A 144,179-nucleotide genomic window follows, 5' to 3' on the forward strand; every position below is an offset into this window, starting at 1 on the left:
ATAAGGCATAAAAATGTTGATGCATTTTATGTTTCAATATGTAAATTGTTTCAATAATTAAAGACAAATGACTAGGCATGAGCACATCTTTCAAACATGTTTGCCTCATTCTGCATTTGATAGATCTTTCACTCAAAGTTCGAGAAATACACAGATCTAAACTGCTGAAATGTACAGAAGAGGGCGCTAGAGACACAACATCTAATTTCTGATAACATTCATTTCTATCTTTCCCAGACCTTCACTCCCAAGCTGGTTCTACTGGACATTAGTGACATCAATGATATCGACGCTATTGGGAAAGAAATCCTGGATTGCTACGGGTGTGTGGACGTGTTAATTAATAATGCCAGCATGAAAATAAAAGGACCGGCACAGAGTGTCACATTGGAACTGGACAAGAGAATTATGGACGCCAATTATTTTGGCCCCATTACCTTAATAAAAAGTAAGTTGTCTTTAGTATGTCCTTGCGCAGCCGTCAGTCTCACCCGTTTAATGAGTCAGCCACAGCCATTTACCTCTCCTTTGCCTCATTCAAGTAATCACTAGAGTTATATTCTAATTATTGCAATAATTCTTATGGGGAAAAGTCCAAACCCTACACTTACCATAATTACCAGGAACTCTTCCCCATACACCACAGCACCAATGGCAGATACCTAAACTCACTCTGTCTTTTGCTCTATTGACGTCACCCTTTCTATACTTGAATTCCAATAATAATTAATGGTACAGCCAAGGGGTCTGCCTATAGGAAGGCATACAAACAGTGTATATATTGTTTGCAGCCAGGGATTTCCATGACCTTTAACTAAATACGTGTGTCAATACTTTGAAGAATTTTTCATTGATTTTCTTCTATTAACACCATCTTAAGATGTTAATAAGGGAACAAGGTTTGTGGGGGTACACACAATGCATGTGGAAGCTATTGCCTGAAAGACTTGGTGAATCTTACCAGAGATGTGAGCTATTTTCTAATTTATTGGTCATAGCCCTATCATAGGTGAGCCGGGGATAGGGTTTTTAGCACTATAGACCTCTTAGGGAGTATTCAATTGACTGCGAGATTTATTTCCCCCCCCCCCCCCCCGAGTAAAAAAGAAAAGAATCACTCGCGGGTTTTTAGCTAACTCAATGTGAAAACTTGTGCAATTCAATTGAAAAAGAGGGACCGCTGCCCCCGCGTGTTAATCATTGTGTTTGGTTGCTATAGGCAACATCCACACTTTTTCAAACCCGCAGCTTAGTAAATCTAGCCCTAAGGGCGATTTTGGTAGCTGCCAGTTAGCCTACCAGTATGTTTTTGGAGTGTGGGAGGAAACCGGAGCACCCGGAGGAAACCCACGCAAACACGGGGAGAACATACAAACTCCTCACAGATAAGGCCATGGTCGGGAATCAAACTCATTGACCCAGTGCTGTGAGGCAGAAGTGCTAACCACTAAGCCTCCATGCTGCCAGGCCTGGTCAACCCGGGGCTCTCCAGGTGTTGTGAAACTACAACTCCCAGCATGCATTTCCAGTAGATAGCCAGCTGATAGCTGTCAGGGCATGCTGGGACTTGTAATTTCACAACACCTGGAGAGCCATAGCTTGGCCAGACTTGCTCTAATGCATTATCAGTCCTTAAAATGTCTACCCGCTGCCCTCTGTCTGCAGCATGCTGTAACACACTGACTGAAACATGTTGCAAGGTAGAACTGGAAAGTTATTTGTAGCCAAGGCAACAATGTCCATTTAACCTTACAGTCACCACTTTGCACTAAAGAGAAATGTGGTTTTAAAGAATGCAGGTATTACAATGATTTATTAGGAATATGAAGTCATTTGAATTTTTCCAAAGAAAAAGTTCTGTTTCCTGCAGGGCCGGATTAACGGAGTGGAGACCGCTGGGCTAAGGGGGCATCCATTCCCCCGTGAGCCCCCCCCCCCCCCCCCGCGTTAGCAGACTGGCCCCCCACCCAAAAGTGCTAACCACTAAGTTGTAGATGTCCATTAATTTCTATCTATGCCCCTGTAAGTAGGTCTGTTCCGTAGTCCCCCTAAAGCAGAGATAGAACCATGTATGTTCAGTAAACATGAGGTTGTCTGCTATTATCAGTTGGAGAATCCAGTCTGACAATATGTTACTCCCCTCTATTGACTGGCTCCTATTGCTTGCTAACCCGCCAAGGACGATACTCCTGCATTAAGAGTACAAGTCAACTGTTTAAAAATATGTTATTTTATTTATTTATTTTCCTTATTTTTAATATTTTTGGCTTTTTTATGTGAATACAATTATAGGGGTACTCTACTTAAAAAATATGCTACCTAGCTATAACTCCTCATGTTTAAAATAGGGTTTCTGCCTGAAAATATAACTGGTCAAAATATTTAGGCTGTGAAGAGCCGACCTTCCTTAACAACATCAGTAGCCATAAAAAGAAACTGAGGACTTCATTGAATGAGTCCATAGTTGCAGAGGTTTCCAAGGAGAGTCAGTTATTAAAATCACATGTGCCAAATGACAGCCACAGTGTGTTCCTGAGTTATCAACAGTGGATTTCAGGCAGAAGTCCAATTTCAAATATCAGAAGTAATTCTAGTATGATAATGATTTTAGTTAGATAAGAGTTACCTTAGTTCTCTTAGACAATGTGAATATAACGTTATAATAATGATTTCCTTTTCGGTTCTACAGCTATTCTGCCTCATATGATCTCACGGAGAACAGGACAGATTGTTCTAGTAAACAACATACAAGGAAAACTGGGAGTTCCGTTTCGTGCAGCCTGTGAGTATTTACATTGGTATTAAATGTTTCTTTGCTATATACTTCTTGGGGATCAAGTCCTTTCCGTGTGTTTCGGTGGCATGATTTACCATGGCAACCACAGTCAAATGGCAAATGATGCAGTGAGCTGAGAGGCTTTGAAACACCCCTCTGAGCTCTGTTTACCCTGCTCAGGAAGATTGTGAAAATGACATAATGATTTGTAGAAAGACAGCTAAGATGCATGCTTAAAAGTTACTATACTTGCTATTTATATATATAAAAAAAACGTTCTATGAAGGATCGCTCCTTTAAAATACGTACAATTCAAAATAATGTGCCACTTTAAATGTATCATGATGCGGCCACATGCCAGAGGCGTTAGTCATCATTGTCAACTTGACGAGGAGGATGAATGACGTTTTAATGTATAATAAAAAAAATAAGAAAATAAGCAAATAAATAAAAAAACTGCGTGGCCCACCAAAAGTGAACTAAGCACCAGCACCCAGAGCCTGGGCTGGTTACCACTAATACGGGTGGATGAACAGCAAATAGTGCCCACACAAAAGTCACTACCAGCACCAGCCTATAACCGGCTGGGCTAGTCACCCTATACCCGGGAAACCCGGAGTATGGGGTTCCATTATCATAGTGTTCAGTCCTCCAGGAAGAACCATTCTTATACTGATAGTCAGTCGGTGTTGTGGTAATAATTGTTTAAAGTACAAAAATAGCATTTATATATGTCACACTACTGCACCCAGCAATCCCTGGCAGGAATAAACTGCTTGGGTATGCTGGTGCTTTTAGAACTACAAGCCCCAGCATGCCCCAGGATCCAAGGCCTCCTGGGATCTTTAATACCACAAGGAAAATACTTCTCTTTAAAAACACACAATGTAGCAAAAGACCTTTAATTAAAATACACACTCCCCCAATCACTCATTCTCAGCAAACTCCTAAATCCAAAGGTATTCTCTTCTTTCTTCTTCTTTTCCATTTTCTTTCTTCTTAAATAGAAAAGCATGTAGGACAATCTGTAATGTCTTGTAAATTTGTTCTGATTGGTTAGAGCGTGAGATAACTTCTCTGATTGCTTAATTGCATATAGACCCCAAAGTGGATCTCAATACACTTCATTGTATCAATGTAGGCTTTCTATCTTTCCTTAATACTGCAATGAGGATTTGCTCCAGGGGTTGAGCACTTGAAAGCCATACGTAGGTTAATTGAAGATACATTCACCTTTAATTTTCTTTAACGTGCCATTATTTACTTGCATGCCAATTCATGCTCACCTTCCAATGAATGCGGTACAGTACTAGTCAACTTTCTACAGAGGGAAGTTAAATCACCTGGGAATATATATCCTTATGGCGCAAGAAGCTTCTTTTTTTTTTATATCTTCATCTCTGATGATTGGTTAAAGTGACTGGCTCTCAATAAACTTTGTATCAATGAGGGTCCTGAAACTGAGCTGTGTTCCACAATGACAGCAGGTTTACCTGTTATCAGTGGTGGAAGTGGTGGTGTATATGGTCTTATGCCATGCCGCCACTTCTCCTACTGCCTTTATTGTAAAACTATCACATTCCATTCACTTCCATTTTCCATATCGCCACTTCTACATTTCCATTTCAAACACCAGCTATTACAGTATGACCAGTCCGTTCCGTTATAGCCTGGTGCGGGTTGCAGCTTTTGCAGGGTTACCCCAGACTCTGAGTGCTGGTGCTTAGACCCCTTTGGGAGGAGGCAGACTTAATTAATAAATATTTATTGATTACATTTTTTCTCTTTTTTTACACTGCAAAGGACATTATCAGCATGGACAAGGGTCCAGCGGTCCTGAGGGGTGTATCTTTAGCTGTGGGCACCTCTAATTAGATAGCAATTATGTTAGCATGCCCTTACTGTGCTCTCCCTATGGTTGCACGCCCTTTCCTCTCCCGTTCCGCCTGTCCGAGCACAACAAAATGCAAGCCAGGGATTAGCAAAAATCCTAATGCACATAATGTACACATACTTAGTTTGGGGCGCATATAAAAATGCACACAAAAAAAGAACTTGTGTCCAACTCTAAATGACGCCCGTATTCTCCAGCTATGGAAACTGTTCTTTATTGTATTAGGAACTGGAATGTACTCCCACAAGAACTGCTATTACCATTACGCTATAACAATAAAAGGATTGGACATCGACAAACAGAAAATGTAGGGCTACTGACAGGCTCCTCACCTGTAATCACTACCAGTGGGACTCCATCCTGCCTTCCAACTGAAACCTATGTGCAGATAGATCCTGTCTTAGGCTTAGCACACTATTCTGTACTGTCGTTAACGTAGCCGGCCATGTGTGTGACTAGCCATGCACCAGCGAAACACTGCGTGACCAATCAGATGCATGGGTTTCACGAGTCACATGTGCCAAACAGGAGACCTTAACACACTATTTATTATGGTAATTACATGACGCATTGTCACCTTATTGTGCTGTGTGTCTGTATTACAGCACCGTCACAAGCAGAAGTTGAATATTGAACACAATAATGTGCTAAGACTCTAATCAAATGCACTTTAAATAGGGATACACCTTCCTCCTTCCCAACAGTCCTGATTTTCACATTGCAGTCCTGATTTTCGCATTGCAGTCCCAATTTTTATATTTCAAAAAGCGTGTGCCATGCTGTGGTCTCCTGGAAAATGACTGTGTTATAGACGGATCAGGCATGATTTGGGTGGGTTGGGAACGTACTCAAATGTATCTTTTTTGCCACTGGAATGTGTATGAGATATGTAATTTGTGAATGCCGCATGTGCAATTAACCAGCCACATAGTGTTAGATGCTTAAATTATGTGAGTGTTCTTTAAGAAATGGACTTACAGTACAAGAGATGTTTAATTCACGATGAGAACATTTTTATTTATTCAATTAACTGTACCCACTGTACCGTGCAGACGCAGCTTCTAAACATGCAATTCAAGGATTCTTTGACTGTCTACGAGCTGAAGTGGAAGAGTTTGATGTGTTTGTGAGCACTGTGAGTCCCACATTTATCCGATCATATCACCTTCAACCACAGCCCGGGAATTGGGAAGCCTCCATCTGGAAATGTAAGGACAAATACTTTGCTTTTAACATTTACCGATAAAGTGGAAGTATATGATAAGAAAGAGAGGCTGTAGAAAATGGTGACCTTAGATAGGGACACTGTCTGATTTAGTTTTCTTTCTTTCCTTTTTGTATTATAAATTACTCTTTAAACAATTCCATACATGTTTGTTTGTTTTAAAGTTTAACATAATCAACATACAATGTACAATATAGCATAACAAAGCAGTGAAAAACATCCTACCTCTGCCCCTCTTCTAACCTAAATGGGTGGGTAGGTGAGTGCTTTTACATATGCCCTTCCCCACTGTGGTGTATTACCAGTTTCTGGCACTAGGTGGCGATATGGAAAAGAACATTGAGCACTTATGAATATAAAGTTACTTCTCGGCTGCTTCTATGGTGATCAGATCTGTATACTGAATTAATTAATGCAATTAATGATACAGACGTCTCAGAAGCCAGAAAACGTGCTTTACTGATCCACTGCCTTGGCGCAGATGGCCAGCATATTTATTACAGCCTTCCTTTAGTGGATGGCAGACATGCCAGTGCTCCAACACTATTAAAGGACTTTTTTGTGGCTAAAGTCAATGTTGTAGCAGATCGTTTTAAGCTCCATCAGTGTGGCCAGGAAAATGGTGAATATACAGAATTTGGTAACATGGTGGATGGAATAATTCGAAACCAAATTGTGGAACGAACAATTTTGCTTCTGCTGGAAACAGATCTGACACTACAGAAGGCTGTTACTATTGCTGGCCATATTAAATTAGAGATGCTCAGGTTCGGTTCCTCGAGAACTGAACACTCCCGAACTTAGGGGATCCGAGTACCGCGCTGAGCTGAGCAGGCTCGGTACTGTTGCGTGCCCTTGGAATTGAAAATGAGGCAAAACGTCATCATGACGTTGTTGGATCTTGGATCTTGCAAGTTTTGAATTCCTTTTTAGGACACAATATAGCGGGGGGTGGGAGGGAGGGCGGACCCCCATTTCTCTTTTCTGCCACTGCTATCGCCAATGTGTCCTAGATGTGCTAAGAACTGCCGTGTGTTTGTGTCATTACTCTGTCTCTTACCATCCAGCCAGGTCGCTGCAGTATTTGTTTGAAAGTGTATCAAAAATAACATTGTGACCTGTGAGGTGGCCTAAATTGACTGCAAATGGCTTGAAATTAGTGTTCTTGAGGTTAATAATAATGTAGAAACAAAAAAAGAGCAAAATTATGTGATTTTAGCATATTTTCGCAATTTTTCTAAAAAATCCAAAACCAAAATCAAAACACACGAAGGTGGTTTTGCCAAAACCAAAACATGAAGCTAATCCAGATCCAAAACCAAAACCAAAACCAATTCACTGGGGTCAGTGAGCATCTCTATGTCAAATCAGCAATGGCAGAAACAAAAACGATCGGCCAAGGGACCGCATGCACCGTGCAAGCCATATATCGTGTACAGTCCTGGGATACACTGAAATACAGGAAGCCTTACTGAATTGCTGGGAAAGGGACTGCACAACATCAGCGACCTCACAACATATAAAGGAAATTGTGTTACAGGTGTGAATCAACACAACACAATGCAGATTTTACTGGAAGCCCTGCTAAAGAAGTGCAGTGCAATAAGTGCCCAAAAGAAAGTCATATCGCCAAGGTGTACTGACTGAGTACTCAGTCTAAAGTATATGAATTGCTGATAATATAATCTGCACTGTACAGACTGAAACTACATTTGGAGGACAGTCACGGGCTATTGAAGTAATGTTAGACACTGGTTCAGCAGTTTCCATATTACCCAAATCTGTCTACTTGAAAAGCTTTGCTGACACTCCACTGCCTGAACTGAGACTTCGTTTGGTGACTTTCTAGACGAATCACATTCCTGTACGTGTTGGCAGACAAGTCACTGTGACTTTTCACACACACACTGCGTACCTGCAGAATTCTACATCATGCAGAGCCTCGCTGCTATCTTAGCAGAGATTTGTTTTATACAAGTGTTAAATGGGCTTATAACTACGAACAAGCCGTACACTTCTACACGGATTCCAATCTCAGCTGTTGCAAGTGACAAATCTAAAACGGAGGCACCGCTGGAAAATCTTTTGTACATATAATAAATCAACGGCCCAGTGTGACTCATGTACAACAAAATTTGCTCTGTCGTTCGCAGTGAGAGATACAGTCTCTCAAGAGCTAAATATACTCCTGCAACAAGATGTAATTGTGCAGATCGACTCTACGGAATGTGTTTCACCGATTGTCGTTACAATGAAAAAAATGGAGGCATTCGTCTGTGCGTGGACTTGAGAAGCCTAACAAAGCGGTTGCATGAAGACAGCACAGGGACCTCACTGCATTTAATACGCATGACGCACTGTTTTTTTTTACAAAGTCTGCCATACGGACTTGCTTCAGCACCTTATTGCTGTCAATGGATGATGTCTTCCATTCTGGATAACCAGGTTGGAGCACAGTGCTAAGTATGTGACCATGGACAATGTACAACGGTACATTGTCCATGGCCACATGCTTACACTACCCCCTTAACATCACTGATAACAGCATCGTGGTTCCCAGTGGCGTCATCAAGTCGCGCCGGCTTCTTCATTCATCGCGATTGCTTCCAGTTGCTTGGCACATCAGTCATCCTGCAGCCTCGTCGGGAAGGTGCCCTTCGGTGTGAAGACGTGGGGGTAAGTCTTGTCTGAGTAGTCAGCATCGGTATGCTGACTACCACTGTCTCGGACATGCCGTTTTACAATCGGGACTGAAACCGGATCCTGAACATGTGGTCACAAAAGCACTATGGGATTCACATGCAAAATGTATTCTGAATTACGGATGAGTAGTAGATGAGTAGTAGAGCCTCTCAGGATGCTACTTCATGGCACCACAAGTCTGTCCTGGTCAGATAAAGCACAACATAGTTTCGAGACTATAAAAAATCTGATTGTGAACAGCCCAGCACTTACATTGTTTGACCCTGCTTCACCTACAATTTTTACAACAGATGCTTCAGACTGTGGTCTTGGGGCTGTACTTACTGAGTGCCACACTGACAACCATGGAAGGACTGTCACATTTGCAAGGACACTAACAGACACTGAAGGAAAGTACTCAAAAGCGAAAAAAAGAAGCACACGTGTATGGACTACCAAAAAATGAGAACTTATCTTTGGGGACGCCAGTTCACTTTGTGCACAGATCACAGTCCTTGACCACATTGCTCACAGCAAAAGGTCTGGGAAGAGCAGGGATGCACATACCCAGATGGTCAGCAAAGGCTATTTTCATTTACATATAACATGTAGTAAATCAGGATCTGAAAATGTGGACTGTTTATCTCACCTGCCTTTACCTGTCTCTGACACCAGAGTGGATTATGATGTAGAAGTGGGTGAATAGACACCATCAGCGCCATCTCAAGGCACAGTCGACATGTGCAGACGCACGGGGAGAGAAGACCTAGGGGAAGTTCAGTGAGATACACAGATATTCAGTGTCTAGGGCAGTAGTAAGCCTACAAGGGCAGCACGAGGTAGCACCAGAGAGAGGCCTCTATTTGGTGTTCAGGCAGTGCCTTGCTCCCCCTCCTGCATTTGCGCTCCAGCTCTCTGCTCCCTCTTACTTCCTTCTCACTGACTGTTGGGAGTGAGGTCATCAGGTCCTGACACTGTCAGTGAGGAGCCCCACCAGACGAGAAGAGGACAGAAGTTAAGAAGGTCTTAGGAAGTGGCACAATTTGATGAAAGGCGAACAGTGTGATGTAAGGACACAGTGTGATGAAGGGGGAACAGTGTGATGAAAGGACACAGTGTGATGAAGGGGGAAAAGTGTGATGTAGGGGGAACAGTTTGATGAAAGGACACAGTGTGATGAAGGGGGAACAGTGTGATGAAAGGACACAGTGTGATGAAGGGGGAAAAGTGTGATGAAGGGGGGACAGTGTGATGAAAGGACACAGTATGATGAAGGGGGAACAGTGTGATGAAAGGACACAGTGTTATGAAGGAGGGGAACCGTGTGATGAAGGAGGGGAACAATGTGATGAAAGAGGGAAACATTGTGATGAATGGTGATACTGTGATGATGGGGCAACAGTGTGATGAAGGTGGAACAGTGTGATGAAGGTGGAACAGTGTGATGAAGGTGGAACAGTGTGGGCAGGACTCGGGAGAGTGGTTTGGTCTCCCGCGAGTTGTGAAGAACTAACCGAAATTTTGTGAATGTACTCAAGTATGATATATATATATATATCTTTTATTTTGTTTTTATTAATTAATTATGCAATCAGTTGTTTTTCCATAGATGTTAGTTTCAATGCCTGTTGCAAACTGTTATTTTGGATATTAACTCAGTCCAAGCTCACTATTGTCTGTTTTGCGTTTTCTACAGTCTTTTTCAGAAAACTTTCTTACGGAGTGCACCCTGTGGAAGTTGCAGAGGAAGTTCTCCGCACAGTCAGCAGAAGGAAACAGGAAGTTGTCATGGCCAATCCCGTCCCCAAGGCTGCAATTTATGTCAGAACCTTCCTGCCACAATTATTCTTTGCTGTGGTGGCGACCGGAGTGAAAGAGAAGCATTTTGTGGAAGAGGAGAAGTAGATGTTGTGATATCCATCAAATGATATAGAACACAAGTCCTTTACTTCACATTTTGCAACATGAATACAAATTTCATAATATACATAATTCTAAAAATATCATACTTATACAGTATACTAATATTTAATTAAAATAAATAAAACATTACCTTGTACAGGGAAACAATTACAATAAAAAAAAATCTCTGCAATGTTAAACCCCAATAGAAGGAATGCTGTATTAAAGTAAACCTTCCTACACATTAACATAAACCTTTTACATACATGTCAACATAAAATAACTAATTGGTACTGAAGGCCAGTTATTCTTTAAATTACAATTTTTTGAAACTTTTTATCCCTCTTAGGCTCCTGATTGGCTCTAGCAGAGCACATGACAGTTCACATAGTACAGTGGTTATCTTTGCTATCACTTGTCAATCAACTTATGTGTTTATAGGGCTACTCTCATAAAGCAGTGTAATTGGTTGATTAATTTGAATATTAATGATCTAGTAGGATCAGAAAGCAAACGAAGGTGCATTGTACAGTACAAGCTGTGGAAAAGCTATTACAAAATATAGGTGACTGGTAATAGGAGGTGACAGACAAACTATAAATGAACCGGATGTTACACACGTATGTAGAGCTCAAAGAGGTGATCCATGTTTAGGAATAGCAGGGGCGCACGCAGGGGGGTTTCTGGGTCTCCAGAAACCCCTCCCCTCCGCTAAAGAAGTGCCCTACATAGCGGCACTGTACTATATAGCAGCCATGGCGCTGTCAAAGAAGCGTCTGTAATGCATACAGCACCGCCGCGGACGCTTCTTTGACAGCGCCGCGGCTGCTGTATAGTACAGTCCTGCCGAAACGGAGCACGACAGCTCTCTCGCTTTTCTTTTTTTTTTTTGGGTGGAGGGACACCCCCCACTAAAAATCCTCTGTGCGCCCCTGAATAGGAGATATGTACATGGGAGGACAAATAAATAACTGTAAATGTGCCTGGTATCGTTGAATGAATTCTATGTACATCTTTGTAAAGATAACACCTTAAATGTAAGTTTTAAAAAACGTTGTTTCCTTAGCACAATTATATATACCCCTATCGATATTGGATGACCCTTATGTAGTCTATGGCTGTGTTGTTTTCAATAAAGCAAAGTTAGTTAAAGAAGAACTATAGCCCAAAAACTTTTCACTAGGTTACAATAGCAAAGTTAGAGATACATGTACTGTGATGATACTCCTCATATGTTACAGCAGAATCTTCGCTAATTTTCCTGCCCACCGGAAGAAAAATGAGCAGTGATTTCTGTCAAACCTCCGCCGTGAAGTGTCTCGCTAAAGTTCCGGAGACACCGCGGCTAATTGAATCTCCCCCTATATTTCAACCGACACATTATATTTCATATCCTACTCCCCTATACTCTGTATTACAGTACCACATTCCTACCAATCTTCCCAAATATTACTTGCTCATCTTTCATGTAATTAATTCTAAGCTCATCTTTCACTCACCCAACCTTATCAGTTAAAAACCCAATTATTGAGATAAGTGCCTCAATTGAGTTGATGTCTGGTTTAGTGTAGCAGAGCAAATGCACAATGAAGATTTTGTAAGCCTAGTATTTAAGTTGCAGAGAAAACTTAGAGGTATGTTATTTAGATCCCAAAGCTTGAATCATTCAAATATTTCAGAGCACTGATATATGCAAGGAAAAGCAATGTACTTAAAATATTAATGAAGGTTCAAGAATGACACTTAGACCCGTTATGAATATGGTAGTGAAACGATCAGTAAAATAAAAGTACTTTTAGGAAGTTGCTTAATGAAAGGGATGGATCGTATCCAAATATTCATGCATTACTTAGCCTCGACTTTACACGGTTACACCAAGAGGGTATATGTAATGCACAGAAAGACCAGGGGGTAAATTTATCAAGCTGCGGGTTTGAAAAAGTGGAGCTGTTGCCTATAGCAACCAATCAGATTGCAGTTATCATTTATTTAGTACATTCTACAAAATGACAGCTAGAATCTGATTGGTTGCCATAGGCAACATCTCCACTTTTTCAAACCAGCAGCTTGATAAATTTATACCCAGGTCACAACCGGCTGTAAATACTAGTTATATGGTCAGGAAGGTTTATGAATGCCCTATGTGCACAGCGAGGTACAAGGACACAAAAGAGGATGCTCTTGTGCAATATTAAAATGCACCATAACCTTTGTAATGTTTTCAAAAGAATCTAAACATTATGTCACACTTTCTGGAAGATAGTAAAACTTGTAACGCCGGATTCCTCCGAGAAGTGATATACACTGTTTGGTTTCTTGTTTCCTGGTTTCAATGATGGCTGCTATTGACCTGAGAGCTGAGCTACGCTGCTCCATCTGCATGAACATTTACACCGATCCTGTGACACTGACTTGTGGACACAACTTCTGCCGGGTCTGTATTACCAGAACATGGGATCATCAGACAGAGAGTGAATATACCTGTCCTGAATGCATGCAGAGGTTCAAGAAAAGACCTGAACTAAAGAGAAACCTGACACTGTGTAATATAGCAGAGGCTTTTCTACATACTCATCTAGAACGGGACAACACCGGGATATTCTGCACTTACTGTGACTTCCCTGTTCCTGCTGCTAGATCCTGCGTACAGTGTGAAATCTCCATGTGTGATAATCACCTGAGGAAACATGACAGGTCAGTGGAACATACTTTAGTTCCACCTTCTACGTCTTTGAGTGAGAGAAAATGCTCCATCCACAAGAAGATCCTGGAGTATTTCTGCCGCGATGATGCAGGTTGTATCTGTGCCACTTGCTGTCTGACTGGAGATCACATAGGGCACTCGTTGGAGTCACTGATTGAGGCCTCTGATAAAAAGAAGGAGAAACTAAGGCTTGTCTTAGAGAAACTGTCCTCAAAGAAAGTGGAGATAGACAAAAGAGTCCACGGTCTGCAAGAGCACAAAAGACAATTGCACGAAAAAGCAGCTGGTGTAACAGAGAGAGTCATTGACTTCTTTGTGAACATCCGGAGACAGTTAGAAGTCCTAGAGACGGGCATCTTGGGTGAGATTTACAGGCAAGAAGAGCAGGTTTTAAGACCAGTCGTTGATCTGATCCAGCGGCTGGAAATAAAGAATGACGAGCTGTCCAGGAAGATGCGTCACATTGAGGAGCTGTGTAACATGACTGATCCACTGAATGTCCTACAAGAACGGGAATCGGGCACAGAGGACTTTTGTAATACTGAGATGGGAGGTAAGGAGGACAGAGGGAGACCGGATGCCCAGGTTCATGATATAAGTGATCTGCATGTGGGTCCTATCTCTGAGACATTACGCACATTATCTGATATAATCACAGGTTTAAAAAAAGGGATCTATATGCAGGAACCTACAGACATATTACTGGATGTGAACACAGCTGCTAACAATATCCGTATAGCTAAAGACCTGAAAACTGTATCTTGGTCACTGGAACGCAAGAACTACCCCAACCCTTCACACAGATTTCAGTTTAATCAGATTTTAAGTATCCACAGTTTTTCCTCAGGACGACATTACTGGGAAGTGGAGACCAGTGAATCGGGGGACTGGAGGGTGGGGGTGTGTTATCCCAGTATAGACAGGAAAGAACATGCATCTATCATTGGGAATAACAACAAGTCATGGTGTTTACACAGGTGTAATAATCTGATCTCATTGGCACAAGGCAGTAATAGTAATCAGTATTCAGTCATTCATGATGGTAAGTATGTCCACTTACCTCACAATATTTCTAGTAATAGCTTTAGGATATATCTGGATTATGAGAATGGACAGCTGTGCTTTCATGAGCTGTGTGACCCAATCAGACACTTACACACCTTCACTACCACCTTCACTGAGCCCCTCCATGCTGTGTTCTATGTGTGGGACAAGATGTGTGGCAACGGTAGTTGGGTGAGAGTTAGAAGTTTGGATAAATCCCCATGACGTAAACCATCTGGTCGGAGATTAGCAACAATAGAGGTTAAATTTGAAGTCTAAGCCCATAATGTGTGTGTGTGTATATACATATATATATATATATATATATATATATATATATATATACATATATATTATGGGATTATATTTTACAGGAACTGGTTATGTATATTTTAAAAAATGAGGCCTTCAAAAAAAGACATTCATAGTTGATCTGTAGGCATGTACTTTATTCATATAACGCCATAATATTAAGCTGTGCTGTACAGTAAATATGCAGTCATTAAGATCAGGTCCCTGACAACATTTCATCATCATCATCATCATCATCATCTATTTATATAGCTCCACTGTTTCCACAGCGCTGTAGAGAGAACTCACTCACATCAGTCCCTGCCCCATTGGAGCTTACAGTCTAAATTCCCTATTATACACACACACACACAGACCGAGAGAGACCAGGGTCAATTTTGATAGCAACTAATTAACCTACCAGTATGTTTTTGGAGTGTGGGAGGAAACCGGAGCACCCGGAAGAAACCCACGCAAACACGAGGAGACCATACAAACTCCACACAGATAAGGTCATGGTCAGGAAATGAACTCATGACCCCAGCGCAGTGATGCAGAAGTGCTAACCACTAAGCCACCGTGCTGCCCATGAGCTTACAGTCCCTAACACACACACACACACACACACACACACACACACACACACACACACACACACACACACACACACACTCCACAAAGAGGTTTAAATAATATAATATAACAGCTTATGCTGCATACATCCACATATCTTACCTAACCAAAGGGCTCTCATTACAGTAAGTGCTACAAACGAGAACATTTTTGTATAGCCAATTGCAATAAATTATTTTACACTAGAAATCTAAATTCAACATGAAATGCTTTATTATTTAACATAATATTAGGAATAAATGTGCTTATTGGGCATAAGCAAATCATATTTCAGTGTAAATGATTATGTATTATTCCTCTAACTACTGTAACAGTTTAATAAACTGTAAAAAGAGGTTCTGATCAGATTTTTTTAAACTTCCAATGTTCAAACTTGTAATGATTAGGCAATAATAAGTAATATTAGACCCTTCTATTTAACAATGGTTGCTTAGAAAATACATGTTAACCAAAGTCATCTTTGTAATCAATGGTCAAAGTGAACATTTAGAAGTGGCGGTATGGAACATGTAAGTGAATGTAGTGTGATAGTTTTATAATGAAGGCAGTAGGAGAAGTGTCGGCATGGTATAACATCATGTATCAGATCACTTCTACCATTGTTTGTAACATATAATTGTCTCATGTTTTGAATCATTATTAATAGCAGAATATCTGAGTCACATGTAAATGATGTACATACAGAATGTGCTTAAAGAAGATCTTCAGGCAAAAAATGTTTGTTTCATAGATGGATCTCTACAAATATAGTGTTGTACCTACAACTTATTTGATGTAATGGATATGTTTAAACTAAAAATACATTGATTTCAAGGTCACATAGGCTCATGGTAACTCTGTAGCCTGGTTCCTATGATAGAGAAGCTGCCATCCCTCTTTCTGGTAATGGGCTGACCCATTTAGTTTCAATAAATTAAGTTGATTAGCGAAATATATTTTTGCATTTATGCATTTTTACTGTTTCACTGGATAATTTCTATGCACTATGCAGTGATTTTGTCTAATTAATGTTGCCCATTTTGTATACTTCCTTTATTAACTCTTCTGTTGTAGATGACATATCTAAGAGACAAACAATCCTTTTAAATAAAATCGGATGGTTTAAACTTTTTTTTCTCTAAAACCTTTAATGTGTTGTCATAATTGAGATTACTTGCAGAATGTAATTTCCAAAATGTTCTATGTGATTATATAATTTATTGTGGTTTTAGGAATTATGTCCTAAAAAAATCCAGGGGTGTGAGGTTATAGGTCATGTGTAATATTAATTTCCTGGTTTTTCCCACTATGGATAGAAATGTGGGCAATGCCCTCCCCCCCCAGAAACCCTTTACCCTTTAAGATGTTCGTACAGACTACCCCGATGCACGTGATATTTAGGGGAACATGTGACATAACACCCAGACTAAACTATGACACCTGTAGGGAGAACTTATTGACTCTTCAGTCAGGTACCCTAATGCCCACCAGCCAGGACCTTGGAGGTAACATTCCTCTACAGGAGAGCCTGTGTATACTGGAAACTTCAGAAACCTATATTTGCTCTTTGAAAAATAAGCAATCTGTTCACTGTGTGTCTAACAATAAATCTCACACTACACCTTATACAATGTACACTAATACATACTTGCCGACTTTCTTCAGCTCCCTTCCGGGAGCCAGCCAGTGGAGGGGGGCGTGAGGGGGGCGGGACGGCCAATATCGCGTAATTTTGGCCCCGCCCCCTGTGACGGCATGACGCAACAGCGTCATTTGACAGCGGGGGCGGGGCCAAACGCTGCGATTCACCGGGAATCGCGGCGTTTGGGATCTAATTCTGCCCACTTCGGGAGATTGCCTCACTCGCCCGGGAGTCCGGGAGACTGTCGCAAAATGCGGGAGTCTCCCGGACATTCCGGGAGAGTTGGCAAGTATGCACTAGTATGTCCCTCTATTTAGTTACTGATTATGGAATGAACTCTTTCCCCCACAAAAGAGTTGTTTAATAACTTTTTTTTGTTATAGAGAGATTGCAATGAAGTTTGTTGGAGGAGGGGGTGTGAGAGGTTTAAGGGCACAGGCGAGATAGTGGAGCATGGTTACAGCCCGTCAAAATCATGTAGTTATATATGAAGTTCAGGGTAGGACGAATGATGTATTCAGGGGCACTTGGCAAGCAGGGGGCTTTTTGAAGACAAAACTCCTGGCACCCAAGTCACAACATCTCCAGGAAATTTTGTCAATTTGGGCTACAGTCCACAGCTAAGTGTTGAGGGGGCCCTATAGCACTGCAACCAAAATACACTGACTTTACCAGGAGTGTTGGGGATAATGGATCTACAGCAGAGTTTAACGTAACTCGGGCGTGATTTACGGCCCAGTCAGATATATTTCAAGATTTGTCCAATTTTCCAGTTCTAGCACATGCAACAGGATTACATCTGGCATATTTACACCCACATACACAGAACCAGATTGTAAATTGCAATATGTTAGATCGCCCTTCCCTCTCCCATAACGCATGATGGCGGAAATGTGGATGCCTGCCACTCTGTGCAGAGTGAAGCCACGCAATTTACGCTAAGCAAATGGGCGTAAGTTCAACTCCGGATTAGTCCCAATGTGTTTAGGAATACTGTGAACGGGGTGAGTAAGACATCGAGGTTCACAGTTAGAGGTTGGACGCAATTTCCGTCTGAAACACAGACGGAAATTGCATAGCTCCCCCCACATACACACACACACACACACACTTTACACAGGTATGTTGAGCTGGTTGGACCTAAGCTGATCGTCATCACCGTGGGTTTGTAACTTACACCAGTGATCAAGCTCCTACAAGTTTCCCGTCTACTGGCAGTCTCAGTCCACGTAAGTCACATTTGCTCCAATGTGCCCTTAAACGCCCTCTCCTTTCCCCTTTCCACCTCTTCAACCGTAAGCGACCGTAAGTGCAACATATGGTTCAGTCTACATTTGGCTGCAAACATAATTATTGCTTTGTGGGCATGTGCGGAAGTAAAAAAGAAAATTATACACAAAAAACGCTATTTGCAGCCAACTCTACATGAGCCGGGCATATGCATTTTAGTGACTCTATTGATACAGGGTGCCCTCTCGCCCACACAGTCTACAGCACAAACTGGAAAATTTTATTCAATCTTGTAATGAATGGGTTCTCAAGAGGTGCTTATAACCAGGAGTTATCCAATATTTCCAATTGGTCGGGTCTCACTTGATGCAGGTAACTCAATGATATGCACACAAATACACATGTAATATCAATATTCTATATTATAATATAAAGAAAAGTCCACTTGCTCTGACCACACCCCCTCTAGACTCACAATGACCAGCTCATCCAATGCTGGTCAAGGGACCCCCACACAAGAGGACCAAGAGACAAAGTACTTTGAAGAGGGTAGTGACCTGTGGCCAATCGGCGATAGCACCGTATGATGTGGTCGCCAACTCACAAATGCCTTTCTGCCAAGTGTCATACACACAACATTTTTTCCCCAGCACACTGCTATAGCCAGCAACAGATCTGCCATTTCTACTGTAGATAAAAATGCAAAAGTCTTTGTTGCACACATTTGCAAATGTATGTTTAAGCCATCCTGCCACGCCAAGGCGCTTTTGCATATAGGATGGTCCTACTCTAAACAATGAGAGTCCCTATATTTGGGCCATACATATGTGTTTTTAAATTGAGAGCTAACTTACCAAAGAGGTACCCCAGAAGCCTCCAAATAGCAATCCAATGTCAGCACTCCCCCTCAGCTACTGACACCAACATGCCTCTCAGACAAATACAAAAGTGGAAGCTGCTCAAATCAATTTATAGGCCATAACAGGTGCTGAAAGGGTGGGGTTATCCTGCAAGGAACATACACACAACATTTTTTCCCCAGCACACTGCTATAGCCAGCAACAGATCTGCCATTTCTACTGTAGATAAAAATGCAAAAGTCTTTGTTGCACACATTTGCAAATGTATGTTTAAGCCATCCTGCCACGCCAAGGCGCTTTTGCATATAGGATGGTCCTACTCTAAACAATGAGAGTCCCTATATTTGGGCCATACATATGTGTTTTTAAATTGAGAGCTAACTTACCAAAGAGGTACCCCAGAAGCCTCCAAATAGCAATCCAATGTCAGCACTCCCCCTCAGCTACTGACACCAACATGCCTCTCAGACAAATACAAAAGTGGAAGCTGCTCAAATCAATTTATAGGCCATAACAGGTGCTGAAAGGGTGGGGTTATCCTGCAAGGAACATACACACAACATTTTTTCCCCAGCACACTGCTATAGCCAGCAACAGATCTGCCATTTCTACTGTAGATAAAAATGCAAAAGTCTTTGTTGCACACATTTGCAAATGTATGTTTAAGCCATCCTGCCACGCCAAGGCGCTTTTGCATATAGGATGGTCCTACTCTAAACAATGAGAGTCCCTATATTTGGGCCATACATATGTGTTTTTAAATTGAGAGCTAACTTACCAAAGAGGTACCCCAGAAGCCTCCAAATAGCAATCCAATGTCAGCACTCCCCCTCAGCTACTGACACCAACATGCCTCTCAGACAAATACAAAAGTGGAAGCTGCTCAAATCAATTTATAGGCCATAACAGGTGCTGAAAGGGTGGGGTTATCCTGCAAGGAACATACACACAACATTTTTTCCCCAGCACACTGCTATAGCCAGCAACAGATCTGCCATTTCTACTGTAGATAAAAATGCAAAAGTCTTTGTTGCACACATTTGCAAATGTATGTTTAAGCCATCCTGCCACGCCAAGGCGCTTTTGCATATAGGATGGTCCTACTCTAAACAATGAGAGTCCCTATATTTGGGCCATACATATGTGTTTTTAAATTGAGAGCTAACTTACCAAAGAGGTACCCCAGAAGCCTCCAAATAGCAATCCAATGTCAGCACTCCCCCTCAGCTACTGACACCAACATGCCTCTCAGACAAATACAAAAGTGGAAGCTGCTCAAATCAATTTATAGGCCATAACAGGTGCTGAAAGGGTGGGGTTATCCTGCAAGGAACATACACACAACATTTTTTCCCCAGCACACTGCTATAGCCAGCAACAGATCTGCCATTTCTACTGTAGATAAAAATGCAAAAGTCTTTGTTGCACACATTTGCAAATGTATGTTTAAGCCATCCTGCCACGCCAAGGCGCTTTTGCATATAGGATGGTCCTACTCTAAACAATGAGAGTCCCTATATTTGGGCCATACATATGTGTTTTTAAATTGAGAGCTAACTTACCAAAGAGGTACCCCAGAAGCCTCCAAATAGCAATCCAATGTCAGCACTCCCCCTCAGCTACTGACACCAACATGCCTCTCAGACAAATACAAAAGTGGAAGCTGCTCAAATCAATTTATAGGCCATAACAGGTGCTGAAAGGGTGGGGTTATCCTGCAAGGAACATACACACAACATTTTTTCCCCAGCACACTGCTATAGCCAGCAACAGATCTGCCATTTCTACTGTAGATAAAAATGCAAAAGTCTTTGTTGCACACATTTGCAAATGTATGTTTAAGCCATCCTGCCACGCCAATTTTATCTACAGTAGAAATGGCAGATCTGTTGCTGGCTATAGCAGTGTGCTGGGGAAAAAATGTTGTGTGTATGTTCCTTGCAGGATAACCCCACCCTTTCAGCACCTGTTATGGCCTATAAATTGATTTGAGCAGCTTCCACTTTTGTATTTGTCTGAGAGGCATGTTGGTGTCAGTAGCTGAGGGGGAGTGCTGACATTGGATTGCTATTTGGAGGCTTCTGGGGTACCTCTTTGGTAAGTTAGCTCTCAATTTAAAAACACATATGTATGGCCCAAATATAGGGACTCTCATTGTTTAGAGTAGGACCATCCTATATGCAAAAGCGCCTTGGCGTGGCAGGATGGCTTAAACATACATTTGCAAATGTGTGCAACAAAGACTTTTGCATTTTTATCTACAGTAGAAATGGCAGATCTGTTGCTGGCTATAGCAGTGTGCTGGGGAAAAAATGTTGTGTGTATGTTCCTTGCAGGATAACCCCACCCTTTCAGCACCTGTTATGGCCTATAAATTGATTTGAGCAGCTTCCACTTTTGTATTTGTCTGAGAGGCATGTTGGTGTCAGTAGCTGAGGGGGAGTGCTGACATTGGATTGCTATTTGGAGGCTTCTGGGGTACCTCTTTGGTAAGTTAGCTCTCAATTTAAAAACACATATGTATGGCCCAAATATAGGGACTCTCATTGTTTAGAGTAGGACCATCCTATATGCAAAAGCGCCTTGGCGTGGCAGGATGGCTTAAACATACATTTGCAAATGTGTGCAACAAAGACTTTTGCATTTTTATCTACAGTAGAAATGGCAGATCTGTTGCTGGCTATAGCAGTGTGCTGGGGAAAAAATGTTGTGTGTATGTTCCTTGCAGGATAACCCCACCCTTTCAGCACCTGTTATGGCCTATAAATTGATTTGAGCAGCTTCCACTTTTGTATTTGTCTGAGAGGCATGTTGGTGTCAGTAGCTGAGGGGGAGTGCTGACATTGGATTGCTATTTGGAGGCTTCTGGGGTACCTCTTTGGTAAGTTAGCTCTCAATTTAAAAACACATATGTATGGCCCAAATATAGGGACTCTCATTGTTTAGAGTAGGACCATCCTATATGCAAAAGCGCCTTGGCGTGGCAGGATGGCTTAAACATACATTTGCAAATGTGTGCAACAAAGACTTTTGCATTTTATCTACAGTAGAAATGGCAGATCTGTTGCTGGCTATAGCAGTGTGCTGGGGAAAAAATGTTGTGTGTATGTTCCTTGCAGGATAACCCCACCCTTTCAGCACCTGTTATGGCCTATAAATTGATTTGAGCAGCTTCCACTTTTGTATTTGTCTGAGAGGCATGTTGGTGTCAGTAGCTGAGGGGGAGTGCTGACATTGGATTGCTATTTGGAGGCTTCTGGGGTACCTCTTTGGTAAGTTAGCTCTCAATTTAAAAACACATATGTATGGCCCAAATATAGGGACTCTCATTGTTTAGAGTAGGACCATCCTATATGCAAAAGCGCCTTGGCGTGGCAGGATGGCTTAAACATACATTTGCAAATGTGTGCAACAAAGACTTTTGCATTTTTATCTACAGTAGAAATGGCAGATCTGTTGCTGGCTATAGCAGTGTGCTGGGGAAAAAATGTTGTGTGTATGTTCCTTGCAGGATAACCCCACCCTTTCAGCACCTGTTATGGCCTATAAATTGATTTGAGCAGCTTCCACTTTTGTATTTGTCTGAGAGGCATGTTGGTGTCAGTAGCTGAGGGGGAGTGCTGACATTGGATTGCTATTTGGAGGCTTCTGGGGTACCTCTTTGGTAAGTTAGCTCTCAATTTAAAAACACATATGTATGGCCCAAATATAGGGACTCTCATTGTTTAGAGTAGGACCATCCTATATGCAAAAGCGCCTTGGCGTGGCAGGATGGCTTAAACATACATTTGCAAATGTGTGCAACAAAGACTTTTGCATTTTTATCTACAGTAGAAATGGCAGATCTGTTGCTGGCTATAGCAGTGTGCTGGGGAAAAAATGTTGTGTGTATGTTCCTTGCAGGATAACCCCACCCTTTCAGCACCTGTTATGGCCTATAAATTGATTTGAGCAGCTTCCACTTTTGTATTTGTCTGAGAGGCATGTTGGTGTCAGTAGCTGAGGGGGAGTGCTGACATTGGATTGCTATTTGGAGGCTTCTGGGGTACCTCTTTGGTAAGTTAGCTCTCAATTTAAAAACACATATGTATGGCCCAAATATAGGGACTCTCATTGTTTAGAGTAGGACCATCCTATATGCAAAAGCGCCTTGGCGTGGCAGGATGGCTTAAACATACATTTGCAAATGTGTGCAACAAAGACTTTTGCATTTTTATCTACAGTAGAAATGGCAGATCTGTTGCTGGCTATAGCAGTGTGCTGGGGAAAAAATGTTGTGTGTATGTTCCTTGCAGGATAACCCCACCCTTTCAGCACCTGTTATGGCCTATAAATTGATTTGAGCAGCTTCCACTTTTGTATTTTTCTGCCAAGTGTGCCTGTAAAGGGAAAGAAAATGTTAAACATACACATATGCATATACCCATAGCATGGGAGGGTGGGAGGGATCCAGAATGCATTGCTTGAGGATTTATACTATCTACGAGGATACTCCCCTTAATTATCCCATTGGCTGGAATCTGCAGTTAACTTACGACCTAATGGTAAGCATGAAAGTTAACCCTATCTTCTAAGTATAAGGGCATTTAGCTTATAGCTTCACTTTTTATTGTGTTATAAAAAATTATTCAGGTGGCACACTATTTTAAGGGCCCTACTTATTTATTCCTCCAGTGGGCCATTCAAGATCCGGTTTGACATTGTCCCTGCTATTTTATTCTTTACGTCAACTTGCCCCCGCTTGTTGGCCACGCCCTCTACCCTGGTGCCCTTCAATACTGGGGTGTGCTTGCTCCGGGTGGCATAGCTAGATGGTGACAAAAGGAAAGCGATGAGCCAGGAGAGCTCTAAAAGAAAGATATATGCTGCTTTTTGAACATTTTATTCTCTTTTGTCTGCCACAAAGCAAACTCTTGCTCCTGTTAATCATTATAGAAAAGGGATAAAAAACAGTGCGCTTAAGTCAGGTTTTAAATACAGCTTATATATATATATATATATATATATATATATATATATATATATATATATAAATATATATATATATATATATATATATATATATATATATATATATATATATATATATATATATATATATATATATATCTCAATACCAGGGGGTAAATGTATCATGCTGCAAGTTTCCAGCAGGTTTGAAAAGTGGAGATGTTGCCTATAGCAACCAATTATAATTTATTCTAGTTATCATTTATTTAGCACATTCTACAAAATGTGCAGCTTGATACATTTAGCCCAAGACTTAATAAGAAAATAGAGAAGGTCAGCTTCTAACAGAAACTTAGTCACATTTTAAATATAATTTATTCCAGGCAGGGCCACCAAGAGAAATTTCAGGCTCCGGTACAGCAACTTCTTTGGGCCCCTTCCATAGCTTCCAAAGAGGCCACCACAGGTGTGGCTGATTCAAGTTCTGTCTTTCTCTTGGGTACGTGTTTTTTAGCAGTATCATTTCAGTGGCGCACGCAGGGAGGGGGGGTTTCTGGGTCTCCAGAACCCCCCCTTCCGCTAACTAAGTGCCTACCATAGTGGCACTGTCCTATACAGCAGCCGCGGCACTGTTAAAGAAGCATCCGCGGCGGTGCTGTATACGATACAGCAGCGCTGCGGACACTTCATTAACAGCGCCGCGGCTGCTGTATAGGACAGCGCTAAAGAAAAAAAATGTGAAAAAACTTTTTAACAAATATTTAATTAATGAGTACAGTATTAAGACTTGTTTATTTTTTTGCATACGTTCTGATGAGACTTTATATTGCACATATGAATGCGCGTATCCTGCACTGTGTTCTGTCTGTCAACATATTGCAAGTAACGTTTATCCAGAGCGTACTTATACCCAGATTCAAATGGAAACATATATTGAGAACTGCTTATATTTGAATACGGTTGAATACGGTCAAAACTATGCTCATGTTACGTGCACGTTTCTTAAATGCAAGTTGCGTGCAGGTAACGTCCGAAGAGGAATCAAATTTAAAACTCTAAATCTGCATGTGTTTCACCAAAGACTATTCAAAGATTTCACCACTTGGTGGCGCTGTTGTACTTTATATTAATCACTTACAGTCACCTCTGTAAGAATACAAAATAGTCATGTTCTCTGCAATGTTTCCCATTTCTAAGAGCCACTGACAAGGACGAGTTGGTTTCTGACTATTACCTTGACAGCAGCATTCTAATGGTTAAGAGCGGAAAACACTTCATGGATTGGTGGCCATGACATATGTCCTCCACACATTCCGAGTCCTCTTGAGTTGATTGCTCAAAAGCAGCAATGGGCGTTTAACCCAACAGGGTGAGGAATTATATAGCTGTGTTTAAAGAATAACTGGTGTTCAAAGACTTAAAATAAAAAATGAAAGTATACGTTGGATGCTTGCTGGATACACATGTATACCCTATGTCTGTAGACGGTCCCGTCCTACACTCCTGTGTACTCTTACTGCACGCCTTGCTAAGTGTGTTTCAATGTCCCTTCCCTGTAATTCTGCCATTGACACAGTGGAGAGGCATTTACACCCACTCAGCCATTTCCTTTTCAAAAGAAGCACAACACGAGAACTAACAGTAATAATATAGTCCCATTTGTAGGTACACAGTATAGATATGAGTTATAATCATTTGCTTGTTAAGTGTTACAATCATTTGGTTGTTAAGTGTTTTTGATAAGATTATGGATCTCATCTTTTTTAAACAGATAATGAGAACACACCTGTGACATTATCATCATCATCATCATCAACATTTATTTATATAGCGCCAGCAAATTCCGTAGCGCTTTACAATTGGGATATGAGGTTTTATTATTGTGTAAAAGTCACTACTGCCTCTGAAATCACGACATCAAAAATAACAGCATATTGAGCTAATGTACATTATTAACTACTTTAACTGCTCCATATAGAGTTTTTGTAATAATGCTTTATAATAATCTACAAATCAGTGTTTTCTATTAACTGGAAGATTAAGTGTTCTGTACTGCCATCTGGTGGACACAAGAGGTGCAGCAGCTGTGCCTTTTTTCTCAGCTTCCCAGACTAAGATTCCTAGGCTAGGGATCCCCACGTTTTCCAGTCTAACCAGAGTAGTCCTCGTTTTTAGTGGACATTTTAACTAACAAATGTACACAATTTAACAGTGAACACTGAAATAGGTTTATATAAATGTTTTGACTTTCTTTGTCCATGGGAGCTGCTTTTCTTTCTGAATAAAGAATTCTTCATTCTTCTGGATATTGATGGATATTGACTACTGATCGGAAAGACAAGCTGAGCCATTGCCTTTTTCTGAACATGTATAGAGATCCTGAAGCACTGGGATGTGGATAAAGCTTCTCCCTAATCTGTATTGAGCTTGTGCTGGATAAAGAGTGCACTCTTGTAAGCTCAGCCACAGCAGGAAGAGATTGTGTGTTGGTCTACAGGGGCAAACGTAGGATTTGTAGAGAGGGGTTTCCATGCCATAGCACAAGTGGGCGTGGCCAGCATGCTTCGGGGCGTAGCTATAATATTAGACAGTGCTTGGCTGCTCTCCAATTCTTCCTATTCCCATCATATACACGGGCAATGCTGCGTGCACTACTGTTAGGGGCACACAGCTCTCCCTTTTCGAGCAGAGCCGTGTGAAGCTGGACATACCTCCCAACTGTCCCTACAGTCAGGACAAAGTCCTTACCGAGTGTGTCAGAACAGTTAACAAACTGTCCTGCTCTCTCCTACCTGTTCTTGCTGCTTTCAATACTTGTTGGGGAGAGATGGCTGTGAACAGTGCAGACAGAAACGATCTGCACACAATCTGCAAAGTGGCTGGTCCCGGGGCAGGGTCCAGCCACCTCAAGCTTACAGTACCACAGGCTGCGAAGGGGGTTTCTAGGCACTGGAAAACCACCTCCTCGGTTTGCCAAACGGTCACCTAAAAGTACAGCACAAGTTTTATTTGAACCCACTGTGATACCGGTCAGAACTAGACACGCCCCCGGTATGTGGCCACGCCCCAATCATGATCATGGAGGGGAAGAGTAAAAAGTTGGTGAGTATGAATAAAACTAACCTGTCTCCACATGATAGAACGTTTGGAAGACCGATGAGCATTGGACTAGATCCGCACATATGTACGCTGCTTGTCTGTCTGCATTAGCGGTAACCAGTCAAGGCATTAAGCTGGGTGCCATGGTTAGGTTTGCTACATCTGTAGGTTTTTTTCACCTCAACCAGCACCAATATCAAATTAATAGCACTTACATGTAGTAAATATGACTATTTTCCCTTTAGCCCGTCCTGACATTAAATGAATAGTGTTCACATTTAATAAATAGGCCTATATCCCCAATGAGCCCCAAAATTTATTAGAAATCCCACATTGCATTAATAGCCCTGTTTGGCTCCCTTGAAGTCTATGCACCAGCTAAGAAGGTGGGGAGAGCAGAGAAGGAAGGGGAAGAACAGATCACTGATCCGTGGTGCGTCACCTAGGTGGCTGGTCCCGGAGAAGGTCCAGTCAGGAAGTAGAGCAATCTCAGGGCCTGTCCCTTTTATGCTGCCTAGACTAGGTCTTTGCTAGCCCTCCTTACTACACCTGGGAATCCACGTCTGCTCATAGGGCGGCCTCATACTAAATAAAATAAATAACAGGTTAGGGTAGTTTGAGTGGACCTACCGGGCCCTAGGCATGTGCCTAAGATGCATGGCAGGTGTTCCAGACAAAACATTTTTTCTTCCAACCCCTTCTAACCGCTGTAGCAACACATTCACATTCAACCCCCTACCGCCTGTAGCAACACCTTGGCCTGCAAATTAATGACCTGCTCTTCTAGGCTCGCAATACTAACTTCAGTAGTAGTTACAAGGACAGTATGAGAGCGAATTAGAATACATCTCTCTGATTCGCTGGCCTGACCTCACTAAGGAATACTGGGTTTAAATGCGGCTGTTATTCACAGTAACACCTGGTACAATGTGTCCAACTAGGCCCCCAGTCTCTATTACACCTGCGGTGTCTCATAAGTCTCTCTTACACATACAGTCACTCTTACAGAGCGAAATTCAGAGAAGGGTGATTTACAGAAATCACCATGTAAATCGATATTTTTTTTCAAACTTTCAAAAATATTTGCATGATATCTCAAAAACCACAGAAATCACCAACTTCTAAATTGTAAGGTACAGATCCAGGGGCAAAACAATAACCATACAGGGTACTGGTCCATCCACTATAGAGACCCCAGCTTTGCTCTCTTTCTCAGAAGGGCAGTGCAGAGTCTCTGGAAGCGATGGACACTAATTGATGCCTACAATATTGCTATGGGGCCTGTTGATTGTGAGTAACACCCTTATAAACATCAGATGGATTTAGTAAATTGCCATGAAAATCTCCAAAAATGGCCTCACTGAAAATTGGTATGATGTGTGAGGGGGGAAACATTTACACCTGTACGGATGCACAAAACTAAAGAGTTCATGTGTGCGGTGGAGTGATGTAAGAGAAAGACAGACGGTAGATTGAGTTGGCTGCACTGGAGTGATATAAGAGAAGGGCAGACAGTAGATTGAGTCGGCTGCGGTGAAGTGATGTAAGAGAAAGGCAGACAGTAGATTGAGTCAGCCGCAGTGGAGTGATGTAAGAGAAAGGCAGACAGTAGATTGAGTTGGCCGCGGTGGAGTGATGTAAGAGAAAGGCAGACAGTAGATTGAGTCAGCCGCAGTGGAGTGATGTAAGAGAAAGGCAGACAGTAGATTGAGTCAGCCGCAGTGGAGTGATGTAAGAGAAAGGCAGGCGGTAGATTGAGTCAGCCGTGGTGGAGTGATGTAAGAGAAAGGCAGACGGTAGATTGAGTTGGCCGCGGTGGAGTGATGTAAGAGAAAGGCAGACGGTAGATTGAGTCGGCCGCGGTGGAGTGATGTAAGAGAAAGGCAGACAGTAGATTGAGTCGGCCGCGGTGGAGTGATGTAAGAGAAAGGCAGACGGTAGATTGAGTTGGCCGCGGTGGAGTGATGTAAGAGAAAGGCAGGCGGTAGATTGAGTCGGGTGCGGTGGAGTGATGTAAGAGAAAGGCAGACGGTAGATTGAGTCAGCCGCAGTGGAGTGATGTAAGAGAAAGGCAGACGGTAGATTGAGTTGGCCGCGGTGGAGTGATGTAAGAGAAAGGCAGACGGTAGATTGAGTTGGCCGCGGTGGAGTGATGTAAGAGAAAGGCAGGCGGTAGATTGAGTCGGGTGCGGTGGAGTGATGTAAGAGAAAGACAGACGGTAGATTGAGTCAGCCGCAGTGGAGTGATGTAAGAGAAAGGCAGGCGGTAGATTGAGTCAGCCGTGGTGGAGTGATGTAAGAGAAAGGCAGACGGTAGATTGAGTTGGCCGCGGTGGAGTGATGTAAGAGAAAGGCAGACGGTAGATTGAGTCGGCTGCGGTAGAGTGATGTAAGAGAAAGGCAGACAGTAGATTGAGTCAGCTGCGGTGGAGTGATGTAAGAGAAAGACAGACGGTAGATTGAGTCAGCCGTGGTGGAGTGATGTAAGAGAAAGGCAGACGGTAGATTGAGTCGGCTGCGGTGGAGTGATGTAAGAGAAAGGCAGACGGTAGATTGAGTCGGCTGCGGTGGAGTGATGTAAGAGAAAGGCAGACAGTAGATTGAGTCGGCCGTGGTGGAGTGATGTAAGAGAAAGGCAGACGGTAGATTGAGTCGGCCGCAGTGGAGTGATGTAAGAGAAAGGCAGACGGTAGATTGAGTCGGCGGCGGTAGAGTGATGTAAGAGAAAGGCAGACGGTAGATTGAGTCGGCGGCGGTAGAGTGATGTAAGAGAAAGGCAGACGGTAGATTGAGTCGGCGGCGGTGGAGTGATGTAAGAGAAAGGCAGAAGGTAGATTTAATCAGCCGCGGTGGAGGGATGTAAGAGAAAGACAGAAGGTAGATTTAATCAGCCGCGGTGGAGTGATGTAAGAGAAAGGCAGACGGTAGGTTGAGTCGGCTGCGGTGGAGTGATGTAAGAGAAAGGCAGACGGTAGGTTGAGTCGGGTTCGGTGGAGTGATGTAAGAGAAAGGCAGACGGTAGTTTGAGTCGGCGGCGGTAGAGTGATGTAAGACGCGCTTGATCCACGTAGGAACGGACAGTGGAGGAGCCAGAGGCTCCAATGCCTCCCCCAGCAGGGTTAATAGAGTAGGCAGCCTCCACAGTTTGGACACATGGTCAGAAACACTGAAAGTTATTCGTGAAAATAAGATAATAGGGGATTTAGGGGATAAGGATGAAATAATGTGAAGATATCTGTAACGGCGACCACATGCCACCCTCCATGTTGAAACATTCAATACAATTCCTGACCTTACCTCTCTCCTATTGGTTTCACAGTACTGTGCATATCTGGCTACACACTGTACAAAACAACAATTTTTATGACAATTCCCAATTTCATTTAGGCCATTATTTCTATGGATTAGCATTTTCTCATTTCTATGCTTTCTGTTATTACAGTTGTATAGTTCCAGGGAATATGTTCTCAAGATAATAATATGAAACATAATTATAAAAGATAATTAATGTAAACTGATTGTACTCTCTTCTCTCTCTATAGTGAGACAGAAGGAGAGAATGTACCACAAGGGGGCAGTCAGAGCTTGAAAAAAGGTTTTTTAAATAAAGAAAAAGCAAACTCTTATTTTTCTATTTATTTATTACTATTTATTTTTATAGGCAGCATACTCTGCAGCACATTACAATTGGATAGTCTGCAACGTAGCCTTTACTGAAAGCAAATAATAACTAAAACATAAAAGGAGACTGTACTTACTGCACTCTCTTTTGTACCTGCTGTAAGATCCAATCAACATTGTGAAGCTTATCTGAGTGACAATCACATGAGAGTACAGAACAAGTCACCAGAACATGTCTTAACTAAACCCCGTTTTCTCCTAGCAAAGAATATATCCTGTATATTAGAAAATCCTGGTTTGTCAGTCTGCAAATGCATTTTGACCCCTCCCTCACCAGACACAGCAGTAAGGTAATAGCTAGTGGCAGGGGTGGATAAGGATGACAGCCCGACTATGTGAGACAGTCCACCAAAATTGGGACTGTCCTGCCAGAATCAGGATAGTTGTAAGACTGTGCTGTTCCACACTATATAGTCTTGCTGCTGGTATCTTAAGCTCTATTGCTCCTTGTCTGGATAATGGAATGTTGGGCCCTGTTTGAAAAAGGGATAGGTACTATAAAGTCGAGCAACAAGTAAACACTCTAGGCCCCCTTCCCCCAACTAGTCCCAATATTAAATCAGTAGCAACCAAATTTAATAAATAGGCCTCACCCCCCCCCCTCCCCCACAGTCATCCTTACTTATAAATGATTAACTTCACATTTTATACAAAGACCCCACATTACATGATTGGCCCCTACAATAGACTAATAGACTCTATCAACGCCACATTACATTAACAACCCCTACCTGCTGCTAGATTACATGAATAGTCCTCACTTTACATGAATAGCCCCCCCTCCCAGCCCCCACATTACATACATAGCACGCACCAGCCACATGAACACAACCAAATGCATCACATTAATATTTCTCCCTTATATTAATAGCCCCCACCAACTCCCATACTACATTAAAATCCTCCAGATTACATTAGTAGCCCCTACCAGAAGCCATCTTACATTATTACTGCCCCTGCATTACATTAATACCTCTCCACATTACATTATTAAACCCACACTATATTAATAGCCCTAACCAGCTCCACATTACATTACTGCCCCTGGTACTTTGTACCTACCCCCCCCCCCCCATCCCCCACTTGTTACCCCTGGTTACACCACATGTGGGATATAACTAATATGAACTACAAACATTGTTCGTCACTGAGAATTTGCCGCTGCCAGTCCAGGCTGGTGCAGGGAACACTTTTTTTTATTATTTATTATCATTTATATCTTTTTTTCTAAACTACATTAAAACACCAGCTATCATAATCAAAATCAACAGTGCCTTAAGAGCCATGCGACTCAGCATATAATTGCGTGTTTTTGTGTGAACGCATTGTGCATCTGCATTTTGGGTGCAAATGTGCTCACAATCTGCCTCAGCCCCTCTTTCTATAAGTTAAAGGTGAGTCAAACACTCTCAATAGGATTTATTGTGAGCATACTGTGTTGAACACACACTGTTCCTTGGTGCCTTGCAGACAAAGTGATATGCTCATAATTATGATTGCAGTACAAAATTAAAAAAAAAGCCTGAATTTCAATCAAGTCTAGGATTACTTGAAAGTCAATGTTCTTCAGTCACAGGAAATGCAGTCTGTAATCAAGTGATAAATGTGTAAGTATGTAATTGTCTTAATTGCATTGTGAATTACATAAACTATTCTGTTTCTTTCTGGATTTTGTTGAAATGTATTTAATCATGCACTTATTCTCCAGATGTCTGCAAGATTCTGTAAATTCTCCCATATATTATAACTTTGCTAACAGTTGTCTGATTTACAATAGTTATAGAGTGATACAATGTAATTGTGGCGTTCAGGGCTGCCAAGAAGAATTCAGGGCCCGGGTACAACAAATTCATGGGGCCCCCCTCATAGTGAAGTAAGCCCCAAAATTTTTTTGCGCCGCCTTATGGCGGCGCAAAAAAAATTAGGTGTATGGTCATGTATTCAGGGGCGTGGCTAGCCAAACGGCAGTGCAAAATTTTTGGGAGGTGTGGTCATGCATTTGGGGGCGTGGCAAACGTGCCATTGGGGCGTGGCTAACATAAAAACCACTAGGCTCTCAATTCGCCGGAGCGTCACATATGTTCAAGCACTCCTGACTTTCAGGACATCTACCACTACAGGGTAGTATACAATGCAGTGTGTACACAAACAGTTCAGTCTTGGCCTACACCTTACATTGGACACAACATTCACCAAAAATTGGTATTGTCCCTACACACACTGTGCTGCTCTCTCCTACCTGTTCTTCTCACTTTCTCCACCTGTGGCTGCTGGTTTCTTTAGTTGTGGCTTGTCCGGATCCAGAAATGTTGAAGGACCTATTTTGAAAAAAAAATGGCTACATTTAGAAAATTACAGCCAGCCCCGGCGTTAAATCAATAGCACCCACGATTAATAATTAGGTCTTCCTCCAGCCCCAACATTAAAATAATACTATTCACATTTAATAAATAAACCTATTTCCCTTCCTGCAAACAGCCCCAGCAATACCTATTTCCCGCAACCATCACTGCCATTAAATAATTCATAGTCACATTTAATAAATAGACCTCATTCTCCCTAAACTCACCCCAAGATTCAATAGCCCCCAAACCACCCCATCTTAAATTAATAGTCCCTACTATTAAATTGCCTCACCATCACCCTACAAACAAAATAGCGCCCATTAATTAGCTGCCACCTACCTCACACACACTACATTGCAACAAGCCCCCTGTGCCATCACACACACAATACTGTGCCCCTTCATCACAACTACACTGTACCCCCTTATGCTCACACTGCGACCTCCATGCTGCTTTCCCCCTTCTTTTTTACTTTGTGCCTCTCTCCCACTTTTTTTCCTCCTCTGTTCCTCTCTCCCACTTTTTTTATTCCTCTGTGGCTCTCTCCTTTTTTTCCTCCTCTGTTCCTCTCTCTCCAATTTTTTTTTATTCCTCTGTGGCTCTCTCCTTTTTTTCCTCCTCTGTTCCTCTCTCCCACTTTTTTTTTTATTCCCCTGTGGCTCTCTCCTTTTTTTCCTCCTCTGTTCCTCTCTCCCACTTTTTTTTTTATTCCCCTGTGGCTCTCTCCTTTTTTTCCTCCTCTGTTCCTCTCTCCCCAATTTTTTTTTTATTCCCCTGTCGCTCTCTCCTTTTTTTCCTCCTCTGTTCCTCTCTCCCACTTTTTTTTTTATTCCCCTGTGGCTCTCTCCTTTTTTTCCTCCTCTGTTCCTCTCTCCCCAATTTTTTTTTATTCCTCTGTGGCTCTCTCCTTTTTTTCCTCCTCTGTTCCTCTCTCCCACTTTTTTTTTTATTCCCCTGTGGCTCTCTCCTTTTTTTCCCTCCTCTGTTCCTCTCTCCCACTTTTTTTCCCCTCCTCTGTTCCTCTTTCCCCAATTTTTTTTTATTCCTCTGTGGCTCTCTCCTTTTTTTCCTCCTCTGTTCCTCTCTCCCACTTTTTTTTTTATTCCCCTGTGGCTCTCTCCTTTTTTTCCTCCTCTGTTCCTCTCTCCCACTTTTTTTTTATTCCCCTGTGGCTCTCTCCTTTTTTTCCCTCCTCTGTTCCTCTTTCCCCAATTTTTTTTTATTCCTCTGTGGCTCTCTCCTTTTTTTCCTCCTCTGTTTCTCTGTCCCCTTTCTTTATAGTACTGTCCCTCTCTGTTTTCCTCCCCTTGCCTCTCCGTTTCTTTACTTACCTTTTGTCAACTTCTTTCTTTTCTTTTCTGCTCTTCTGTCTCCTCTTCTGTCTTCTTTCTTCCTGCTGGCTGCGGCGCTCCTCACTGACTGACAGGCGTGACTTGATGACGTCACGCCCGGCAGTCAGTGTGAATGGAGGAAAGGAGGGACACGGCGCCGCGCGATCACGTGAGTATTTATTTATTTATTTTTTATTTATTCTTCCTCCCAGCTCCCAAGAAACCCAAGACCCCCCCCTCCCCCCCCACCCCCCCGCGGAAAAAAAATAATAAAAAGTTAAAAAAAAAAGCGCAAGACAGAAAAATTAAAAAAAAAAAAATTAATTAGCAGCGAGGGCCCGGCCCGGGCCCCCTGGCATGGCCGGGCCCGGGTAAACTGTACCCGCCCCCCCCCCCCCCTCTCGGCGGCCCTGGTGGCGTTACATCAGTTACAAGTGGGCAAGGTTTTGAAGACTTACATAAAGCCAACTTTTTTATGGAAATTGGTAATTAACAAAAGTGCTGCAGTCACATTAACAGGTCAAGAGAGAGATACATTTAATCCAATTCTTTGTAGCCTGTAGCTGGAACGTTGGCATATATAATTGAAATTAAACTTCAAGTTTCACCTTCTTGGGCTTTGAAGATGGGGCAGCATGGTGGCTAGGTGGTTAGCACTTCTGCCTTACAGCACTGGGGTCATGAGTTCAATTCCCGACCATGGCCTTATCTGTGTGGAGTTTGTATGTTCTCCCTGTGTTTGCGTGGGTTTCCTCTGGGTGCTCCGGTTTACCCCCAAACTCCAAAAAAAACATACTGGTAGGTTAATTGGCTGCTAACAAATTGACCCTAGTCTCTCTCTCTGTCTGTGTGTATGTGTGTGTGTGTTAGGGAATTTAGACTGTAAGCCCCAGTGGGGCAGGGACTGATGTGAGTGAGTTCTCTGTACAGCGCTGCGGAATTAAGCTGGGTACACACTACAGAAATTTCGACCAACTTTTTATGCCAAGCGATTTTACATGCGATGGATGTTCCGATCGCTCGGTCCATGGACTGCATACACACTAGCCTTGTTTAGGACGATAAAGGGAAGAGCGGACGTCCCTTTAGCGACTTTTTACAGCCATGTTGTCGTGAGCAATGACTGTAATTTCGTACTCACTGTTGTGGATCGGTCGGAAATTTATACACACTACACAATGGAAACGAGATTGGAACGAAAATATTAAACAGTACGACCAACCAAATGAGGCGATAATCGTCCATTTGGGCAGACTTTCGACCATCGTGTCACTGCACACACTGACCCGACTTTTGAACGAGCAGTCGTATGTCGGCTGATTGAGCCGATTATTGGACGAAAACAGTGTAGTGTGTACCCAGCTTTAGTGGCGCTATATAAATAAATGGTAATAATAATAATGTCCCTGAAAACTAGGTGTGTATTTAGATTTGTGGGTTGTCTGAAAATTTTGAAAGTGCGCCTACAGCTGGGTACTCCTATGCAATTATCATGCAGATCACACAATTCACTACTGTTTGTTCAGATATTGTATGAATGTGTACGCTCCCATGATCATATTTTTTGGCTCCCAAGAACTCACTCTCCTTCTCTGTATCTAACTTTAATGTTCTTCTCCAATCTCAATTATTGCAACCGTTTTGCAAACCTAGGCACGCTTGTGGTGGGAACACACTCGCTCAGCTCCTCCCATTGGACAGTGCAAATTTTTGCATCCCCCCGTAAACATCCCCCATATTAGCCCATAAATGTAAAAGCGCCAACATGTTATGCAGAGCTGTACATTGAGGAGATCATGATATCACACAAATTACATACAATAACAAGAGACAGAAGGTAGAGATGGCCTTGCCTAAATGAGCTTACAGTCTAAGAGGTGTGGGGGACACAGGATACGGAAGGGATTAAAATAGCAACTGGTGGGGTAAGTGTATCAAGTGTAAGTCATTCAAAGCACACTCTGTATAGTTATCAGTGTGACATCATAAAAGATTATTTTGCACTTCTGTTGTACATGGCCCCCACAGTGCCCCTAAAAAAGATACGCATGCTCTACCTGTTTTTGTTTAATATGACAAAGGGGGCACAAGTGTGTTCAGGGCTGGTAGTCTTTGGGAACATGGGCCTCCCCTCCCCCATAGAGTCTACAGCCCCACACTGACCAAGCTGGGTCTGGTTCACATTATGGGGCAGATTCAGTTTGGCGCCAGGTTCAGCTGAGCAATGTCTCGATGTTCTATTGCCGGCTATTACAGCAGCACGGTGGCTTAGTGATTAGCACTTCTGCCTCACAGCACTGGGGTCATTAGTCGATTCCCGACCATGGCCTTATCTGTGTGGAGTTTGTATGTTCTCCCCATGTTTGCGTTGGTTTCCTCCGGGTGTTCCGGTTTCCTCCCACACTCCAAAAACATACAAGTGGGTTAATTGACTGCTATCAAAACTGACCCTAGTCTCTCTCTCTATCTCTATCTCTCTGTCTGTGTGTGTTAGGGAATTTAGACTGTAAGCTCCAATGGGGCAGGGACTGTTTTTAAACAGAAATTATTTATCGTTTCAGAATCAATCTCTGTTCTTACAATGCTAAAGCTAAATTGAACCTTTCGCCTCCTTCTCATTTACAAGAACCTCTAAAATAAAGCATGATCTATCAGAGGAAAACTATTACTTTATTAACCAGCAATAGGGGTTAGTGGTTAAAAAAAATAATAGAAATATGTAATGTCAACTAGTGGACAATTTACTGGACAGTTTTGCAAGCACGGCACCATCTAAAATAGAAAAAGGGGAGGGATGGCGGACACACACCACAACTATTTATTCACATCTTGGGTAAATTTATCAAGCGCGGGTTTGAAAAAGTGGAGATGTTGCCTATAGCAACCAATCAGATTCTAGCTGTCATTTTGTAGAATGTTCTAAATAAATGATAGCTAGAATCTGATTGGTTGCTATAGGCAACATCTCCACTTTTTCAAACCCACAGCTTGATAAATTTACCCTCTGGTGTGAATAATTCAGGAGAGGTATTTAGGAGGTTTCAGTGTTCACTCAGTTGCATCTGTTGACCTCACGTCTGTCCTGCTGAGATGCAAATTAAAGCTCAAATGTTTACACAGGCCTCTCCCACAAACTTTGCTATGGGAACTGAGGATGGTCCAATTCCATCTAATAGTGTCCATACGACACCACCCTAAGTGTGTGTGTGTGTAACTGTATTCCAAAACAAAGCCTCAATACATATAATGTTTCCCAATGGGTTAGAGAGACATAATAAAACAACAGCTATTTTGAAAACAATAGGCTATATGTGTTAAACTACTAGGCTGGTATTGTGCTAGATAACTGTGATAGTATAGAAATTTGAAATAAAATAAAAAAGTGAATAAAAGGTGATATTGTACCTTTAACAGCTAACTATAGTTAACCCTTGCAAGCTTCGAAGGCACCAAGGCCCTTCTTCTGGTAGATTACACCATATTAAAAGAAAGTAGGGGGGATACAGACATTTAGCATAATAAACGACTGTAGGCTAAGCAGTTTTCCTGTTTGATACTTTCCTGTGGTCCCCAGGGCCAGATTGAGCCCTGCTTACCGAGTGTTAAATGTTGCTCTGCGCTTAAATTCACAGATATTCCGTTCCCTCTCGGTTATGAAATTGCCCCTCAAAAGTGCAATTTTCATATCACGGAGACTGTGGATTTGTGCAGCAACTCTATCACCTTATCGGAGTGCCATTTTTTAACAATATTAGATATGATTGTGCGTTGCGGTTATTGCAGTTAGTAAAGTCACAACATTTTCATATATTACAATAATGTAATACAAAATAGCCTTGTATAGAAAGGCATATACTGTATAGGAATAGCCCATACTTACCAACTTTCTGATCTTCAAATCCAGGAGCCTGCGGAGGAGGTGGGCATAACGGGGGGGGGGGGGGGGGTCGTTTTGGACCCGCCCCCCATGACTTATTGAAGCAGCAATTCATCGGGAATCGCAACGTTTGGGGCTTAATTCTGCCCACTTCACTAGGAAGTGGGCAGAATTATCCAGATGCGGGAGATTGCCACACTCTACCGGGAGTCCGTGAGATATTCCGGGAGAGTTGGCAAGTATGGAATAGCCTTGTATAGAAAAACACTTTTATAATTGTATAACATATATAAGTGAGTTGCCTATAATCTGATTTTGCAAAAAAAGTTTCTATGTGACATAATACATAAGAATATTGCAGATCAGACTTGGGGGTATATTAACTAAACTGCGGGTTTGAAAAAGTGGAGATGTTGCCTATAGCAACCAATCAGATTCTAGCTGTGATTTTGCAGAATGTACTAAATAAATGACAGCTAGGATCTGATTGGTTGCTATAGACAACCAATCAGGGATGATGCTGCCTACCCAGATGTTGGGAGGTATGACACTGCATTTTGAAAAGAAAAATGCCAACCTGCCTTCATGTGCTTTTTTTCCTTTAAATGTCATTTAAATTTATAAGGAAGCAATTTAGATGCTGTTTTACGGGCATGGGCTGAAGATAAATAGTCCATGTTGGTGTGAATTCTTTCTCTGCATCCCTTGAAAAAAAAAGAGACCAAAGTGCTATTTGTATATCCAGCCAAACATTCTTACTGGAGGTATAATCCAAATTTTAAGAATATGCGCAGAAATGTTAAATCCAGATTATGTGTAAAATGTTACTGAAGTATGACTATTGAAAACAGCATGACACACTGAAAAATTGTATTTATGTTTTTAGGATGAATGGGATTTAAAACAAAAAAAAACAAAAAACGCATTCTGTGCTCTTTTCCAAACAAAGCTTTCTAATAGGTAGAAATCATTTACAGCAGGTTTATGATGACAGAGCAATCATTCTTATTTAAAGAACCACTAAACCCCAAAATTGGAATTCTCACATACAAACCATGAAGGTAAAATACATTCATCAGTGTTAGGATGATATCATCTGTTAAAAAGTAAAGTATCGCCTCCCAGCTCCATTACTGACAGCTGAAGTTTCTACCGCTTCTTTACGCCAATGTTCTGAAATCGCGCAGGTCAGAAAGCTGGGAATGCAGTCATCTGAGTAACTGTGACATCACTTGCCCCGCCCCTGTGTATGAGCCAACCAATCCACGCAGAGTATTTCTGCAAAGCTTTCACTTTACTTGATTACTTAGAGAAGCAACGTCCTCCTACCATTGCCACCTGCTGCAGGGGGGTGTGAGAGGACACAGTCAACATTTGTAGTTAATAACCCCTCAGTTATTTCATTTATAGTATTAGGATGTTATATACAGCCTTTTTAATATAGGCTATATTAATGTTAAATAGAGACTGTACTAAAAAAAACAAACTAAAAACTATTTGTGTCCCAGCGAATTGCCTAGTGTACTCCTATGAACAGAAATATAGATTTTAGTGTTTTAAGGGTTTAGTAGCCACATAATAAAGAAAAAGAAAAATACCCAAATATAGATTAAGCAAGGCATACTTCATTATTGTGTTTACATTAGACAACTGGCGTTTCTAGAGAAACAAAAAAAAAAAAAATAATTTCTGAACTTGCCCTCTTGATACTTATAATGTATGTGTTACCTACACCAGAGGTGAGCAACCTCTAAGTTGGAACCCCAGAATCTTTTTTTTTTTTTTAAATTGTTCACTAATTGTCAGATATTCATTAGATTTTATTGGGAACCACCTGCTTTGGTGTCCCATAACCAGTGGCAGATCTACCACTGAAGTAGCCCATGCAGTTGCTATGGTGTCTGACAGTGAGGGGGGAAACCTTGGTGGACCATCCGCTCTGTTCTCCTGAGCATGTGCTGGGGCCAGCGGATCCACAGTGAAGCTCCATTTTTGCTATGGCCCCTGGTGATTGAATGTTACACCCCTGCCCGGAATGATAGCCACCGACACTTAGGGGGTCCTAAAACGATAGTGTACTAACACTTGAGCTCCCAGAATGAGCGCATACCAACACTTGGGGGCCCAGGGTGACAGCATACAGACAATTGGGGGCCCAGAATAAGAGCATACCAACACTTGGGGGCCCAGAATGAGAACATACCGACAATTGGGGGCCCAGAATAAGAACATACCGACACTTGGGGGCCCAGAGTGACAGCATACCGACAATTGGGGGTGCAGAATAAGAGCATACTGACACTCGGGGCTCCTACAGTGAGAGCACACTGACACTCGTACTCCCAGAGTGAGAGCATACTGACACTCGGGCTCCCAGAGTGACAGCATACCTACACTTGGGGGCCCAGAGTGACAGCATACAGACAACTGGGGGCCCAGAATAAGAGCACACCAACACTTTGGGGCCCAGAGTGACAGCATACAGACAATAGGGGGCTCAAAGTGACAGCATACAGACAATTGGGGGCCCAGAGTGACAGCATAGACAATTGGGGGCCCAGAGTGAGAGCACACTGACACTCGGGCTCCCAAAGTGAGAGCACATTGACACTCGGGCTCCCAGAGTGAGAGCACACTGACACTCGGGCTCCCAGAGTGAGAGCACACTGACACTCGGGCTCCCAGAGTGAGAGCACACTGACACTCGGGCTCCCAGAGTGAGAGCACACTGACACTCAGGCTCCCAGAGTGACAGCATACCGACACTTGGGGGCCCAGAGTGACAGCATTCTGACACTTGGGGGCCCAGAGTGACAGCATTGGTGGATGAGTGCTACTGATCTATACAAAATAGAGTCATTTTCGGCGCTATATCAGGGATCATATGACTGCAGCCAACAATTCAGCAGGAACAAGTGACACTATATGCATTAATGATGTCACAAGTTCTTAGTAATCTAATAGGCTGCAGTTTCACTGACACTAAATACTTGTTTACTTTTGCCCTTTTTATACTGAAATAAAGGCAATGTCTGTCTGCTACTGTTAATAATGAAATACCATCTTATTTTACATAAACAGGAACACATGTAACTGTACAACAGCGTTCACTCTCCTTTCTTAGTCTTTCACATGTTAATATATTGGACATAGCTTTTCATTGATTTATGGAATTTTATTCCCATGCAAACACATTCTAGAAAACAGCCACATAAAAAGGCACAGTCCCTGTAGGATGTTATAATACATTCAAGGTCTTTTTTTTAACTTGGAAACCAGACAGAAATATCACAGGTTAAATAAAATGTACTTTATCTCAAAAAAAATTTCCTTCCAAAAGTTCATCTAGATATTCCACCACGTTGCCCTCATCGTCGTCTGAAAGATTTTGTAAAGAATACTCGTACATCTCCTTCTGCTTGGTTATAATGTTGTAGTAAAGAGCCGCTTCTGGCCTGGGCTTGAAATTGTCTTCTGAAAGGCTCCACTTCTCCATGTGGAACTGGTAGTAGACCATGTTCTGCTTCATGACCTGGTCGTCCGGGTCAAAGAGCAGGTAGCTGGCCACACACGGCGCAGCATTTCGAACATCGTTGAGTTTGTAATAAGCAAACTGCAGATAGTGGTACATGGTGGCCACGAATTTCTCCACCACGAACCCCCCAATGACAGGAGTGAGCTTACTTTCACAATTTATTTTGCATTTCAGCACCTCAAAGTAGTGATCAGCCACTGAGGGATAAAAGTCTTTGAAATCTTTGATCTCCCTGGAGCCTTCGCAAGCGGCAATACATTCCTGAAAGGCCTTGAAGAAATCAGGTAGAGCCATCTCCATATCGGAAATGGAAGTTCTCCAGTTTTCGCCATTATAGGCCCTCACAGCTCTAATAAACAAGCTCTCGTAAGTCTTAGTCTCTAGATCTTTGATATGGACCTCAGTGTCTGGCATGCTCTTGTAATACGCCATGTTTCTCTTCATCATTTCATCGTCGGGGTGCAGCAGAAGAAAAGTATGGGCTGCGGCAATGGCCTTTGGCAAGTTATTTGACTTGAAGTAGGCATACTGCAAAAACTTGTACGGTTCCCGAGCGTAGAACTCGTCCAGGGTCTCTCTGCTGGGCTGTGACTGACGGAAAGCAGGAAGCCCCTGCTTGCATCGTTTGAGGCACCGAGCTCTCATCAGAACATCCCCAAAAACCTTCAGTTCGGGGAAACCGCTGAAACGGCTCAGATGCCCAGTATCATTTTTACTGTCCGCGGCCTCTGCTGGAGGACCATCATCTACTTGTGCGGTGCTGCAGTTGAGGTTACAGTAAGCCTCGCTGTCCCTCAAGAGCCTGTACAACCTCAGGCTTATTTCCAGATAATTGACGCTCTCTGGCCAGTTCTCATTGCTGTACTGATCTAGCGCATACTTGTAAGCAGATTCCAGGGGCATCAGCTCATCTCGGGGGTAACTCCTGAAGCTGTAACGCTCATACTGAGCATTGACTGAGAGGCAGAGGGAAAGAAGAAGTGTGCAGCAAATTCTTGTGGGCACCATTGTGAGTTATATCCGGGCGCTTAATTGGTGCAGAAATAAATGGCAAATTTTGCATGCAAAATAAGTTTCAAGTTCACAGGCTAAAATCTCTTGGCGTCTTCAAGAACCCCCATGCATAACACTCCTCTGCCAATATAACAGAAGCCTCAGAAAACACTGCACAGTCTAAGTACGGAATGTCATAAAATACAGAACTTACACATTAGTTCTGAAGATTCAGTCCATGAACTTCTTAGGTCCTGACAAATCTTCCTGTAATCCTTAGTGTTCCATTGCATAGAATTCTCAGGATGTGGCTATTCCTACATTTATTTGGTGAATCTGCTGTTTTTTCCCTTTCTCCAGGACTGCTCTCCCCTCTGACAGAGATTCCTTTGAACACAGTACCACGTAGCAAGTCAGCAGGAGGAGGAGGAGGGGGCAGCACACAGAGGAAGTTTGACAGACTTTCTGCCTGTTGCAGCAGGCAGAGATTTTGGAAAGGAATGCAGGGCACCAGAGAGTCACATTCTTATTGGCAGACAAATACAATCCCCCCTTCCCTTTTCAATAACTTTATTTAGCTCTTTCCCCTCTCATATACTTCAGGAGAAGGAAATAGTTTTTTCCACGTGTTGCTGATTTGGGGAGGTTCACAGCTGCACCAGAAACCCCCTCCCGCATTTCTCTGCACTCACTGGGATGTATTTTCACAGTATAGGGGGGAGGGGGCTTTGCAGTTGTAAAATGACATACACTGTGTACACTTGTGTTAATGACAGCAAAGAGCAAAGCAATGTAATGCTTCATTAATAAAAAGTAAATTATGGGGGTTTTTTTGCAGCGTTTTGCATATTGTGTTAGTTAAATAGTTCTGTTATGTTGCATTTCCCTTCCACTTCTCCACGTATTAATCTACCACACCTAAATTGCCAGCTGTCCCTGACTTATAGTGTATATGCTTTCAACCTTTGTCTCTAGGGTGGATTGTTTCTGACTATAGCGATAATATCAGGTTAACTCAGTGGTTCCCAAACTTTTGCAGTTTGCGGCACCCTTAGAGTCTCCATAATTTTTTTCAAGGCACCCCTCCAAAATAATTACCTAGCAGTCCCATTTTATAAGTAGTTGGGTCAAAAAACGTAATATGTATTTAGGTCAGGACAGAAATACTTAGTAAGTTGTATGCAAAGATACACATAAATCCAAGGGAAAATAATATTTTTATATATTTTTATAAATTATATTTCTGTCAAAAAATAATTTACAGCTAACGCACTCTGTACCCCTGCATCATCATCCTCACACTCTGTGCCCCTGCATCATCATCCAAACACTGTGTGCCCCCTCTGCATCCACACTCTCTGTGCCCCCTTCTGCATCCACACTCTCTGTGCCCCCTTCTGCATCCACACTCTCTGTGCCCCCTCTGCATCCACACTCTCTGTGCCCCCTTCTGCATCCACACTCTCCGTGCCCCCTTCTGCATCCACACTCTCTGTGTCCCCTTCTGCATCCACACTCTCTGTGCCCCCTTCTGCATCCACACTCTCTGTGTCCCCTTCTGCATCCACACTCTCTGTGTCCCCTCTGCATCCACACTCTGTGCCCCCTCTGCATCCACACTCTCTGTGACCCCTCTGCATCCACACTCTCTGTGCCCCCTCTGCATCCACTCTCTGTGCCCCCTCTGCATCCACACACTCTGTGCCCCCTCTACATCCACACTCTCTGTGCCCCCTCTGCATCCACTCTCTGTGCCCCCTCTGCATCCACACTCTCTGTGCCCCCTTCTGCATCCACACTCTCTGTGTCCCCTCTGCATCCACACACTCTGTGCCCCCTCTGCATCCACTCTCTGTGCCCCCTCTGCATCCACACTCTCTTTGACCCCTTCTGCATCTACACTCTCTGTGCCCCCTCTGCATCCACTAACTGTGCCCCCTCTGCATCCTCACTCTGCATCATCACCCTGCTCTCTCCTTCATTCTTTTGCTCCTCCATTGCTGTTTCCTATTACTATTCCCATCCGTTTCTTTACTTACCATACTTGACCTTCTTTCTTCTATTTCTTCTACTTTTCTTCTTTGTTTTTACCAATTTGGCGGTGCCCAGGACCCAGCATCCTCCTCTCTCCTGCCACTTGTCACTGAATGTCGGGCGTGATGTCGTCACGGCCGACATTCAATGAGAAGCGAGGAGGGAGGAGAAGGGTGCCGCCGGATTGGTAAGTTTTTTTGTTTTTTTTTTGTCCCTTGGCCACGGCACCCCTGTGCCAGTGCCGCGGCACCCCTGGGAGCCGCGGCGCACACTTTGGGAACCTAGGGGTTAACTAATCCCAGAGCGTGCTGCTTCCTATTACTTACCATGACAGCTGCAGCCCAAACCCTGCAGCAGAAGGCAGGTGGGAAATAGTTGGTTTCAGGTATGACATCCTGCAATGAGACATACTACATACTGCAAATGAACATATTGTATACGGCACTGAGGCATACTGGTACTCCAACACTGACATTAGGGGACTGTATGTAGCCAATGGGAAATACTGAGTAGTGATGTACACTAGATTGTAAGCTCTCTCACCCAGGGAGCAAGTACACAGCACAGGCCAATGAGCACTGGCCCATCCCTAAAATATAAGTCATACTTGACAACTTTTTGATGTTCCTCTCGGGGGGTATGGGCAGAGAGGGCGGGACTTGGTGAATCACGTCCTTTTGGTCCCTGAGAATCGCGTCATTGGGAATTGGCAGATGCGGGTGGATGCCCTACTATCCCGGGAGTCCAGGAGACCTACCTGGAATTCAGGAGTCTCCCGGACATTCCGGAAGAGTTGGCAAGTATGAGGTAAATTTAGGCATAGAACTCTGGGCTGATTTATCGCAGAGCAAAAAGCCCCTCTGATTGCAAAAACAGGCGTTATTTCCACCAAAAGGGTTTATGTTTATTCTGCCCTATATTTTAGTGGGGTTACTATCCCCCATTGGGCCGATTTATCAAACATCAAGGAGGTACACCTTGTTCCGTTAACTCCATCCACAGATGGTGTTGCCAGAACAGTAGCATTAAATAAATACTTATAATTTTAGAATTTTTTTTAGTTTTTTTTAAATGTGCTTGTTAATTACATAGCCACCACCTGTAGCTCACCAGTGCTGCACTTAAACTTATTTAACTTAATTTAATTAAATCTTTTTGGTACTTGTTAATTATGCAGACACCCCCTCCACTCAAGTCAAAGATTCCACGCATTCCACTGAAACTACTCTCACAAAAGTGATCAATGTTCTACTTACTACAAAGTCTAGGGGGTATATTGAATAAACTGCAGGTTTGAAAAAGTGGAGATGTTGCCTATAGCAACCAATCAGATTTTAGCTGTCATTTTGTAACATGCACTAAATAAATGAAAGCTAGAATCTGATTGGTTGCTATAGGCAACATCTCCACTTTTCCAAACCCGCAGTTTAGGAAATCTAGCCATAAGGGTCATTTCTCCATATTCATTCTCCTGGACCTCTCTGCTACTTTTGATACTGTTGATCACCCTCTTCTCCTACACACCCTTCACTCCATTGGCCTTCGTGACACAGTTCTTTCCTGTGTCACTTCCTACCTAGCGAACTGCTCCTTTAGTGTTTCTACCTCTGGTACATCCTCCCCTCCACTCCCACTATCTGTTGGGGCCCCACAAGGCTCTGTTCTTGGCTCTTTACTTTTTCATTGTACACCTCTTCTCTAGGGGCACTAATTCGCTCATTTGGCCTCCAATTCCACCTCTATGTTGATTACACCCAAATCTATATCTCTTCCCCTGACCTCGCTCCTTCTGTACTATCTCCTGTAGCCAACTGTCTTTCTGCTATCACCACATAGATGTCCCAACGTTGCCTAAAGCACAACATGTCCAAAACGGAACTTATTAATTCCCTCCTACCACAGTCACCACCTACCTGTCGACTACACCTTAAAAACATTGCCAGAATACATCCTTTTCTTACTCAACATGCTACCAAAACTCATCCATTCTCTCGTCATCTCCAGTCTTGGCTATTGCAACCTCCTGCTATCTGCCATTCCTGACAACCATATATCCACACTTCAATCCATCCTAAATGCTGCTGCAATATTGATTTTCCTCTCTCACCGCTCCACATCTGCTGCACCACTTTGCAAGTCCCTACACTGGCTCCCTGTGTCCTCCAGAATCAAATTCAAATTACTCACCCTTACTTACAAAGCCCTCAACAACAGAACCCCTGGATACATCTCCAATCTCATATCAAAATTATCTCTCCTGCCCAATTAGATCTACCTTTGACCTGCACCTTGTCTCCTCTCTGGTAACCACCTCTCACTCCCGTCTACAAGACTTCTCCCGTGCTGCTCCCCACTTATGGAATTCCCAACCACGCTCAATCAGACTTACCCACAGCCTTCAAATCTTTATATGTTCTTTGATAACCCATCTCCTTGTTAGACATGACCTTATCCCCAATAACACTATTCACACTAATGCACCTTCACAACTATCCCAATCTCCACTCTGAGCCACATTTGCTCCTCTTGTTTCAGCTGTGCCCTCTTCCGCTTAGAATGTAAGCTCTCTAATGAGTGGGGTCCTCCATACCTTGTCTGTGTTTATGTCCCTGTTTTATGTATGTCCTGTTTTCCCTACTGTACGGCGCTGCGGATAAGTCATCATGTCAAACAGGAAGCGGATGATTTGAAAGCAGCAGTCCAAGTGGGAATGGCATCCGCATAATTAACAAGTACCAATTGAAAAAATTAAATTCAGTTAAATAAGTTTAATTTCAGGGTGAAAACATCACCCACCCTAATAATGGAAAAAATTCAAAGTTTCATAGTTTTCATACATGTGATAGTGAGGATGTCATTTAACCACACTTGCCAACTTTGCGTTGTTGTCTTTCGGAACCTCCCGGATGGCGGAAGGGGGCGGGCATGGCGAATTGTGTCATTTTGGCCATGCCCCGCAAAGAAATTGTCATTTTGTCATGGGGCGAGACCAAAATGATGCAATTTACCATGAATTACGTCATTGTGGCTCCTAACAGGCAGGATACGGGAGAATTGCCTGCTCTCCTGGGAGTCTGAGAGACCTAGCCGGAATTCGGGAGTCTCCCAGACATTCTGGGAGAGTAGGCAACTATGCATTTAACTAATTATTATTATATAAAAAAATTGGAGCCTACTTTGCAGGTACTTGTTTCATTAAGTGTTGCGTAATTCAATGTAAAGATGTCAGGACAAACATTCCCACTGTCGGGACATTGGGACTGACCCATCAAATCGGAACAGTCGGAAGTTATGCTATTTATTTTGTTTCTATATGTTATTTACACACCTGTTTGGTTATTGTATTGTGGATTCATTCTGATTGGCTCTAATAATCATGTGACAATGTGTAATGAGTAAACAACCTATATAAAGTTTTTTGTAACATCTAATTGTTGTCATATGATGAAGGGGAAATATTGCTGAGAGGGTGTGTTATGGCCCTTGTTCCACAGTAAATATGTGACCTACACAATCGTAACCTGAGAGCGCAGTATACCCTCATTTCTATTTTGGATTGTTCTTTGGGATCGAGGGGACGTGCATCTTGAAATGCGCTGGACGATCGGGCAGGTGTTCCTGTGCGTATACAGAAATGGTGTTGATCTGCACCTTTTGTGGTTCATACATGAGAATAACTGACTTCTGACACTGGGCGTGTTAACCCTTTAATTACCTGTGATGCTACATTCCCGTGCATGGTGTCAACTGGACACTGAATCCTTTCTGTGAATTAACCCATGGGGGTAAATTTATCACACTTTCTAAAAAAGAAGAGTGGAGGTGTTGCCCATAGCAACCGATCAGCTTCTAGCTGTTGTTTTCAAGAATGTACTGTATAAATTGTAGCTAGATTCTGATTGGTTGCTATGGGCAACCTCCACTTTTCCATTTTTGAAGGTTGGATACATTTATCCCCTGGTCTATACTTACCTATAGTCTGGACAGCTGTACCCATTAGAGTCACCTGTGCCAAGTCAGGGAAGACATTTACTTAACATGGATAATTTAACGGAAGCAAAATGAATGCAGTGCTCTGTCATTTTAAAAAGGTATTAAATTTCCCAGACAAATCAGCTGCAAACAAGCATTGGGACGTAGTTAACAACTTGTGCAAAGAGCAATGATGTGTTGTAACCCATAGCAACCAAATAGACTGATAAAATCTAAAATTGATTGGTTGTTAAGGCCCCTATTTACACTCACCCTGCTTACCATCGCAGCGATAGAAAATTATTATCTGCCGCAATTTGCTATTAAAGTTTGGTCTGGGCCGATGAGTGATACTGGGCACCCTGGTGATATTGGCTGGCAGTCCAGGGTAGAGGCATATGCGCATGTGTGAACCGTGTTGCTGTTTACGCATACACAGTGGAACTGGTGGCAGTGAACGGGAGATTCCTCCCAACCCTACGGCCCGATCGGGACAAAGTCTTCAAATGGGGACTGTCCCGTCCAAATCGGGACAGTAAGTATATTCTTTCCCACCATACTATGCATGTTCAATAGTTGTTTTAATCCTAATGTGTATCCATGTTCACTGAACCACAAACAATTTGTTCACTGAACCACAAATTATTTGTTCACTGAACCACAAACTATTTGCCTTTCTGGCTCCTTCAGTGAAACTATAAGGCTTCTATTGACTAAAACGGGAGGTTAGAGGTCTCTGATGTATGTACCTTGTAATAGACTTGTCTCCTGAAGCCTCTAAACAGGCAGTAACTGAGATTTATCGTGTTAGTAGTTACAGGGTTTTTCAAATTAAATTAATTTGTCACAACAACCAGTTTTGTCAGAGCAGGGATCCAGTACAGGGATAGAAATGCAGCTACCTCATGATTAGAAGTGTCTGACTATGTCAGTAATTTCTAACTCTGCATCAAAACTTCTGGCCTTCAGAGATGATTAGAGGCTGACCGGGCGAGGTCCCCAGAAGATTAGTGGGGGCGAGGTGAGAGGTTTGAACAAATTAAAATCATGTTGCAAATTTTTTATACATCAATCCTATTATTCCTGAACGTTCACGTTTTAGAAGGATATTTTAATATGTAAATTCATCAGAAGTTTTTTGGTATAGGTTTACTCACATGAGGGGTTTCTTTACACACAATAAAGGGGGTACTAGATGTAAATGAACACACTTTAGTAGTGCTTAATTCAAGATAGTTCTATAAGATCTGTAGAACAATCCCACATCATATACAATGAATCGATGATATGAATCGTGGGGCAGCACGGTGGCTCAGTGGTTAGCAGGGGACATGGGTTCAATTCCCGACCATGTCCTTATCTGTGAGGCATTTGTATGTTCTCCCTGTGTTTGCGTGGGTTTCCTCCGGGTGCTCTGGTTTCCTCCCACACTCCAAAAACATACTAGTAGGTTAATTGGCTGCTATCAAAATTGACCCTAGTCTCTCTCTCTCTGTCTGTGTGTGTGTATTAGGGAATTTAGACTGTAAGCTCCAATGGGGCAGGGACTGATGTGAATGAGTTCTCTGTACAGCGCTGCGGAATCAGTGGCACTATCTAAATAAATGATGATTATGATGCTAATCATGTGATCCCCCTTTGGTGATATGCTTACATCAACGGACCAGCTATATGGGGTTTTTAAACCCCTATACCTGGGAGAAATGTGATATAAGAGAGAAGACCTTTTATGAAGCTGACTTTCATCTGCCCGTTGATGTAAGCATATCCCCAAAGGGGGGGATGACATGATTATCATCGATTCATTGTATTTGATGTGGGATTGTTCTACGGATCTTATAGAACTATCTTGAATTTACTTTCATGTATATGATAGATGTAGATTCCTTATGTGATTTTTCACCTATATTCTGAAGCTTTGTCTGCACCTTGTTTGACAGAATACTGAGCGCCATTGTACAAACCATTGTATGTTTGGTTGATGTAGTGGTTTAGTGGGAATCCATTAAGTTTGTCCAAGGCTGCTGTGGTTATTGGAGCGCCCTAGACCTATTTGTTTGTGTTGTACCAGGTAATTGATGTTGAATATAGGTGTTGTGAGTGTCCTCAGGTTCTGATCTCTGTCTGCTCTGCAGTTTCAATTGCAAGACTATTGTTTTCCAAAGAATCCTTCTACCATCACTTATAGGGATTATTTTAATGAGATTTCAGCACTGAAGTATTTTTCGTCTCACCTCATCATGAATGCACACACTTTAATTTGACTGGTGGGGGCTACAGATATGTGTGACATCTGAAATCTCCTTGTTGGTCTTGTTTTGTTAAATAGGCTTTTCCCTGAACCCTAAAACAAGGCAGAAAAATTATATAAAATAATACTTGTCAACTCTTCCGGAATTTCTAGGAGACTCCTGAATTCTGGGTAGGTCTCCCGGACTCCCGGCAGGCGCGGGCTGGCAAATTTCAGCCCGGGGGGTGCACAGGATACGCGATGCGGCCGCGTCATTGATAACCCGGCCACATCGCGTGTCATGTGATGCAGCCGCCAGTAATATTAAGGTTCTATTGCATCCACAGGGGGGCGGCTGGCCCAAAACAGCGGTCAGACTGAGCGGCCCGGGAGGCCAATGCCCCCCTGCCCCCCTGCCCAGCCCGCCCCTGACTCCCAGTAGATCAGGCAATTCTCACTTCCTAGTGTTGTGAACAGGATGGGAGCCTCTATGAAGCGATTTACCACAAATCGTGTCTTTTTGTCCCCTTACCCGTGGCAAAATGTCACTATTACATAATTCCTTTGCAGCGGCAAGGCTAAAATAATGTAATTTGCTGCAATCCTCCCCTCTGTACTCATGATTCACCTTTTCACTCCAGGAGGACAAATGTAAAAAGTCGCAAGTATGTATAAAATTCATTCTATCGTAGGTATATGCTTATGTAGGCATGTATGGCAGTAATGGCTTAGTCAGAAACCCTGGTGATAAAGACTTCTTCCCCAAGATGCCACTGTGGTTATTTCGAAATACTTTAAACATGAGGAAAGATGCTTTACTAAGCATGTAGTGCACTTTAAAAAAATCTGTGATTAAATGGTGAGTTATCAAGACAGTACTAATACATTACAGATAAGCCATGAAACAAGAATGCCTATTGTATGATTTTATTTTTTAAAAAAGTATATAATCACAAGAATATTCAAATATATTAAAAAACTAGCAGTACTCGTCACATTGCGTGTGCGGAAAGTGATGTAGATTTCCATACGCGGAAGGACTTTGCCCGCTGATTGATAAATCCACAAAGCCCTCTCTGTTGCCTTGCATTGTGTTAATATAGATATCCCACACAGGCTGGGAGCCATCTTGTTCCAGAGTTTTCTGTTTGTTCTGTAAACTCCTCTCCAGATTCCGCCGTCTCTGTTTGAATTCTAGAATAGTCTTTGTGTATCTGTTGATCGTGGTCACGGATGCAGCCATACAACACGTAAAAGATCCCCACGCCAAGCTGCATGAAAAACACATAACACACCAAATTGTAGAACTGGATAACTATTCAGAAGGCAGCATACAAGTGATTTTATTTTATATCCTTTCATTATTGAGCCAAGTAGACTGTTGCCTAGGGAAGGAGGAATGAGAATAAAGCTATTGTCAGTGCTTGTCCTCACCTGTTAAACTTTGCATCTGGAAACATATGTGCCAAGTTTAGAAATGCCCTGGGGCAGAATGGAACCAACTAACTGTAAGTACCTGGGGATGGGGACAGAGGGTAGTGTCATACTGAATACACATCTCACCCTTGATGCACCTTTCACTTCAACATACCCTGCTTCATCTATACCGTATAGAGAACAAAGTGAGGATACCTTATACTAAGCAAAGAGCAAATGCTGCAATGCAAAGGGACTTTTCTGTATACCAAGCATGATGAAGGTACGAATGTTTATTTACTGTCAGAGCCTGATCCAGCATTAGGCTGACCAGGCTGCAGCCTAGGTCCCTGGATCCTGGTGGGCACTGCGCCGTCAGAGTTTCCAGTTTTTTTCTAACCATGCTACTTATTTTTTTTCAGTCACGGTAATGGGAACTGCCTGAATTTATTAGGGCAGGCGCTGGTCTAATGGGGGTGGTCACAATTACATATGAGGCATCCTGGTAGCAAATCCGATTGCTGTGAGCTGCTTGTCAGTGCCGCCGTGGTTCCTAAGCTGGTCTTACAGGGTAAGGAGTACCACATATCACGAGACTGAACTAAGAACTGTTTTTGACTGTGCTGACAAGCAGCTAACAGCAATCACATTTGATACCAGGCTACCTGTCCCCGAACAGGGCCTGATCAACAAAGATTGCTGCTGCAGAGGAAGATATGTGAGCCTACTGGTGACAGGAAATGTCTGGGGGTGATAAAATGTCTGGGGGGTTATGAATTGGCCGCTGGGGGTTGATTAAATAGTTTTAGGGGGGTAATGGACTGGCTGTGAGGCAGATAAGGTCGCTGGGGGAGGTCATGAACTGACCAATGGGGGTTGATGAAGTGGCTGGTGTGGGGTGAGGAAATGGCTAGGGGCTGGCTGATGACAGAGCGGGATGGTGTTCAAATGGCTGGGTGGGTGATGGAATAGCCGGGGAGTCATGAATTGGTTGCTGGGCTTGATGAACTGGCTGGGCGGGTAATGAGTTGGGTAGGGAGGTGATGAAATGGCTGGGCGGGTAAAGAGTTGGCTAGGGAGGTGATGAAATGGTTGGGGGCTGATGACATTTTTGGGTGTTGTTGAAATGGGTGATGAATTGGCTGGTGGTGATGATTGACAAGAGATGTGATTAATTCGTTGCTCGGGTTGATGAATTGGTTGGGGGGGTGATGACATGGCTGGGATGATAATAATGAATGTTGTTAAAATGATGAATTGGTTGGAGGTTCATAAATTGGCTGGTCGGGGGGCATAATCTCTGTTTTGTCACAAGGATGCTCTCCAAGCTACTGGTATATTAGCCTAGGGAGGTCATAACCATTAATCAGGCTGTTCACTCAGCACAGACAAAAAGGGTATTGGCTAATATTATGGTGCTTTGATTTGTTTGCATCTGCCCAGTTTTTAGCAGCAACCCTAGCAATAAAACAACATTATCAATATGAGTAATGGAAGTGCTCCAGATGACACATGCTCCAAACAACGACCCCTTATGTTACTAAATCTATCTTCAGCTGAAGACTTTCTAAATGCATTCAAAGGAAGTTAAGACCAATAAGAACAAAGCTTAACTTAGATCTAGAAGAGTAACTCTGTATAACTCTTCAACTCTTTCAATAATAACTGCAAGAACTGAGACACAATTAGTGTTGGGGTGGCCTTCAGAGGACTACTAAAGCGTGACAGAGTCTCTGAATCAGGGATAACATGTGTTTAATTCTGTGATGATCAATATGAAAAAAAAAATGTATAGCGTCTCCTAACCTGCAAGGTCAGAGGCAAAAGAAACCATTTCATATGAGTTGTGTAACCATCACTTTAAGCTCTGGTGGGGGGGGGGGGGGGGGGGGCAATAGAGGACACTGCAATAACCCAGTTGGGTACAAGAGACAAGAGGGTCAATGGAGCCAATAACTTCCATCATATCTGTCTGCTCCTGTTCACTCTCTCCCTTGTCATGGAAGGTATTTATAAAACCACATGTCATATGGTGTATTAGTATTGGGGGCTGGAAGACAGGTTGACCGAGCAAGATGTAGACCTTGGGGAGATAGTTTCTAGACCTGTACCATAAATCAGGTGGGACCTACTGGTAATGCTTTTAATGAGTGTGGTGAGGTTAACCTTACTAAATTCTTTTCAGGTACCAACTTATGTGCCTGAATAAAAATCTCACTGTATAGCATTAAGTAATATGATAACAAAAGTGACATCACCCACAGCACAAATATGCTCTCAGACATGTGGACACTATTGTCAGTAATGACATTTGTACATGGATGTTACAGGAAAATGCTGGGCTTCTAATCCAACTTGGGGCTAGATTTACTAAACTGCGGGTTTGAAAAAGTGGAGATGTTGCCTATAGCAACCAATCGGATTCCAGCTGTCATTTTGTAGAATGTACTAAATAAATGACAGCTAGAATCTGATTGGTTGCTATAGGCAACACCACCACTTTTTCAAACCCGCAGTTTAGTAAATATACCCCTTGGTCTCTATGCCAATGGTAATCAGGAATATAACTCTGGTTCTGTTTCTCCATTAAAATTAAATAACTTTCTAAATAGTGCTGTGCTCTGTAGATCTCAACTCCTCCAAGAATATCGAGCTTTCTTTGCTTGCAAATTTTTATGCCATGTTTTATATTCCCCCTCTCATAGCCCTTTCAGACATCTAAATCACTTCAAAAAGATGTCGATAAAATGCATAATGAGCTTTTCCATCTTCAAACAAATGTTATATGCCTTAAAAGGGCAGACTAATGGAATATCAAGAGCCCATTTCTTGAGTGAATAATTATCTGCCCATCTAATGACACTCAGAACCGTTCATACTGTGATTTGCATTAATCGACTGTGCCGACAAAGGCAATTGCAGAACAGATGCATGCTCCCGGGAAAAAAATGGAGCTATCAGGAAACACAAATGTTCTACATGATTAGTAAACAAATAACTACTTGGGAGTTAAAATCTTGACTGCCCACGTCTTTGCAACAGAAGTGGTTTTTGTATTGCTCACAAAGAGAAACTAAATCCATATCTTTCGGCACAAGGTGACAGAATATTTTATTTTATCCATAGTACAAGTGTTAGCATACTGCAGGCTCTTTGCTTTCTGTCAGCTGTTGACCCTGAAACAACCACCTCAGTACAGACAGATTACAGTACAATAGAGCTTGCAAGTAAAATGTCAGATTTCATATCCTAAATAGAATTTTAGTGCAGTAGTCTGATCGGGGAAAAATTACAGCGTTCCACAGTTTGGTCTTAGTAACATCACAGACAATCTCTGTGTTTTAACAAAGTACTAAAATGATGGTGGTTGAAGGGCCTTCTCCCAGAAATGCTTGTACGGATTATATACAGATGGAAACAGTTAATGGGAACCAACACCATTGGCAAGGTTGACAAATTTGGCCAAATAATGAGATGATTGAAATGGAGAGGATCATTATTTTGGCCCATGTGGGGCCTGTCTTAAGCTGGGTACACACTATAGAAATTTCGACCAACTTTTTATGCCGAGCGATTTTACATGCGATCGATGTTCCGATCGCTCGGTCCATGGACTGCATACACACTAGCCTTGTTTAGGACGATAAAGGGAAGAGCGGACGTCCCTTTAGCGACTTTTTACAGCCATGTTGTCGTGAGCAATGACTGTAATTTCATACTCACTGTTGTGGATCGGTCGGAAGTTTATACACACTACACAGCGGAAACGAGATTGAAACAAAAATATTAAACGGTAGGACCAACCAAATGAGGCGACAATCGTCCATTTGGGCAGACTTTCGACCCTCGTGTCACTGCACACACTGACCCGACTTTTGAACGAGCGGTCGTATGTCGGCTGTTTGAGCCGATTATTGGACGAAAACAGTGTAGTGTGTACCCAGCTTTAGACAAATGTAACTGCCCCTTGGTGAAGCTGATAAGGATCATATAGAACATTATAGTAGGCATCATTCTTTGAATTTTTCATGTTTTACACTAATTAAAAGCTGCACTTGAAGAATTCAGATGTAGGGAATGTTAAGGAGGGAATTGTCACTAACATAAAAACCATCTGTAGTCCTCTCCCTGTTGGTTATGGCCCCAACCCACTGGCATTTAAATGCAGCACCTGACGCAGTTTAATGCAAGTGTGGAAAAGGTAAATGCAAAATACAGAAAAATAAAATCCACTCTTTGTCATCTATATCTATATGTGTATCTTGTGTCTTTTTAGATGCTTTTTGTTTTTTGCCACTGCCGACTCTATTTCAGTGCGTTCAAAGCATGTTACCACACTTTAAAAAGTCCATTGATCTATATGGGAGCACATTGTGAACATACCCACTAGAGGGTAACACAAGTGGTATAACCCACATTTTGGCAGTATCTTTTCCCTCTTCATTCCAATGGAGTTGGGTATCCATGTAGAAATTCCATTGTAATGTATTGGCTATTGACATAAATGTAGATCCCTAATATTGTTCATTTGTTTTTTCCACTAAGAGATTCATTTAATATCTATTGATGTGAGATCAAAGCAGGGAGTCCCCAACTGTCCAGAGCTAGGAACTAGCACAGAGCTGGTAATTACCAACTGCCCAGAGTCAAGAACTAGCTCAGAGCCGGTAATTACCAACTGCCCAGAGTCAGGAACTAGCTCAGAGCCGGTAATTACCAACTGTCCAGAGCCAGGAACTAGCTCAGAGCCGGTAATTACCAACTGACCAGAGTCAGGAACTAGCTCAGAGCTGGTAATTACCAACTGCCCAGAGCCAGGAACTAGCACAGTACCAGTAAATATCAATTGCCCAGAGTCAGGAAATGGCACAGAACCTGTAATCAACAAACTGCCCAGAGCCAGGAACTAGCACAGAGTCTGTAATCAACAAACTGGCCAGAGTCAGGAACTAGCACAGAGCTGGTAATTGCCAACTGCCCAGAGCCAGGAACTAGCACAGAACCTGTAATGACCAACTGCCCAGAGCCAGGAACTAGCACAGAGCCAGTAATTACTAACAGCCCAGAGCCAGGAACTAGCACAGAGCCTGTAATCAACAAACTGTCCAGAGTCAAAAACTAGCACAGAGCCGGTAATTACTAACAGCCCAGAGCCAGGAACTAGCACAGAGCCTGTAATCAACAAACTGTCCAGAGTCAAAAACTAGCACAGAGCCGGTAATTACCAACAGCCCAGAGCCAGGAACTAGCACAGAACCTGTAATCAACAAACTGTCCAGAGTCAGGAACTAGCACAGAGCCGGTAATTACTAACAGCTCAGAGCCAGGAACTAGCACAGAACCTGTAATCAACAAACTGTCCAGAGTCAGGAACTAGCACAGAGCCGGTAATCATCAAATACATGGAGCCAGGAAATAGTACATAACCTGTGTCCATGAACATGCATCCTCTTTTGGACAGTGCTACCTTTACCTTTTGTCAATGTATATCATCTATATGTATTATAAGCCACTCAATGTACAGTGCTATAAAATATGTTGCTTTTTTATAAATACAATATAATTAATAAATTATATATTTAATTTCTTTCCTTTTTCTTTCTAAATTGGTAAAATTACCTGTTAATAATTTAAAACCATCCCAGGCTGCCGAGCCTGTGGCTGATTTTCACTATAGGCACCGATCCACCCTTCCCAGGCCCCCACATTTTCTGGTCGGGGTTTGTCTGCACATGAGTCGGCCCTCACACACTCAGAAGAGAAGAGTCCGGGCCTGGGGAAGGCTTTGACCCTCAAATCTTGCAATGCCGTGTTCCACATATATCCCACACTTACTGTGTCACTGTTTTAGTGGAAAACAGCCCAGGTTATTGGTTGAGGAGTTTGAAAATGATGAAAGGGGAAATGCTGCCTGATTTAATTTTGTGTATGGAGCTTTGCTCATTCATTTCAATGCAGTTTCTACATAAAGTCTATTACTGCTTCAGATATTATGTTATATTATGGGTAAAGCTAGTTATAGAACTGGAAGATAACAGCATGGTTCTAGTGCTAACAGGATTTGAACAGTGGCCTTTTATTTCTTATTTGCATTTAGGGTCACTTACCCAGTGCAGATGACATTCATCCCTGTCCATACAGTTTTTCATTATCGATATCATGGCGCTTGCAGTTAAATACTTTTGTATTCCATTCACACTATTTCACTCAAACTCTAAAATGGGCAATTCAGGAGCTCATTAGACTTTACTACCTGAAGCAAATATTACACTCCAATGCACGTTTCATAATGTAAATGAACTAAAAGGAGACAGGTTTAAATGGTAGATATTCTATTGCTGTGCATATGGTTATTACAGGAAATCTGCAAGTCCTGCTTATGGGTGTGCATGTGATTACTTCTTTAGTGTGACTACACAGAAGTATAAATGCAACGAGCTTTTGGAATTCCGTGTTTTGGGTGAGGGACTTGACGGGAATTGGGGGGCTCCTGTATTCACATATGTGCAAATTGGTTGCTTTCCCCCAACAATAAATAGTAACCCACATCCAGCTCTGCAGCTGTTACAGTGCCACAAAGTATCTGTTGTTAAATATAATATTAACTCACATACAATGGAATTGTAATTTTGGAGGCAAACATGACTGTAAGTGCATTAGAGCTATAAATATGACGTGTGGGATCCAGCACTATGCAAGCTTCACCATAGTTTGGCATGCCCGTAAACAACTATATTTTGCATCTTCCTGAACATGGTATATACCCATAACTTTTTATATGTAACAATTGACTCCAATCTTAATGGTTTTTTTTTTATTTTTAAAGAAGATTTATAAGTATAAATGTCCTACCAGTACGACCAGCCGTAGTCCCAGTTCTGAGGTCTCCAGTCCTCGGGGCCAAGATTGACCGTCATCTGAAACACAGTGGTATACATCATATGCGCCACCATTCCGAGCAACCCTGTAAAAATAAAATAAAACAAACCATACATGTAATAGACACATACTTTAGAATTTATGGGCATTCAGGGCATTGCTTAATTGTTCCCTAACTAAGCCACATCAAAGTATATGCAATGTTATATGAAAAAGACTTGAAACGTCATTAACATTGTGACCACTAGATGGCACCACTATGAGCGAAGGTAAACTATACACGTTTCTGAGAGTAATGTTTTTTTTATAGTGCAGTAACTTTGTTTGGAATGCAAACTATACATGTTTTAATTTTAATTATGTTATTTTTATACTTCCCTAATTTTGGAAATGTTGTGGTAACCGTTTCAACACAAACTACACTTAAATGTAAAAAAAAAAACACCAGCTCATCTTCATGCTACACAAACTACATTTTTACATATCGGGAAACTATTACACCTCTGTATTTAGCGCTAAATATACTTGGACAAGACAACATGTCAGAACTTGGCAGAACTACTTAAAATGTGTTGCATCACTGAATACAGAAAAGTAGTGGTGATATTCCTATATGGATTAGAACACAGGATCAATCATTTGAAAGTTTTCAATAAATTTAAATATCCAGCCATTAGCTAAATGCTTTCTAAATTTATCTGTAATTGCAACAGGGACATCTGCAGGTTAAAATCAGGGACTGCATTTTAGCTATACATCTGCACTAATTTAATGAGGCTGTATTGACCTACATCTAAAAATGTATATGCAGCAGACGTCCCTACTCTCCCGGAATGTCCGCGAGACTCTCGGAATATTGAGCAGCCATTGTGGAGCAGCGCACAGGACTTATCTCAGCTTTGCCGTAATATAGGTGCCTTTGAGGCATCTAGACATTACATGGGGCAGTGTCTTGAGACAGCACTGGAGAACATGTGAGGATGATGTGGAGACTGGGAGCCTGATTCATTAAGGAATGTAAATGCTGATATGTGCCATGTTTTGTGCTAAATTGCTCTGCATCGGGATAAATGTATTTCATGGGGGAAAAATTTAAAACAATTAATTTTTTTTAATGATTTTTTCATTAATGACTATATTATTAACAGGTGTCAATAATTGAATACTTTTTTATGTTTGTTCTGCTGGGACTTTATATTACACATATGTATTGTACTTATCCTGCAGTGTATCGTTTATGTCTGCATATGGCAAGTGTCACATAAGCCACTGAGTGTTCAGTAAGATCTGAATGGGACTGATGTGTATGGAGTTGGGGGGATCAGTGTTTTGATTGGTGTGTGTGTTATTAGGTAGTCCATATATACATACATGCCCACTTTTAAGATTTCTGGGGGAGAAGTCATGTGACTATAAAAAGCCGAAATTCGCAGTATTGATTGGAGGGGGCGGAGCTTAATGACACGATTAAGCCCTGTCCCTCCATTCACTGCCGTGAATTTTGCCAAATTTTGGGAGTTTGGCTACTCTTCCGGGAGTCCGTGAGGACTCCCTGAAATTCGGGAGGCTCCCGGGAATTCCGGGAGAGTAGGCATGTATGTATGTATATGACTACCTTTTTGTCTCAGACTTGTCATTGTATTTTACTAACATGCTGCGTCTTTTGCAGATAGGAACACTTATTTGTGTGGGCTGCATAGTTCTAATTCAAATTTAAACAGATACAAGATTGATCTGCTCAGAGATCTAAAAGAATCCAAACGCACTTTAGTGAAACCCTAGAAAAAAAAATGTAAGTCTAATCATTTTACGTCTAAGTTTAAAATAAAATGCACCTTGTGACTATAAATGTAATTATTTGAATACATGTCTTACCTGATAAAACAGTAAAAATGGCCGCAAAGGCATTAAGCTTGAGCCCGTCAATAACAGACGTATAATAACACACTTCCACTGACATTAGGCTTACTCCTGTAAGGAGCAATGTGATATACAACACTTCTGCTACGATAGAAAGCCACAAGACACCTGTAGAAAGACAAAAACAAGACACTGTAGCCAAGATTGTAGAGGAAACAGACAGTGTTCTAGAACGGAATACATTTAATCATGATGACATATTACGTAGCCTTTTCTATCTTCCTGCTTTATTGCATAAGACCCTTCCTCCTCCCACACAACAAATTTGGAGGGGTCCTCACCCCATCGGGCACCAGACTATTATTGAATGAATAAGGGTCCCTGGACTTACTATTAGTGGGTGAGTTCTGTCAACAGGAGCAACAAGTGCCCTAGTTCTGGGTCCAGCAGCGATCATGATGCCAATAAAAAATACCAGGCACACAGATACCCCGAGTTGGTGAATAACCACAATAATTGCAGCATAAAACTAACGCATTCTCCAGAACTAGAAGAGGACGGAGGTCCAGTTAATAGAGATGCTGAAGGACAGTTATGGCTGCCAAGATCAGTCTTAAGATTTCCATAAAGACAGCTTTGATATTAATGACTTACAAAGCATCAGTAGACACATACTCTTCCCACCAACAGATACATTTGTTATTCCACTAACATATGTATCAGTTCTTCCCACACTTCCTACACTGTATCTATACATATACATATAGAAGTGTGAATATATGCGCATTATTCCATTTTTTTTGCAAATAACTGACAAAGTCTCCTTTACCACTGCGTAAATATATATGTATATATATATATATACACTGGTTGTTTGGATTTCCAAAAGAAACATGGGGTCTTTATGATCTGACTTTTGAAATATTTGCCTTTATAAATATATATATATGAATGTGATGTTCTTAACCCCAGGAAGCCACAAAGCTTCTGTATCCAGCTATTGTTAACGTTTTTTAAGATCTGTAAAACAGACAAGCAAACAAAAAATTCATGATCCCCAAAACAATTGACCTTTGATTAATAATAGTACAACAGGACCGTAATCCACAAAGAGTTCTGTATTCCGTGCAGTACTGTACTAATATATTGTGACACTATCCTGTTATACGTCTCTTGATTCCGTCAGTAAAAAACTGGGGGCAAAAGTTAGTCATTCCAAGAAAAGACTTGACTTCTGCAGTGTTATTAGGTTGATTCAGAAGTTTAATAGTTTGAATGTTTTACAGAACAGGGACCACTCCTTCTTGACAATAAAACGTGACTGAAGAGTTTGTTTCCTTTGTAGAAACAGACACTTGCTTTGCTTTAACGTCAGATTTCTGACTGCAACATATTGGAATACTTGATAGAGTCAAGTCATGACGTGTAGCTCCAAAAACAAAAATACCATCACTGTATCTAATGACATTCCGATCTGGCTGTAGAACCCATTATATAGCACTTTGCAGAGGAGTTTCCAAATCACGGACGTTTCTATCATCGTAACCCAAGATGAGTTAAAAATCTAATTTTGTATTTCTTCCTCTGCTTGTTTCCTTATATTTTTAGGAGTCCATCACTGTTCTTGAGAAACTGGTACAAGAGAGTCGTCAATATGAGGATGGACTTCAATTTTCCATTTCCGTTAAGCAAATTACCCTTAAGGCATCTATGTCACTTTGGATTGATTTCAATGATTGATTTCAAGCCATTATCTCAGTAATTCAGCAGCATTCAGCAGAAGTTGTGGAACTACTGTTTGCCTCTCTGCCATGTTTGTAGTGATGTTACTACGAGAGCTACTGAAGCAAAATCTTGTTAATTATTTTTTTAAAGAACTTTTTATTGAGCTTTCAGAAAATACCTAAGAGGTAGGAGAGGGCTACAGAAGGAAGGGGACAGCACAGTTAATGACAAGAGTACAATGATTGCCAGCTATACAAGTTCAATTCTACAGTAATGTAAAAGTTTTACAATTCTTCAATTAATCTTGGTTAGACACATACAAGACCTTCCAGGAGCAGTGGTGCTATAAAGAGTGGAAACTCACTTTCACCAGTTTTGACGTAAGATTATGCTTTACTGTGAAAGATATGAAGGCACCAAAGGGTGCTGCAGTGACGTTATTTCGGCTGCCACCGTGTGCATATTCGGGTGGATCTGCAAACTGGCTCAGTTGGGTGCAGACTGATAATCCAGACAGTGCTCCAAGTAGTGTGAAGTGGATATGCACCTTAAAACACCATGGGCGGGCTATTAGGCGCACTTGTGTTAACAAAAGCAAAACGCGTGGGTTCACAATTTTCTAGTCTCGAGGCCACGGCCCTCTGCTTGCTTATAAACCAAAATGTAATTGTTGGCAGTACATTGTGATACTCAAGCCAAGGGGATAAAATGTTAGAGAATATGGCCAGGGAGTTAAGCGATAATACATGATATATGGTCAATTCCAACAACAAACCAGATTCACTTTGGAATGGAAGGAAGATAAAAAAGGAAGATCAGCTTTTTTTCCCCCAAGCAATCTGGCAGCAAATCATGTTCACTATGTGCCAAATTAGTCTGTGTGTGTTTTGGAGTGTCCGGTATAGGCCACAATAACAGGGAATAGAGAGGGAGTTAGCTTCAGATGGGGGCATGGTACCCTCCTGTCCACAACTCCTCCATCAGGGTTTAGATGAGTCTAGGAAAAGTTTTTGCAGTCTTGTGGGAACGAGGTATCTTCCTAAATATACCTTTAGAATGTTTTCTCTCATGCATGCATATGGAAGATGTTTCTCCTAGAGAGTAAGGGCTATATGTACTATATATGTTTGAAAAAGTGGAGATATTGCCTAGAGCAACCAATCAGATTCTAGTTATCATTTATTTGGTGCATTGTACAAAATGACAGCTAGAATCTGATTGGTTGCTATAAGCAACATCTCCACTCTCTCAAACCCACAGTTTAGTAAATGTATATTGTAGACAGTAATCCTTTAGGCTTTTGACAAGTCTATAGTAAAAGAGTCATAGGTGAAGATATTGGAAGAGACTGGTGTCCAGGAGTAAATTATATTTTTTTATCCTCCACCCCAATTATATCCCTGCTTTGCATATAACACACCAGCAAGTCATTGTAATAAGAGAAACAAGTCATATACTGCATATTTACTTCCACATTATTTCTACTCACACTAGCTTTAATGGCTATCTCTCTGTAGTAAACAAGCTGCATGATATTATAAGATGCACAAGGGGTCTATGATTATGTCAAACTGTAGAAAGAATATGGTAAAACATACAGGGCCTCATTTGTGAAGCACACTTGTTACACTCCGGAAAAACTCCTTAGATGGAAATGCACTTTTCCCCAATAGTGCGACTGCAAGGTGCAAAATATGTCCCATACAAAGTATAGGATGAACCTGGTTCCACTACCTCTAAGCATCAGGAGAAATCAAGTTCTGTTGGTGAATAGAAAAAGCTTAAATCAATAAAGGGGTGGTCCTAATATGGAACGGTTAATCTTGGTTAGACACATACAAGACCTTCCAGCAGCAGTGGTGCTATAAAGAGTGGAAACTCACTTTCACCAGTTTTGACATAAAATTATGCTTTACTGTGAAAGATATGAAGGCACCAAAGGGGGCTGCAGTGACGTTATTTCGGCTGCCACTGTGTGCATTTTTGGGTGGATCTGCAAACTGGTTCAGTTGGGTGCAGACTGATATTCCAGACAATGCTCCAAAGAGTGAGACGTGGATATGCACCTTAAAACACCATGGGCGGGATATTAAGCGCACTTGCGTTAACAAAAACAAAACGCGTGGGTTCACAATGTTTACACTTGTAAATGAGTATTACTTAGATATATTGAATTTCCAGGAATTCTGGGACTGCTGTTAAAGTGGTCTAGACATGAAGTCTGATACACACAAAGAATGTTCCTACAAATGCCAGAAATTTCCTTTTAGAATGCTCATATCAGTTTGTTTTTTTAATTACCTGCATTTTGAAAAATACTATAGTCTCTTAATTTAACACTGCTCTAATGAGGAGCAATGGGCGGTATAATAATAATAATAATGAGGACCGTAAAACAAGGAACTATTCCCAGGAGAAATATAGTTAATTAAGCTACAATGCCGTCTACTCCTTTCCATAGGTTGCTGCCTATTTCTGCCATTCACTGAAGCAAAGGGCCTATTGTGCATCATGAGGGGTGATCTTAATGTAATATTGCAGCTAAGTCTGTTTTTGCAATAAAGAGAATCCGCTCTCGTTCAGAACGGCTGGCTCAGCATTTTCCAGCACTTCCTATTTCTTTCCATTTAATATGAATTTCTGATCAATGAAATTCTGCTCAACGGCTTCGCTTTAATTACTGTAATTTTCATACCTATGTAGTCAGCAAGAAATGGGTAGGAAATCAGCAGGCAATTCCCAACATCAGCTAATATAAAAAAGCTACGGATGTTCCTCATAAGATAGATCAGAGATGATGAATACAGTAGATTATTGCAGTAATAAAAGAAAGTGTACAACACAGGCAGGGTCTGTTGCCCCATAAAAGTACACCCTAAGTTGTGCAGCATACGTTCATGTCCCGGTGTCCACCTGTTCAATTCCTCTGGATTTGCATATCATTATTATGTTAATGAGCAGCTGGTGATGATAAAATAGCATGAAATAATAATGATATAAAATGGATATTAAATATCTGTTTTATTCTGTTCTACCCCACAAACAGTACTGCCAACTGCCTCAATACATTTATACCAATAAAGGTCCTACAAGTCATTGTCAGGCGCCGTCCGGCTTCTGCCTCTAAACGGGCACCTGCCTCCCAGCAGAATCGGCGTCCCGCTGCTTAGGTACGATTTTGCCGCTCCATTCGCATGCGTACGCTGAGCTTGGCAACCGTTGCATAGCAACATGACGCTCTTCCTGTTTGCCATCAGTACGCATGCGCAAGACACACTGCGACTAGCCGGAGATTGGTTGCGGTTTTCCTGCCGATATGCACCTATCAGGGATCTCTCTCCTCTATTTAAGGAACTCATTGAGGCCATTTTCTTGCCATGGTATTTGGTCTTCAGCCGTGCTCCAGCATTTGTTCCTGTGATATTGCTTATTGGATTCTGACCCCGGCTTGTTCCTGACTTCTCCTTTGGTTCCTGATTCTGGCTTAGAGTGATATTTGGTACTGACCCGGCTTCCTGACCATTCTCCTGCTTCTGATTTGGCTATATATCCGTATCTCTGGTTCTGACCCGGCTTGCTGACTACTCTTCCATCCTGCTTCCTGGTGGGCCGTCACCGCTGCCTTAATTGTTGCCTCGCCAGCTAACTGGTATTGAGGGCCGCGACCTGCATGTTCCTTGCAGCGAAGTCCATACCTCCTTACGGGGGTTCCTGGTGAAAACCAGGGGCGTGTTAGACTCCGCGCCTCAGTACTCAGTAGCGCCAACTGCTGGCAGGTATCACCAACTCCACCTTGTGATTCTGACAGTCATATCACAAAATACAGTAAGACTGGTAAAAAGTTGACATACTGCTATCGAAACCAGGCTGTCACATGACTGGAAACACACGATCTAAGTCATACTTGCCCAAAATTTCGGGTAGGTCTACTGGAAAAGTAGGCCATTCTGCCCACTTCCTAGTGAATTGGGCAGGATGAGAGCCTCCATGACGCGTTTTGCTGGGAATCGTGCCATTGTGGCCTAGACCCTGTGACGCAATGACACAAAAGTGTAATTTAGGTGCGCGGGGGGGGGGGGGGGGGGGTGCAATTTGCCGTTCCCTGGCCCCTGGTTCCCTGGGTGTGATGCCCTCTTGCAGTAATGTGTACATGTCACACATAATCTATGTCGCCCCAAATCCTAATGTGCAGACAATTAAAACGAAAATGAGGAGACTATAACTTCATCAGACTTTGAATAAAGAATGTATTTGCTATCAATGTACTCGATAGAAAGTGCTGGTTTAATTTTATAATAAATTTTAGGGGCTGTACTAATTACGTTAGAATAACTAGGGGAACAACAACAAAACATACACCCCCCTCCATTTCTGTGTGACTCTACGCTTAGCCGACATCTGTCCTGCTTCACACAAAACAAGAGAAACACTGTACATTTAATAGTTGTAAGCTGTTCGTTACACGCGAGTGCACACATATGACGGCCGTGTGTTTCATCTATATAGCAATCGCAGCAAGTAACAAATCTAAACGATGAAGCGGAATTGACTCAGAAAAGCCACGTCTCCAACATTCTCCCTCATGAATTATGCAACTGGACAATGAGCCTTGGAAACCGAGCTCCCAGTTAAATGATATGACGCTTGAAGAGATAGAAGAGAAATTTAGTAATATCTTGGGTCATAAAATCAATATTTGCTGTGGGTATCTGCAAGGATGCTGGCGGTCCCTGTGCAATTCGTTAATGGCTGTTCCTGAAATGACATTTAAGGGATGGTAGTGTATAATTGGACATATGGCAGTACCTGCATATGTATCCAAGCCATATGTCATTTTTATATTACTGAAACAAGTATCTATAAAAGGTGAGATTGCTCAGTTTCTCAAAATTCCTTATTACACATCTCGCCTGTCCTAATATTTTACGGTCTGTACCGTCCTATTCCTGATTCCTCGGCTGCAGATCCACAAGAAGACTTCTCCTAGGTTACCCCTGCTATTGGAATGGTATCACTGGATTTAAAGATGAGATTTTGTCCCAGTTGTCACAGTTTCTCCTTAACATTTAAAGAAAATACATAGCTCCCAACAGTTCCGATTCTAGGAGACTGTTCCATGATCCTGACAGACATTTGTCCTGACTGTCGGGATTGGTGGGAAGTGTTCCATTCACTACAGTGGACGGGGCTGCCGCATCTGCCATTGGTGCGTGTAAAAATATAGGGGTGCTGAAGCTTCAGAAGTGATAGGCACGCCCTCAGAGAATGTGGAGACATGGCCACATGCCCACTGTGTAGAAATGTTTCCTAGTTTGGCACACATTCGCTGTCGGCCAGCGGAGCGAGGTAAGCAAGGGCAGCGGCAAGCCTGAGATGCCCTCCTCCTTGCTCCGGTCGCACTGACTGTCAGGCGTGACGTCATCACACCTGACATTTTCAGTGAGGAGTGGCGTAGAGAGGAGCCACAAGCAAGAAGAAAGACAGAAGAGAAGAAAACAGAAGAAAGAAGGCAGTAGAAAGGTAAGTTAAGGAACGGGCACCATGGTGCAATGTGATAAAGGGGGAACTGATGAAGAGAAGCAAAAGCAATATGGAGGGCACAAATTTAATTTTTGCAGGGGGGCGTCAGATATGCTTACACCGGCCCCGGTTGGGGGTATGAAATTATACTGTGTTGATGAATTTATGGTCTGAACAAAAGTTCCAATGCTCAATCTGGAATCGTGACCATAACGTTGGTTCCTGCTCAACACAAGGGCTTGTTTGCAAAAACAGGAAAAAAGGGGGAGGTGTAGGCAGTGGGCATATTTTGCGAGCAGTTACTCCTATTTGTCTGTGAGTATACAGATGGGCATTTGGGTGACAATTGCAGTCTGTCACTCTTGGATCACCCCCTTAATTACAACTTTTTGTTTCCTGAAAGACTGCTTATTGGAGCATCATTTATGTCTTAAAGCGGTCTTTAAATATGAATTTTCCTGACAGGGCCACCGACTTTTAACCTGGGGTATATGTACCCCTCTTTGCCACTAATATCAAAATTAGTGGAAGTCATAGCAGTGCTACCCATCTGACCAACAGCCCGGTTTTCCTTATCGCTGATTATGGCAGTGAAAAAACTCTGGCTGTTGTCGAACAGAAGGGAACACCTGCAGTGGTATTCTACGTGAACTCACAGAACCTGTGTTTGGTGGTATGGAAATTGAGAAAAAAAATGCATGTGAGAGAGGTTTCATTAAAAAGCCTGGAGGTATAATATTTCAGCATGCTACAACAGGATCCTAATTCTGGAATTGTTGGTTTAGGCAAAGATTGGCCCTCAGTATGCTTAAAGTTTAGGCTGCAGTACTGGTCTACTTTTTAGTGGTACAGCTGGCAGAAGTGGGTGGCACAATTCTTACAGACATTGAAATGTATTATACCTCAGGTAATACATTTGTAGCACCGTGGGACTTTAAGATTGGCAACTCGGAAGATATTCTTTCTGCTAGCCATCACTTCTCCCGGAAGGTTCGGAGAGCTGCATGCATTCTGCTACCAAGAAACTTATACAAACATTTTCCGGAGTAGATAGTCTGGTAGGATTCTAAGGAACAGATCCTGCACACTCTGGAATTCATAAGAGCCTTTTGGTATACATCAAAAGTGTAAGAAGCTCCAAGGAATGTCAAAGCTCACTTAGCCAGAACCACGTCATGAACAGACATAACCTTTCACGCTGCGATCCCTCCAGTTTACTTAGCATGGTTCGGTGTGCAAGGTGGGCTTCCTCCATCTTCCAATGGCTGCTTGCATATTGAATTACGGAAGTGCGCAAGCGTACTTCCGTCTTTTATAATCTCCTATACCCCTGCATTGTATAATTGTTTCCCACTTCCCCTCTTCCTGCTACCTATTTTAAACCCCTGCTCTGGCAATTTGGTGCTAGATCATGTCCAGAGAGCCTGCTGCTGCTGCTGGATCGTTTGACTCCTGTTTCTCTGTACTTCCTTGTAATTCCTGGTATTCATCTTTCCTGTGCTTCTCCTCTAATCATTTTATCCATTATCCAGTTCTTCTCAGCTAATCCTGGTATCCAGTATACAGTGACCTTCAGCTAATATTAGTATCCACTGTCCTGTAGCCAGAACTCCTCTTCAGTTCCTCACTTCCCATGTATCTCCTTTGTTTGTGAACACCCATCACACCTGTCAATCTTGACTGGTAACCATCTGGAGAACCACGACCCGTGTGGTGCTAGCAGCGAAGACCAGACCTCCATGCGGGACTCCCTGGTGAAAACTCTGCGCCTACGTGGGTGGAGCTAAATCGGGCATTTTGTTAGAACCCTACCTTTCCTGTGTGTACGGTGACCTAGCACAACCCATGAAATAGGAATTTTGCAAAGCAGAAGGATGCAACACTCTAGAGTAGGGGTGGCCAACCCGCGACTCCCGAGCCGCATGTGGCTCTTTTAGCTCTCACATGTGGCTCCGATGCTGGCAGGGGCAGATCTGCTCTTGCCAACGCTCTGGTGCTCCAGGTGCCAGCGAGGGCAGTTTGGTCCCCAACCAGTGCAATTCCCTGGTCATGTGACCTCCTCTGCACAATGCAGGGAGGTCACATGGTGTAATCAGTCCAAGCAGGGAAGGAGGAGGAGACAGTGGAGAGTGCTCTCCCTCCTTCCTTTTTTTGCGGGATCCAGGTATGTCTGCTGTGTGTGTGCTGTGTGTAAGGTAATTAAGGGGCAAAAATGTTAGATTTAATAAAATTTGGGGAGGCTGATAGGGGGATCTTATGGCATATTTAGGGTGGTCTGAAAAGTTCCACTTTTGCTTGGCCATTCTGCTTCAATGCCATTCTCTATGGTACTTGTAAATTTCCATTTTATGGAAATTATAATTCATAAATAGAGTTAGGACAATGGCCAATTGATTCAGCTCTGTGGTGGGGCTGGAGCAGGACTGGGAATGCTTCTGGTAATATTCCGCCAACAAAATGTGCAAAACTTTGCGGCCGACTGCGGAACAGTTTGAAATTCTTTTTTTTTTTTTTTTCTGGGCATGTGCCAAGGAAAATCATATTAACATTATGGATAAAGAGTGGCAGGGTCATTTTATTTTCAAATCAGATGTCGGCTGCCAAATTTCAGATGATTGAATGGCTCTTTTGCAGATCATATATTTATCATGGGACTGCAGAACCAGCTACATAACACGTTCTTCAAATAACTTCATTTTTTCTGTCACAATTTGTTTTTGCAGAGTCTAATATGAAAAAACTGCCGTTCCAGAGGTTTAGTTAACCGTCTTACTACATTATTTTCAATCAGCTGCTTTCCACTGACGTACATGACTTCAATTGAGAATTTGGTCTCTACATTTTTTCTCTATATACATGTAGCTAAATAGGGTTTGCTGATAACATAACATGTGGTATGACACACGCATAAATTCATACTTGCCAACCTTATGTTGTCCAGGTCCGGGAGATCCTGGAGGGCAGGAGGGGTGTATGGGCAGAGGGGGCAGGGTTTCACGATTCATGTCACTTTGGCCCCGCCCCCCTGGTGACGTAATGCCTGTTTTGGGTCTTTTTACAGTACATTCCAGCTCTAATTTTATTGAAGTGGGAAGATGGGCCAGATGCAGGAGAATCGCCAGCTCTCCCGGGAGTCCGTGAGACCGACCCGAATTTTGGGAGTCTCCCGGACATTCCGGGAGAGTTGGCAAGTATTCATAAATTGCGTCCTCTTCAATCATGTATTTGTGACACAGTAAAGGCTTCTCAGACACATGAATGAAAAACTAAAATGTAACAGCACTGGCGATAAAAAATAAACGCCTCACTACTATCTTAAATGAATGCCTCATGCCTCAGTGATGTCCCTGCACTTGTGTGATGACGGTGATCACCTAGGGCTCCCATAATTATGAGGGGAAAAAACAGGCCCTCGTGTGCCCGAAAGTTTTCTCAGTCCATAAAATTCACCCCATAATGCTAAATAAAACAAAATAATAATTTTTGAGGGAAAACAATTATTAAGAGTTGGAGAAAAAAGTGGCTGGCGGTAAAACATGGCAGCGCCATACTAATCCCTGATGGATATTGTCTCAGCCCAGAAAATGTCTCTTTCTACTGTATAAACCAAATATACACTATAATATCAGCTACAAATAATGCAGCACTCAGCCAGAAGGTGGGCAAATGTTTATACTTGGCGGTAACACTGTGTTTAAAATGGTGGTGATGAGGTTAGTGTGGTAAAAACCAGAATAAAGGCGCACAGATGAACACAGGCACTAGACGCTGTTGTTATAGTACACTCTGGCTATACGCCAGGGGCTGGGGGGCAGGGGGGCAACTGCCACCCGGGCCGGACCCATAGTGGGCTACCTTGGGCTGAGTCACTGGGCCACCTGCATTTTTTCCCTTTGAAATAGGCTGCTGAGTCGAGTCTTGCCCCCCTCCCCCCCCCCCCGGGCTGAACCTTGGCAGCCCTCCCCTGCCCTGTAGCTGGTGCAAGTAATACGTCTAAAACACACGTACCTAAGAGATGCCCAGAGCCTGAATCAGACGAATGTACATGCACTCGAACTCGACCCGCCATTACTGTACATTGCCTACGACATAAAATACGTTTCTGAGTATGCACAGGGCAATTTCACGCAAGATACAGCACAAAACAGGACTGGAATTCTAAGATGAATACAGACCTCAGTCACCGGAATATATCATAAATACAAGACAAGGGTCGATGTCTGGGGTCCTTTGTCCTTCGTCACCTAACATATATAAGAGTGCATAGGACACATACAATTATAGCAATTCCTAACACAATCCACTGGCAGTGGATTGTTATGTTCAAGTGAACTGAGAGCAAACACCCAAAAAATGTTTTTGGCTGTAAGGGTTTTGGAGACAGAGGAAACCCTTTAGAACATAAATGAAATATTGTATTATCCATTTAACATTTACAGATAGAAGCTTTTAATTCTATCTTAATAAGTGAGTTATGTAAAAGACCAAAGCACTTTTGTAAATAAGAAGCAAGAGTGATCCATACAAACCAGTGGTAGAGCAGCAGTCTCTGAGCTACAGGCTTTGAAAGGATAATTTTATTTTGGAGTGTAGAACTCAGTGACTGCAATCATTCTGATTGGCTCACACCTTACCTTGGTGAGACAAAGAGCAGCCAATACCAATATGAGGTGAGATGTTGGGACTTGAAACACAATCTTTGCCTTATATACAGTAAAGGTACTTGGCAGGGGCAGAACTAGTGAGCTGTGGGCCTCAGTGCAGGAAAGCGTGGAGGACGGAACCGGGGCTCACAGCTCACTAGTTCCCCATGCAGCGGGCCCCATTATCTCCATGGGCCCCGATGCACCACACCCGTTGCACCAGTGGTAGCTCCGGCAGTGCTGCATGGAGCTTCCAGGCCAGAGCTGGTCTGCACTAATATAAGATATTAGCATCAAGCTAATCGTGATGTTCAGGACTTAAGCACGTAGTAGTGTATTATCTACAGCGCAACCAAATTGCACAACAGAAATGTAATATTGGAGATGCAATAAATTATATAATAAAAGTTATTGACAGGCTGTGGTCCGGATATCTTAGAACTAAGGAAATACTGACTGAAACACAGGGTAACAGGCAGTGGAAACAGATACAAGCACAATGTAAGAGTTAAGAAGTAGGCAGGTCCAAGCAAAATGTCAGAAACAGACAGCAGGCAAACAACATAATCAGGTCCAGACACAGGGTCAGTGGCAGCTGGCAGGCAAATACTGTAGCCAAATTTAAGCATAGGTCAGAAACAGTGAACAAGCCAAAGCACAGCAAGAGACAGGAATTAGGAACAACAGCTCTCATCGCTCATCCACTCTCTTGTTCTTTCTTGCCTTGATTAATGTAACTTTCTCCTCTCTGGCCTACCTTACACCTGTCTCTCCCCACTTCAGTCCATCCTCAACTCTACTGCCCACCTCATAATCCTCTCTACCTCTGCTGCCCCACTCTGTCACTGGCTTCCTGTACTTTCCAAATCCGGTTCAATCTCTTCACCTACAAAGTCCTCTACCGCTCCTCTCCAACCTACATCTCCAACCTCATTTCTACACACATTCACCCCCATCCACTCCGCTCCGTCAATGACCACTGCCTCACCTGCCCACTGATTATTTCTTGCTACTCCAGTCTTCGGAGGGGCAAGTAGCACTCCGACGCCCAACTAGACTATCCACCATGCCTTAACACCCCACAGAGAGTCACAGAGCCCTGACAGGCCTACATTATGGTTGTTTATTTTAAAAAGAGTATTATTACCCGTCAGTAGGTGTATATGTTTCGGTTGCTCAACCCCTGCCGCAAGATCCATGCTGATGATGATGATTATCAGCAGCAATAGGGTAAAAAAAAAACACCCCCCCCCCCAAACAAAAAAAAATTGTTACCAGCACCAGAGCTGTTAGCCTGGGCTGGTAGTAAAAGCCGAACAGAGCAGGGAAGTCTACTCTAAGAGCCTGTGTCATTAAGGAGAGCAAAGCATAAAAAAGGAGTAGCTTTGCGCCTGGGCAAAACCATGTTGCATTGGAGGGGGAGGTAAATTTAAAATGTGGGGCAGATTTATAGTTGGGGTAGGGCATGTTCTAGATCAACTTTAAATTTCAGTGTAAAACTTAAGCTATCAAGTATTTGTGTGCTAGATGAAAAAGCAGCCAATATTTACTTATGTGCAAAATAATAAACTAATTTGCACCCCTTGCATTGTAACATGGTTTGTCCCAGAGAACAATTTTGCCTTACTCTCCTTAATGACTCAGGCCCTAAATGAGGCCCACTGTGCAAATCTGTATGTATCAGTCTGACACTTGATATGCTATTTTTTGAGTCTGTGATATTGCAACTATATGCTTACTTAGATCTGTTTGCGAGGGATATCTGTTAAGAAAAATGACTGATTATTTACTTTTTCTTTATAGTAATAAAACTATCTGTACTATCATAGATATATTTTTTTTCTATTTAGTTATATTTTCCACAATATAAACAATAAGTAATAATGGCGTTCAACCCAACTTTTTAGTCACTGGAATATATTAGTAAAATTCCAATACACTGGATTAACACTTCCTAAATATAATAGGTGGCTGCCGTCTTTCGGATGTCTGGCGGTATGTCAGGTGAAGAAGATGAATCTGTAATTGGTGATAAAGAACAAGGCACCAACTATTGTAGTATATTAGATGTAAAAAGCCCAGAAATAATAAGGTGCTTAATTATATGGGTATCATATTTGCGGGACTGCAAGGCTTATCTGTAATTCCCAAATTTCAATATCACTGTGTCTCAAGGAAGCAGAAAATATGACAGAGAAGAAACCAAATATAGCGTATTACTTTCACTATACTTAGAACACAATACAGTGAATCTGAGCACCAAATAGAAAGGGATCAAAGGCTTATCTGATAGGATCCTGTCGCTGGTTTAGTGCCTCTTCAATGACACTTCTGGGCCTGATTCATTAAGGAACATAAAGGCAGATACGTGCCATATTTTGCGTTAAATTGCACTGCGCATGCCCAGAAAAAAGACTATGCGCCAGTGAACACAAGTATATCCAATTCATCTTCCAATCATCATCATCATCAACATTTATTTATATAGCGCCAGTAGATTCCATTGTGCTTTACAATGCAAAGGACACTTCCGAAAGACTATGATTTCATGGGCGAAACGAGGACGGGACTGGGCGTATGCACGTAGTCAATGTACAGTAAGGACGTGCCAAGCTCAAGCACATGCAGCAGTGACTGATTCAAGGTCTGGGCATCTCTAAGATATGTGGTTTTCTGTTGTATTCCTTCAAGCTACAGGTTGGGTGTAAATGCCAAGTGATAGTGATGATGGTCGCGTATGTACGCTATAACATGTGTTTGCAATCAAGAGCAAGTGTAAAAATGCCTTTTATGTACTGTAGACATTAATAACATCCTAATATATGTATTTTATGGGGAAATATTTTTTTTAAAAACCAGTCCGGGAGAGCTCCCAAAAATTCGGGCGTCTCCCAGACATTCCGGGAGAGTAGCAGCTATGCTTTACTTTTGCTCTTACATACACAGTTCTGGCTGCACTTTATAAAATAATTTTATTAACTTATACACATTTCATTAATGTACTTTTTGTAATTTACTGATTCTACATGAAAAAGCAGTATTTTCCTTGCTTTCCTTGATGACAGCAGCGTGCAAGCTTAAGAGCACGTTAGCGTAATTGCTGCACATACAGAGGGGGAAGCACAAGCCTGTCAGAAGTTGTATCTGTTACAGATGTTTGACCCCAGCTACAAGATATGCACATGTCCAGTTATACTCACAATCCTACAAAAAAATATATAGATTCTCGACTGATTGAGTGTGCACGGCGCACTAAGAGGCTAATTTGCATACACAAAACGTGCTTTAAAGCCATGTCATTTGTAGTTCATAAAGGGCATGCCCTATACTTGTGAGGGTAATATATGTATTTTATTTAAACTACATTGGTGAGGGTCCCTGCCTTGGGACCAACATCTTTGCAATCTCAAACCTCCTGGGTGGCTCTCATAGTGAGCACTCATGCTCACCCCACTCAACTTAAAGTTAGCATCAAAACAAAAAGACAATAATTGTCAGCACTTATCCTTAATACTGCATATCTGCATATAGGAGGTATTGGTTCATAAATTTTATCAAAACATTTAAGCCTGTATCCCAGCGTCAAGTGCACCTCACTATATGCAGGTCCTGCACTAACCTATATGCTTCAGACACCAAAATTTAGCATCATCCTACCCTGACAGCACACTGAATCTTAACACTCCGGGCTCTCCACATCATCACTAGTCTCTCTGCATTCTGGATCCTCCCACTTGGAATCCAGAGACTTTTGCGTATCAGCGACATTTTTTCCAAGCAGCAATCCCCATAGACCAAACTCTGATCCATATAGCAGTTGGGTTCACCAAACATCAAACAGGTGAGAGTTGAGAGGGTATAGCTCAGCCTCGAACTAGCCGTACTGAACTCAAACTCTCTCTAAAGCTAATGCCCAAATCTCACAACTTAACCTCAACAGTTATATGAAATCCTAACTAAACAGTAACTTTGCCTCCAACAACTTATAACAATATAAGGAACCTTCAAACAATGTAAGAGACGAATCCCATTGGATATATACATAGTTGGCAAAATTGGACACCGATCCTCTTAACAGTCACTCTGTTCAAACTGGTGTCCACAGCTCTACAACAAGTCCATTAATTCCTGGAATGCCAATCTTCTTATTGGCACAGGCTGCATACAGGTGAACAGTTGAATGATGTTGGTAATGCCAAATAATGAACAGCTTCACGACTTCAGTAAAAGACTCTGACTGAACAGGGAAATTGGCCAGACCCTTATAATTAGCCAGATGCTTATGAGTTAAAGTTCAGCTACTATACATAAATTATGTGTCTTAGAAGGGCTAAAAAGGAAGACAAAATGTGAAGTGTGAAGATAAAGTGTAATAGCATAGTAAATATGTAAATTCCTAAGGGACTATACTTAATTAGATACATGAGCTTGGGTGTAGCAATCTGAGAATAGACCTAAATAATCAAGAAGCACAAGTTAAGTTTCAAGTCCTGCAAAAAGAGACTTGTGTAATTACAAAGAATAAAGAAATGCGAACTGATATAAGTAACTGTTTTCTCAGTGATAGTCGTATACATGACCACTATGTTATTGTTTTTTTCTTTCCATTGTCTCATGCTATAAATACTAGGGTATTCCCCTTTGCAGAGGAAGGGTTCTCTGTAACTTGCATTATGAATCTGCACATCAATGCATCAATGCAATGTCAATACACTCTGCATACCTGATTTTGAAATACATTTGAAATAAACATGCTCTGGTCCCACACACTTCACCTAGGTTTCTGGGTTTTGATTACTTCGCGAGCTCTAAGTGCTCCAAGGAAACTAATTCATGTTCCTGATGAAAAGTCATAATTGTGGAGTCCTGTTCCAAGGTCCTAGTGAAAAGTTCACAGTTCAAACCGTTCCTCCTATAAAAGGACTATATATAGAATTCTAGTCATACCCTATACAAGTTGCTTGTATACAAGTTCTCTATAGGAGGACTGGTTTGGACTATGAATTTATGAACTTTCATTTGCTAGACACTTTAACCCTATTTATTAATATTACTAACAGTATAATATTATTTTTACTGCACAGTGTTTTGAATAAATCTGTCTGACTATTTGATAACATAGGTATGGCCATGTACTTAGGAGTTGAAGTTTGCTATATATACTAAGAGATGTTGCCATGTGAGCAGGATTACATAGAAATGAAATCCAAATATAGAAGGAATAGTATATATTAGATGAGAATTATAAATGTTAAAAACAGGGAATTTTTTTTTGGGGGGGGGGGGGGTGCTCCACCTATTTTATCACATGCCATATTACAAGCTTGACTTCTGCATTGTGTGACTATAATAGACATATAACTATATACACAACAGGTGCCTAAAATTTGAGACGTATGAATCACGCCCTGGTGTAGTCGATAAATTAAATTGTACAATAAGTATACAAGGGTTAAATTAGAGAGCTCTTCACTGCCACCTGGTGGTCATTTATTTTTCTCTCGCCCTCTTTTTTTTTTTTTACAACTTTATCATTTTGGACAGATCCCCCACTCTCCAAACAAACAAATTAAAATAAACAAGATAAAACAGCATTTGTGTTTTCCTTCTTTGCTTTTTAAAGCTACAGTTCATACAAAAAGATTTACCTCGGTCTGCAGGGGGTGTGAGGGTAATAAAGCTTCGGCATTTCTCACCTGAAAAACACAAGAAAGGTTTGACAGTAAATAAGTAAATCTCCTATAGCGCATTAGTATATCAAATATTGTCTACTGCTCAGGTAAGTAATATAGCTGGAATAACAAGTGATAAAATGTATCTTCATCTATCTATTTTATATGACCTTTGTTATTTGATGGAAGCATGCATTCTTATTCTGGGCAGATGGGGGCAGAGTTTCTCAATCTTATAGCGCGCTGGAATAAGGAGGCTAGTGTAAGGCAGTTCAGAATCCTTAAATCCCGATGCTAGCTATCATAAGTACACTGTACAGATTGGTGTGTGTACACAGAGTAGTGTTGTCAAAGCAGATATGAAGAGCAAAGTATAAAAGTAATAGTAGACAGGAGTATAAAGTAACTGTTTATGAGAAATGTACATTTAGCAGTCTAAGTAGCAGCAAGGGCTTCCAGCCCCCTTACAAGTTCTATAGGGCCCAACAGAGCAAGGAGCCCTGTCCCAGAGAAAAACGTGTCTTAAAGTACAAACTTGATTTGGCTTCTTAATGAATTTATGCAGTCTGTTAAATGATTTGTAAAATACAGGGGGTATAATATTTGCCATCTTTGGCAAGTAGTGCTCTAGGATATTGGGGGGGGGGGAAAGGTGGGAGTGTGGTGGAGGGGCCCCGCCTATCACAGCAGGGGGCGGGGCCACAATGACGCGCAGATCGCATCTTAAGCACCGTCCCCCGCCAATTAAGTAAAGAAATAACCAGGTACCGGGCAGGAGGTTACCGTGCCTGAAATGATGGCATCTGGCCACCTCATTCCATTGTGTATCCTCTATCCGATGGACAGTATTTGAACACACATCATGACCCTTGATGAACATTGGTTAAAGCTACTTCAGCCTTGATGCTGCAATTAGGATTGTCAGAATTTAGGATAGAATCACCCTCTTTCTAGATATTGCATTGCCAAAGCCAGTGCCTAAAGTCAGATGGGTATCATACCTTCTTCTTATATGGTCAAAGACTGTTGCTTCTATTTGCACTGCCGAAGTTGTTCAGTGAACATACCATATTATTTGCATTATCTCAAGCTTACATAGACTGTTGCTTCTACCTACAAATGCGTAAGGGGTTTTGTGAATTTTACCATACCAAGGGCTATATTTACTAAACTATGGGTTTGAAAAAGTGGAGATGTTGCCTATAGCAACCAATCAGATTCTAGCTGTCATTTTGCAAATGTACAAAATAAATGATAACTAGAATCTGATTGGTTGTTATAGGCAACATCTCCACTTTTTTAAACCTGCAGTTTAGTAAATATATCCCCAAGTCTTTTAAGTATAGGCCAATGTTATTTTGTTGTTTCTGTAATGCTCCAGTCCCACAGATAGTACTTGTCTCGTTACCTGCAGTCCATTCATCTGGAAACTGCCATGTCCCAGCATCAGCCATTCTCCAGTTCATTCATTCAGCTATATTCAGATCTGTGCAGGTGCAAGCCTATTGCACTTCAGGACCTCCTCCCTCTTTTTCATTGGCTAAGCACTTCTGGAGCACTATTTAAACCTCCTGGATTTACCTGTCTGATGCCTGTTCTTCAAGCTCACCTCCTGCAGCCTGTGGTTCTCGTTCCTGTTCTCCTTGTGGTTTGCCTGTGTTCCAGTCTGCTCTCAGTTCATGGTCTGTGCTAAACTATTGCTGTTCCAGTATCTCTATTACCATTTCCAGTGTACTTCATTGTGACAGCTCCGGTTCTCTCATCGCTACCATTCAGAGCCGCTACTACATCTGTGACTCATCAGCTGTTACCACGGGTTACCTCTGTTACTCCAGTCTGCTCTCAGTCTCTGGCCGTGTTGAGCTATCGCTGCTCCAGTACTTCCATTACCATCTCCAGAGTACTTCATAGTGGCAGCCTCTGTCCTCTCGTTGTATACCACAGAGCACCTATTCTCCTAGTGACTCATTAGCTGCTGACCATCAGCCTATATTATTGTTGTACCTGTATTTATACCATTCATCTGTGGTCTCCATCCACTTCACCTGGCTCCCCCACATCGTTCTGCTGTACTCACGGGACCGCGACCTGCAGACTTGGTGCAGCTAAGACCATACCTCCTCGCAGGGGTTCCTGGTGAAAACCACCTGTCTGTTAGACTCTGCGCCCATGGGTGGGCTTAGCCATGTTCAGCAGAGCCTAGGGATCAATTTCCTGTAAGCCACCGTGACAGTTTCTGTTATTGCATTCCTGCATTTCAGGCCGTGGATTTCAAATTACCTGTATTAAGGCTGTAGTAAACTTTTGCTTGTTTCTAAATCATATCTCTGCCTTTGAACACAAATATTAGTACCTGATTTCTTCTAAATTTTTCAGGCATGTGGATGTGTGGTTTCATGTCTTGTGTAATGATGCTGAAATCTTCACTGGTGTAGATGGAGAAATGCAGATTGCAGTAGAAGAAGCACTGGCAGCTGGTTAACTGCTCAGCTGGTCTTGCAGTACTTTCATCAGTTGCCGTTCCTCATGAATACATCAAAGGATGGACAATTTTGTAGGAGAAGTTGTGACCTCAGTAGAATCCATTTTTAAGGGGGACAAAGTACTCTTGTCATAGATATTAGGGGGTAGGATTTGGCTATGGTTGATTCCAGTGGTTGATGGCCAAAGTTGTATGTATTTAAATGGCCTGAGGTGTCAACCAGGGAAATAAAACCAGAACCAAGGAGCAAGAGAGAGAGAGATATTGAGCCAAAGCTGGGGACTGAGTCAGATAAATAGTCACCCGGAACCAGAAAGCAAGAGCCGGAGAGATAGGCAGGCTATAAGGGTTAAAACACTAAGATCTGTTATGCACTTCAAATAGAGAACTGTTTGCTGCTTTTATTTAGTTCAGAGCTGCAGTGCAGGTTTGCTTTCCCCTGAGTTTTTGGAACACTTCATGTAAAAACTGTCACTGGTCATACACTCATTGCCAGTGATAGTGTTTTACACCAGCTCTTGGCTCCTGTATCCTGACCTGTTTTGTTCCTGTCCCTGTATCGGTTCCGGTTTCAACATTTATTGTGCCCTGATATCTGGACTACACTATACAATTGGTTTTGGCTTTGCTCATTCTGGGCACCTAAAACTCGGCTGCTTTATTCAGTTTGTTTCTCCCTGGCATTACTTCTGTTGTCTCCTGTATTTTTGGCTCTTCAACAACCCCATTTTGGTTCTAACTAAAACATACTTCATTACTGCTGTGATTTCCTAACACCGTCAATTTTTATTATTTCATTTACATTATGCATTATGTAAATTTCCAACTAGGGGGCAGGTTCAGTTAGCTGCAATGTTATTATTATTATTATTATTTATTTATAAGGCGCCACAAGGTTTCCGCAGCGCCGAACACAGTACAAACAATGGACAGTACAGGGAATAACAGTACAGAACATTAAACGAGTAATACCGAGACTTTAGATGCTCCAGGAAAATCAAGAATATTGAGGTTGGAGCAGAAGAGAAGGTAGAGAGACAGGAGGGAGAAGGGCCCTGCTCATTAGAGCTTACATCCTAAATGTTCCGAGGAACACTGCGTCTGCGCATTTTTAACATCCATACGGTGAAAAGTAACGTTCACTTTTGCTCGCATCTCTATGGGGCGCGAGCAAAAGCGAGACAATATTTCACACGATTTTTTTTACAATTAAATCTGCCCCCAAGTGTTCAGAATATCTCTGAAGCCACAACTGATTCACTGACACATTAAATTATACAGAGTTATTACAAAGAGCTTCTGTTAAAGTTCATACTCCTTTTGCTAAAAGCACCTGGTAAAGACAGTGGTGTGCAGGAGCCAGTCCTCTTTCATGAATGTTTTAATTAAAAAACACTTGGTAATATTCAATGTCTAAAGTTCACGCAGTCTGGTGTTCAATATAACATTTCTTTTCTTAGAAATGTTTCCGGCCTACGTGGAGTGGCTCAATACTCTCTCTTTTCCTGTGTTCAATATCATTGAGTTGTACCAGCTGCTCATCCACCGTAGGGATCATTAGTGACATTCACCAAACATGAGCTATTCTATCCAAACCAATGACCCCTGACTGTGCGTGTGATGTACTGTAGATGCTTAAGGATCCATTCTGTCTCCAAAGGCACAGTGGAACATTCACTAATGAGAAAAAAAATATGTTAAAATAATAGCCAGATTTATTTTATTTTTTTTTAAAAAAATAAAAAATAGTCATGCTATGTAGATACACCAATAAAATGTGACATTCGCAGAAACCAATTAAAATCTATGTTAAAATTGAGTTTGCTAATTGAATGCGCTGGTTCCCTAAATAGCATTCATGGCCTTTAAACACAATATATAAGCATGACTCTAGAAATATCTTGTGCAAGGCTGGACATATATGTGTCACCATGGTAACCAAACTTTGATTTCTGCAAGAAAGAAGGGTACTTATGCAATCCATCTGATCAATGTTCCTTTTTCCTGTCTCACGTTTTTTCAAGAAGTTTGTTTGGGAGTGCTGAGGTTACTTTAGGGTAGTGTTGTTATTACAATTTACAAATCCACTAGAAAATTGTATATTAACATACACCAAGCTTCATTCTCCCAGACATTTTGCAGGACACAGTAAAACATCTTTCAATGTTGTTTACAATTTACAATACAGAAAATAATTTGTCCTAACATTGCTATATCTCCTGTCAAGATCATACTTTACATTAAAGGGATTTAATAGATACTACCTATTAAATGGTAAGTTGGCTTTTTATATTCTTTTTTTTTTTACACTTGCCGGTGAGACTTGGGTTGAAAAATCTAGAGATGTTCACTAGCTCCCGTGTTCGGTTTTGGTTTTGGATCTGGATTAACTTCATATTTTGGTTTTGGTTTTGGCAAAACTGCCCTTGCGTGTTTTGATTTTGGTTTTGGATCCCTATTTTTTTCTAAAATCACATATTCCCCCCCCCCTACATTATTATTAACCTCAATAACACTAATTTCAAGCTTTGTGCAGTCAATTTTGACCATCTCACAGGTCACAATATTATTTTCATACACTTTCTAAGCAACAGAGCAATGACTCAAACACACGGCAGTTCTTAGCACATCTATGAAACATTGTCACACAGCAGTGGCAGAAAAGAAAAGTGGTGCAAGATGGAATTGTCCTTGGATCATGAAATCAGTCATGGTTCATTTGATCGCTCCCCCCGTTCCTTGGATAACTGTGGCAATTCTACAGCTAATACATGGCGACGTGCGCTGACCCCGCCCCCCCTCCGGGATGTGTGCTTTTATCAGTCCCAGACCAATCCAGGGTGCCAGGCAATGCACTCAAAAGAGCCATTGTAATTCACAGCAAAAAGCAAGTTCATTACTGAGCTTCGAATCAGCCCTAGTTCCCAAAAAATCATAATATAGTTAGGTACCTTTGATGTAAAGTGCAGATTACAAACACGGCAGAAGTGTCACTTTTTTGTTCAATTCTTTTAGACCAGACCAGATGTCAAAATGTTGTGCTGAGTCATCTGCATCATCTCTGGGTCTCCTGGGTAAGCTAAGATTATTCCTAGCGGATATTGGACACAGATCTAATACTAGCATAGTGACCATGGCGTCTATGATCCGCTTTGCGACTTAGTGGCAACTTTCGTACTAGCTTTCTCTTGTAAAGGATTGTTTAACAGTCAATTCTTCTTGGTCTGCTTCTGGGATGAAGATCCACCCCCAGTAGCAGCAGCAGCAGCAGCAGCAGCAGTGGGACTAATGCTCAAGAATTCTTCTGAGGAATCCAGGATAGTGGAGGAGTTATCTAGCCTTAGCAACTTGAATGCAGGACTAATTCCAATCGCTACTGAGGATATTGATGAGGACGGTGTTGTGGGTGTAGATTGCAGGCGTCGGGATGTAGGTGAGAGAAGGGACCTAGCTGATGATGGACTGCTTGTTGTTATTTTTTTAGCATAAGTTTCTAATTTTTTTTTTTTGCCATGGACTCGCTTCAAATGACATAACATGGATGAGGTTCCGAGATTGTTAAGGTCCCTACCTCTACTGAATGTGGCTTTACAAACGCTACAAATGGCCAGACAACTGTTGTCAGGATTTGGGTAGAAATAATTCCACACATAAGAGGTGGATTTTTTGGTCTTATGCCCAGGCATGACAATAGCCTTCTTCTTATCACGTGCAAGAACTGCTTCCACTGGTGCAGGACTTACACAAACAATATCATCCTCATCAACATCCTCATTAGCGCCCTCGTCAGCTACACAAATATCCCCCTCATCCTGTTGCAATTCGAAGTGGCATCCTCAATTTGTGTATCATCGGCTACACTTAGGCTGTTCATGCACACATCTGCAGAAATATTGAAAGGGCCCTTCTTTATGGGTACAGTATCAGTAAGGTCAGGCTTACACATAGCACTCGTGGATAGACTCTCCTCAGGGATTTGTGTCATTTCTAAATCTGAACATACATTTTCCTCTAACACCTTACTGTTTTGTTCCCGCTCTGCATTTACACGTAAAAGTATTTGGACACCACTTTTGGAGTCCAAATGACAAGGTCTTGATTGGTCATGACTGACCTTACAAGAAGATGCCTCAGTGACAGTTGCAGAACTAGCACTCATAGAGAAAGGCGAAAGCCTCATTCTTTCCTTGCCACTGGGTGTGTAGAATGGCATGTTGGCAATTTTATTTTTTTCTGCAGATATCTTTGCCTGGATTACAGGTCTTTTTTTCTTGACCAAGGTAAAAGGTGTTTTTTTACATTTTTATTTCCCTGATTTAAAAATACTATGCACTTTAACAGAGACTTTAGCAGATGACGTAGATAGATTACTATCATCATCACTGGTGCCAGCAGCTGCTTGGTGCTCCTGTTACTCTGTGTACTGCTGTGAATCCATTTTTATTACACAGTGACTGCAGATTTAGAAGACCAAGACTGCCAGGCCTATTATTTGTATTTCAGCAATAACAATTAGCAATGGAGCAATGGATCTCTCCTCTTTGTATGTTACCTATATAACACCGCACAATTTAACTGCAGATTTAGAAGACCAAGACTGCCAGACCTATTATTTGTATTTCAGCAATGACAATTAGCAATGGAGCTGTCCTGTTGGTGTGTGAGCTATGTAACACAGTACAATGTGACTGCAGATTTAGAAGAGCAAGCCTGCCTGACCTATTATTTCTATTTCAGCAATGACAATTAGCAATGGAACAATTGATCTCTCCTCTTTGTGTGTTACCTATATAACACAGTAAAATGTAACTGCATTTTAGCAATGACAATTAGCAATGGAGCAATGGAGCTCTCCTGAATGTCACTGGAGACTTTGAAGAACACTGCTACCCCTCCTCTTTCTTTTCTACCTATGATGCTGCCCAACTACAGTAGAGACTGCCAAGAACTGAGTTACCCCGTCTGTGTTCCTTTGTGAAATGGCGCTGGATCGCCATGGAGGGTGTTGCTTATGGAATCCAAAACTCATGAGATCCGACGACGTAATGATGACGTTTTGTCTCGTTTTCAATTCCGAGGGTGTGCGAGAGTACAGAGCCGGCTCGGCTTGATACTCAGATCTGCTAAGTTCGGGTGTGTTCAGTTGTCAGTGAACAGAGCCTGAGCATCTTTAGTTCAGATTAACATCTACCCGGGTCGGACCCGGGAATAACCCTGCAAAAGACCCGGGTCTAATTCCCGGGTCATCCGATCCGGGTAGATGTAGGGGGGCCAGTTCACAATGAGCCTCGACCCAGATTACCGGGGCTCACCCCGACAATAACCCGGGTTTTTGAGGCAGTGTGAACGGGGTATAAGTTGAGTTCGGACACAAATCAGGATATTAAGATTTCAATTTATTGGCTTGGATATGTTGTTTTGACTAAATTCATTGCTGTATCCTTCTAGCTCCAATCAGTGTTTTATAGCATCAGGCAGAGTTGTTTATATTCACTGCCCTATGACGCAGCACATTGCTGCCTTCAGGATACAACTGTATTCACAGCAGAAACAAGGACAACACAAAAGTAAGCAGTTCTGCCTGATACAACTACATGGCTTAAAAACACAGGAGCCAGCCAGGAAGAGCCAACAATGTATGCAGTAAACATTGCAGGAGGTTATATAAACCATAACACTATTACCTCTAAGCTGAGCGATCTGGAAACTACAGCGTTATCATTTTAACTGGCTAGTCAATAAACAGCAGATTGTGAACACAGCTATTTAGGGGGTGGGGGGAGTTTATTAGATTGATCTTTTAACTCTAGATTACTCAGTTTAGAGGGAACATGCAAACCAATTAAAATCACCTAAAAGCTGCAAGTCTGCCACCTATAAGGTGAATATTTCTAATGAGTGATTTGGTGAAGGATGTAAACAGGACAAGAGCAGGATTTAGCTGTCTGCCAGGGACATACAATTCCCAATGTACTTGGAAATGGTATACGTCTCTTCTGCCAGCTGCCTTTCAGTCCACCTGTCGGAAAGCTGCGAGTCTACGCGGCAAAGCTCTATGTTTGGCACTTGATGCGGGCACTTTAGCCAGAACCAGCTCACAGTGTTTTGTCAGGACACTTCCCGTTTTTCTGGCTTGATTACGTCTACTGTTATTAATTTTCTTATGGCAAAAAAAATCACTTAAAAACCCGCACCAAAAAATATAATGCATGTTTCACCCTGTATTATGCACTTACTCCATTGCCTTATATAACATGTTATGCACCGACTGACCATCTAATGATGAATTGATTCACCAGTGCATGGACTCAGCAAGGTGCAGAAAGCGCACATCAGACAGGCTGGAAGATGTTGATTCCGTTTTGTTAAGAAAGAATTCTGATTCTTTGGCGGATCCCTAGCTTGTTCCATTTCATGTATCTGGTGATAAGAGAGTCTCTTGCATTAATCTGAATTAACCGTTATGAAATTAGAACCAATCTGTGACTTTTCTAACCTTGTTACAGTCCGAAAAAAAAGAAACTACTTTTTATTCCAGGCAATCCAGGAGTAGTTACTGTTTTTCGATTGTCTTACATGATTACTAGAAGAGCACCCAAGTACATGAATATAAAATATTGACTATGGCCTATCGCCCTACGAGTAAAGCATCAGCCTCCATATCCAATGCCCTCATCTGGTCTTTGCTTCAATCGTCTCTACACATTCCACTCAAATTAACAATCTGCCGGTCCTCCCTCCCTCTAGTCTCTCTTTGCTTTAGATTAAATTCTCCTTCAAACGGCTGTTATGTTTATTAGTGGGATCATTTGTAAAGTGTATAGTTTAAACCACATCCATTGTACAAATGAGACTGAATCCTCTTCCCCTGCATATATATATATATATATATATATATATATATATATATTTATTGAGTATGAACCCTTGCTTTATTTTTCAATGCACAGAGCAATGTTGACACCTCAGTAGACTGATTTGTTTGTTGTACTCTCCTTCCTTGGACTGGGTAGCCAGAGATAACGCTAGGCCTTTTGCACTGACGTATAAAGCTTGCCACTCACCCAATTATATTGGGGTCCTGGGGTAAGACACTTCTGTCTCCCAGTAACTAGCCAGCATTGCTGTTTATTTTTGGAACATCACTGTTTTGTAGGCAGTGACTGGCATAATTGTTCAGAAATACTTGGGAGCAGAAAGTACACTTTCCTCTTTAAACATGATAAAAGAAGTGGCTAAGAATTGCAGAGGGGTCCATCGCATTTATTAATTTATAAAGAAGAACATTTCTTTCCCTCTCTGCATCTTTATCAACTCAGAATTGCAACTTCAATACCTTTGGGGGGAGAGGGATTCAGCATACTTGCCAACTCTTCCGTAAAGTCCAGGAGACTCCCGAAATTCGGGTCAGTCTCCCGTCATTTGACGCGATTCTCGGTGAATCGCGCCATTTTGGAAGGCGGGAAGGGGTGGGGCGAGGCCAATCGCATCATTTTGTCCCCGCCCCCGTGATGTAAATTAAGTTTTTGCGGGAGGCGGGGACAAAATGACACGATTGGCCTCGCCCCGCCCCTTCCCGCCCTCCACTCACGCCCCCTCTTGGCGAGTATGGGATTCAGTCACCCACAGACATTCCAGAGACACTTCGCAGCAGATTTTAACAGAAATCTCAGCTCGTTCCTCTCGCACTCCAAAAAAGTGCAAGGAAAAATAAGCGGAGATTTCTACCGTAACTGGCAGCAATGTGTGTAGTGCGATGTCGGCGCGTCGCATCGCCAGCAATTGAATTCCCCCTTTAGAGTTCTCCCACTTCAGGATGAAATGTGTTAGTTGAACCCTGAACAGACACAACTGTCAAGTCTGGAGTCTGTTAACTAAAATATCATTAACTGCTTTCAGTTCTCAGACTACTTAACACATTATCCATGAATATTTTCAATCTCTGTGTATGTATAGAGAGTTTACAACACCTGTTACAAAAACTAATATGCTGATATGTCACAGTGACCACGGGCTAACAATGAGGATCTACATTATCTCCGGTCACACGCTATGAACAACATAAAGTATATTTTACACTGGAATCCCAGCACCTGTTGTATTTACCACATTCAGAAGTGCCAGAGATACATTTATCTGTTTCGCTAAGTATGGGCTCCAGCTGATTACATTACTGACTCATCTGCATTTAACTGCAGCTCCACATATAATACGGGACCCATCCCATTCTAAGGGCCAGATTCAATTCGGCGCAAGGTGCTGCAATGCGTTTCTCTGGAACGGTCCGTGTGGACACATCGCCTTGGTGTTTTTACACAAATCTCCCATCATTATCCCACACAGTTGTTATCGTATTGGCCGTAAATGTGCACAGTTGATGTCCGGCAACACCTGGCAGCTAACTGCATCTGCCCCTAAGGGGCACATTTATCATTAATCGGCAAAAGTGAGAAATAGTTATCAATCCTTATCGCAAGGATAAGGATTGAACTATTTCTCACATTTATTAAAAAGGGAACACAGAAACAACAGTTCCGAAAAACTGCTGTTTCTGTGATAGAAAAAAATCACACTTACCCCCCTCTTCGGATGCGCTGTCTCGGGATCTCCTCTTCGTTCCTCTTCTTCCTTCAATTGTGCATGTGCAGTGCACATGCGCACAAAGTCCCCACTCTGTCTCTGCAACTATCGTTGCAGAGTGAGCGCGCTGAGTGACAGGGAGGGATCATGTGATCCCTCCACACATGCGCTATCCAGCTCTGCTCTTCGTAACAAAGCTGACAGCAGTGGATTTCTTAAATTCAGATAATGTACGCCAGCTTCAGCTGGCGTACATTATCAAGACAAGTTCCCGAAAAAATTTTTTTTTCGGGACTTGTTAGATTGCGGCCAGAGCAGTCACCATTCTGTTGAATGGTGACTTCTCGCAAAAATGATCAGGAGTGCAAAGCAGCAGATATCCATGATATCTGCTGCGATGCACCTTTAATACATTTGCGGAGGGCACATCGGGACTTTAATTCCATGGTAAGTGCACAATAGTGCACTACCGTGATTTGTTAAATATGCCCCTAAGACTGACACGGAGGAGCCACATTCATCTCCGACCCGCTGCTGAAAAATACAGCTCAGCGCACCATATGGGACCCAGCTGACTCTAACAAGGAGGATTTAACCTTATCTCCAGTCCATTAATGCATAACTGCAGATCGGACAATACTGGACCCAGTTTAATGTTAGTAAGAAACCCATGGTTTGGCGGTAATTCAATTAACCACACAGTGCCACTGGAGCCTCACACAATGTGCTCCTACATGTACTTCCGGTTATTACGGTAGAGGTATCTCCAATCATTTATGAGCCTCTGGCGGCATTTTGCTTTGAAATGAATGTCCACCAAGACTTATATATCTGTACCTCTCTGTTTACTACACACATTAATGATTATCCTAGTTGGAAGCCAAGGATTATCTCAGGACTAGGAATTAAAACTGTTTATTTAACTGGAGGGATCCTATCACTCCTCAGACTGCGAGAGTTAATCGTTCCTAGATAGTAATATCAGACGTTACTTTGCCCATGCTGTTTTCAATGTCTTGTAGGTTTATGAGACATTAGCTTTCTGCTGACAATAGCAAGATCAGAATCAATTTTAACTGTGGAAATTAAAAGTTGTATTTTGTTACAACCATGAGTTATTCCACATGATATTTTAGTTTGTAAATCCAACCCGAAGTAGATAAAGAAGGTTCCTCAGTGTTTCTACTGGTTATTTGTATCTGTTTATTTTATTTATACTTGTTTTATGTGTTACATTGAGCTTGACCTTGCAGATCCCACCTCCCCTTGTCACACATTATGCCCCCAACCCTCCCTCTCCTTGTCACCTATGCCATCCCCATTTTCCCCTTGTTGCATTTGTCCCCACACTCCTACCCCTATCACATATCATGCCTTGTGCAGAGTACGTGTGATTCCGAATGATGATTTCACCATCCCCCCATCTAGCACTGTCACCCCATTACATTACTAACCTCAATGCTTAATACATAAGAAACCTCATATGGCCCCCACCAGTGAATACAGTACATGAATAGCCCCCACATTTCATGAATACCATAATATTACAAGCATAGCCCCCATAATACATTAATACTCCCCACTACATTACATTAATACCCTACCTTTTCCACACTTATCTGCTATGCAGGGCTTGAATGCTATGGGAGGTAGATTCCTCTGTCTGCCTCCTTTGTGTTCTAAAGCATGAAGGGAAAACAGGTCCACGAGAAGGGCAGGGAAGAGGAGGAGCCGGAGGGAGGAGTAGGAGCTGGATAGAGTTAACAAGGGAGGGGAGTGAGAAAAAGGAATGGACAAAAGTGGAGGGATGGGGAGAAACAAAGGAAAAGAGAACAGAGGGAAAGCCAGATGGAAATCAAGGAGTGGGCCATCTGCCAGGAAGAATATCAATGCCAGGGCCGGGACAAGGCCCCGGGTCCCCACCCAGCATGTGACATAACAATAATAATAAATAAAAAAAAAACAGCACAGGAAAGCATTAAAAAAAAATAAAGAGGTGATGGTGGCAGGTCCCATGGGCCGATGGGGAAAAAAATATGGGCCCACCTATAACCCTGGACAGTCACCCCATCCACGATTGTTACAATCGCCACTGATTAATATGCGTGGGGCATTGAGATTTTACCATCCTGTTTGTTTTTCCCAACATAGAACACACTAAATATATCCCACCTATTATAGGCCGAATAGGTTCCTCTTTCAGAACCTGGCCTTTTCTGGACAATCATTCTGTGCCAAATTGAGACAAAGGACCTGTACATTAGACATACATCTAGAAACATCCAGACTAACTACTATAAAATGATTGGCCTAAGCAACGTCCTTGTTTTTCCTGTTATTCAGTTCACAGAAACACAGATATATCAAAACTGCAAAATTCGAACAAAGAAATCCTTTTAAATAGGATATAGTGTACTTATCGTGAACTGGATTGAGCTTAACATTGGGTGAACTGTACACTGAGTGAGCGTACAGTAATTGATTTAATTTTTTTTTTCATTCTACGTTTGACATTGTTGCTTTATAAAAAAAGATCAAAGGAATTTTGCATGTCACCAGGCAGACTGTAGTAATCAGGTTGAAGTACTTCACCCCTTGTTCCTTGTTTTGTTTTGCCGCCATCATTAGGAAACTGAAATAACAATGTCGGATTATCTGTTCTGGGACAGACAGGGTTATAGATGTTGTGGTTGTCATGGAGACCAGATAGACTGAGTATACTGTGAATGACTGTATAGTACCAGACAATGCACCTGTTTGTGACTTAATCCATTGTAAAAGCAGAGATTAAGTAACTGTGTTGTTTGTATAACAGCCTGATTAACAACATTATTAAAAAATATATATATTTTGACATACTTACCAACTTTCTGTTGGTGAAATCCGGGAGCCTGCAGAGGAGGTGGGCGTGACGGGGGGGGGGGGGGGGGGGGGGGGCTCCAAGTGACGTCATTTTGGACCTGCCCCCCATGACTTGATGACGCAAAATGCGTCATTTGACAGCGGGGGGCGGGGCCAAACGCCGCGATTCACCGGGAATCGCGGCGTTTGGGACTTAATTCTGCCCACTTCACTAGGAAGTGGGCAGAATTATCCAGATGCGGGGGATTGCCACACTCGCCCGGGAGCCCGGGAGACTCTCGCAAAATGCGGGAGTCTCCCGGATATTTCGGGAGAGTTGGCAAGTCTGTATTTTGATATGCATGCAGCTACTGTTTAATTATTACAAAATGCTTAAATTACTTTTTTGTTAATTCATTTTTCAATTGATTGTGCTGTAAACTGGTAATGGCTCCCAATTGACCGTAATTTGGACACATATCCTTCTAATACTTGTAAACAGGGCCATCTTAACAACATTATGGGCCCCTGGGCAAAGCAGTGCACTGGGGCCCATACACACACACACACACACACACACACACACACACACACACACACACAAATATAGATATATATATAGATACAGATATATATGGAGATAGAGATAGATAGATGTTCTTGCTCACTGACCCTTGAAGGTTTTTTTTGCAGAATTATTTATTCTAATTAAGAGTCCTGCCTATGGGGTCCTCTTGCCCGTGGGGCCCCCGGGCACCTGCCCATCGTGCCCAGTGGAAAAGATGGCCATGCTTATAAACATTCTATTGAACCTCTAATAAACCTTTCCATTGGCTAACAGATAAAGTTGGAGACTCTTTAATGATTCGATCATGTAAGTCACACCTTTCTGCCGATTAATAATACTTAACAATGCCTTGCAATATCTTTTATTTTGGCAAAAAAAAAATGTACATATACTAATCAAAAAACAAATTGTGTGTTAAACTTTCCAATGTACAAAAAGCAAAAGAAAAAATATTTTCAATATTGTCCCCAAAAATCATATTTTTTTGCATGTTAGACACCATTTTATCCTCTGTTTTTATTCTTTAAGCATAAGACATTTATTGTAGAGGCATACCTCAAATGTGACTATTATGTCATAATAATCTGGAGCTGCACCAGTGTTTAGAACAGTATTTTTTTTCATAATAAAATCTTTGTGTTTTATTATAAACACATAAGGAGTATATTCTGCATGCCCCTGCACCAATATAAAAAATAAAATATAATAAATAAAATTAAAGGTGTTGTATTTGATTGATAGCTTTTTGACATAATGATCACCCCCCGTCTTCTGTGTATTGGAAGATCTTATTCCTGCTCTACCTGATTAGTGCAGGACTGTATTTTAACAAAACAGGTCAGCATAATACCAAAGTAATCTTCCCAGCCAGGATGGGTTTTTCCCTCCTGGTGTAGTTGTGGTGGATTGGAATAATGAATCCCAGCCAAGTGGTAAGGATTCTACATCCTGTCCCATGTTTTGGGGAGCAGGTGTCAATATACTGCCCCCAGCCTAAAACTGACTGCAAATCCAGTCCAGGAGATAAATGTTTCAAGCTGAGATTTTTCTATCGGGTTTGAAAAGTGGAAATGTTGCCTAAAGTAACCAATCACATTCTAGCTATCATTTTGTGGAATGTACTAAATAAATAATAGCTAGAATCTGATTGGTTTTTCAAACCCACGGAAAAACTCTCAGCTTGATACATTTACCCCCTGGTGTCATTTGGGTACCAGATTCTCAATGGGATTATCTTCTGTCTCTGATTAGAATATGAGAGGGTAACCAGGCTCTACCATTTATAAATCCCTAGGCCCCCTCCTCGCCACCTCAATTTTTTTTAGCAGTTGTTATTTCTTGTTAACATCATCTTTAACTGAAAATAGAATTTTTGCATTTAAATATGTCTTTACAGACTACTGTAATAATGTATTTATTGTTAATTTTATCATCTATTTAGTATGCGCTTGTTTAATAATTCTAGATGCAATCACAAGAGAGTCTACAGTCTCACTTCCTCCAGCTGGTTAAATCTGTGCCCTTGCTGTACGACCTTTGTGAGAAGATTTGGCACGGGCGAGGCGCCACCTGCTCAATGCGCTTCAAAATTTAAAGTATAGTATACTTGGCTTAAAAAAACAACCTGAATTTGTACATGTTTATTACATGATCACCGTAAAAATGCTGAGATGCATGTAGTTCATAACTGTATGAATCAGTGACTGTATAAGATATTGCACTTTCTCTGATTCATCTACTGCAGATCTATTTTATTAGGAAAAATCTTCAGATAAATAAAATAATGTTACCATCATCCAAGATGACACTGGTCTGTGCAGAATGGATCATAGTCGGGAGTCACAAGCTTAGGCACATGAGCTTTCTATAGAAGACTATACCAAATATTAACCCTTGTGATTCTATTAAATACATTTATGTGGGAAATCTTGCATAACCGATATTGCATCATTCAGAGACAGCATTTACCGTACAAGACAACCTTAGCTCCAGCGGTCGTTCTACATATTGAAATGTACGTGTTGATACTCAAAAGGGAAGAAGACACATAGAAAGCACAAGGGGTCGGATGCTCAATGTTTGTAATGTCAGAATGTTATGGAAATGCAAAATACCATTATGAAAATTCATACAAATGTGTGTAAAAAAAATGGTAGAGAATTAATTACATTGAGAACACAGATAAAAGAGTTTCACCATCAGTGAATGCAGACCTGATAATGGTACCATCAAAAATAATTGAACATGAAGGGAATATATTTACCAGCAGGGATACATACATTGGAATCGCACCATCTAATAAGTGGTTACAATTACAATATTGATAATATTGGCAGTACTAGTGATGTTAAATGAGATTGACTTAAGGCCCTCAGTATAGTCCAATGTATAGAGTATATATTTGGGTATTTAAGTTTTAATATACAGGTATGGGATCCCTTATCCAGAAACTCGTTATCCAAAAAGTTCCAGAAATCAGTGAGACAAAAAGTTAATAATTGCTGCTTTTTGGTAATAATGACACAAAAACATGATCACCAAGCACTGATCCAATGACAGAATTTCACCACTATCTGTTGACATTACCATGAATCCCCTTAAGCAGCACAGTGGCTTAGTGGTTAGCACTTCAGTCTCTCAGCACTGGGGTCATGAGTTTGATTCTCTACCATGGTCTTATCTGAGTGGAGTTTGTATGTTCTCCCCGTGTTTGCGTGGGTTTTCTTCGGGTGCTTCGGTCTCCTCCCACACTCCAAAAACATACTGGTAGGTTAATTGACTGCTAGCAAATTGATCCTAGTCTGTGTATCTGACTGTGTGTTGTAAAGAATTTAGACTGTAAGCTCCAATGGGGCAGGGACTGATATGAGTAACAAATATTCTCTATGCAGTCCTGAGGAGTCAGTGGTGCTATATAAATAAATGATGATGATGATCTAACACTCATCCTGGTTTTTTACTATTATTACAGAAGAACACTGATAAATCACCAGGCAGATGAATAAAATCTCATACAAACACAGATTGTCACCATGCTTAAGCATGGTATATATGATAGTGATTCTTTAGGATTGTTCTTTTTAGTTATGTAAAATCACTCTACAATTCTATAGAACATGATTAAGGTTGTGAAAGCATAACACAATTTTTTATTGAAAAACCTGGCTCTTGCACCCATGCAAATCGATGTAATAACAAATTGTGTCCAATTCATCCTAAAATATATATTTTTTAGTTTGAAAGGGACTGTTATCCACAGCCAAGTGGTACAGCTATGGGGACCAAGTCCGTGCCAATGCTTCATGAGTATATGAGAAGAGCTGTCAATTTGGAAGAATTATCGGTTTGGTGCAAACCTTGTCCTTTGGCATATATACATAGATGATGTTCTCTTCATTTGGAATGTCAGTCAGGACAATTTGGTAGAATTTGTGCAGTACCCCAATGACCAAACCTACAAGTTGGTGTTCACAATTTAGTGAAACATAAGTTGAATTTTTAAATTTGGTAATTCTGATTTAAGGAGGAACTATAGAGACTCCAAAACTTAAATGAACCAGTAGATGTGAACAGTTATAACTTGGCCACAAATAATCATCATCCAAATTGGCTTGCCAGTATAAGTATAGGACAGTTCAAAACCATCAGGAGAAATTGCTCCCAGAAAAAATGTGAGTTGGAACAGGAAAAGACCTAAAGGGCAAATTTGTGAACAAATCCTGCAACCCATTTGTACTTTCAAATATGTTGAATATTTAGATAGCGACTCATTGGCACATACTGTTAAAAGATGGAGAATTGGCTACGATTCTCCTGAAGCATCCACACGTAGTATATAAAAAGATATCGGGTTTAAAAAACAGTTAGTCTCAAACCACATTGTGTGCATACCCAAACGGAACAATGCATCTAGATACATGCAACAGAGCAAGGGTCCTATCATAGTGTTTCAAATTAAAATTGTAATTCACTCCACCACATTAAATTAAATAACAAACCATCATCACCATTTATTTATATAGTGCCACTAATTCCGCAGCGCTGTACAGAGAACTCACTCACATCAGTCCCTGCCCCATTGGAGCTTACAGTCTAAATTTCCTAATACACACACACAGACAGAGAGACTAGGGTTAATTTCATAGCAGCCAATTAACCTACTAGTTTTTTTTTTGGAGTGTGGGAGGAAACCGGAGCACCCGGAGGAAACCCACGCAAACACGGGGAGAACATACAAACTCCACACAGATAAGGCCATGGTTGGGAATTGAACTCATGACCCCAGTGCTGTGAGGCAGAAGTGCTAACCACTGAGCCACCGTGCTGCCCACTATGGAATTTATATCCAAAGTGACTGTGGCAAAATTTGCTATTAAGGATCACAGAACACGTGACACCATTGCGATTTATGTAGTGGAGCGTCCCTGTGGATTACAGTAAGTGGCGAGAAGAACTAATAATCTGAATAATTTGTTTATTTTAATATCCAATCATTTTCTGTATGTATATATATATATATATATATATATATATATATATATATATATAATGTGTATGTGGGGATTGCATGTGTGCTTGCAAGTGTCTACACGAAAAATATTAACAAAGCCTAACTATATGCTAATACATATCGGCCTTCTCTAGAGCTGAATCCAATTTATGCCACAATAGTAGACAGAAATTATAGCCATGAAAAGTATGTAAATTTGCATGGTTTTCGCAGGTATGTTAAGTTACTTGCAAACCTGCAAAGTACACAAATTGCCTATTTTTTCCATACATTTCCATAAAATACTCTTAAAGTATATGATAATGCTAAAGGCGTATGATAGGCTTCAAGCGTATCTTGCTGTACAGACTGCAAAATACATAAATAAATAAATAAAGAAGAAATAAAAGTGCTTCCCCCCCATAAAGTGAAACCAGCTCTAGCACTGCCAGCCTAGGCTGGTATCGGAAGTCAGCGATACCACCAGCTGCCACTCCTCCTGGACTGCCATTCCTCCTGTCCTGGCAGTCCTCAAGTATTGGTCTGCCTCTCCTCCTGTCCTGGCACTCCTCAAGTATTGGTCTGCCTCTCCTCCTGTCCTGGCACTCCTCAAGTATTGGTCTGCCTCTCCTCCTGTCCTGGCACTCCTCAAGTATTGGTCTGCCTCTCCTCCTGTCCTGGCACTCCTCAAGTATTGGCCTGCCACTCCTCCTGTCCTGGCACTCCTCAAGCATTGGTCTGCCTCTCCTCCTGTCCTGGCAGTCCTCAAGCATTGGTCTGCCTCTCCTCCTGTCCTGGCACTCCTCAAGTATTGGCCTGCCACTCCTCCTGTCCTGGCACTCCTCAAGCATTGGCCTGCCTCTCCTCCTGTCCTGGCAGTCCTCAAGCATTGGTCTGCCTCTCCTCCTGTCCTGGCACTCCTCAAGTATTGGCCTGCCACTCCTCCTGTCCTGGCACTCCTCAAGCATTGGTCTGCCTCTCCTCCTGTCCTGGCAGTCCTCAAGTATTGGCCTGCCACTCCTCCTGTCCTGGCAGTCCTCAAGTATTGGTCTGCCTCTCCTCCTGTCCTGGCAGTCCTCAAGCATTGGTCTGCCTCTCCTCCTGTCCTGGCACTCCTCAAGTATTGGCCTGCCACTCCTCCTGTCCTGGCACTCCTCAAGCATTGGTCTGCCTCTCCTCCTGTCCTGGCAGTCCTCAAGTATTGGCCTGCCACTCCTCCTGTCCTGGCAGTCCTCAAGTATTGGTCTGCCTCTCCTCCTGTCCTGGCAGTCCTCAAGTATTGGTCTGCCTCTTCTCCTGTCCTGGCACTCCTCAAGCATTGGTCTGCCTCTCCTCCTGTCCTGGCACTCCTCAAGTATTGGCCTGCCACTCCTCCTGTCCTGCCACTCCTCAAATATTGGCCTGCCACTCCTCCTGTCCTGCCACTCCTCAAGCATTGGTCTGCCACTCCTCCTGTCCTGGCACTCCTCAAGCATTGGTCTGCCACTCCTCCTGTCCTGGCACTCCTCAAGTATTGGCCTGCCACTCCTCCTGTCCTGGCACTCCTCAAGTATTGGCCTGCCACTCCTCCTGTCCTGGCACTCCTCAAGCATTGGTCTGCCTCTCCTCCTGTCCTGGCAGTCCTCAAGTATTGGCCTGCCACTCCTCCTGTCCTGGCAGTCCTCAAGTATTGGTCTGCCTCTCCTCCTGTCCTGGCACTCCTCAAGTATTGGTCTGCCTCTCCTCCTGTCCTGGCACTCCTCAAGTATTGGCCTGCCACTCCTCCTGTCCTGGCACTCCTCAAGCATTGGTCTGCCTCTCCTCCTGTCCTGGCAGTCCTCAAGTATTGGTCTGCCTCTTCTCCTGTCCTGGCACTCCTCAAGCATTGGTCTGCCTCTCCTCCTGTCCTGGCACTCCTCAAGTATTGGCCTGCCACTCCTCCTGTCCTGCCACTCCTCAAATATTGGCCTGCCACTCCTCCTGTCCTGCCACTCCTCAAGCATTGGTCTGCCACTCCTCCTGTCCTGGCACTCCTCAAGCATTGGTCTGCCACTCCTCCTGTCCTGGCACTCCTCAAGTATTGGCCTGCCACTCCTCATGTCCTGGCACTCCTCAAGCATTGGTCTGCCTCTCCTCCTGTCCTGGCAGTCCTCAAGTATTGGCCTGCCACTCCTCCTGTCCTGGCAGTCCTCAAGTATTGGCCTGCCACTCCTCCTGTCCTGGCACTCCTCAAGCATTGGTCTGCCTCTCCTCCTGTCCTGGCACTCCTCAAGTATTGGCCTGCCACTCCTCCTGTCCTGGCACTCCTCAAGCATTGGTCTGCCTCTCCTCCTGTCCTGGCAGTCCTCAAGTATTGGTCTGCCTCTTCTCCTGTCCTGGCACTCCTCAAGCATTGGTCTGCCTCTCCTCCTGTCCTGGCACTCCTCAAGTATTGGCCTGCCACTCCTCCTGTCCTGCCACTCCTCAAATATTGGCCTGCCACTCCTCCTGTCCTGCCACTCCTCAAGCATTGGTCTGCCACTCCTCCTGTCCTGGCACTCCTCAAGCATTGGTCTGCCACTCCTCCTGTCCTGGCACTCCTCAAATATTGGCCTGCCACTCCTCATGTCCTGGCACTTCTCAAGTATTGGCCTGCCACTCCTCCTGTCCTGGCACTCCTCAAGTATTGGCCTGCCACTCCTCATGTCCTGGCACTTCTCAAGTATTGGCCTGCCACTCCTCCTGTCCTGGCACTCCTCAAGTATTGGCCTGCCACTCCTCATGTCCTGGCCTGCCACTCCTCCTGTACAGTCCTGGCACTCCCTACTTGCCATGAATTCATGCTGGTGCACCAAAATTGGTGCTGTATTTTGTGCAAAGTGGCATTGCCAATCCCACCAATATAAGAGATTCTGTGCTCCCTTTGACTATGTCTAGTGTGACAGAAGCACTGGGAAAATGGTAAATGGCAGATATGTAAGCCCTGAATGTATGTGTTTTAAAACCCCATTGAGATTGTTTTTGTATTGGGAAGGAGCTTCCCAAAGAGTGTTTTCAGTTGTGGGAAAAGCCATTACAATGGTCCCTGGGCGAATGAATGGAATGAGAAGGCCATGCTCCATTTATAAGGCCCATTTCGGATCTTCCAACCTGCTAGCAAGTTGCTAATCAGAAGTTGCACCTGTAAGCTGCTGATCTCTTACTTACAAGCCAAAATCATTAAAATAATAAGTGGGTGGAAAACTAATTTAAGTGCGCTTAAAATGAATACATGGTATAGATGAATCTGCTGTTTTTTTAGCCATGTTATTATCAGGAAGTATCAGTGATGGAACCATAACATTTCCTTGTAAAAGTACTTCTGGGGTTAAATTCCACCTCCACAGGGAACACTCAGGAGTTGAGTAAATTAAGCTACCATTGTTATTTCTGTTTGCTCCCTATTGTCTACTTGTGAGCTCTACAGACAGCCAGGAGCCAGACCCAGCAGTGTTCACCTGAGGGAGGACCCCTGGGGAGGTAGGGGAGGGGGCTGGATATTGTGTGAAGCCCACCATTTGAGACCTTTTGCAACTCCCCTGGGCAGGCAATTCCCAAGGTGGGATTACGGGGTGATAAAAGAGGCTACCCTGGGGAGCTGGACACGTATGTGACTGACTTTGGCCAAGAGGTGATGCTCTGCCAGAGATGTGCTGTGGAACATATCTCACTGGATTTATTTGAACTGATTTCCTCACTTGTTGGACCTGCTCGTGAAGGGGGCCGTGTTATATTTAATCCTATTCTACAGAATAATCATCCTTCTATTTTTCCTCTAATACCGTGTCTGAGTGATTTGGGAACCACGTATCTTCACAGTCACTAGAATGCTTTGTGTATTGTATGGTCACTATAATTGTTGTCACATCCATTTTTCTATCCATTGCAGCAAGCTGGTAGAAAAGCTTGGGCCATGTTACCTCAACTGTGTTTGTTACCCTTTCTTTTTTCTGTACCCCACTTAACTTTGAAAAACTCAATAAAAATTTATTGAAGTAAAAAAAAAAAAAAGAAAAGCTTGGGCCACTTGCTTGTGTTTGCTACCCAAGCTAAAATTTGCCAGACAGCCCCTGATTGTCATTCTGTTCTTATTAGAAAGTCATGTGAATAAGTGTTTTCTGACTTGTCTTTGAGTACTCTTTTAAATAAACATGGCCTTTTTTTTTTAAAATGATTACTTTTCATATTGTACAATGAGATATGACATTATATGTAGCCAGCCAGGACTTTCTATTGAGAAGTTGCAAATTACTGTAAGTCACATGACACATAAATTTGATTGACCTGGTCATAAAGAGTAAACATAATTGAGAGTAACATCTGTTTGAATAATGACTTATTGACTAATGCACAATAAGTAGATGGTCTATACAGATAGTGGAGAACAGCAGATTCATCTATACCATGTGTTCATTTTAAATGCACTTAAATTAGTTTTCCACCCACTTATTATTTTACTAAAAACATTGCTTTATCTTTTCTGAGGATTATTTACTAACATTACAATTATAGTGTAAATATGCAATAACCCATGGCAACCAATAACCAATTACCTTTTACCTGTTGAGTGCAAAATAGACAAAGAAAGGAAATGCCTGTATGGTTTTTAGATGCACATTTGGAACAGTGAAAAGTGTTAGAAAAATGTATAGCTTCTCTATGGGTCTGCATATCATCAGGTAGAGAAGTTGATAGTGCAGAGTTAGGAACACCAACGCTAGACAGTGGCCGTTGACTAGTGAGGTGACCAATTCTCTAGCTAGAAGCAGGGTCGCTGGATATTATAAATACTTTTGTTTGTTTGATTGCTGAAACTACAAAACTTGCTGACTGTTCATATCTATCTATCTATCTATATATATATATATATATATATATATATATTTATATATATATATATATATATATATATATATATATATATATAAAACTATACTACTATAGCCTTGAATTTTCAGAAAATGTGATCCCATACATATAATACAAACTTAAACTGACCGACAAAATCGGGACATCTGGGAGGTAGGCAGTATGTTTACAGTGTACAATAACTGGGTAATTTATAAACCGTTACATGTGTATGCAAGGGTCTAATTGACAAGCATTGTGAAAAAAATATTCTTATCAATGATACAGGTAACTTTTTCTCCTGTCATATTTTACAGTGCTTTCTTATAGTCGGCCTGCAGATGTCACTCTGTGTTTAAAGCTGTTTGCAATTAGGATAATTAATACGTAATAGTGTTATCTTTCTCTAGTAATAATTTCAAAATGTACGTGACATGACATAAAATATATAACAATTTAATTGCACTTACCCACACTATGAAAACTAACAGTCAGCCCCCTGTCACTGAACACCAGAACCCTAAATTACTCATTACAGGAAACATAGATGGTCAGTGACAAAAAGGGTAAGACCTTACACAAAGGTCACCCTAGTCTGTCCCATCTTCTTAATCATAAAGCATGTGTAATACCCTGCATATCACAGGTATTACATATTACTGAATGCAATCATTCAGAAAGCTACAGTTCCCCAGAGTGCCTCTGGGAAGTTAAATGCACATTGCATCTGCTATTTTGGGATGGGCAAACTACAGTGAATGAACTAGAAGGTTCCAGGAGTTTCTTGGGAAAAGGTGGAGGAGCCAAAAACGGACTGGCTAATGAGAGAAGTGATGTGTGACTGCTGGCTGAGCTAATAAAGGATCTTCCCAACAAGAGCCACTGAATGCTATGGCTTCTCACCTCTGTTTTACCCAGTTTGTTTATTAGTTTACTGTGTTTGTCCCCAATTGTAAGGCGCTACGGAATATGTTGACGCTATATAAATAAATGTTGATGATGATGATGGATTGCTGTCCTGAGGGATGTTTGCAGCCAGCCCAGAAAGACGCACCTTTGCAGTATAGGAAAAGACCTAACTTGCCACTGCCCAGGAGATGTCAGCAGGACTCTTATGCAGACAGATTCGTTTTTTTTTGCTTTGCTTTGTTCTTTTATTTAGTTATTTAATTGAGACATAAACTATTTTGTAAACCTCTGGCCAGGATTGTAATATTGCTATTGAGAGGTGTTATAGCACTGGCTAAAAGAAGAGTTTGTTTAACCCTACAGTTGCTGGGAGAGTTGCTTAGTCCATAAGACGGATTGCTAAGTGGACACTGTATTATACACTGGAAATCGTTTATTGTGCAGAATTGCTTTTGTTTACGATATCACACATGCATCAAGGTGACTACTGATTTCAACTTGTACAAGTAAATAAGATCCGCTTAAACCTGTGGATTATAATATACCTCTTGGGTTCTGCATATCATAAAGTGAACTAGAAAGCATCTAACCTGAACAAGCTGGATTAATCCTTGTTACATCTCCACTGATTTTTGTCTGATAAGTATCTTCGGTATAATTGCACTAAAAGTATTTTGATTGATTGGTCTAAATTATCTGCTGCCGCAGCATTTAATGCAGTGGTCTAATTAACTTGTAACAACATGTTGTCTACCAAAGTATCTATCCAGTGAAATCCATTTCACTGAAGCACAGTGCCTAGATTTAAAGTGGGATATTTTATTCAGTGACCTATGTGTTGTGTTGGTTTATGTTTGCATATTGTTGAACCAAGATTCCTAAAATGTTATTTATTTTGTGACATGTTGAATAACATTGAATGTTGATTGTATCGTACTATTACTTCTCTACACTACCGCTACTTATCTACTGCTGTGGTAAAGTCTTATGCCACAAGCAAAGTGAATAAACCCACGAGTTTATGCAGTTTTAGCCCTGTGTTCCTTGTTTTATTCCAACACTACTGGGGGTACCTTTGCCTCTCCACCATACCACCAGGCCTGTAGAATTCTTCCTTATGCTACTTTTGGGGTGCCACCCATCCGCCCCATTACACATGTCTGAAGGACCGGTAAATCTCACAGGAAATGTTGTCTTCCCTTTTCCTGACTTCTCAATGCAATGCCTCAGCCAGTCAGTCATACTCCCGGATTGTAGATCCCAGTAGGGACCACCAGGGGTTCACTCAGGAAACCCTCACCTGACTCCCTAAAATAACTTTGGAAACACACACACACAGGTGAAGAGCATAAGCCTCTTGGCACATTTATTTGAAGCAGGGGTTGGCAGGTCAGGGAGGCTTGGGGGCATAGTTGGTTGCCATGGGCTGAGTCACTGGGCTACCTGCATTTTTTTCCCTTTAAAATGTTCCTATCAGACTTCTGAGCTGAGTCTCGCCCCCCAGGCTAATATTTGCCAGCCAGCCCCTGATTTGAAGCCTTGTAACCTAATGTTCTGAAACATGATCAGTAGTCAGTGGTGTATAATAATAAGCAGTTTAATTTCTAATATGGTGGTAAAAGTGCAGAGAAATGTAACTGCAAGATGATAATTAGATGATAACAATAAGATACAAAGAATAATATTAATATCTGAACAATAGTGTAAAGTGTATTGTGTATTAATATTTGAGGACAGTAACACAATATGATAATGAGGTAATATCTGAATGCAAATGACAATTGCACGTCCAATACAATAAAAGGTGAATAACAATAACAAGATAAAACCAATTTAAATGTAATACTATAAGATCCATTATTTCCAGTGCTTTAAAGACACTGGAAATACTCTTAAACAAAATAGTATACAAGCCTCAATAGTAGAAGAATGAGAGCGTGTAGCAATATCATGTCACTTTAGTACTCTTTGCGAGGATCACGGACTAACATAGTAAGGAAGAGGGGTTACATTCTACAATTACCTACAGATGCACACCCTGAAACCAGGAATTTGCATACAAGAAATATGGATGAAATGGAGACGAATATATAGAATATAGGTGGCTTAAATTAGAATATGAAGTAGCAATAACCTAAATGATAATAGTGTAAATAATAGCAGTTCTGAAGACATGCCAATGCAGTTAGAACTGACTTGCAAGATAAAGAAAACAATGATAACGGATGTTATAGTCCCAATATTAGGGTTTTTATGAGGAGGGTAAATCGGCAGGTATCACATTCAGTTTTAGGACTGGAGATTAGAGCTGTTCACTGACCCGTGTTTTGGTTTTAGTTTTGGATCTCGATTAACTTTGTGTTTTGGTTTTGGGAAAACCGCCCCGGCGTGTTTTGGTTTTGGATCCCTATTTTTTTCTAAAATCCCTATTTGTTTTGCTAAAATCACATAATTTGGCTATTTTTTTGTTCCTCCATTATTATTAACCTCACTAACATTAATTTCCAGTCATTTCCAGTCAATGTTTGTCAAGTGACAAGAACACTGCCACCCCTCCTGTTTCTGTATGAGCAATGGCACTGAGCAATGGCACTGGAGACTGGAGAGTTACAAGAACACTGCTACCCCTGTTTCTGTATGAGCAATGGCACTGAGCAATGTCACTGAAGAATGGAGTCTCCTGGAGAGGGAAGTACTTATGGAATTCACAACCCACGAGATCTGAAAACGCAACAACATTTTGCCTCAATTCAGATCCGAGGATGCGCAAAAGTACTGAGCCGCCTCGTGAGCTTACTTGGATCCCCTAAGTTCGGGTGGGTTCGGTTTTCAGAAATCCGAGCCAGAGCATCTCTATTGGAGATGTGTCTCATTCCAAGAAATACTGCCTCTTGGACAGGTGTAGATAAACACAATGGAAAGGGCGGCGTAGTCACTTGGATACCAAGCACTATTAAATGTATAGGAAAGCTAATAAGAATGAGGGGAGGTGTAATCCTAGCAGTATGCAGCAATACAAGGCTGTACCTCTGTCTCAAACAGACTGCCACAGGCAAATTGGTTGTGATTCAGTGCAGTGTTAAGCAAGTTTCTCACCAGTTGTGGAAACCTGGAGGATCCTCTGAACACTCCCTGAATATTCTGTCCGTGTCTGGACTTCTTCTGTTCCTCTAGACTGAAATATTGCTCCCTCTTATATTTTGGACTGGACCAGGATACCCCCTGCTTCTCAAGCAGTTTGTACATGACCCTTTTTAGCTTATTCTCTGGCTGTTGCAGACTACCCTCTGGAACTGGAAATTCTCTATAATCGTTTGGCACCTACCACTAGCAATCTTGCAGCACTACCTGATAAATTGACAGCTTAGGTGATTAAACTTGCAGCTTTTTCTGTAAGATTTGCAGCTCTCTCTGTCGATTTAGTAGCCAGGACTATCACTAGGAGGTACGGAAAGTACCAATGTATGGAGCACAGAGTGACCAGGTGGCTCCCAGGTCAGCCTTGATCTCTTTAGGTCCTCAACTATTCTGAGTGGAGCCCCAGGTTTAAACATCTAGCTGGGGATGTGCAGCAATATCTGGGCCAGCTCTGTCCTAAAGAGTCCTGACCTACAACTCACCTCACTGGAAGAGTGAGTTCTGTGGAGTGGAGTGCTGCAGGGAAAGGCAAAAACAAAAAGGCCTTCACCATTCTAGTCAGACTAGTGGCAATGAGAAGGGATGAAATTCCCTTAGAGAAAGCTGCATGTTTGAGGGAGAAAGCTGCATGTTTGATGGAGAAAGCTGCCAGTATTGCCAAAAGAGCTTTCAATCTAACAGGGGGAGTCTAGGTCCAGGCCAGCAGTCCAAAAGGAGTCCAACACAAAAGGGAGTCTAGGTCCTGTCCAGATGCCCATATGGAGTCCATAAGGAGTATAGGTCTTGTCCATAGAGAGTCCAAGTCCTGTACATAGAGAGTCCAGGTCCTGTCTGGTAGGAGCCCTGGTCCTGTCTGAAAAGGGTTCCAGCTCCTATCCAGCAAGGGGTCCAGGTCCTGTTCGGAAGGGCATCCAGGTCCTATTTGGAAGGAGTCCAGGTCCTGTTCAGAGAGAGTCCAAGTCCTGTCCTTAAAGATACCAGATCCTGTCTGTAGAGAGTCCAGGTCCTGTCCATAGTAGTGAGATCAGGGTGTATAGTGCCTGTAGGTTTAAATATGAATGGTGCCTACTTTGAGCCCACACCCAAGGGATTTAAGAAAAAAATGTAATGTATAACATGGAACTAATACCAGCTGCATTCCTGAAACAGTTATCACTTACAAAATGTTGATATTGAGAGCAGGGTCGCTGAGAGGGGGTGGGGTGGGTACTATTTCCCTGGGTCCAGGCATGCCAGGGTGCCCATGGAAATAGTACCCACCCCTGGTGCTGGCAGGATGGCACAGTGATGAATGGAGGGGCAGGATGGCACAGTGATGAAGAGGGGGCAGGATGGCACAGTGATGAAGGAGAGGGGGGGCAGGATGGCACAGTGATGAAGGGGGGCAGGATGGCACAGTGATGAATGGGGGGCAGCATGGCACAGTGATGAAGGAGAGGGGGAGGCAGGATGGCACAGTGTAATGAAGGGGGGAGCAGCATGGCACAGTGAAGAAGGAAAGGGGGGAACAGGATGGCACAGTGTAATGAAGGAGGAGAGCTTCATGGCACAGTGATGAAGGAGAGAGGGGGCAGGATGGGCAGGCTTGTGGTAATGTGTATTTGATGGCACAGGGGTTTGTTGTAATGTGTGTTTGTGATAGCACAGGGGGCTTGTGGCAATGTAGTGTGAGGTAGGTGGTGACTAATTAATGGGTGCAATTTTGTTTGTTGGGTGATGATGGGGCAATTTAATAGTGGGGACTATTAATTTAAGATGGGGTGGTTTAGGGGCTATTGAATGTGGGGGTTAGTTTGGGGAGAATGAGGTCTCTTTCTTAAATGTGACTATGAATATGGCAGTGAAGATTGCGGGAAATAGGTATATTTATGAAATGTAAAGACTATTAATTTATTGCTGGGGCTGTTTGGAGGGAGGGAAATAGGTTTATTTATTAAATGGGAATACTATTATTTTAATGTTGGGGCTGGAGAAAGGCCTAATTACTAATCATAGGTGCTATTGATTTAACGCTGGGGCTGTTTGGAATTTTCTAAATGTACCCATTTTGTTCCCAAATAGGACCACCAACATTGCAGGATCCAGACAAGCCGCAACTAAAGAAACCAGCAGCCACAGGTGGTGAAAGTGACAAGAACAGGTAGGAGAGAGCAGGACAGTTTGTGAAATGTTGCGATTCAGGTGGGAAAATCCCAATTTTTGGTGCGTGTTCTGCCCAATGTAAAGGGCAGGCCAAGACTTTGAACTCTTAATGTACACACTGCAATGTTTATATACTACACTATGGTGCTAGATGTCCTGAAAGTTAGGAGTGCTCGGACATATGTCACGCTCCGGCGAGCGGGCACTGCACCCTTGTGCCAATGATGTACACAACAATGGAGGTGTTTTTCTGTAGGAGGGTGGCCTAGCGCCTTTCACCTGCTAGCAACGCCGCAATGGTGTATAGTCACGCTCCCAATTGTATGAACACACCCACCACCACTTTTTTACATGTTCAACTATAAGGGGGGCCCCATGAAGTTGTTGTACCGGGGCCATGCATTCCTCTTGGCAGCCCTGATTGATAACACTGCCGTTGCTGAATTTGCTACTTTACCATTGTTATTGCTGACTCTTGTACAGCAAGTTATTGATAAATGTCATTATTGAATGTCTTAAAATGCCAAATGGCCTTCCCCCTTTTCTTGGTGTGTGTGAGTCAACGCTAGTCATTTATAGTGAGTTGGGCAGATTTCTCGATTCAACTCTGTCATACATTGTCAATATCTCCGACTCGGTTGGAGAACACTACTTGGACAAAGGCACTGCAATCGAAAAGAGATAACACTAACCTTATCTGTGCGATATATCTGTCCTCCAGGTGCGTTCAAATAACTTGTGAAAGAGAGACTACACTTTGTTGATCCTTAATGATTAAGCAACTGTTGCTGTCTGTTGTTGAAGTCATTCAATTATTCCAGTCTATTACAAACGCATAGTACTAAATTATAAAGTTTGCTTATTCAATAACTTCAGGCACTTTTAGTACTCGTCCTCGTTTTAAAGAAAACACAAATGAGCTATTGAAGAAACAATATATATTGATTTCCGTTTTGGCACACAAAAGATATATTTATATATTATGTTTTCGCCTCTTCCACCCAGGTTTAAAATTGAAGAACAAACACATAATCCAGGTATTAAGAGATCACAATTCTCTGTTTAAGAACATAATACACTAACTAAGCTTACTGCAGCTACACAACCAATTTTAATATGTGGGTAAAACTTGCTCATTTAATTTTGTGCAGTGGGAGCCAGGTATAGGTGCTTGTCAGTCAAATTATGCAAATCAAAGCTGCTGCTAGCTAGGTGGCGGACAACCTTAGGAAAAATAATTCCTGGGTGGTAATGCAGATTTAACATCTAATAATTTGGCAGGGTATGTCGCCGAGGCAATAATCCTTTTATCTGCCAGGGAATTACATCCTGAATAATGGAACGGACATGAAAATGGAATTTCAGCTTTCAAACACAGCGGTCAAAATGTGCAAGCTGTTAAAATGCAACCATATATCCTGTAATAACTTCTCCCACCATTTAGGAATCTCATCCACTAGTAGTTAGACATCTTCCACTGACATAGCAATAAAGCTGAAGCAGTTCTATGTGATGTTTGGTCTCTCTGCTGCTGGTGATGCCATTAATTCAACACACTGGGCTGTATCCAAGTGCTAACTAGCTATAGTGGCCTAGACGCTTCCCCTTTGTGATTGCTAATTTAGGAAAAAAAGGAAGCACCTGAGTCACTGTAGATCAGATTTGGGCAATAAACAGGGGAGGGCTGGCAAATTCTAGCCCGTCGAGCCAGACTTGACTCAGCAGCCTTTTAGGAACATTTTAAATAAAATAAAATGCAGATGGGCCAGTACCCCAGCCCAAGGCAACCCACTATGGAACCGCCCTGGGGGGCAGATGCCCCCATGCCCCCCAGCCCAGCCTGCCCCTGCCAATAGGCCCCACAGCTATCTTATCAGAATTAGGACAGCTGACTTCCGCATCACGTGACCTCCACTGCACAGTGCAGGGAGGTCACATGGCACACACGAGAAGAAGAGGGTGCACTGTGCTCTCCCACCTTGCGCTATGCTACCCCTTTGAACACTGAAGGGCTCTGGGTTTGAATGAAGGGTGGTGGAAACAGGAGGTATCTGAGTGAGTACTGTGTTTATATACTGGACAGTGGGGGAGAGTACTACATATCATCATCATCATCATCATCATCATCATTTATTTATATAGCGCCAACATATTCCGTAGTGCTTTACAATATACTATACTATATGGCAGTATATACTGGAGTTTTGTACTGTATACTAGACAATTGGAATTTGCTGAATCAGATGAATAGGGGGGAACTGTTAATGCCAAGTGACTATACAATGGTTTGTTTTATCATATGCTGGTCATTTGAACTTATTCTAACTTAATAATATTCAGATGGGTATTAATAGGGGGTGTAGATGGGTCAGCAGATTGTGCACTGGGACCCTAGGGTCTCTAGTTATGTAAATGACCCTTCTCTATACAAGGTCAACAAAATGCAGTCTTAAAACTGTGCCATTTACTACATTCACAAGTGGTTAGGTATGTATTGTCCTAATTCTGACATCCCCTCCAGGCTGGTATTGGGCTGCTAGTATAAGATATAGGAAACACAGTAACAGGTGATAAGATCAAGGGGTAGAGTTGTCAGACCTTCTCAAAAAGTGGAAGTGTTGCTCATAGCAACCTATCAGATTCTAGCTGTCATTTTCGAGAATGTACAAGGTAAATGATAGCTAGAATCTGATTGGTTGCCATCGGCAACTCCATTTAACTCTTATTAGAATGTTTGATTAATCCACTCCCAAAAGAGTCCTCTAATAACAGGTTGTGGCATATTGGTTCAAGTTACAGTTATAAAATTCATTAGCTTTGTCACTTGTTTCTTCATGATCTTCCTTTATGATTTTCTCTGGAGTGTTTAGATTCTCACAGTTAATGGCTTGCAATTTGTTGCTAGCCAGCCCGGCTCTCACAGATTTAATGTATAACAGAGGCAGCATGTTAAGAGCTTGCTCTGGAATGAAATTGCAGTCCACGTCACATTAGCCCACCCCAGAAAGATAGATTTGCTGTTTTACTCAGTCAAGTGACTCTTTTTTTTTCTTGTTTTTTTACATTTCCTACTTCCATTAAACTAACATAATTTGGAAACCCCATCAGTAAATGCACTTTATCTACAGATCGTTGCTTCTGTAACAAATGATTCATTGAGCAAACTGTCAATTAACTACCATTCTGTGATGTAACGCAGCAAGAGGGGGAAAAACATGCTGGCAAAATCAGGATGAGAAAATGATACAAGCATGCAAGCTTTACAGTTGTACAACGGCATATGGTTAGATAGATCTTAGAGGACCAGTGAACACTGTAACCCCTTAACGTCACCTTCACCACCACCACCACCAGTATTGTGCAGGAGGGTGAGGGTGGCTGTGAGGAACATGGACATGATCCTGTAGATCTTCTACGATGGAGCTCACTGGCGTTCTATGCAATAAGCGGCCAGGCTCAGTATTCGGCTGTCATCCGACTTGCAGCAAAGGTGCTGGCATGCTCTGCTGCAATCTCTTTGCAATTTATTGTAAAACACTTCTAGGCTTGTGTGGGTACAAATTTGAAAAGCAAAATTAAATTGTACATCAAACCATGAACTACTTGGACCCTCCTCCTTATTAATCTTATCTTTTGCAGTCTTGTCCCAAAGTACTGCTTATTTGACTCTCGTTAAGGTAATATCTCAAGGTAATAAGGAGGCATCAAGACTTTAAGGGGTATATTTACTAAACTGCAGTTTGAAAAAGTGGAGATGTTGCCAATAGCAACCAATCAGATTCTAGTTATCATTAATTTACTACATTCTGCAGAATGACAGCTAGTATCTGATTGGTTACTATAGGCAAAATCTCCACTTTTTCAAACCCGCAGTTTAGTAAATTTAGCCCCAAGTGTCCTATTTAATGACTTCTGACTTGCTCATTACCAAGGACAACTGGTCCAAGTTTGCCACCCAAATCAGTTGTCAGTGGTGTAAAACCAGTTGCAGATTATATAAAAACATTCATGTAACTTTATGAGATGGGGAAAAGGTGTTTGTCCTTGGCTGCTCTTATCTATTTTTAGTGTTAATGTAAAGCAAAAGAGTGTCCTGTTGTCAGCAATACTACAGCAATCTACATGTTGTCCCATTTTCTTGTACAGCACTTCTAAACCCATTGACGGTCAGAGCTCAGGATTTCTTTTGATAAAAATGTTCTTAGTTCTGACTTCTGAGCATCTTTTGCACAATACCGCTCCTTTCCACAGAGATTATCCTTTCAGCCCCCTATCAATAAACTCCTTTATTTGTGGAAATAAGACATTTTATATAAGATCATTTCATGTGGATGGATGGATGTCTCTTACACGGAGTTGTCATAAATGTATTTTGTTTTTTCCTCGGGAGTAATATATCAGGCTGGGAAGTTAAAAAAACCTCATCATTATACAAACACATCAGTTGGAGGTGACAGGTAATCCTTTCTAAAGTCACTTGGTAAATTAAATATGACAAATTCACCCATGAATAAAGGATCTGTGTCACATTTTGCCATCCCCATCCGCAGCCTCTATCAGAGCCTATTCATTGTAGGTCCTTATACATCCATCATAGGGTTCTCTATCATTTATAAAGCAAAGTACAGGGACACAGTTGGTATATCTCTTGCTCATCTCTGAAAACCTTCCAGTAAGTACCTTTTACCATCCGAAATACAATCAAATTGTTTTATAAATCTATTTCTGACGCTCAGAAGACAATTATTGATAGAACACAAAAAGAGATCAATATATTCAGATTTGTCTGTGTTTGTATTTGTCCTACAAACACAGACAAAAAATAAACCCAAATAACTTAATAATGCAAATGATACATCTATACGTGTATATAATTGCCCATTTGTTATTCAGATACTAATAATCTGTAAATGGACATGTAACATCTGCTTGTTTAAAATCTTATTGTAAACTTTCTTTTTATTACCTACACCTCAAGGAGAATATAAGAGGTCATGTATCCATTCACCCACAACTTCTGACCTCTCGTTCTCTGGTTTTGTGAGCTAAGGCTGGTTATTATAAACTAGGTAAATATCTTCTGTTGTAATAAGATTGCATTTTTTAGGCTCCTACTACATTCTTATAATAAGGAGGCTCTTAATGTGTGTTTTACAGGGCAGACTGTGCTCTTTACCAAAACCCTAAGGCATATGATGCACTATGACACAGTGTCCTTGGCTTTTTCCCAAGGTCCAAAGATCTAATTCTATTTCTGTAAGCTTCTATTGTTCTGTGTAAATTGATCTTGGAGTGTAAGCTCCGCAGTCAACTGGCAGATGTACATATAACAAATTTTGACTTGAGCCCCCAAGTACTGCGTCTAAACAGATTAATAAGGACTTTCTTGTGCACTTACCGTCCCCACTAATGTTCTCCTCACAGGAATACCAAATCCCAGCGTGAAAATGTCTTTCAATAAATTTGTCATCTCCAGTTTCCCAAGTGTACTGGACAACATTGCTGTTGTTGGTTTCAGAGTTGTTAAATCGGATACAGTAAGCCTGCTTCTCCCTGGCTTTCCCCGTGCAGAAAGGTTTGGGCACTTTCCGGATCCCTTCACACCAGTAGCTGCTGCTGAAAGCAGTGATGGAAAAGAGGAGGGAGAGGAAATTGAGTGTCAGAGCTACAGTAGCTCTCCTCCGTCTCTCCATCCCCACAGCACCGCTGTGATCCTTAACGTGTGAATGAGGATGAGGGGATGGAGAGAAGCACCTGCTTATGTTACCCAGGCGTCTTCCTCCATCTCTCAGCACCCAATGAGAAGTCGCTGCATTGATTTGAGCACGGCTCCTATGAGGTCCTCTCCTCTGCTGTCGTGTATGACAGGCTGATGGACAGCAGACGGAGAGGATTGCTCTGCTAAATGTCAGGAATAAAATAGGAGACTGTACCACAGACAGAGCAGGCAGCTAATAGGCAATTGCTTATAAGAGTGCAGGGTATGAGAAGTGGCTTCATTGAAAGCTGTTTGCAGACATTGCCAAGTGTTTGGAAATGTTTGATCCTGGATCTTATTACAAAGTGTACCCCCTTTTATTGTTCTGTATGCTGGATTCAGCTCTCAGAGTCTCTGTTTTTTTCTTCTGTATGGTGTAGAAGAAAAGGTTTATTGACAGAAAGAATTTCAAATTGATTGATATTATGACCATGTTTATTGGCAGGGTGATTGGGGGGAGGGTTTAGTTCATCATGTCTGCCAAGTACTGTAGAAACAAATGGAAAGTGCAAATACCATTTTATTTCATTTTGTGACATCACTAGTGGATAGATGCACCTGTCAAAAATAAAGGACATTTATGAAAACGTACACCTAGGAAAAGGGTGCTGTTGCTCATAGCAACCAAACTTATTCCAACTCTAATTTTGTTAGCGCAGTATAGAAAATAAAGCAATGATTGGTTGCTATGGGCAACATGACGTTTTTCTTTCTTCTGTAACCGCATAAATGTCCCCACTATGACAGCGTAATTTGTATTGAATGTGCATATATCCTGTCTGTTTAGCTGTTTGCACAAGATTAATATGCTAACCAGTTTATAAATCTAATTATTTATGCATCCAAAGGGGCAATATTTCAGCTTAAATCAGGATCTTGGTTAATTCATGTAGTGTGTTACTTCCAGTGTAGGACAGGGCCATCTTTTCCATTGGGCACGATGGGCAGCTGCCCGGGGGCCCCACGGGCAAGGGGGCCCCATAGGCACGGCTCTTAATGAGAATAAATAATCCTGCAAAAGAAAAAAACCTGCAAAAAAAACCTTCAAGGGTCACTGAGCAAGTACATCTATCTATCTCTATCTCTATATATCTATATCTATATCTGTATATATCTATATATCTATATCCATATCTAGGGGCCCCGGTGCACTGCTTTGCCCAGGGGCCCATAATGTTGTTAAGATGGCCCTGGTGTAGGACTGGGGTATGAAGGGCTCACCGGGTTAAGTAACTCATGAATTGATCCTACACTGGGCACTTATGACCCAGAGATTTCAGCAATGTATTATACTTGTTGGTCAGAGGCAGGTGCTGAATAATAATATTATTATATGACCTGTCAGGCTAAGCCTTGCCTCCACAGTGTGTCCTATCAATGACGTTGCCGTCAATCACAGCGTTTGTTCAGCAATGGTTGTACAAGAATATCCTTCCTATGGCTATGATAAAAGGACCATACAAACTATTTTTAATCATGAGTTGAGTGACATAAGCAATAATATAAATAATAATAATAATACCACTCTTTGGTACACATTAATTTGCTGCGTAAATTAACAATTATGTGTATTCCTGTCTGTAGTAACTGCAGCTGAGATCATTGTGATCTCCCCCTTCCCCCAGATATTAATTACATAGCTGTGAGTGCCATCCAGACGTATGGAGGGGAAGGCATTAATTGTCGGATGATCTAATAATCCAGAAATGTATTTGCATGATAAAGTGACAGCTCTCCGTGTCTTAAAAGAAGGTAATTGATTATTTTTTTATTTTTTTTTACAATTGAACATCTGGACCAAATGAATGAGTTGGATGAATATAATTGGGAGGTAGGTGGTAAAGTCTAAGTCACCAAGATTATTCTTATTTGTTAAGTGTAGAAAGCAATAAAATAAGCAAGAAAATAGGTTTTATTTTTATATCATTAATTCTGATTTGTGTAAATATGTGTGTGTATATATATATATATATATATATATATATATATATATATATAGCTGATAATGCATTACCTTGTGCATCAGTATTTAATTTTAAGAAACAACTTCAGACCTTGTATTATAAAAAAAGAACAAGACATGCAAATATTATTTATTGCACCTTAAGTGTATACTACTCTAATGTATGTTATATTGCTTTAATGCAGCAACATACAGCAACATACAGTGTAGGTTATTATAGGGTTGATTATATTATTTTCATTTGTTCACTAGTGATATCATTACTGTTTATAAATTACTGCAGTCTGTTTATTTTAGTACTGAAGAAATATTATTGTCAGGACTTGAAAATAGCAAATATTCATTGCAACTATAGTTAGCTGTTACATTATGTCCTTCTTTAGATCTATCCACAAACACATATGTCCAGCAATCTGGCTGTCCGTCTGTTCATTCAGTTACACACCTGTTCAAATAATCCAGAAACTATGTTTACCTGTGCATATGTCATCCTTTCTGTCTGTTCATTCACATATCTACACATCTGTCCATCGTCCTTTCTATCTGTCCATTCATTCATCTGCACATCTCTCTCATTCTTCTTGCCTCTCCGTCCAATCATCTACACATCTGTCTGTCATCGTTCCTGTCAGTCCATCCAATCATCTACACATCTGCATGTCATCCTTCCTGTTGTCCTTCCTGTCTGTCCCTCCATGCATATACATATCTGTTATCTTTCTTGTCTGACCATCCAATCATTTGTATGTAATACCCTGCAAATCACAGGTATATTACTGAATGCACTCATTCAGAAGACTACGTTCCTCAGAGTGCCTCTCAATGCAAATTGCGTCTGCCATTTTGGGGTGGACAAACTGCAAGCTACAGCCCACGCTGCTCACTAGTGCCCCAGACTGCACTAGAAGTGTGCAAAAGCCTGCAAAAAATGGCATTTTGGCACCAAAATGTACTAGAAGGCTTCAGGAGCTTCTTGGGGAAAAAAGGAGAGGCGTCAAAAACGGACTGGCTGCGAGTTGTGATGTGTGACTGTGTCACGGAGGTGACTTTAGTACCTGCAAGTATTGGCACAGCTACACAAGGAGGCGCGGAGTCTAACACGCCGCCGGTATTCACCAGGGACCCCCGCAAGGAGGTTTGGACTTCGCGGCCCTCCCAGATAGCTACTTGCGAGGTAAGGGGCAAATCCGTAGTCGTACAGGCAGAGTCAGGACCAAGCGGGCAGATAAGGTACAGAATCAGGAGGCAGAGAATAGTCAGCAGGCCAAGGTCAAACCGAAGTAACAGGACACAGGGAGAATCCAAAGGCGAGGTCAGGAAGCCGGGTCAGTAACAGGAAATCAATAGGTAGGATATAATGAAGATATCACAGGAACGCTGGAGGCTAGATTACTAGTTGCTCTGGCATCCTAGTGATGTCAGAGCAGGATATATATAGGAAGTCCTTAACCCTCATTGGTGGGCAGAGATTCGGCGGTCTGACCGCCGACAGGAAGCTAGCAGCGCGTCCCGTTGTTATGGTGACGGGCGCGCATGCGCACCGCGCCGCCGGAAGACGCGTCTCCGTTGCCTAGCAACGGGACGCTCAGGGACAGACAGCCGTCCATCCCGGCTTAGCGTGGAGGCGCGGGAACGGCGTCTGACAGACTGCTGGCTGGGATAATGTAGGATCTTCCCACAAAGAGACACTGAATGCTATTGCTGAACTGTTGTCCTGAGGGATGTTTGCAGCCGAAGAATGTAAAAGCTAGCCCAGAAGGAAGCGTATTTGCAATGTAGGAAAAGACCTAACTTGCTACAGTCCATGAGATGTCAGCAGGACTCATATGAATACAGATAAGTTTATTTTGATTTTCTATGTTCAAGTTATTTAAGTGAGACATCAAGCTGTGTTATTAAAACCTCTGACCGGCACTGTAATATTGCTATTGAGAGGTTATGCTGCTTTCTGAAGGAAGAGTTTATTTCAGCCAAATCTTCTGTATGTAAAGTTATCTGGGAGTTGACGCAGTGTGCAAGGGAGAAATCATTTGTCACAAGAGACTGTCTGTATTGCATTAGAAGTTTGATTCTATTGTGAAACTGCTTAAAATGGTTGCTGATGAGAGAATTGCAAGTTGTTTAACCCTACAGTTGCTGGGAAAGATCTGCTTATTCTATTAGACAGATCACTAAGTGGACATTAAGTTCCTTACACTGAAAGTCGTTTATTGTGCAGAATTTCTGTTGTTTACCCTGAGCTCAGGAGTCATGCATGCGTCAAGTTGAATACTGATTTCATCTTGTACAAGTAATTAAGGTTCATGTGTTAGCTGAAACTTCACTTAAACATGTGGATTACAATTTATCCCCTTGAGTTCTGTATATTGTTAAGTAACCCTAGTCTACAGTCATTTCTTCTAAAGCATCTAACCCGAACAAGCTGGATTAATCATTGTTGCATCTCTACTGATTTTTGTGTGAATGTATAATCAGTATAATTGCACTAAAAGTATTGTGATTGATTTGTCTAGATAATCTGCTGCGGCAGAATTTAGTGTAATGGTCTAATTAGTTCATTAGCAAACGGTTGTCTCTCAAAACTATTTATCCAGTGAAACACATTTCACTAAAGCACAGTGCCTAACTTCAAAGTGGGAAATATCTTTATCCAGTGACCTGTGTGTTGTGGTGATTTGTGTTTACATATTTCTGATATTGTTTACCAAGATTCGTAAAATGGTATTTTGTGATATTTTAAATAACAATTCATATTGATGACAATGTGGTGTTACTTCCCTACACTACCACAACGTATCTACCGCTGTGGTAAAACCTTATGCCACAAGCACAGAGAATAAACCCACGAGTTTATGCAGTTTTAGCCCTGTGTTCCTTGTTTTATTCCAACATTACTGGGAAAACCTTTTCCCTCTCTACCATACCACTAGGCCTGTAGTATCCTTCTTTACTCTACTTTTGGGATGCCATCCTCCCGTAACATACAGATCTATCTGTTGTCCTCCCTGCCTGTCCACACATTCATCTACATATCTATCTATCTATCTATCTATCTATCTATCTATCTATCTATCTATCTATCATCTTTCTTGTCTGACCATCTACACATCTGTCTGTCATCGTTCCTGTCAGTCCATCCAATCATCTACACATCTGTCATCATTCTTGTCTGACCATCCAATCATCTGCACATCTGTCTGCCATCCTTTCTGCCTGTCCATCCAATCATCTACACATCTGTCTGTCATCGTTCCTGTCAGTCCATCCAATCATCTACACATCTGTCTGCCATCTTTCCTGTCAGTCCATCCAATCACCTACACATCTGTCTGCCATCTTTCCTGTCAGTCCATCCAATCATCTACACATCTGTCATCATTCCTGTCTGACCATCCAATCATCTGCACATCTGTCTGTCATCATTCCTGTCTGTCCATCCAATCATCTACACATCTGTCTGTCATCGTTCCTGTCAGTCCATCCAATCATCTACACATCTGTCATCATTCCTGTCTGACCATCCAATCATCTGCACATCTGTCTGTCACCATTCCTGTCAGTCCATCCAATCATCTATACATCTGTCTGTCACCATTCCTGTCAGTCCATCCAATCATCTACACATCTGTCTGTCATCATTCCTGTCAGTCCATCCAATCTACACATCTGCCTGCCTCTTTCCTGTCTGACCATCCAATCATCTACACATCTGTCTGTCATCCTGCCTACCTGTTCATCCAATCATCTTCGCATCTGCATGTTGACCTCCTTGCCTGGTCATCCAATCATCTACACACCTATCTGTCATCCTCTTGACTGTCCATCCAATCATCTAAACATCTGTCTGTGTTCCCGCCTGCCTGTCCACCCATTCATCTACAAGTGTTCATTGTCCTTCCTGCCTGACCAACCAGTCATCTACACATCTGTCCATCATTCTTTTTTACTGTCTGTCCATCCATCTAGCAGTTTATCCATCTACCTATTTGCTCTTCGGTTCTAGTGCCCCTTTTTCCATTTGTTCATCTATTCCTCTACCTGAACGACTATCTATCTATTGTCCACAATTTCAATGATTCTCAGACCTGTCCAAGTATTGCTATTCATATATGCAGTGAGTCTTCATTACTTTTCAGTGACCTCTTGATTCTCTTTGCAGTCTTACATCAATGCTGCTCATATGATGTCTTTTAATGGTTTTGTCCCTGCAGCTCTCTGTAGACATATTATTGATGGAGAACAAATGTTCTGTTTATCATCTATTATATTTGTCCACTAGAGGGCTCCTTGTGGCGCACGTTCATAATCACTTTGCATTAAATATTTTTTTGTTAACTCTTTTCCTTTCAAGCAAAAGAAAAAGTATCATATCACTTGAAAAATAAAACTTTTAAGGAATATGTTGCCTTGAACATGTATTTGTTATTTACACACACAAATATTTTCCTTACTAGTCATATAAAATCTTTACGATTATGACCAAAAAGCTCATTTGCTATTGTATTTGCTATAGAACTCCCTCGAGCATGCCCATAGAAATTTCTAATCTGCTTGTGAAATATTAATCTTTAGCTTATTTACTACTCGTTGTTTGAGGCAGATAGAAAATCTTATTATGACTATTTGATATTGACAGACTTATACCCCATTCATACTGCACCAAAATCCAGGGTTTTTGCCGGGGCGAGCTCAAACGACCCGGGTCTTGGTGCAGTATGAATGGTGCAAGTCAAAAATCCCGGGTCTAAAAACCCCGGTCTTCAACCCGGGATTTATCGAGGGGTAATTCCCGGGTCGAACCCGGGTTGCCTGCACCATGAATGGTGCAACCCGGGTTGCGCAGAAAACATGCTGATTGGCTGTCTGCCTGTCACAATCACCACTCACTTTTGCATCATCTTTATGCGTCAAAAAACCAGTCACCTTTCAATGACATCACCATTTTTCAGCCAATGAAAACTGCTCTGGTGATGACTCCCACAAATTGCCAGGGCACAGACTTGTGCAGTATGAATGGGGTCAACCCGGGAAATTCCCGGGTCCGAGGTGCAGTATGAATGGTGTTTCTGAGCTGGGACGCTCCGAGCCCCGGCAAAAACCCGGCTTGAAAAACCCGGGATATTGCCGGGGCGGCAGTATAAAAGCGGTATAATACAGGTGCTTACTTGTGTGGTTCGCTGGATTTGCGATAGTTCAATTATAAAGGTAATTATGTAAATTATTCATGTAGCAATATTGTAGGGATTAATATTTATACATAGCTAAAGCATGATAACCCACTTAATGATTTGTGTTAATAATTTTTTTTTTTTTAACTCTCAAGACTTTCCCTAGAGGACCAACAGCAGCAGCGTTTATTAGCCATTAACACAGATACCTAAGGACAGTGTCATGTCAAAATGTAGAACAATAGCTGCTAAGATGCCTGCACTGATGTTTTTTCTACATAGATATAAATGGGTGAGTCGCCTTACTGTTGCCGATTAACATCTGTTAACCAGTGGATCTTTATCAGCACTTATATTGGCACTTATATTGGTTTTCTTCCACATTCCTCAGTTGATATAACAATTTGCAAATGATAATTATTTTTCCAGTCTCAAGCTGTTCTGGCATCTTATTCTTCCTGCCTATCCATCCAGGTATCTACACATATGTCTGCTGTCCTTCCTGCCTGTCCATCCAATCATCTACACATCTATCTGCCATCCTTTCTGCCTGTCCATCCAATCATCTACACATCTGTCTGCCATCCTTCCTGCCTGTCCATCCAATCATCTACACATCTGTCTGCCATCGTTCCTGCCTGTCTATCATCAACATCATCAACATTTATTTATAATCATTTACACGTGTCTGTCTTCATTACTGTCAGTCCATCCGATCATCTACACATCTGTCTGCCATCCTTCCTGCCTGTCCATTCAATCATCTACACATGTCTGCCATCCTTCCTGCCTGTCCATCCAATCATCTACACATCTGTCTGCCATCGTTCCTGCCTGTCCATCATCAACATCATCAACATTTATTTATATAGCGCCAGCAAATTCCGTAGCGCTTTACAATTATTTACACATCTTTCTGCCATCGTTCCTGCCTGTCCATCCAATCATCTACACATCTGTCTGTCATCCTTCCTGCCTATCTATGCAATCATTTACACGTCTGTCATCATTCCCGTCAGTCCATCCAATCATCTACAAATCTGTCTGCCATCCTTCCTGCCTGTCTATCCAATCATTTACACGTGTCTGTCTTCATTACTGTCAGTCCATCCGATCATCTACACATCTGTCTGTCATCCTCCCTGCCTATCTATCCAATCATTTACACGTCTGTCATCATTCCCGTCAGCCCATCCAATCATCTACAAATCTGTCTGCCATCCTTCCTTCCTGTCCATCCAATCATTTACACATGTCTGTCATCATTACTATCAGTCCATCCAATCACATACACATCTGGCTGCTGTCCTTCCTGCCTGTCCATCTAATCATCTACACATCTGTCTGTCATCATTCCTGTCAGTTCATCCAATCATCTACACATCTTTCTGTCGTTTTTTGTGCTTATCCATTAAGTCACCTACACACTTTTGGTCCTTCCTGCCTGTCTAACCAGTCATCTAAACATCTGCCCGTCATTATTTCTTGCTGTCTGTCCATCCATCTAGCAGTTTATCAATCTACCTATTTGCTTTTCTGTTCTAGTGCACTTTTTTCCATTTGTTCATCTATTCATCTTCCTGCACAACTATCTATCAAACTATTGTCCACAATTTCAATGATGTCTCAAATCTGTACAAGAATGGCTATTTAAGTACACATCAAATGTTCATTAATATTCAATGACCTCTTGGATTCCCTCTGCAGCTTTACATTAATGCTGCTAACATGATGTCTTTTTATCCCGTTGCCCCTTGTGCTATTCTCAATCAATAGACATGCTATTGATTGAGAACATATGTTATGTTTATCATCTATTACATTTGTCTATAGTATACAGCTCTAGTCTTGGCACTGATTGGAAACTGATCTGGGAAGTACACAAGGATTATATCTAATTATTTTTGTGATCTTAATAATAGATGGAGTTGTCTATTATATTAAAAAAAAAGCCTATTAATCACACACATATATATGTACACATGTATATATAATGTATGACTTTTAATAATAGACTATTTGAGTCCACTGAGTATTTACTTCACAAAGATGTTGTGGGCAATTCCATCCATTTATATATATTTCAGCATAAGTCCGGGCATTAATACCCCCCCTTTACCTGCCTCTTTTATCCCCAATCCTTATTGGTTAAGACCACCATTATGACTTACCTGTATAAAAGAAATTTAAAGGATAACTGAATTATTCATTTTTGTAGGAATTTGAAGTTCAACATGATGTTCCATCAAGCCTTCTGACATTTGCCATGGTCAGAAGAAGCTGTCCTCACTCATGCTGAAGGTGTATTGTTGATAGACATGCAGCCTGAATGAAAAAAGCCTGAATCGACAGAAGTTAGCTGAGACCCACCAATATCTTCCATGATCTCATAATATTCTCCTCACTCTTGCAGAGGTGGACACCTTTCATGCATCGAAATTACACTGCCAGCAGGAGTAAGGACAGCATCCACTGAGGCAGATGTATGATCCTACATGGACCAGCCAACCCCATGTAGGTGTTTATGTTTTATTGTATACTACTATACACAGGACACGTGGTCAAAGGAAGGGGTTCTTTACAGTAAGGGCAGTCAAGATATGGAATTCCTTGCCAGGGAAGGTTGTGATGGCAGATTCAATAGACATGTTTAAGAAAGGGTTAGACAATTTTTTGGCGGAAAAGTGTATCCAGGGATACGACCGTTAATTAAAATGAAGGATAGTAGTGGATATAGGGTAAAATTAGGACTGCAATATTGGGTCTGGGGGGATTTTCACAATTGAAACAGATTGGCGGTTGCTTACTCTGGATCAATTTCAAATATAAGTGCAGGATCGCAGGAGATCCAAAATAGGTTGAACTTGATGGACTGGTGTCTTTTTTTCAACCTCATCAACTATGTTACTATGAATGAAATATAATCATAGACTTTTGTACTTGCAGATACACACCTACTCCCTTACAGATTTCTAGAAAATGTAAAAAGTATTTGTCCACAAATCCAGTTTAGAGTAAATAAGGAGAGCAAGACCTTCTCTGTAGAATCTAAAACTTGTCTATTGTTATGTTGGGGAAGAGAGCTCTGAATTATTTAATTATCTAATTAGTTTTGGCTACATTCCCATTGACTTACTTTGGCAGGCAAGCAAAGGTATTGTACATGTAATAGCTTAGAAATTAATTTCTCACATTGTTAGCTGGACATACCATATGAAGAGGTCAACATGGCATATAGGCTTCAACACTTTCACCAAATCATCAACCAAGGACCTCACTTTTATAAAGAATTATCTAGTATAATATTGCAACATTTCCAGCATTTATTGCCTTTTAGCATATGTAGCCTATATTGTCTCTACAAATCAGTTTTTCATTTTTAGGGGACCGAAAAGGAGAACATCCTTTGTTCTTTGTTACTTCCATAGATTAAACTAATAAATACTGAATAATAACTTGCAGGCTATACATTCTCTCACATAGTAGCTGTGCGTTGCTTAAGAGAGTTTTACCCGTTGTATCCTATATACTTTGTTCACCTATAAAACATGATTTGGATTGTGTTTAATTATTGCCTGTTACAATGTAGGCAGGCTGGTGGCCTGGTCAGAGCACCAATTAGGCGACTGAGACCCCCACACTGGGCAGTGGGAGGGGGTATATGTCACTTAATGGATGATCCAGCCTTGTCAGGAGCCCACTTATCTTGCTTTGACCATTGGGTCATAACATGGCTCTGGCCATTGGCTTTACAGTGTAGTTGTAGTACGTCAGTGACAGTCATGTATTCTTTTATAGGGGGGTCTCCAGCCTACTGCACTCTACCTTAAAAGCGCTAGACTATCCATACTCTCATCTATATGTCCCCTAACACCTCGCAAGGTAGAGTCTGTCTGACGGCATAATGCAACAGTCTGACTGTTATGTCGCAAACGATCTGCATAAATAGGGTTAAACCTATATGCATGTTCTTGAATATTGCATACTCCATATTTACTTTATCAAGCCTATGGACCACTAAAATGTTGCACCAAGTAATAGTGTCAGATTTTGCTACAAACTCCCGGCCCCTAGAGTTAAGTTTGTCCTGTGCCAGACTAGTACCCTTTATCATGCCCGACATATCATGTCTTTGTGAATAAATCTTGCACTAAAGCAGGTTGGTCTTTGGTGCTCTTTGTTGGATAGCACTGAACACTAATGTTAGGCTGGGAACACTACAACATATTTCCCCCAATGCGATATCTGTACCAATTTTACCAATGACAGAAAGTCCCGATCAGCATGCCGTTTCATGTGTACACACTATACACCGTTTACAAGATATACCGTCAGATATGTGCTCTTCATCTGTCATAACCTTCGGCTGAAAATGTTGTGACTCTGTAAACTCTATGAAGATCTGCCTACACTGCTGGTCCTGAGTGTATACACACTGAAGAATTGGAGCGATATCGTTCCATCGTTGATAGAGATTTTTGGTCCAGTTATAAAATCAAATAAAAAAATACGATTTGTTTTGGTACGATATAACAAGATCGTGGGAGAGCGTACACACTAATGCGATATTGGACCGAACAGTCGTTTATCGTGTGATTGGTACAATACTTGGGTGAAAATCCTGTAGTGTGTACCCAGCTTTAGAGGTGGCTATGAGAATTATATGAATATGTGTATTTACTAATTGATCCAAATCTGAAATGTGGGATGGTCCTTTGTAGAAACTTGGCACACTCTAAAGTCTTAATTATTTAGGGTCTTAATTATATCCTGAGTAGAACAGCGATGTTCTGACATCCCAAACCACACTTTACTACATATATTAGAATGTATTTCCATGTATAGATTCATTTCAAGCTTGCCTATCCTACCACCTCCTAACCATTATATCCATCACCTCTTCTTCTTCGTCTGCCATCTAAACTGTTTCTCCCAGTTGGTCCTACTGTCTCTCACCGCCCCTCCCATAGAATGTAAGCCCTCGCGGGCAGGGTCCTCTCTACCTATTGTCCCACGTCTGTCTCCCGTCCCTCGTACGTTCTGTTTGCATCTTTTGCTGTGAGTCCCAAAAGCATTACTCACACTCATCTGTATCTGGCGCTACGGAATCTGTGGCGCCTTATAATAAATAATAATAATAATGTATTGTTTACTTTTCCTTTTTCGCTATTGGGAAGTAGTATTCTCCACCATCCACTAGAGGGCTTCTCGTAGTGATCATTCATAATCACTTTGCATTAAATCTTTTTTTTGTTACTTTTTTCTTTTGCTTGCAGGGAAAAGAGTTATCTGATTTCTTGCAAAAATGAAAATTTTATGGAATCTGTTGCCTTGAACATATATTTGTTATTTACACCCACAAATATTTTCCTTACTAGTCATATAAAATATTTACGATTGTGATAGCTTATTTGCTATCGTATTTGCTATAAAAATCCCTCAAGCGTGCCTCAAAGGAACGTCCAATGTACTCACGACATATTACTCATTAGCTTATTTACTACTCACTGTTTGACTAAGCCTGGCAGATGGAAAATCTTATCAGCATTTGATATTGCCAGACTAATACAGGTGCTTACTTGTGTGGCTGGCTGGATTAACGTTAGCTCAATAATAAAGGTAATTATGTAAATTATTCATGTAGCAATATTGTAGGGATTAGCAGTTTTACATAACTAAACTATGGTAAACCAGTTAATGATTTGTGTTAATAATTTATGTTTTAATCTCTCAAGACTTTGCCTAGAGGACCAACAGGAGCAGCGATCATTATCCATCACCACAGATACCTAAGGACAGTGCCATGTCAGATTGTAGCACAGTAGCTGCAAAGATGGCTGCACTGACATTTTTGCTACATGAATACAAAGGGGTGAGGCCTCATCCTGTTGCAGACTGTGCGTCAATGGGTCTTAAACTCCACTTCTAATTTTTTCTTTCACATCCGTCAGTTGATAAGATCATTTAGAAATGATAATTATCTTTCTGGTCTCAAGCTGTTCTCGACATTGTCTCCAAGAGAATTAATCTGATTACTAATGGGCCAAAAATTACAGCAAAACCGAGAGGACCATTATTAGGCCAGGCGGCAAATGCTGTCAAAAGGTCAACTCGTAATGACTCGTCCGATTTGGCACCCACGTGTAGAGCTAGTCTGGGACTTTACATCTGTCTTATTGCTTATCTACAAGAGAATATGACAGGTAGTCAGGATGACTGTTTTTTTGTATGTTGAAACAATATGCTAATACAAAATATACATATATACATATTAATAGATTAGTGCTATTCAGTAGATATAAGCTAGTGCTAGTTTTGCTCTCAACTCTATGGGGTATATTTACTAAACTGCTGGTTTGAAAAAGTGGAGATGTTGCCTATAGCAACCAATCAGATTCTAGCTGTCAATTTGTAGAATGTACTAGATAAATGACAACTAGAATCTGATTGGTTGCTATAGGCAACATCTCCACTTTTTCAAACCCGCAGTTTAGTAAATCTAGCCCTATGTGTGCACACGCTAATAATGTACACAGTCCACTGTATAGCAGCAATATATATAAATGACCGTGATAACCAGTCATTTGTATGCATAGGACATGTAGTCTCCAAAAAGAGATCCAGATAAATGATAAATATCTGACGGTTCAGAGCTACTAGAATTGGTTTGTGGAATCTGATGTGTTGTAGTTCTGAGTGTACTTAACATTTATTATTAGTAAAGTATATATTAAGTATAGGGAATAAAGTAAAATAGCGAACTTATTAGCAAATACAATTGAAATAAACAAGTAGCCACTGTGTTGTTACAAAATAGCATAGTTTGCGGTACCTCCTTGATGTATAGGACAAATCCTTACACATTTTTACCTGCCATAGGGCTTTTCGCCCTATAATAAATATGTACCTACATCTCCTCACTATTTTTTGGAGCCGCTGCGTGATTATTATGATTATTATTATCCTTTATTTCTTTGGCGCCACAAGGGTTCCGCAGCGCCATACTCTGTACAAACAGTAGACTATACAGGGTAAGACATTACTGAACAATAAACAATAAGTACCAAACTTCAGAGGCTCCAGGCAGGCTAATGCAGTAAGTACGGAGCAGAAGAACAGGTATGGATACAGGAGGGAAGAGGGCCCTGCTCAAGTGAGCTTACATCCTAAGGGAGGGTGAACAAGACTCAGGCACAAAGGGAGTCAGTTGACGCATATGGGAGGGAGAAGGGACCGGGAGGAGAGAGGGGATAATGGGTTAGGTGGAAGGATGGTAGGCTTTACCTTGACGGCTCTCTATGTTTCTTGCGCCCCAGCTGTTGCTAGGCAGCCAGGACCCTTTATGACTGGCTGCCATTCTGCTATGCCCCGGGTGGTTGCTTATGAGCTGGGATGCTACTATCAACCACAATGCAGTTAGTATGGCCTTGTCAGAGGCTCATCTGCCTGCTAGCCATGTGATTGGCCACTCCTACTTTAGATAGCAGGAAGGGCTTAGCCTCCCTGCCGGTTATAGGGTTCTTGTCCTGCATTTTTATGAAGCCTACTATATTGCTGTATACTATACCTGCTGATTGACTACCTGTTTTCTGATCCTGGATTTTTCTTGTCTGCTGCCCGTCTCGACTGGGGTCATCCGAGTACCAGTGAGAATATCAATCTCTATGGGAAAGGTGGCTGCTGTGGGTGAAGACCCCTTATCCATCCTGCTCTAAGTACGTATCCGGTGTTCAGTAGGGGCCGTAACAACTTTTATAATATTTCTCAAGTCTCTAATGTCTTGTTTTTCTCTCGAGCATCACATAGGAAAGTCGGTCCAAGGACACTTTTCACTCTCTGATTGGCCAGACGAGGGAGTGTTGCCAGGGTTCATATTGGTACCATGGAGTATGCCCGATTCCTCCTTGCTTCCATCAATATCACCATTGGCTGTCCGATGTTTAAAGACACATTGTTTATTTTTTTATTACATACGTGCTGCGCCATAGCAGTCCACTAGATATCGGCACCAACACAAACAGGTTTCTAGTCCACTCTGCTCTAACAGATGAAGAAATTGCAATCTCTCTCTCCTAGGAGCCAGCCAGAAGGGGGTATATCCCAAAAAAATACCATACTTGCCTACTCTCCAGGAATTTCTGGAAGGTTGTCAAATTGCAGGTTGAACGGTCAAAATATATCTGAAGGACTGACCTGAATGTGGTTTTTGGGTGAAAAAATAAAACAGCAGTCAACCCGGTCAATGATGTCAAAGTACATTCCATATAAATAGTCCAGTATTGTCGATATCATTTTTTAGGTGGAAAGCATGCAGAAACACCACTTTGATCCCTCGAAATAGGTTGCTTCCTGCCACCTTTCTAATACAGTTTAGATAATGAAATTTCTTATTGGCTATTATTAGCTGTAGAGCAAGCATGGCCAACCTGTGCCTCTCCAGATGTTGAGAAACTACAAGTCCCAACACACCCTGCCAACTAACGACTGACTATCTAGTGGCAAGGCATGCTGGGCTTTGTAGTTTCAGCTGGAGAGCCACAGGTTAGTCAGGCCTTCTGTAGAGCATCTTTTATGTTTCATCCACAAGTGCAGCAGTTTTTATAAGTTTCCCCAAAGGTAACATGAAGGGGCTTATTGAAATGTCACATACTGCATAATAAAGTAACCACCAATCCAAACAGATTGTAAAATGCTGCCAGTGTCATTTTATTGACAGGAAAAAAAATTTGCTTTATTTAGATGAGTGCTGTCAATTTAGCTTTTAATGTTCTGCTATGCCTCTCAGTTACTAAGAACTTGCCACCTACATTAATCCAACAATTGAAAATTGCCACTAGTTAATTGTTTCAAAGTTCACTGAGCTCAGTCAGGAGTGTTATATTTTGCTTTGTGTCTGACATTCTCACTCTGAGTATTTTCTGTGATGAGAACATGAAACTAGTCCTTACATTTCTACGGGAAAAGCCTAAAGGGCAGAAATTGGGAGCAGATGATGTTGGACTTATTTCTCTGCAACCTTTAAGCACCTAGTTCTAGTTTGACAGCAGGGATGAGCACAATCTATGCAAGAAGCGTGATGTAGAGTGTTTTAGAAGAGGTTTAGGAATCTACACAATGTTTTCAGGTATACATGTGAATCTCTGATGTACATAGCTCACTACGTAGATAAAGTTCTGTGGAAAACTGACTTGAGAAAGAACAGTGACCTTATCAGACCATAAAGTGACAACCTCAGTATAAATAAGCAAGATTACTTGACAATCGTGACAGATCGCCTTCTGAATATAAAACATAACACAGGGTGTGCCATTATGTATGAGATAATGTACCTGTCATAAAATATAAGGATTATATAGGTAGTGTGTGTGTGTGTGTTAGGGAATTTAGACTGTAAGCTCCAATGGGGAAGGGACTGATGTGAATGAATTCTCTGTACAGTGCTGCGGAATCAGTGGCGCTATATAAATAAATGGTGATGATGATGATATAGGTCACTGAGACACAGGCTGAGTGCAGATCATAGATCTCCAAAGTGACTTTTAATATTGGCAATACTTTTCAGCAGGGGTTGTGTTATTCCTAATTATCCACAATTGAACTGATGACCACAGAAATGACTGATTTGAAGGATAGCTTAAGAACTGATTGTTTATACAGATATTATATACAGCACATATATATATTATATTTTTATATATTACACTTAATATTTTTTTCTACACTTTATAGCACCCATTGTCTGGATGTTAGATTCACTGTACCTCTTCCTGGCGTCCCAGCCGTCGCTATGACGACTGGGACGTCACTTCCAGAAATTCGGGCCGACCGTTGCCAGGGCAACGGCCGGGGATCTGAGTGCCGGTGAGCGCATCAAGCTCAAAGGGAAAGGCGGCTGCTATAGGTGAAAACCTCAGTCATCTAGTTCTGTGGGTTGGTGATCACAGGATATGTATTATTATTATTATTACCATTTATTTATATAGCGCCACTAATTCCACAGCGCTGTACAGAGAACTCACTCACATCAGTCCCTGCCCCATTGGGGCTTACAGTCTAAATTCCCTAAAACACAGACAGACACACACACAGACACACACAGACTAGGGTCAATTTGTTAGCAGCCAATTAACCTACCAGTATGTTTTTGGAGTGTGGGAGGAAACCGGAGCATCCGGAGGAAACCCACACAAACACGGGGAGAACATACAAACTCCACACAGATAAGGCCATGGTTGGGAATTGAACTCATGACCCCAGTGCTGTGAGGCAGAAGTGCTAACCATTGAGCCACCGTGCTGCCCGTTATTAATAGAGTCCCTTTCTCATTATGTTTCTGATTTGCCAAGTTACTGTCAAGTTGCACATGTTGTTCTGCATTATAGAGCCAGCATAGGTCTCAGCATTGCATAATAAAGCCCCCAGAGATTTGGGGGTCTGCATTTTATAGTAGCCTGATTACCCAGTGTAACAAACTGATTGATTTCTGACTAAAAAATGCTGCTCTAGGTTTATAAATCGAAACTTTCATCCATCCAAAAAGAATATGGTGATATCATTCTCCTCTCCACTCCTTTACAGAAGTGAGAGAGTTATTAGTTCACTTCACCAGCCCACCTGGGGTATTAGAGGACATCTCTTTACGAATGAGCAGCATCTACACAAGAAACGGCTACAAAAGCTCTAATGCTTCATTTAAATAACATCAGCAACCGCAGCGTGAAGAGACCCCAATTAGCGACGAGCTGCCTGCCAACAAAAACGTGCTGGCTGACTCTTGAAAAGATGTTATAGAAAATCAAACGTCTTCTCCAGTGCGCGTGTTTACTTTGGAGAAGAATCACATAATTGCAGTCCTTCAAAGTTACATCATTGCAGGCTTGTAATGGGTCACAAGTGACACTGTGCATGCTAGCAGTAATTGGCAGGAATCACAGTAAAAGAGGAATACTTCGCTTCCTTCCGTCAATGTGATGCCTTTCAACTGCTGTTTTAGCAGTCAGCCGTCTTTTGATGGAATTTGTGTGTATTTGCACATACGTAAAGAAATCTTATGAATAAATTTATACATGTACAAATGTATATACTTCAGCAAAACCCATGGGGAGGCAAGTTTCCTATGTGCTTTGTCCTTTCTGAGATAAATATTTTGGGAATATAAGCATCAAATGAACACTGCAGCTGGTAGATTAGGCAGATTTGCAGACTGGCGACGATATAATCTTCAGAATTTATAGTCTATAAAAAGAGCTGGGTTGACAACGGCATCAATTCATTCTGCTCTGTGGTGTTGTTTGTGTATAGTAAGGTGGAATTCATAAATGATAGAGGGATTCCGCTCGTAGCAAAATGTAAGGCAGAATTCCGCTGGAGAAAAATGTTCAATTCTACAGCCAGTTATGGAACGAGGCAAATAGTCTGCTGAACACTATTGAAAATTTTGCTCTTCTGTAATCCAGGTTTAGTGTTCTCACACGTCTTGATTGTCCCAGGGCAGCCATGTTTTGTTGACAATGGATAGCTTATAGTTTACCTATTCCTTAAACACAGTAGGTGATTTTTTTCATGTATCTGTTCACCAGGCCTTAGTGATGTCAGTAGGGAAAGGAGGCATTGGTTGGCTAAACGGGATGGCAGAGTTTGCAGAAGAGAAGAATTTGCACAGGCAGAGGGTAGAATTGGGTGGATTGAGGGTTTTCCCTTCTAAGTATGGATTAGACATACCAGGGTGTTCAGATTTGTAGAGCAGTACAAAAATGATATTTCATTTTGTGGAGTGAGATTATTAAAATGAGAAAAGGAGATAATGATATTTCTAGGGCACTTTGGCTACTGTGTGAAAAACACAAATGTACACTTATAATAAAGACTTCTCCAATGCCCCATCACTCTCATGAGACATAAATTTGGCAAAACCAAACAATATTTCTTGAGAAAAAAAGCAAATCTTTTATGTGACACTTGGACCCATCACTCACCTGTGTGGGAGGGCTGGGTAACTGGAGTTGAGTGACAGGAGAGGAGAGAACAATGGCAGTGGGGGATTGTCCAGCGCTGCCCCAGGTGCTGAAAACTACACTTCCCAGCATGCCTAAGTAGTCGAAGACTTTGAAATGAACATCAATGTCTGCTAAATGGGAGGAGCTTCTTCAGAGTCAGAGTTGTCTTCTTCAAAATTGCTAAATACTGGAGGCTTGTCACTATCCTTCTTAGTAATTGTCTTCTTCATTATTAATGCAGAGGTTGGCAATAATATATTCTGCTACCTCATCTTTAGATTCTAGTTATGGTCTAGAATTTGCACTTAGCACCAGTTGACTTTTTAATTTTATCAATGCCTCCTGTAGTCAGTTTCTGATATATTAGGGTATGTGCCCATAGGTACAAACAAGGGAAACACCTCTATTAAATTCATATTATCTCCCATGGCGGCTAGAATTCATCTTAACTCCGATATAACTGATGTCCAATTAGGCTCCAAACATTATAAAATATCCCTGTTCGCTGACGATGTACTTCTAACAATAACTAACCAATTGGTCTCCATCCCAAGTCTTATGATGGAATTATTACACTTCTGGGCACAATGAGAGTAGAAAATAAATGATACCAAGGGCTAGATTTACTAAACTGCGGGTTTGAAAAAGTGGAGATGTTGCCTATAGCAACCAATCAGATTCTAGCTTTCATTTTGTAGAATGCACTAAATAAATGAAAGCTAGAATCTGATTGGTTGCTATAGGCAACATCTCCACTTTTTGAAACCCGCACTTTAGTAAATATATCCCCAGGTCTGAAGCTATGTTGCTCACATTCCCCATCCGACACGGGAAACCCTGCAGTTGTCTTTTAAATTCCAGTGGTGTCCTCATCCCATCCAATGCTTAGGGGTGACCATCACTAAGCCTTATTCTGGGTTATATCACTCAAACTATTCACCCTTATTGGCCTGCATTCAACGGGACCTTTCCAAATGACACTGTATGTACATATTCTGGGTATGACGAATCCAGGCCATTAAAATTAATATACTTCCCCACCTCTTATATTTATTCCAAATACTGACATCCATCTAAGCCTCCTGCAACCATTTCATATGGAACAAAAGGAAACCTAGATTGAGTAAATCTCTAATTTCTAAGTCCAAAGAACCTGGAGGCCTTGGTCTCCCTTTAATACAAAATTACTACACAACTCAGTTATATCATATCTTGGCACATTAATCCGGGATATAAGATGTGGCTATATATTGAAAATGCACTAACCCCGGACATACCCTTACATCATTTGCCATGGCTCCCTAAGACTTGTAGGCCTGCCTCTTCATACATATGCCCGTCTATCTCATTCACACTTTCTACATGGGACATGGCTCACCGTCGGCATGATTTAGCCCCCTATCCATCCCCTCTGACAACAATGTGGACCCACCCATTGTTCTCCCCAGGCCACCCAGACACAGTTTCTACTTGATGGAAATCACATAAGGATCACCGATTTCTTCACATGTACCTTTCGACAACTGACCGCTGTTGGAGGCTAGGGGGAGCTCAGGGCACTTTCCATCATATTTGGTGGGATTGTCCAATTATATGTGATTTTTGGGATTTCACCCTGGATATCGTCCACCAGGTAGCTGGTGTACGAGTCCCCAGGACACCTCTAAAAATCTTCCTTAACCAACCAATACCTGGTCTCAGCAAACCCACAGATCGCTTAATCGCACACATCTACCAGTTCTCCAAATTTCTCATTGCTCAAGCTTGGAAGCAGCCCAGTCCTCCCTCGAAAACAGAGTTGCTCAACCGCAAATGGTATCTCTCTTCTATGGAATACATTACTGCTCTCCTGAACAATACTATACCTAAGTATCAAGCTGTGTGGACTCCCTGGTTTCACACCCACCAATCTCCAGTCCCTGGGAACGCATAATTTAGATACTCTCCTCCCCCTCACCCCCATTACCCTGATTTTCCAATCCTCCAACCCTAGCTCCCCCCCACCCCTTCCGTGCACTAAATTACGACCTTGTATCTCAATCACACACTGGTTTGTCCAATCTTGGTATACAAGACAAAAATGGATGTAAAACTGTTAATTCACCATGTTCATTTGTCCCACTGCTATTATTGTGCTTTGTCATTGAACTGTTTGATTGCTTCCTTTGTAATGTGTTTGGTGTTTCTATTTTTATACGGTTTAAAGATAAAAAGTTAAAAAAAAGAAAACTAAATTCATATTATCTACCTTAAAGCCCTTCCTGAATGAGGTTCTCTGATTGCAAACTGTTGATTCCATCATCTACAGTACTTGAACGTTTCACTGAACTCTGATACCTACAAATTAATTTCCAGCCTTGGACCATTACTAGACTGAATAGCTGCAACATATTTGAACTTTAAATGATGAAGGGTATAGTCTGTAATGACATGCTAGTGTGTCTTGGTATTCACGTTAGAAATGTTTTGTTATGAGTAATGCCGGGTATAGAAATCGGAGCTGCCATTCACTCTGACATTGCAAAAGCTTTAATTACTAAATTATTGAAGTGGCTGCTTTGTACAATAAAGGAAATTAAAATGTTGCCAATACTTATGTCTGGATTAGTGACTGATTAATGGATTAGCCCCAAAGAGATGTCATGAATGATGTATATAGAGTTTATGTGCTGTCGGAAATTGAGTGCATCAAATTACAACACAAGACATTTTTATTAATTGCCGATTGTGCTGAGCCCGCAAGTTCATGATTCCCCTTTAGGTTGCGTCACTGCTAGTGAGTTTTTTAAGGCATTATCTGGGTAGGTCAATAAATGGATACTAGCATTTAAAGTAGAAAAAAAATAATGATTACAAGTTGTTTTTCCATTGTCTCAAATTGTAAACACAGATTAGGATACAGAAATCAAGAGTTTCACATTGGGCCTGATTAATTAAGGATCTTAAATTAAGAAGTTTCTTATTTAAGTCTCCTGGACAAAACCATGTACAATGCAAGGGGTGCAAATTAGTTTTCTGCTTTGCACATAAGTTAAATACTGCCTGTTTTTTTATGTAGCACACAAATATCAACTTTACATTTCAGTGTACAAATAAGCTATCAAGTATTTGTGTGCTACATGAAAAAACAGGCAATATTTAACTTATGTGCAAAACAGAAAACTAATTTGCACCCCTTGCATTGTAACATGGTTTTGTCCAGGAGACTTAAATAAGAAACTTCTTAATATAAGATCCTTAATGAATCAGGCCCATTCTGTTTTAGACATTGTTTTGAAATGACAATTCCAAATTATTCTGTTCAAAATCAGATCTAATCTGATTGGGCAGAACTGAAAATCAGGTTAGCCACCACAGTTGCGCCACATTCATGTGTCAATGCAACACTTGCATTGTTCACCTCCAACTACCAAAGTAATTGGACATGGTAGCTTGTTGCAATCTGGCAGCTCAGGAGGACCCAGATTACACCATTTAACTAAAATAAATATGGTCAATCTTTATGCGGCCAAATTGCTCACAGATCTGGTTGCGTGGAGGTTAGGACGGACCTTCAGATTCCGTAGTATGTGGTTAGTGTAAACTGCCTGATAATAATATAACTTGGCAATGCTGCCATGTAACAACTGAAGCTGGATTGTGGACCTTAGTGACACTAATGGTGGGCACTGGTTAGATTGACGCGCAAAACCTAATCGGCTCCCCAATATTCTTCAAGGGCCCCCGCTAGATCCATGGACTTCACCATGGAATGCCCATATGGCTCGGCTCCATTGTAAGACTTTGGGTAGCTGCAGAATAAGGCAAGAATAATATAACTCTGACTCCATAAACAGGGAAAATTTCAGGATAGCTGGTGCAGATCCAGGCCCTGATTAAGACTTCAGGCTCTCCTTCCATGCCAGGTTAATAAGCGGTAGGTAATAACAAACTTATCTTTAATTTATAATCCAGCTTCCTTCACTCCCCCCTCCCCCCCAATCAATGTTTATGTTTCTATGTTTTTCGAAAACTCTGCTCCACTTGGCTTTTTAAAAGGGCCATGGAAATTGTTGTCACTTATTTGTCATTAAAGTCTACACTGTATATCAGAACGGAGGCATGAACAAGCGCTACACAGGGTGAAGATGTGACGAGGCTATCACGCCTCCACCTGTCTCCATCCTTATCTCTCCTACTTGCTTACCTTCAAGCGCCTGGCCCAAGGATGACTCATTGTCGCCTTGCTCCCCTTAGGCTGTCACCTAGTGAGCCTATTGGATATTCAGGCCCTGAGCAGATCTACTAATCATAAATTAACACCCAACAACAGTCAGGATGTCCAAGGTTTTTTTTTTTTTTTTTCAAGGCACAATAAACACTTGCTCAAACAAAGAGTAGCTGTCAACAGGGCCCTCTTAACAACATCTTGGGCCCCCAGGCACAGCAGTGCACCGGGGCCCCTATATAGACATATATATATATATATATATATATATAAAAAAAATATTATTATATATGTGGGCCCTGCAGCCCAGGGGGGCCCGTCGGAGGCAGCAAAAAAAAAAACCTGGGGAAAAAAAAAAGAAGACAATACTTACCTTGCGGTCAGATGGCGATCCGGCTCCCTCCATGGTCTCCTCCGTCGCGCTCAGCAATGGATGTCGGGCGGGCTTGATGACGTCACGCCCTACATGCACTGCGAGCGGCCCTGGCTGTCAAGAGTAGCTTGAAATAGATGTCACTGGAGAATTATCCGAGAGCATATGTGTCACCAGTATTCGGGCACATGGATAAAACCCATAATGCATGCAAGCACCAAACATGAAACAAAAGCAAACGGGTGCACATGAACGGGAACCATCTCAGAAGGAAATCCTGAAAACCGTAGGCGCGATATATAACACCGAAACATTTAGCAAAATCGATGGTTCACTCAACTTATCTTTTTAACATTCCCAAAGTAATTTCTGAATTACTTATTCAATAATTTGCAAGAAAGAAGCTTGTTTAATCATAAATAAAATAAAAAAAGGTTTTTATCTGCTTGTTTAATCCCCGTTAAACCAGAGCCGTGTATTGGCACTGCAATATTAACAAACAACTCAATAAAATACATGAAGGCTACAGTGCGTGAAAAGAATGAATTGTTTTAATTTGTCAAGGTTGGTCCCCTTCTTTTGTTTTGACATACGTTTCTCCCTGCCAATTAGAGGGAAAAGCAGGGGCAGTGGGCTGTGTGAGGGATCATTTGTATTCATGTCACCTCGGGAGCGAAAATGAAATTTGGCTAAATGGGAAGAGAACAAATGCTTGTAACTTCCTTATTTAAAGCAAGAATTCTTTAGGTAATACAGTACTGGAAAGTGTGAGCTGTCTGAATTCGAAATAAGGATTAGCTGGCTTTAAAATATGTAAGATACACATAATGACCTTCAAATGATAGACGTGTCTTTGAAAAAATTCCATAGGTCTAGGGGGCGGGGGGCGGGGAGTGCTGGCAAGGTTCCCAGTCCCAGGCCTCCCTCTGAGGCTCGGTGGTCGAGGTGTACCCAGCCACACTGGAGCATAGAATGTGATTTTGCAGACCAATAGCTTCTTATTGATCAGTGCAGTCACATGCCCTGCGTACACAGCACCTGCTTTTGCTGAAGTTCAGCGGTTTTTCGCAGGATACTCTCTCAGATGGACGCGCAGCCTAAAGTGCACCCTAAGACGCGGTTGCTCTGGTTCCCAGGATTTCTCTCAGCGACCTTAATGGCGTTTTATTACACACCATGCCACACTTGACACTTGCAGTACTGCTTGTGACCATATCAGGTTGCTATAAGTGACAGAGAAAGACACAGTGCACAGGATAGTATGTGGATTTATTTAATTAAAATACATTAAATAATATTTCATATGTTGTGCCTTTCCCCACTCCTCACCGCAACGATACCATATTTGCCAACTCTCCCGGAATGTCCGGGAGACTCCCGAACTTCCTCCTGCCCTCCAGGATCTCCCGGACCCGGCCACCATAAGGTTGGCAAGTATGAGTAAGACATGCAGGATATAGTCAACATACCTTTTGTAAAATTCAGCAAATAACACTTTCCCCCACTTGCCTTGTATTCCTGAAATAAACTGTCCCATTTTTTGGTCTTCACTTTGCTCCTTAGGAAATGTTTAATCTTTGCCCATATCAGTTGAATGGCAAATATACCGGGACATTCTGGTGGGGTTTTCTGCCAATGTGTGGGCTGTTGTTCAAGATAGGCAGCAGGTGCTGATGGTTGTAATCGTGGATTGTGACCAGGACGACAATGTTTTCTGATGTATGGCCCCAGCGTGCTGTCCACTGTGTTGTCCATGAAGAACATTTTGCCCAAGTAGCCTTCAAATACAATTAGTCATGGATATCAGCCATATACTGCACCCCACACATGATGTATCAATCTTGGTTTAATTGACAAGATGTAGAAAATGGCTCCAGTGCACTGGAAGACTCACCAATAACAATTACATTTTTGAAAGCAGTTTCGCTTGAAGAGCTCCCTATTTCATTGTTGACCCCTGCATAAGTAAACATATATATATATAAGTAATATATATCAGTGGTAGTCATTTTCACGATGACTACCACACCGACAAGAATGTGAGCGACATGAAGATAGTGATGACGAGGATTATGACGGTCACTTTACATCTACATACCTTAATGCAGATGTACAGCATATGCGATAGGTCTTGTAGCTGTCACGTGACAATTCCGATGGAAGACAAGTCGGCGTTTGGTAATCTAGTCATTCCCCCTGCTGACAGTGAGATTGGCGCTTTTAAGGTGGCAATGGCTGAACCCGGCGCCACAAAACCTTATAGAGGCGTGTATATATATATATATATATATATATATATATATACATACAGATAGATAGATCGATAGAAGTAAACATAGGCTTAATAAGTTTTAGATTTATATCAATAGATTTAGTAATAATAGGACACACATTGTAGTATAATTTTTCCACATGCTAACCAAATTTCCGTAGCCTCCCTCTCATTACAGTAGTAGTGCCTGAGTGTCCGGGTAACAACAGTTCACACAATCGGAGGAGTACATGAAATCACCTCCTGGCACCTGTTGTTGAGTGTGTGTATTAAACTCTCCCATGAAGATAGTGTAAATACGCTCCGTCTCCCATCTTGATAGTGGGGTCCCCTGTGATCTTGTAAGGGCAGGAAGTGGGGCAGCCTCCAGTTGTCCGCATCGCTCTACTGAGCATGCACAGACATGAAGTTGGGTTCTCAGCAGGTTCTTCAAGTGACTGTTGAACTGAAAAGAAATAGATAACTGAAGCTGCACCTTTTTGTGTAAAACCTACTTACATATAAACAGAAACAGACATAGATCCTCTGCATTCACCACGTACAGACTGGGGTGCAAGAGGGGGCCGCCCACACCGTATAGACAAAAAAAACAGGGACACCTACTTACATATAGATATATAAAGTAAGCAGAGGCACAAAATATATGAGCAACCTGTTCTCTGACATTATCCACATTGCTCACAATATAAGCTTACCATCTGCATATATTAAATGTGCTATAATAGCGTTAAGTACATTAACTGTATAAGTTTGTCATACTGCCTGTCTGTTACAGTTAGTATTAACTGTGAGCAACTGTATATACTTATATAATCTTTTACAACAAGTTCTGAAATAAAACCAACAAATTGGTTAAGTCTAAAAGCTTCTTGTGGTTTAACATCTACCACCAACGCTGCAGACACCTATTACATAGAACAGCACAAGTGCCCTGATTATAGGTTTCTGCCAATAGATAGTGGTGTCTGAGTGTCCAGGTAACTGCCACTGTAATACATAGTGTAACTTTTTTCGGCACACCAGTAATTTCAACACAATATACTGTGAGTGAAATAATGACTCATGATTAAGACTTCTGTTGCTCAGTACAGTATGGATTCGGAATATTAATAAAATATGAATTTAATAGAGTGCCTTCTCTGTGCTGCAAGTTCTCATGGCTATCATCGGGTCATGGACCTCTACTAATGATGCATCTGCTGGACTGTCATGGGAAAATGATAAAAAAACATCACGCTTAAGGGAAATGTTTTAGTACAAGTAGAAACTTTAATTGAATGATCCAGTGCCCTAAATTACTGCATAGTATTGTACAGTAAACTTGCAGACAGAAGCACTGACAATGAGGACATAGTGTACTATGCGAGACTAGTCTCAGGAACATTTTAAAGGAAAAAATATGTGGGTAGCCCAGTGACCCAGCACAAGGAAGCCCACTATGGGACCAGACCGGGGGGAAGATGTTCCCCTGCCCAGCCAGCCCCTGATTCAGTAAAACACAAGCTGCTTCTTACAGCACAGTAAAAGGTTAATAATAATTTTGACACATTGCCGGGCACCACAAGCATCCCCACGATACCTACACAGCAGAAAATATTGAATTTACAGTACACTGTACAATTTCAAACTTTAAACAGTGATAAAACTGCGGTAACGTTATGCAGTCTTATTTATTAATAATTAAAAATTACTGACTTAATATAACATCAGAGTAAGTACAGTATAGTACATAAACTGCATACTAAGAGTACTGTGCTATGTAATAGGTGTGTGCATCATAAAATGACAAGACATATGGTAAGTAATACTGCTCATTTGAGATGCTCAGGCTCAGTTCCCCAAGAACCGAACACACCCAAACTAAACAGATCCGAGTACCGAGCAGACCCGGCTCGGGACTATCGTGTGCCCTTGAAATTGAAAAAAGGCAAAACCTCATTGTTACGTCGTTGGATCTCACGAGATTTGGATTCTATAAGTATCGCCCTCCAAAGCAATCCAGCGCTATTTCATAGAGAGACACAGAAGGGGTAGCACAGTTCTTGGAAGTCTCTAGTGTAGTAGGGCAGCGTCATAGGTAGAAAAGAAAGAGGAGGCGTAGCAGTGTTCTTCAAAGTCCCCAGTGACATTCAGGAGAGCTCCACTGCTCCATTGCTAATTGTTATTGCTGAAATAGAAATAATAGGGCTTCCAGGCTTGGTCTTCTAAATCTGCAGTCACATTGTACTGTGTTATCAAAATTGATTCATAGCAGTACACAGAATACCAGGAGCACCAAGCAGCTTCTGGCAACAGTCATGATGATAGTATTCCCTCTATGTGATCTGCTAAAGCCTATGTTAAAATGCATAGTGTTTTTAAGTCAGGGAAACAAAAATGTAAAAAAAAACACCTTTTACCTTGGTCAAGATAAAAAGACCTGTAATCCAGGCAAAGTTACCTGCAGAAAAAAAAAAATTGCCAACATGCCTTTCTACACAAACAGTGGCCAGGAATGAATGAGGTCTTTGCCTTTCTCTATGAGTACTTGTTCTGCAACTGTCACTGAGGCATCTTCTTGTAAGATCAGTCATGACCAAGCAAGACCTTGTCATTCTGACTCCAAAAGTGGTGTCCAAATACTTTTACTGGTAAAAGACAAGCTGAAAGAAAACAGTAAGGCATTAGAGGAAAATGTATGTTCAGATTTAGAAATGACACAAATTCCTGAGGAGAGTCTATCTACAAGTGATATGTGTAAGCCTGACCTTTCTGTTAGTGTACCCAAAAAGAATTCCCCTTTCAGTATTTCTGCAGATGTGTAGCCGGGGACACACAAATTGAAGATGGCAATTTGGAATTGCAACAGTATGAGGGGGATATTTGTGTAGCTGATGAGGGCGCTAATGAGGATGTTCATGAGGATGATGTTATTTGTGTAAGTCCTGCACCAGTGGAAGCAGTTCTTGCACTTGATAAGAAGAAGACCATTGTCATGCCTGGACATAGGACCAAAAAATCAGCCTCTTATGTGTGGAATTATTTTTACACAAATCCTGAAAACAGTTGTCTAGTCATTAGTAGTGTTCGTAAAGCCACAGTCAGTTAGGTAGGGACCTCATCCATGTTACGCTATTTGAAGTCCCTTCTCTCAGCTAGATCCCAAGACCTGCAATGTACACCCACAACACCGTCCTCATCAATATCCTCAGTAGCGATCGGAGTTGCTAAGGCTAGATGACTACTCCAATATCTTGAATTGCTCAGAAGAATTCTTGAGCTTTAGTCCCACTGTTGCTGCTGCTGCTTCTGCTGCTGGGGGTGAATCTTCATCCCAGAAGCAGACCAAGAAGAAGACTATTAGTAGTTTACAACTGTTCACTGTTATACAATACTTCGCAAGAGGAAGCAAATATGAAAGCGGTCACCCAGTCACAAAGTGGATCACAGATGCCATGGCGACTATGCTAGTATAAGATCTGCGTCCAATATCCACTATTAATGCAGCTGGTTTTAGACAGTTAGTTGAGGTCTTGTGTCCCCGTTACCAAATTCCATCACGACACCATTTTACTAGAAAAGCTATTCCTCACCTCTGCCAGAAGGTTCATCAAAATGTAATTATTGGACTACAAAATACCATTCTACCCACTGCACACTTAACCACAGATATGTGGACAAGCGGAACTGGGCAAACTAAAGATTACATGACTGTGACAGTCCACTGGATTGGTGATTCGCCTTCACCAGCAGGAACAGCAGCAGCATGTACCCAAGTACGTCACATTTTTGAGAGGAAGGTTACTCTGTGTATCACCGGCTTCACTAAGAGGCATACAGCTGAC

At 41.8% G+C, this 144,179-nt stretch overlaps 4 protein-coding genes across 4 annotated transcripts in view; 2 read left to right on the forward strand and 2 right to left on the reverse strand.

Annotated features, from left to right (window-relative positions):
- DHRS7C (dehydrogenase/reductase 7C) overlaps positions 1-11,461 on the forward strand; it is a 21,858-nt gene extending 10,397 nt beyond the window's left edge. The window contains exons 4-7 of the mRNA XM_075177971.1: positions 238-448; positions 2,690-2,782; positions 5,723-5,878; positions 10,274-11,461. Coding sequence (XP_075034072.1) covers positions 238-448; positions 2,690-2,782; positions 5,723-5,878; positions 10,274-10,482 — 669 coding nt within the window. The 3' untranslated portion in view covers positions 10,483-11,461. The remainder of the gene's footprint in view (positions 1-237; positions 449-2,689; positions 2,783-5,722; positions 5,879-10,273) is intronic.
- A 1,353-nt stretch (positions 11,462-12,814) lies between these two features.
- LOC142095422 (E3 ubiquitin/ISG15 ligase TRIM25-like) lies at positions 12,815-14,452 on the forward strand. Its single transcript, XM_075178368.1, has one exon. It carries the CDS (start codon positions 12,815-12,817, stop codon positions 14,450-14,452), a length of 1,638 nt encoding a protein of 545 aa, XP_075034469.1.
- Positions 14,453-41,299: 26,847 nt separating this feature from the next.
- Positions 41,300-43,156, reverse strand: CRTAP (cartilage associated protein). The gene has a single exon (XM_075215406.1). The coding sequence runs from the start codon at positions 42,686-42,688 to the stop codon at positions 41,462-41,464; it is 1,227 nt and encodes a 408-aa protein (XP_075071507.1). The 5' UTR covers positions 42,689-43,156; the 3' UTR covers positions 41,300-41,461.
- Positions 43,157-51,820: 8,664 nt separating this feature from the next.
- GSG1L2 (GSG1 like 2) lies at positions 51,821-114,421 on the reverse strand. Its single transcript, XM_075215407.1, has 5 exons — positions 114,017-114,421; positions 78,601-78,648; positions 61,080-61,232; positions 59,178-59,289; positions 51,821-52,180 (listed from the first exon to the last, which is right to left on the reverse strand). Exons 1-5 carry the CDS (start codon positions 114,309-114,311, stop codon positions 51,889-51,891), a joined length of 900 nt encoding a protein of 299 aa, XP_075071508.1. The 5' UTR covers positions 114,312-114,421; the 3' UTR covers positions 51,821-51,888.
- Between the last annotated feature and the right edge of the window lie 29,758 nt (positions 114,422-144,179).

This window comes from Mixophyes fleayi, chromosome 6, assembly GCF_038048845.1.
Source record: "Mixophyes fleayi isolate aMixFle1 chromosome 6, aMixFle1.hap1, whole genome shotgun sequence".
Taxonomy (NCBI): domain Eukaryota; kingdom Metazoa; phylum Chordata; class Amphibia; order Anura; family Limnodynastidae; genus Mixophyes; species Mixophyes fleayi.

Excerpts from the sequence above, each read along its gene's own strand:
- LOC142095422 (XM_075178368.1), top strand. The coding sequence starts at position 12,815 with ATGGCTGCTATTGACCTGAGAGCTGAGCTACGCTGCTCCATCTGCATG.
- GSG1L2 (XM_075215407.1), bottom strand. The coding sequence starts at position 114,311 with ATGGAGAGACGGAGGAGAGCTACTGTAGCTCTGACACTCAATTTCCTC. Across the intron at positions 78,649-114,016 it reads GGAGAACATTAGTGGGGACG|GTGAGAAATGCCGAAGCTTT; the intron begins GTAAGTGCACAA and ends TGTGTTTTTCAG. Across the intron at positions 61,233-78,600 it reads CACACCCCCTGCAGACCGAG|GTGTCTTGTGGCTTTCTATC; the intron begins GTAAATCTTTTT and ends GTCTTTCTACAG.
- CRTAP (XM_075215406.1), bottom strand. The coding sequence starts at position 42,688 with ATGGTGCCCACAAGAATTTGCTGCACACTTCTTCTTTCCCTCTGCCTC.